Here is a 144,179-nt window from a genome sequence, read left to right as displayed (position 1 = left end):
TTCAGGATATACCTGGTAGGGAAAAGGAAAGAGGCATCCATATTGCTAGTTACCTGAGAGGTAGAAATATGAAGTCAGAGAATATTAGTTCTCAGGAAATTTTAGATGAAGATGAATAAACTCTCAGAGTGTTTTGCCCTAGATGCACAGATAGCCCATAGATGAGCCCAGAAACGGAACCAGAGTTTTCTGAAGCTTACTGAATTTCTCTTTACAAACTCATTTGCTGACAAAATATAAACCTTTAAGTAGCATTATTCATTTTTCCCCCAATGTGAATTAATCCTCTTGTCTGCATCCCATAGTAAAATGTTTCTTGAAGACTAGGCCATAACTTTCCTTTCATTAACTTAAAGTTTATAGCAACAATATGTTTCTTATAGAAAAATTAGAAAAAAAATCCTTACTTATACTGTTATCAGATACAAACATTTTTGTCTTCCCTTTTTTAGACTTTTTCATTCTTTTTAACAAATGTACAATGGTGTCTAAAACAAAACTAGAATCAAAAGATCATATTGTTTTATAGTCTTTTTCATGGTGTATCAGTCATATCATAATCATCTTTCATCATCAAATATAGAGGTAAACAGGAAAAGTCTTTTAAATACTTTAAAATGGATCTTATATCGATAGAAATATAAATTCTAATGTTTACCTTATATTTTATTTTCCTGAGTATTGTTCATCCAGTGTCATTTATCAGTAGTGTAACTTAATTTACATTCTCCCTTTATATTTGGTTGACATAAATCTTAAACTTGCCAGGGTGATTAGTTACAGTTCCTTAGGTCCTCCTGAAACCTGGAGTCAGTGAGATTTTTTTTCCTTGGGTAGGGAAAAAGAGAGGAAGCAAGACAATAGCTATATGCTGAGGGGAAAGTAGCTATGAGTAATAAACTGGAGGTAATTATGTTTGGCCATTTCAATCAGGCCTCTTATGGAGATGCCATAATCAGATGTGCCTCTGGGGAAGAAAGAGGCCTCTTGTATATGGCCTAGGGCTGAAGAAGTCTGGAGAAGCTACAGAGAGCAGCCCCAGCTGGCATCTTGGAGGCGGGGTTACAGGAGCACCACTCAGACCCTCTTCCTTTGTTAATTCCACCCCATATCATACCAAACATATTAAAAGGCAGCCATTTCTCACCAAAGATATTCCCATAGAACCAAATGAAGGTTTAGCAGCAATTGACTGCTTGACTTGACCTCACCTTTAGATAGTTAATTCAATATTTGTTAATTCTGATTTTTCATTTTTTTCTTCTTTTGTATCGTAGGCCCAATACTTTCTTTTCTTTTTCAGGCATCAAACCATTTTGCAGCCCCTTAAAATGCTTGTAGGTCTGGATGCTTTGCTTATAATGCCCAATACAATGGATAGGAAGGTTCTGTAACCCTCACTTGGGCCTGCCCCTCTATTACGTTAGCTACTGTTGTTGGTATTCTTTTTTTTTTTATTATTCTTTTGGTTGTTGCTGTTGTTGTTGTTGTTGTTGTTGTTGTTGTTGTTGTTGTTGTTTTTATTTTTTGTTGTTGGTATTCTTATTATTACCACTACTGTTATGTCATATGAGAGATGTCAAGGCCCCAATTCTCTCCCATCCATGACTTCCTGTGGTTATCTGGGTTGTGTCACTGTCTAATCCTACAGGTAATGGTGGCTTTTCCTTCTACACCATCCCACACCTCTACGTATTAAAGATTTCCTTTTTTTCCCAGGGGTTGTTTTGAAAGGCAGAATGTCCAACAAGAGTCCAGTACCTCTTGAAACACTGGTTGGTATCTTTTGATAGATTTTTGGGCTGTCTTCTAGGCTCTTTATTCTGGCTCAGTGTCTGGTATATTATTATCATTATCGTTGTTGTTGTTATCTGATATCCTTTGGCTCTTGGCTCTGCAGCCCAAAGTTCAGTCCTGTTCTACTCCACACCCAGGTTCCCAGAACTCTTGCTTACATCTCACTTACCAGGACCTATTTAATTGGGATCAGAAAAGAGGCTGGGTCCATGGAGCAGGATAAACAAGGGTTTTGGAATTAGGCAGACCTGGGTTCAAATCCCTGTACCACTATTTGTGAGTTTTATTGTTTAGATCAATTACAAGACCTCTCTGTGGACCATTTTAGCATATGTAAAATCAAGAAGTTACTGACCAACGTTAGTGCCCCCGTCAGTTTTGAGGATGAAATAGTATAATGGATATGTCTGATATAAAGTAGATACCTTCAAATGTTACTTTCCACCTATATTTTATAGATTTAAATTTGCTTGAGTTTAGATTTACATCTTTGTTTTCTTCTTTCTCTTTCACTATTGCAGTTCAGAAGTTGCAACAGAGTTACGAATAATAGGGAGTTCAAATTTGCTTTACTACCATATTTGAAAAGCAGAGATGATCGTTTTCCAGCTAATAATATATTACTATTACATAGGTGAGCCCGTTATCTCATTTTGTATTCCTCCTTATGCGATTGCTTTTCTTGGAACCATTTGTTTCTATGCACTTGACCTTGACTCACTTTCTGATTTATTTATTACTTAACATAACCATTAGCTTGTTCGATTATCTTTAATTAAGTTGTATTGGTTCCTGAACATGGAAATGCCCTTGTTTCTTGGTTGGCCAAGTTCCACCTTTGCTGAGTGTGACAATTCAGTCGACTCATTTTGTCCTTTACAATGTTAAAAAACAAAATTCAACTGAGTAAATTTGAAGATGTAATTGGCTTTATTAAACAATTCATGAATCGGGCAGCATCCCATCTAGCAAGCAGAGGGGTTCTCAGAGGAGTTCTACAAAATGTAAGGTTTTCATAGGAAGGAGGGTGGAGCAAGAAAGTTATAAGCAAAAGAAAAGAGAGGATTGTTTCAGGCTAGATCACCTTCCCTTAGAGGGAAGAACAAGGGAGCTTATTATGCAGATTACCTCATGTTCCTTTGGGCAGAGGGGATAAAGAAAGCCCAGACCGATTGCCTCATTGGTGCTTATCAGAAAATTCCTGACTGACCTGGATAAGACTCACCCTTCTGGGAGAGGTTGAAATTGCAATTAGATTAGGTATTAAGCCCTGTTTACTGACTCGGGGCCTTAACCTAAGTGAAGCCATTTTGAGCCTATAGTTTTCTTGTTAATAATAGTAAATGTGATACTTCTGTCTCCATATTTCTCTCAGAAGAAACATCAATTAAAAATGTGTTGTAGTGCAATGAGCATTTTAATAATAGTATCTATTTTTAAAAATGAAAACAGTTGATTAATTGGTAAAAAGGCCATTTATGTTATAGCCTTTAACACAAAAGTTCAAGAAACCAACATATTAGATTTACTATTATAAGTTTCTCTTTAGGTGTATACATTCCTATGACATAGCTCTATAATTTATAATTGATTAAAATAAACATGGTCTTCCTGTTAGGCCCTTGGTCGAAAACCAAATCTTCTCTCATTTTTGTTTATATGAAAAATGCTGATTCAATTACATCACTATGACTTCCAGCACCATTTCAATTTCCCCCATGTTCAAATAATAGAATTAGCAAGGTGGCGACCCACTCAAGAAGAGAGGGGCAGGTGCTTGGAGGAAAGGAACGGACACACAGTCACTCAGACATACTCACACTCACACTGTTGGGAGATAGCAAAAGAAACTCTTTGTCCTTCAACGCTTCCAAATTCTGGCCTCTTTTACTTCTCAGGAAGGATAAACCGGCTTTTCTAAGTTCTGGACCCTTTCTCAAAAGTAGTGTAATTCTGTTCTTAGAGAAATAGGAGGTCTTTTATGGCTAAGAGTCTAAAGGAGAGGGGGTGGGGTGTTCTGGGGATTAGCTGAGGCCCAGGAAGTGTCAGGATTTGTGCACAATGAAAGAAATGGTGCGTCAAGCCCCATGTGGTGGCCAGATGAGGAAGCCTGCCCTGCTCTGTGTTCTTGGGGTCACTTATGGAGGTAGAAGGATGTCTTCATCAGGCAGGAACTGCATGAAAAAGACCCCAGAAGTTTTATGTCTCCTTTGTAGGTTCTTCAACCCCCCTGGTCCCTGTGACCTGTCATGGGGCTCCTCCCAGGTGACTCTAGCATGCTCATAAGCAAATACCCTGGGGACTTTTGCTCACCAGGGATGGCTGATGGCTCTGGTAGTCATTCAACAAAGATTACAATATGCCAGGATCTTGGTCTGGGGTTAGACTTTTGAAAGGGAGAGGACAAAACCTAAAAAGGTTCATAACCTCTTCGCTCCTGTTTTTCCCCCTGAATTATCTGTCTTCCTAGAACTCAATCACTTTCTTAAAAAGTTTTTTTTAAGTTTATTTATTTGTTTTTAGTAATCTGTATATCCACCATGGGGCTCAAACTCATGAGCCCTGAGGTCGAGAGTCGCATGTTCTTCCCACTGACCCAGACAGGCACCACTAATCACTTTTTATATGTCTCTTTGTTTATTGTCTGTTTTACTCTCTTAGAATGCAAGGCCCAAGAGAGTGGAAACTTTGTCTTGTTTATTACTGTCTCCCCCCTGTAGAACAGTGCCTGGCACATATTCTGTATTTGACAAATATTTGCTGAATAAATGACTGAGGGAATCCCGTTGTTTTAGTCCATGAAAGTCAAGCAGACTTGTATATTATTTTATTTTCTCTTTCTAAAATAGTCTTATGCTTTTATACCTAAAATAAATACTGTTTTCTGCCTCTTTTCCAAAAAGTGCTTATAGTGCTGCCTCATTTATAGTCAATGGAGCTGCATAATGAATATGTGAAGGAAAAAAGAAAAACGGTACACCTTGTAAAGTCTCTAGTCTTCCAGAGCCTTACAGAGCCAATTCTTTTATGAAAATCTTCTTATGAAAGATCTGAGGCAGTTCTATAATCTTCTACCTCAATTTGTATTTATAATTTGAAGCAAAAATATGTCTAGTTTCTGCCTGAAAAACAAACTCTTTGTGGTGGTCGTTATGTGTGATAAAAACAAGGAAGGAGTAGCCTCCAGAAGTTTCCACCCACCGCCTCCCCCCCACCACCATTGTCAGTTAGATTCTTCTTCCCACTGCCTTCCTGGAGGGCAGCAAGGAAGGGCAAAGAAGGGCAAGCCACAGTGGGTTGGAGGTTTTTCTCAACTGTCATCCGTGCCAGTGAAATGTAAGATGCATCAATTTCTATTTCTATAGCAGTTGTCTGCTAATTTTTCAATAAAGGCTTCATTGATGTGCCCTCAAAAAATTATTTAGACAACCCCAGTGACCGTGTGCATGACTTTCTTTCATCAGATAGCAATCACAGACTTATTCAACTAAGCTAGCATGATTTTCTTTTAATAAAACCTGCGTCAATAGGTTGTAAACTTTTCATCACTTGGCATTTACATATTGATTTTCTTTATAGTATTCTTGAAACTTAATTCTGAAAAATGGTGTTAGCTTTTTAGCATGCTGGAGTTTTCCTTCTTTTCCTTATAGAGATCAATAATTTTTGGGTTTTGATCCTTTGGTAGTCCTCTGGACTCTTGAGATTTATAATGCTTTGCTATTTTACCTAGCCTTTTCTTTTGGCTTATAATAGCCCTTTAGAAACTTTCTTGATAAGGTCAACATAGCATTCTTGATACAAAGAATGACATTTTTAATGCTCATACTTCTCTTGACTTTCTAATGAAGACTTTTAATTCTTTTTCCTTTTTCAACTTCTTACATTTCTTTGTATTAAGAACAAGTCTAAGAAAAAAATTTGGGGAGAGAGAGTGTATACTCTGCATCTGACCCTAATTTTTTTTTTCTTTTAAGCATTCCCTTACCATTTCATTTCCCTGTTCCTGTCTATGGGAATAGTCACGGAGCCTTCATTATGTAGGAACACTGAGGTAAGGACTGTACTTTCCCTTCGTCCTTGGAGTCTCACCACCGTCCTATGAGATAGGTATTATTCTTAGACTTCTTTTTCAAATGAGAAAACAGACTTGGAGAGTATCCCACCCAAAGTAATAGAGTAGTACTTGGTGGAGCTGCCCTTGAAATCAATTATCTGCCTGACTCAAGACTCTCTACTGTTCACCAGCATGCTATAATGCTTCTACAGTGCTTCATGCCTCGGGTAGTGATCCCTTTCCAAGTCCATTATTTCTTCAGTTTTCAGTCCTGTCTTCAAACACTTCATTCCAAGTGTTTACACTTTTACGAAGACAGCAGAGCCTGGTGGTTTAGAGCCAGGCTCTGGAGCCAGGTCGAGTGGGTCCAGATCGGGAGCCACCACACACCAGCTGTGTAACCTTGGGTGAATTAGGTAGCTTTTTGTGCCTCAGATTCCTGACCTGAAAGCAGTGGATAATAGTGCCTATTCCATAGGGTTTTAATATTTAAATAAATCATCAATACATGTGAAGTGGTTGGAACAGTTCTTGGTATACGAGAAGTGCCTGATAAAAAGCTAGTATCAGTGGTTGGTTGCTTGTTTGTTTATTTACTTATTTCCTTATTTATTACTTATATTGATTAGTTCAACGCACGTACTTACTGAGCACTGTTCCCTGTTACAGAGGGCCAGGCATGGTGCTAAATTCTGAAGGTAGAGGGATGATTACCATAGAGTCTTTCCCTTCCCGTGTTCACCTCTAGTGGTGGATCATGACAGAGTGTACTCACAAGGGGGGATATGCCATATTTAAAAAGTGAATCCAGATATTGGGTGGTCATCTCAGTTCACTAATTTTGAGAGAAAATGGTTAATGAGTGGTGGAATAAGGATCTCCCTCCCACACCAGTCCTTTCTGACTCAAGTAGATCATTTCCAGAGGGCCAATCCCTCCCATTCCATTCACCTTTTTGCAATATTACTTTTCCAGTCTTCCAACTAAGAAGTGGAATCTACTTCTTTTACCTTGAATTTGGACTAGTCACGTACCTGGCTTGGACCAATAGAACGTGGTGAAAATGATGTGGCATGACTTGGGCACGCTGACCCTATGAGGCCTTGCAGATTCCTTGGGATGTGGCTTCCATGTAAGGAAGCTGAGGCTAGATTACTGATTGAAGAGACAGGGAGTGGAGAGAGAAGCCCACCCAGTCTGCCACCATTTCAGTCACCTCAGCTGGATGTCAGTCATGTGAGTGAAGGCTGGCACCCTGTATCTCGTAGCTTTTTTTGAGCTGCCCCAGCCAATACCATGTAGAGCAGAGTTAAGTTTCCAATCTGCCCAAGTTGCAGAATCATAAGCAAATAAATCAAATAAATGGTTGGGTTGTTTGGGGATGGTTTGTTTCATAGCAATAAATCCCTGGAACATAAGAAGGTTTGCAGCTTCCATTTTCACTGTCTTGGAAGTCAGCCACTATATATAAAGCTTGGATTAGATAATGGAATAATGAGAGACCATGTGGAGAAAGTTAAGTCCCAACCTTCCAGTCATTTCTGCCAAAGCCTCAGCCTTGTGGGTAAAGCCACTACCTTAGACTTTCTAGCATAGCCTAGCCACCAGCTGAATGCAGCCCTATGAGGGAGCCCCAGTAAAACTAACAGAACCACCCAGACAACTACAGATTCATGGTGGTTATTTTAAGCCACTATGTTTCGGGGTAATTTAGCTATGCAGCAATAGGTAACTGAAACACCCACAATGCACCATGGCTTCCCAGAAGTGAGGGTATTGAGGTCTTTGGCTAATGGTGTGTTGGGGAATAATAATTTTTACCATTAATCAAGTACTTTATATGTGTCAGGTACTTTACATATGTTGTTTTATTTTATTTAACTCCCATGGTAACCCTGTATGGCAGGTAGTTTGGCACATGACAAAGCTAAACTTCAGAGATGTTAAGTAACTTGCTCAAGGCCTCACAGGGGCATGGTCACTGCAGAATGGTCAGGTAGGAGGTAAATGCCTCTTTTCCTGCTTTCTCCAATTTGCTTCTTTCTATGGTGGTGATCTTCTGATGCATCTCACCAGCTTCTGGCCTCACATCACTCCAGTGGATCCAGTCAGCTCTCACTACTGAAGTCCGTGCTATCAGATGTCTGTGGGGTCTTTGGTTCACCCTTATTAACACCTTGCTGTCATTAGGATAAAGTCCATGGCATGCAAAGCCTCTTTTGCTTCTCTAGCTGTATCTCTCTACACCTTCTTTATTTACCTTTTTGCCATGTGGAGTTCCTTGCACAGCACAGATTTGAAACCTCTTCTTGTGTCATCCCTCCAAGCTTATGCCCAGAGTGCTATGCCAGGGACACCCTCCTTGCCTTCCCCACCCCCTGACATACCATTCATCCTCCAGGACTTAACTCAAGGTTTGCCTTGACTATGAAGCCTCATTACCTGGTCTCCTCCAGGCACAGCTGTCCACTCCTCACTTGTGGCCCCACTGAAACTGTGCACTTTCCCAGCAGAGCATCAGTATAACACCTTGTTGTTTTTATCAACCAGACTCTGAGAGTCTTAATTTTTTTATTCAATCCTAGATGAATAAAACACTAACACTTAGCCTGGACTGGTCCTTAATGAGAGAAGTGCTTCAGTAAAGAAGTGAGACCCAGAAAGGATCAGGTCAAATTGTCAAGAGCCTTGAATGTCATGCTGGTGTAATCCAAATGTCTGCCACCCGGATATCCCCAAGTCTTCCCCTTCTTGGGCCACCCTTTCCTCTTATATTCAAATTGATAGTGTCTACCTTGCATTCCACATTGTAGGGAAAGCCCACCATCACCGTCCTCTTCCTTGGGTCCTCCCCCCCCCCCCCCCCCCCCGCAAATATCTCTGGAGCTTTAAGGACTGAGGAGTTGAGTCAGAGGCTCCCAGCTTCCTTAGTTATCTCTCACTCCCATTTCCTGCTTGTGCTGACAGGGTCATTCTTCCTGTGGCTACTTCTACACTGCTTTACTCTTGATAGATTCTGCTTCAATTCTTTTGTTCTCTCAAAGCAGCTTGGACACAGGCTGTGGTGGTTGGAAGACTCCCCCCCCCCCCCCCAGTTGTGTTTACAGTTTTGAATAGATAATATATTCACATGGTTTAAAAATCAAATTATATAGAAGGGTGCATAATGAAAATTCTCACTCCTACCCCTGTGCCTGTCTGCCCTATTTCCCCCCTTTTCCCACCCCCAGTATCTATTTCATTAACTTTTTTTGGTATCCCTCTAGGATTTACTTATGCAAATACAATTCAATGCAAATATAGAAAGCTTTTTTTTTTTTTTCTTTCCCTTGTTGAACATTGCTGGCAAAAGCTATGAAAATATGCTGCCTGGACCCGCTTCCAAATCTGTGCTGTCGTCTGCTGTCTGTGGGGCCTTACCCCTGCCCAGAAAAATCCTCTTTTCCATTTTCCTGCAGGGATGATTTCCACAGTGACAGTATTTTTTGAAAAACAAAATCGGGGCACAGGGTCTAAGAAGTGAGTTTTTGTAAAATATGGATCCAGATAGTGGGTTTGCACTAGCAAATTGGGACCAAGGTCTCCATAGTTATTCCAACCCTCCTTAATCCTGAAGGCCAGGCTCCTTCTCTGGGATAGCAGTCTTTTAGTATTATTTAGGCCAACAGACAGGACTACAGCTCAGGAAAGAATTGAAAATGATTTAAACTTGAATATTAGGCATCATTATCCTGACATGGGGGATGTACACTAGTCACCCTTTCCTCCAGGCTTCCTTCCAGCCTCCATCTGCCTGGGCCTCCATCCCTCTGCTTAGACCTCCTCTTCAATCTTTTCCCTTTTCTTCCAACTCTCACTGCTGTCTCCCATTCACAGATTGCTCCCAAACCCCCTGCTTCCTTTTTGTTTCATATGTGGAGCAGTTTAGTTTGGGGTGGGGGAGGGGTCCCATGTATGGCACCCCTCTGGGGACTCTCAGAAGTAATGAGGGGCTCTTGAGCACCACTAAATCTGAGCAGTCAAGCCAGGCCATAGTAATTTGCATATAGATAGGAAGTACCCCTCATTAAGATTAATGAGATTAGTTTCTCATTGGATTTATCATCTAACAAACATCTCACTTTTGGGGTTAGTGCATTTTATACACTGACTCCCTGTATAGTTTTAATGCAGAGATAATTAGTGTTCCCAAAATATTCCAGGTGTTCTACATTACACAGCCTCACTTACAGTTAGGTTGGGCCATGTGACCTGTTCTGGCCAATGATCTGCAAGCAGAAATGGTGTGTTTCTCTTCTGGACTAAGGCAATTAAGAGCTCATGTGCCTTTTCTATCCTTCCCCTTCCCTTCAGCATAGGCCAGGCATTCCAGATGGCATAGCTACAAGCTGCAGAGAGCCACCCGATCCACACCAGACTGCAAAGTGAGTGGGGAAAAAAAAAATTTATTGTGACAAGCCATTGATATTTGAGATATTTTAATTAATATTTCATTGCATACCTATCTACTTGCACCCACACTTTTGGAAATTAAAATCTAAAACCTAAAGTCTCTAAAACAATAGAGAGAGTGTGTGTGTGTGTGTGTGTGTGTATGTGTGTGTGTTGTTTAGGATATGCAAATGTGTCTTCACATTCTGCACGAATTACAATGTGAAAATCTTTACAATTGTTTATATGTTTGGAGGTCCTATCAATGTCTACACAAATTTTATTAAGGTATTCTAGTATCTTAGCACTCCTCAAAACCATCATGAACATGAAATATTAAATATAAGCTTATACTGTGTTGCCCTTTCACTTGCTCCCTGTTCTGTACATTCAGTTACAGGTAAAACTTCCTGCTGGCCCATTTTCAAATTTCTTCAGGCTTTCCCAGAAACAATTATGCAAAATTCTGGCTTGCGATTTGTTTTCTTAAAAATTTTCAAGGTAAATATTGTAATCCTTCCCCGTTCTTAGGGAAGTGAAATTTGTTTGGAAGCTTTCTACTTAATAACCTGTTCAAAGGCTCCTAATGACCAATCCAATTTTCTGTCATCCAAGTTGAGCAAATACCAGGCCCCGTTCTGGCTCCTCCAATACCTTTTCTTCTCTTAGCAGCGTGATTTTCTCATACAGTGCTTATTTCAACTAGAATTTCAATACTTCCATGACTGTCATATAGTTCTTTTATTAGTTTTCTAGGACTGCCGTAACAAAGGGCCACAAAGGGCTGCTTAGGTGGCTCAGTCAGTTGAGCGTCCGACTTCGGCTCAGGTCACGATCTCACCACTCATGGGTTGGAGCCCTGCATCTGGCTGTGTGCTGACAGCTCAGAGACTGGAGCCTGCTTCGGATTCTGTGTCTCCCTCTCTCTCTGCCCCTCCCCCACTCATCCTCTCTGTCTCTGTCTCCCTCTCTCTCACTCAAAAATAAATAAACATTAAAAAAAATTTTTTTTAAACCCAAAGTACCACAAATTGAATGGCTTGAAAAACAGAAATTTATTGCTGCACAGCCTGGTGGCTCATAATCCATGATCAAGGTATTAGCAGGGCCATGTTCCCTTTGAAGGCACCAGAGAAGGATTGTTCTAGGCCTCTCTCCTAGCTCCTTGTAGTCCCTTGGCTTATGGGAGCTTAATTCATCTAAACATGGCTTTCTCCCTGTGTGCGTGTTTGTATCCAGATTTTCTCCTTTTCACACCAGTCATTTTGGAGTAGAGGCCTACCCTACTCCAATATGACCTCTTTGAATGAATTACACCTCCAACAACCCTATGTCCAAATAAGGTCACATTTCGAGGTACCAGAAGTTAAGACTTCTCTATATTTAAATTGGGGGTGGTGGTGCTTGGGTGGCTCAGTTGGTTGAGTGTCCCACTTCGACTCAGGTCATGATCTCAAGGTTTGTGAGTTCAAGCCCCACATCTGGCTTGCTGCTCTCAGCGTGGAGCCTGAGCTTCAGGATCAGAGTTTCAAATCCTCTGCCCCCTCTGTCTCTGCCCCTCCCCCCACGGTCAAAAATTAAAATAAACATTAAAAAAAATGAATCTGGGGAGACATAATCTAACCCAAAACAGTTATCAGTGTTTGCATTGTCAAACATATAATCATAGTGGTTAACAGCAAAAGCCTTAAAGTCATACTCATTTGTGTTGGAATCTCATTTTCTGCCGTTTGAACCTCAGTTTCTTTGTCTCTAAAATGGGAGCATTAATCATTACTTTTTAGGGTTGTTGTGATAATTAAATAACATTCTGTCTCAATTTTGGCCTTAAAGACCAAAGTTTCATGGCTTCAAGACCAAAAACAAAGTAAACAATTACAAAGTACCTCCACATTCTAAACTGAGTTGCTAAACTACCTATGTGAGACATGCTCATACAGTATGAAACGACTTTGGCTGGCATATGCAATCACCCATCTTCTACTGATAATGGAGCCACGGCTGACAAGAGAATTCTGTTTTGTTTTGGTTTTGTTTTGTTTTGTTTTGAGAGTTGTTCTCCTACTCCTCATGTGGGAGGGGAGAGGAGTGATTCCCTCTCACCTCAAGTCAGGTGACAAGGACCCTTCGGAGCTTGAGGGGAAGTAGGAACTGATGTTTGACTTGTGCCTTGGGAAATTAAATGTGGAAGGCTCTGGGTAATGTTGCCTGCCTGGTGGCTGCAGGGGCCCAGATCCTCCTCACTGAGAGCAGAGCAACAAGCTGGGGAGTTTTCTCATGTGCCTGGTGGGCTGGCAGGATGGAGTTTGAAAAGGCTGCCCAAGAAGGCTTTGTGCCAAACTGGACCTCAGCAAAAAGAAGTTGGAGTAAACCATCATATACAGAAACTGAAGAGGACTCATTACTGTGCAGTCTGGAAAGATGCGGGTTGGAGGCTGGAAGGCTGCGGTGGGATTTCTTGGAGGAAGCAATGTCAGCAAGCCAGCAGAGAAAGTAGAGGCGTTGGAAATCTGCCATACCCAAAGGGCTCAAATGCCAGATTATATTCAGACCAGTTTAGAGACTTTTTTAGGGACTAGTTTTACCTCTTCCTCACCACATTCCAACCGCAGAAGATCCTGAAGCAGCCTAGTGGGGGGAAGGGACATGGGGAAGAAATATTTTACACAGAAATGGAGCAGAAACCAACCGTATTCTCTCCCCCAAAATGACAGGCCTTCCAGCCCAAAGGAAGCTCAAGCTGAGGGCATAAATAAGCTTTAAACTAGATGAGGCATTGGGTTATATGCTAATGGCCCTAGACTGGACATTTCAAGGACTGAAATGAGTTGATTTGGAGGACTGCAATGAATTGGAGGATTTTTATGATCTGAGAGTGACTGAAAAAGTAAGACTTTAATTTCATTCATGGAGGAGTGGATGAATCTACCCACAGAGTTTGAGTAGGATAGAGAAAAGAATAAAACCATCCTCTGCGTGGACCCCCGTGAGTTCTGAGAGAAAGTACTCAGAAAAAGTTGCTGTTACTCTGATGCTGCTGCTAATTATTTTAGTTTCCATTATGACTGAAGAAACCCACACCATCTTTCATAGCGATGTCAATGTGTAGTTCCAGGGGAATAGAAACCATTCCAGCAAATTTTAAGCAGAAAAGAGATTTAATACAAGCAGTTAGGTGCTTGCAGAATCGTTGGCGAGCTGGAGGAGCAGCATCTAAACCGAAACACCAGAAATAACTCCCAGGAGATAACTATTCATCTGGTTTCCTAGGGGAGCTCTTGCCCCTGCCACAGTCGTAAGTGAATACAGTCAAGAGTCTTTTGGGGAAACTTTTGAATCTTGCAGACACTGCCGTCATTGCAATCTGAGGATCGTGAAAACACTGTCACCCTTGCAGTCACTAACTTCTAACCCTCATGGAGCTAGACAGTGAATATTTGGGATGTGGTTGCAAAAGAACTCCAATGTCTGCATGGTCTTACTTGCCAGGAGCAACAAATGACAGGCAGGTGGCCCTGATCTCGCCCCTTCTTTTCAAGTCTCTTGAATGTATTTAACTCACAATCCGAACATTAGCTGTGAAAGAGTCAGAGAAATGTGCTTTGGAGCTTTTGAGCCTTTGCAGTATAAGAAGAAACCACAGAAGAATTCAGAATGGTTGCTAAGAGCTGGTATTTCACATCCACCATGATGGTCCAGGCCTATGAAAAGACATACAATGCCAGTGGCCCCAGCTTCTAGCTAGAGGACCAAATACTGGATTCAGTTGGATTTTTAAAAAATCAACTTTATTGAAGTATAATTTGCATATAATAAATCGCACCTATTTTAAGCATACAGTTCAATGAATTTTGACAAATATAGTGCAAACATAATCAACCCCATAATCAAAATATAAAATTTTTCCATCATTCAAAACAATTTCCTTTGTATTTCTTTTTAGTCAGCCCCCTCATCCCCCTTTGTCCAAGCACCACTGATCTGCTTTCTGTCTCTATAGACTACTTTTCTCTGTTCTAGAATGTCATGTAAATAAAAGCATGCAGTAGGAAACAGCTGTTTTTAATATTTACAAATAGTTGTGTTTTTTATTTTTTTCTTACCAAGTATCCAGCATGGCGTAGTAGAATACTATGAAGCCAGACAAACACAGGGTTGGATCCCAACTCTCCCACCTAACAGCTCTTGACCTAACAAGTTGAACTTGCTGGGCTCAAATTTCTTAACTGTAAAATGGTAATTTAAAACAAAAATAAAAACAAAAAACATCTGCAAAGGTTAGAGCTAATAAATGAAAAGGACACAAATGGCACTCCATGAAAGGTAACCATCATGATTCTTCTTGACGATGGCCTGTTATTTCCTGTTTATGCTGGTTTTCCAGTCAATTGTATCTAAACTACAGTGCTTGGGAGAAGAGTTTTATTGCTGACTTTCACACATGACTGCTGTAATGACAATTAGAATTATTCTCTAGAGTATCAGATTGCTTCACATCTGGATTCTACCATTCACTACGTGACCTTGTGAAAATTCTGAATCTTTCTGTGCTTCAGTTTTCTCTTCTGTAAAACAGGAATAATAACAATACCTAGGATTGCTACACAAGTTAAATAAGGTAATATATATTACCTTAGTAAATACTCAACAATGGTTAGCTATTATTATCTTTATATTGAAATGTTTCTGTCTCCACACCTTTATCTAAGCTCCTTCCTCTAAAAGAAGTGCCCTTCTCTTTCTTTTCTGGCCAATTAAATTTTCTCATTCTCACCCCCAAGAACCTCTCCCTCCTACAAAATAACCTTGTACCCTCTTATTTGGCACTTATCTTCCCATACTTTATATTACCATTGAATCATAGAATGTTTGAGATTGAAAAAAATGGTTCATGTGAACGCTCTCATTTTACAGCTGATGTGATAGAGATCCACTAGGGATAAATTATTTATCAAAATCGTATCTTTAGAACACAGATTGGGTTAGGACTTGGTCTCCTAAGTCTCAGTCTTGTGTCCACAGCATGATTTAAAGTGCTTAGCACACAATATTCAGTTACTGGCTTATTGAATGAATTCCTAAAATATACTGTGCTCAGTTGATTTCTAGAGCCAAATCCAAGGACTTTGCTTGCCATAGTAGGTAAGCTCTTGTCATTCTCTGAGATTAAAGAAATGATATTCAGCCCTGTCAAAGTAAAATCACAAAGTTTATCAGGAAAACCATCTGAAAGTAAGTCATGCATATTACACAGTGTGAGATGGATATGCTGTACGGCAGGATGTGCTGCACAGGTTTTATGAGGTGGATGTGAACTCTTGCTGATGCTGTGGTGCCAGTTCTTTTTTGGCTAGCCATGCATTTATGAAGTCTTGCTATCTAATTGCAAAAAAAAATACTTTCTATCGCCAGTTTGGTCTTATGGTAAATATTTAAAAAAGAATTTCAGTATCTTTAGCCCAGTAAAGTAAAAGCTCCTATACTATACCCACAAGGCAAACACAATTGGGTAAAGAATAAAATGCAGGCATGATTGCTTGTTATATATGCTATATATGTTTGCCAGATGGCAGTTACACAGCTGCTCAAGTCCTGAAGAACTAAGTGTAATCTCCAATAGTGTCTTGATGTCCCCATGCCACTTTGGCGTTAGGTGAGAAGGAAGTTCAATATGCATATTCTGGGAAGGAGGGGTGAGAGCAAGAACATGAGAAAATTAAGAGGGACCTCCTTTTAAGAAAAAAAAAGTTGAAGAACTCTCCAAGATCCTTCACAATTTTTTAAATGTTGTACATCGAGGGTCCCCAAGATCACCCCCCAGGTCCAGTGGTTTGATAGAAAGGGTCTCACAGAACTTAGCATCTATTTGTGCTCATGGTTAAAATTTATTACCAGTGAAAACATACGAAGCGAAATCAAAAAAGGAAAAGATGCATCAGGTGAAGTTGGGGGAAATATCAGGTTCCAGGTTGGAAGAACCTCTTTCAGTGGGGTGGCTTAATTCCTTCAGCAATGAACGGTGATAACACATGCAAAGTGTTGTCTACTGGGGCAGCTCATTAGTGACTTGGTGCTCAAGGTTTTTATCAAAGGTGGTCACATAGGCACCCTTTGTTCATCACGTACCCAAATCCCAGACTCCTAGAAGGAAAGCACATGTTCAGCATATGCCAGACTGTTTGTAGAAGCAGTCTAGCCATAGGGAGCCACCTTGTCATTTAGGGAAAGTTTTATGTCAGTGTAGGGAACTGTTTCACAGCCATGTTCCCCGATGCCAGCCAAGGGCCACTTTTGCAAGTAAACCTTTCAAAGACTAGCAATCTCAGGTCTACTCTGCTAACTCTTTTCTGCATATACTATTTTCTTTATTCCAGTATACATCAAGACATAAGAAAAACAGCTATCATAACCCCATTTGAAATAAGTAACCTGTAGTAAGGATGGTTTACATGGCTTATCTAAAGTCCTACTGAGTTAGTTGGCTGGGATGGCTCGACTTATCTGAGGACTCAATCTCGGCTGTTATTCGGGTTCTCAGTTCTTCTCCACATTGCATTTCCTGGAGGTGCCAAGATGCTGTGAGGACAGTTTATTCACTTTGATTCCTGGGCTGGGATGGCTGGACCAGTCAGGTCTAGTGCTCTTTCTATGCAGATTTGCCATATAGATATCTTGGACTTCCTTACAGCGTGACGATTCCACATACATGGACTTCTTGTGTGATGGCTGGCTTTCCTCAGAGCAAATGTTCTACAGCAGACCTGGGTGAAAGTCCTGGAACATCACTTCTGTTACATGGTTAGTTAAGTAAATTCCAAAGGCCAACCTAGATTCAAAGGGAAGGAATTGGACTCCAGATCAAGAATAACAAAGAATTTGCAACTATCTTTAATATAGTGCAATAAATAATTTATCTGAATATGTTAGCATTATCCATTTCTACTGTAGTCATACACTTTGTTCTTTTATTTCTCCCACTGGACTATAAATTTCTTAAGGGAAGAAACACCGTCCGCCTCAGTTTCTAATTCCCTACAATGTTAAGCAGTACTTTATTTATCGCACATATTGAATAATTATTTGTTGAATGCTATTAAATGTTCACTGCATGGCAAACACTATACTAAATTCTTTACATTAATTATCTTCTTTAGTCCTTACAACAATCCTGGGAGGGAGGCATTATGATTATTTACATGTTTTAGATGAGGAAACTAAGGCCCAGAGTAATAAAGTTACCTGCCTAAGGGCACATAGCTAATGGCAGGATTTGAACTCAGACTGACTCTAGAACATATGCTAAATCATTACACTCTACTGCTTTCTTTATGGACTGCACTTTGCATAAAGAGGAAATCTCCAAAAATCCAAATTATGGTACTCTGCTGTGCAAAAAGAGAGGTCTTAGGAATGTGAAGCCTTTTTTTTTTAGTTCCATTTTCTGTGTTATTGAAGAAGTGGGAAAGGAAGCATGAAGAGAAGGATAAAGAACGATAATAAGCCTGAAAGGTATACTAACTGTCAAGGCCATGTTATGTAATCTTGAACATTATATAGTCTTGAGGTATTTGTAATCTTGAAAAACCACTTTAAAAAATCTGTGAAATGAATGCAAAGGATGAGATGAAGAAAATAAATACAAAATGGCCAGAAGTTCCATACCATGTTATATAGGCTTTGGGTTATATTTGATCCTGAACCATTGATCATTTTTATTTTTAAAATTATCTATGCTAAGATGTGAAGTCTAAGGGTAAAATGCCTGACTTGTGATATATCTGTCATTAGAACATAGTTAAGTTATAAACTTTCTTCCTTGAAACAGTAAGGGGGGGATGATTAAGTCCCCATCGAGGCAGCAATGTCATAGATGAGCCTTCCTTGGGAGAGCAGATATTTCTGATTAGAAGGGATTGAAGGGGATTCCAAAGTATCTGAAAGTAGAGGAAGGAGGGTGGCAGTGAAGAGAATCCTAAATACAGAAGAGAATAAGAATGAGGAGAGGGAGGTGAAATCTCAAAAGCTGTTCGTGGAATGGTTTTTCCTGGGATGGTGACGGAAGCATACAGGACTATCAGGATAGATTCTGCTGTGAGTAACAAAAAATATAAGATAATAATGTCTGACACAGTTTGGACATCTCTTTCTCTCTGACATGAAAACACATCTGGAGGAGAAAGGTCCAGAGTTCTATGTTTGCTCCATGGATTTCAGGAAATCCAGTTCTTTCTATCCCTCTTCCTCTTTACTGTGAGCTGACACAAGCCAATGAGGTCCCACACAATTAGTAGGGTTTTTTGGTAGAGAACAATAGATTCAAAGTACTTCTCCAACCTTGTTCCTAGGTGCTAATCAAGTCTCAGAACAGATTCTGCCACAAAAGTGAATATTTATTAATAAAACATTTATTTGTAAGCAAGCATAAGAATATAGTATCTGCTCTTTCAATTCAGTGGGGTCTCAATTCCAATCTCTTCCAACCTCCAGTCTTACCTGGAGTAAAAAATCCAATCGAGGCAGTCATGACAACATTCCAAAAACAGGAATACCCCAGGTAGTCCAAAACCAAAGGCTTGACCCAGGGTCATTAGAGATCAAGCCTCAGGTACCATTCCTAAAAGTATGGGCTGCAGGGCTCACTGGATTCTCTTACTCTATTCATCCACGAGTGGGAAGTGTTTCTAGAAGATTTTAGTCAACGTTATGTCATACATATCTTTAAGTTAACCAGTGAGAGTTCCTTTTTCACATTCATTATACTAGTTGGCAGACTGCTAATTTCACCCTTAAAACCCCATTTCTGAAATTCACTGTGAACATTAGCAGTGAGTCTGGTGTTGATCCAGATATTGATGACAGAAACACTTAGAGTACTCCCTTGTAGGATATGGGTTTTTTGACTGGAATATCAGGGTGTACGCTTTCAGTTAAGCTTCTAGCTGACAGCACCTGGGTTGCAGTTTATCCTAACTAGGACAAATAAAATAATTTAACGTAATTGTCACCCTCAAAACATGGCTTGCATATATATTTCTGCTTAGATCCCATTGGCTGGAAGTTGGTAACATGACCACATTCAACTGCAAGTGGGATGGGGAAGGTACCCTTTTCCTAGGAGCCCCTATGTCGAGATGTCATAGATATTGCCACAAACTTCACAGAAACTTTGTGAATTCTGCATGGCCTCCCATGCAGAGGACAGACTCAGTATAGTTGCTCAATATTTTCACTTGTTATTGCAATAAATAAGTCCTACTCCACCCTCAGCCTGTGGGAAACTTTCCAAGTATGAGAAATAGTCCCATGTCTTCCCAGAAATGGATCAGAGATGTAGCAATAGCTTAATGGTAGATAGATGTGTGAAGGCAAAGATTTCTTCTATCAAATTCTCTTATGTTCCAGTTTTACTAGGATTTTGCTACTAAAACTGTGTTTGTGCCCTAGGAAACTCCTGCATCACCTGGGAGCTTGTTATAAATGCTGAGTGACTCTACATTTTAACAAGATCAACAAATGATTCCTATGCATGGTCAAGTTTGAGAAGAAGTGTTTTTGAATGCTTCCTTCTCCTTTCTCAGTGCTCATGAACCTGAATATACTGTCACTGGGGCCAAAGCATTTCCTCCAGCAGGGCAACTTTGACCTAGAGCACAAAAGTAAATCTTGGAGAATTCATGGACAAATGGTACATTACAATTTAGATCATAAATTCCTCAGCATGCCATGTAGATTAGCTTATTATCCTATGCAAAAAGTGATTAATATATATTTATTTGGTCTATGAGTAGAAAGTAACTAGAATAATATATTAAGAGCAAATCTGTTTGGATGGTGGAACTCTGGATAATTTATTTTTCCAATTTTGTCATTCTTTTTCAGAATTTTCTTTTATGAACAAACTAAAGTGGAAAAAAATAATTGTTTGAAGATGGTATGAAGCATTTTTTTTTTTTAGTTCTAGCAATCAGATAGCTGAATAGAAGCAAATCTCTAAGTGGCCTGAAAGAGAACGGCAGTGGCATGGATCATTATGATTCCACCCAAGACAAACTTCTGCACTTGCCAAAATAAACTGCTTATTCACCAAAGATGGGCAGTGCTTATTTTGGAACATTACTCTTAACTGCTGACTTTTGCAATTTAAAAATTTTAATATTATTTCCTAAGTTTGTTTTAAATGTATTTTCATTTTGAAACTTGGCACTAAAGTTTAATAAAATTTTCTTCTGGTAATTGAAATGATTCAATTCAACTACATTAATTGGATAGCTGAAAGTTACATAGTTCTGAATCTTTTTTTTTTTTTTTTGGAGGGAATGTAGAAGAGATTAAAGAACATGGTCCCTGAATTCAGGAGCTCACTTTAGAAGACTATTGTAGAGGGTTGATGGGGGGTGGGGGAGAGGGGAAAGTGGGTGATGGGCATTGAGGAAGGTACCTGTTGGGATGAGCACTGGGTATTGTATGGAAACCAATTTGACAATAAATTATATTTAATAATAAAAAAATTATTTTTTTTACACCAGCATTTTTTACACAGATAGAACAAACAATCCTAAAATTTGTATGGAATCACAAAAGACCCCAAAGAGCCAAAGTAATCCTGAAAAAGAAAAGCAAAGCTGGAGGATTCACTGTTGAACATATTCCAAACCCCCCACCCCCCCAAGAAAAAGAAAGAAAGAAAGAAAGAAAGAAAGAAAGAAAGAAAGAAAGAAAGAAAGTAAAAGAGAAACAAAAGCCTAATGATTTATTGTGACTGACTCACTTATTCCACGTATGCTTGTTTTTCTTTTGTCTTTATGCTTATAGTTCATCAGTAATATCATAAAATCAACTGTTTGCCACTCAATTATTTAGAATAAATTAAGAAAAAAATGAGAGCAGAATGTGGGGAAAAAAAGACTATTGTAGAACTCTTTTATAACTCTTTTAAAATTAGGACTCAAGTATAGTTAAATAGTTTTTTTCTGGCTGGATATTCTTATAACTCTCTATATTCATTCCAAAACCCATGATATATCTGATCCATTTGATATAAAACCAAGGAGAAATTCTAGATTCAAAGATCAAGATGCAGAGAGAGGATAGTACTGGAGTAAGACATGAATTCACAGTAGCAAATATGGAAACACATTGAAGTCATTGAGTCTTTTTCTTAAGACTTCTGGAGAAAGATGAAGGACAAACGAAGGGAGCAGTGGAAGCATTAGGTTTCCTTAATGTGTTTTTGGCAGGAAATCTTATAGGAGAGTTCACAATGGAAAATTCATGTCTAGTCCTTGACTTTTGAAACAACAAAACTGAAATCGCCCCAAGAAATTTTTACTCTAGTGGTGCGATTAGATTAAATTGACTAAAGAGTCAAGGATTGGGGAAAAAGACCCTACATTCTATTAGAGGATTAAAAAAAAACCTTCCTAATTCTTATGACATTTTAATTTGTGTACTGATTGATATAGATGTATATTTTTATGCATAGCTTTGTTAATAGATAGTTCTGTTTTAAGAAACAAACCCCAGGAAATGAAGATAATAAAGTTAAGGCTTTTTTATTTTTTGGTTGCAAGAAATAAATACCCACTCAAATTACCTCCATTATTAGGAAGGAAATTTTGTTTCAGTGTTACAGATATTTCACAGATTCTGTGCAATTGGGCCTCACACAAATCAGACAGCTGTTCAGAACCAAGATAAATTCTTTCTCAATCTCAGCCTCTTTTCCACATTTATATCATTTTCATCTCTCTGAAGATAAGTTTCATTTGTTTACCCATCATCTTCCAAATGGCTGCCTCAACCACTAAGTTGACATGGCTTTGCCATTCTAATGCCCACCACTGACCAGCAACAATCTCTGTATTTTATAATTTGAACTCATAATGGAGGGAATCTGATTAGTCTAGGTATCTGTTCTAGTCAAGCCACACCAATCAAAGGTCTCTGATCAATCAATGGGTTGGCTGCCCATTTGGGGGAGATACTTGGTTTAATCAGCCAAGGCTGGGAGAAGGAAAGGTAGTATGTGATGTGCTGGGCTACCCTATTCTTCTGGGCATATTCTTACTTCAGATAAAGTATAAAGAAAGGAATAAATTGAGGGTGGCCTTAACAAGCCCAAATTTATAAAGCGAAGCTATAGAAGATAATACCTATGAAAATAAATAATACAACTTCACTAAGTGACCAAATAAATAGTATGGCAAAAAAGTACAAAGGCCTAAAAATTTAGTATGAGCTATAGTAAGCTGAGAAAGCTTATGATAACATGGAATATTAGAAAGCTGAAGGATTGTCAGATATGCCAAAAAAAAAAGTAGGAAAAGAATGTGTTCCTTGAGTAATAAGTTACAGATTAAAATTAACATTAAATTGTCTAAAGAATTCTAGCTTAAGATGGCTGAGGAAGCGTATGCTCAGGAATAAAAATATATAAAAAATGAAAACAAAATAACACAATGAAAGGAGTAAGAGGGAGTAAGAAGGTTTATTGGTAGACAAAAGATTTCAACAAATTTCTGGAAGATAGAAAACAGATTAATGAGTTTTGTTTGATGAAGCAGAGTGGAGGAAGTCGTAGCCAAGAACTCCCCTCCAGCTGACTGAGCCCCAGGCAGGCCCTAGATTTTGACATAGCAAATACAATACAGTACAATAGGGGATGGGCCTGAGACAATGGACTGAAAGAATTTGCAGACAGCCCTTTAGCCCTGGGCAAAAATCGGAAAGTTTAAATAATCTTAAGAAACTGCCTAGGAAGAACTTGAGCAGATGACTACAGAAAACACTCCCAGGGTAAATGCCTCCTTATTCTGGCATATAAAGGTTCCCAGGGTTATAGCTGGCTTCATGCCTGCCTAAACTCTGTTGAAGCCTACCATCAACCAGCCCATGTGCATGCAGTTCCCAGAGGGTCTTTCTACTGCCATATTCTCTTTTTGATTTTTGTTTGTTCTTTTAATTAATTAATTAATTAATTTTTAAAATAATTTATAGTCAAGTTAGCTAACATATAGTGTATATGGTGTAGTCTTGGCTTTGGGAATAGATTCCCGTGATTTGTCACTTACATACAACACCCAGAGCCCATTCCAACAAATGCCCTCCTCAATGCCCAACACCCATTTTTCCTGTTCCCCCTCCACCCCCATCAACCCTCAGTTTGTTCTCTCTATTTAAGAGTCTCTTATGGTTGCCTCCCTCTCTGTTTGTAACTTATTTTTACCTCTCTTCCCCCATGGTCTTCTGTTAAGTTCCTCAAATTCCACATATGAGTGAAAACACCATATTCTCTTTTTTAAAAAAGCTTTTTTTCCCCTTATTTTGGCACAATCTTATTTTATTCTTATTTTGGCATAATTTTAGATTTATAGAAAAGTTGGAGAAGTGCAAAGAATTTCCATATACACTATGCCTAAATTCCTGTAATACTAACATTTTAACATATTTATTTTATCTTTTTCTCTTTCTTAACAAACGTGTGTGTGTGTGTGTGTGTGTGTGTGTGTGTATTTTATTTTTTGCTGAACCATTTGAGAGTCAGTTGTAGACATGATGCCTCATTATACTTAAATACTTAAGTGTATATATTTTTTTAAACATGCTCTTACACAAAGAAAAATTATCAAAAATCAGAAAATTAACATTGATATAATATAATTATCTAATTGTAGATCTTATTCATATTTTGCCAGTTATTTTTTAACATATTCTTTTTAGCAAAAGAAATTTCCAGATCATGTTGCATTCAGTTGCCAAGTCTCTTCTTATCTTTTTTAATGGGAACCAGTCACCAAACACTATTTGTGTTTCATGATATTGACATTTAAGACTACTCTTCAATTATATTGTATAATATCAGTGAGTTTAGATTTGTCTACTGTTTCCTTGTGATTAAATTCAGGTTATACACTTTTGGCAGAATACCACAGAAGTAGGTGTTTTTCTGAGTGTATCTTATCAGGAGGCATATGATGTTAATTTGTCTCATTATTGCCTCATTCTTAATGTGAACAGCAACCAAGAATTAATAGATATCAGATGAAATTCTCCAATATGAAAAGGAAAACTCAAGATACATTAACAGAAGAAAGAAGGGAAGAAAGGAAGAAGGGAGAGAAGGAAGGGGGAAAGGAAAGAAAAGAAAGAGAAAGAAAGAAAGAAAGAAAGAAAGAAAGAAAGAAAGAAAAAGAAAGAAAGAAAGAATTCAGAGACCAGAAGTATACTTCAAAATAGGAGATACTTTCCAATTGGTAGCTTCTGAGATGTAAAAGCCATGGCATATATAAAACAAGAAAAGTGTGTGCTGTTACGAAGAAAAATAACTCTTGGAAAATAAAACTGTAATTGCAGAAATTAAAAAAAAAATAGTAAGATTTAAAGATGAAGTCAAGAAACTCATCTAGAAAATAGAACAGAAAGAGAGAGATGGAATATAAGAGATAAAAGACATAACAAATCAATGCGGGGATTCTGCATTAAGGTCAGATTTAGCTGCATTATATAATAGGAAGTAATAGAAGAATCAGAGATTGACAAGACAGAAGTCTCTCATTCACATAAAACAAGTAGGTATTTCTGAAGTGGTTTGGTGACTTCGGTGAGTCACCAGGAAAGTAACCAGGCTGTTACTTTCCAATTCTATCATCTAGTAAATGGTTTCCATTGTCAAGGCCATGTTACAGTCCAGGATGGCTGCTGGAACTGCAGCCATTTTGTCTGAATCCAGTCCAAAAAAGGAGCAAAGCCAAAAGGAGAAAGAAAAAGAAAGAAAGAAAGAAAGAAAGAAAGAAAGAAAGAAAGAAAGAAAGAAAAAAAGAAAGAAAGAAAGAGAAAGAAAGAGAAAGAAAGAAAAGTTCTTCCAAGCTGTGGCAACTATTTTTAAGCAGCTCTCCCATAATTCTACTTACATCTCTTCTGTCAAACGTAGTTGCAAGGAAAGGTAAGACATGTAGTCCTTCATTCTGGGCAGCGATACGATAAGATAAAGACCAGGATACTTTGAATTAGGAAGCTAGAAGATTCTGCACATGGTTTAATATGCAATGTAGCTTCTAGAGCAGAAAGGAGACCCAAATTATTAAATTAAAAGGACCTAGCAAATATCTAACAGGATACATTTTTATACACATGGTCATAACTATTTGAAATGTTGGAAATTGAGGGATAAAAAAGTATAATTTCAAACAAAGCAAAACATGTTTAACAAATACATAAAAGGTGCTTGACCTTGTTTAAAAAATTAGAAGACTGCTGATGAAAACAAAATGAAATGCTTTTTAGGATCAGCTTCGAAAAATTAAGTTATTAAAAATATCCCATGTTAGTGAAGGTTTTGAGAAAGTTTGCTCAACAACTATTGGTATATATATATAAGTAAATCCAGCCTTTTGGGATGAAATTTTGGCAGCATTTATCAAAATATAAATGTATTGGTTTTCTTTTGCTGCTGTAACAAATTACCACAAACTTCAGTGGCTTTCAACAATACATATTTAAAATACACACACACACACACACACACACACACACACACACACACACATTTATTAAATTCTGAAGGTCATGGTCTAGTATGGGTCTTGATTAAAATCAAGGCCTCATCAGGGCTGTGTCCCTTTCTGGAGACTCTAGGGGACAATCTGTTTCTAGCTTATTCCCCTTGTTGGCAGATTCAATTCCTTGCAGATGTTAAATCTGAGCTCCTCATTTTCTCGCTGGCTGTCAGCTGGGGGCAGATCCAGTTCCTGGAGTCCACCTGCAATCTTTGGCTCATGGTCCCCTTCTTCCATCTTCAAAGCCAGCAGTGACAGCTCAAATCTCTCTCATACTTCACATCTCTTCCTTATCTTGTGTCAGCTCTGATCCAGTCAGAAAAGAGAGCTTTTGAAAACTCACATGATTAGGTTGGGTCCACCCAGATAATCCAGAATAATCTCCCCAGCTCCAAGTCGGTAAATTTAATCATGTATGCCAACTGTCTTTTGCTATGGGAAAGAACAGATTCTTAGGTTCTGAGGATTAGAGCATGGAATCTTTGAGGGTGTGGGGAGCATGATTCTGCCTGTCTCAGTAAAACATACATTTCCTTTCACCCAGCAGTTACACACATAAACACAACTCCCACACCTTAAAATCTAAGAGAGAAAGAGACAGAAAACAGAAGATTTACAAGGACAATTACTATTAATTGCATCAAACTTACCATCATGAGATGCTAAGAAAAATATGGAGGCTTTCAAAATTCTGGGGGAAATAATTTTAGATCTAGCTTGCTGTGCTCAGCCAAACTATTAATGAAGTTGGTGAAAGGGTGGGGGAAGGGGTGATTTTCAAATATTTAAGGATTAGAATTTTTCTTTCCAAGTTTTTTAAAAAAATTACTTGAGGATGGATTTCACCAATAAGAGAAAGTGATCTAAGAGAGGGGGATGTGGGGCACAGGGAGCAGGGAAGTGAAGTCGCAGGATGATAGGGGAGCAGCAGGTTGCAGTGCACCCCACTGTCACTGGAGCAGGATGGAGAACCCTGGATAGAAAGACGGCAGTGGCTTGGACCTTGAAAAATCTGAGGATATAAGAAAGGCATAGAACCCATGGTCAAAAAGCAACATGTCCTGTTCTAAGCGACTGTTGAAATGTTAAAAAAAAAAAAAAGCAACCAACCAGCAACTGTTTTTGAACCACAGTTTTTGAACTGTTTGGGGGAATATTCTCTTTTGAGTAAAAAAAAGGCAGTCATGGCCTTGAAACTGTGTAGGAGAGAACAGTGCCTGTGCACACACACCTATAAGCCTGATCACAATCTGGACATGTTTGTTTGTGATGCTTTGTGTGGGGAAATGTCTGGAGAGTTACCGAACATGAGGTTAATAGTGATTGCGGTTAGAGATGACATTTGAGTGACTTTTTTTTCTTTTCATTTATGTGTATTTTTCAAAGTTTTATAATGTGACCATGTATTAATTAGCTATGTGATTTAGATAGTGTCAGTGACTTTTAAAACAATGTAGAGAAAATTGTGACATCATTATGTGAAAGACATAAGGGCTTTGTTGATAGAAGATGGCTTTGATTCCTGGCTTTGGTACTTGTAAAGCAAACTGGGACAGTCGGTCACCCTATTTTCCTCTAAGACCTACCAGGATCAGCTAAAAGGCTAAAAGTATTCAAAGGGCCTTCCAGGCATACATTCAATTTTGCTGTGCCTTACTGTGCCCAGCGCTGTGCCAGGCATGAAAAACTGAGAGGAACAAGATACAGACTCTGTCCTGAAGATGCTCCAAGTCAGAAGAGGAGCAGACCAGGAAAATTGTAGTCACATCACAGAACGGCAAGAGCTGTCCTTTGTGTAAATATGGAATGCGCTGGAATCCTAGAAAAGTGACAGTGCCCCTCAAACTAGGGAGGGTCCAATGAGGCTTCTCATAGGAGGCAACATAAGATGTGTTCTGAAAGTCAAATAAGAATAAGCCAGACAGAGGACCTGAAAAGGGCATTGTAGGCAGGGCAGTGGTGGCCTGAAGCAGTCGGAGCCCCAGGGGCATGTGATCCTGTGTTGGTGGCTGGGAGCCAGGTCTCAAGAGGCTGGGGAGCCCTATGAAAGTGACTGGACTTTTACAAAAATCCCTCTGGTGGTTGTTCAGGAGGTGGATTGGAAGAGAATGAGAAAGGGATTATGTGTGATGCTGAGAGTTTAGAAGGAAATTAGGTGACCCCTGGAAGGCATCCCTGCCCTCCCTGTCTAATCAGATTCCCTCTTCCTCCCCTATTCTCCACCACACCCTGCTTGTTTCCTCCTCACTACTTACATTTATAATCTTAAATTAATGTGTTCACGTACTTGTTTATGGTTTTTCTCCTCCATTGTACTGTAAAACTTTCAGGGCAGGGGCAATGCTTCATTCACCAAAATAGTGTAAATTCCTACACCTAAAGAGTAGTAGGCACTTGTTGAACAAATAATGCCCAGAATAAGGTAGAAACTAAAGAGATGGGGAAGAGAAGAAAGGGCATATTTGAGAATCAAGATGCAGAAAAAGACAGAACTTGGTGATTGATTGAGAAAGCTGTGCTGGATGAGGGTTGGGGGTTAGGGAGAGAAAGATGGAAACTTCCAGGGACCTGACTTGAGAGAGGTCAAAACCCAGCTGGTGGTTGTAGGGTGAGTGTGGGTGAGGTGAGGTGAGGTGAGGTGAGGTGAGGTGAGGTGAGGTGAGGTGAGGTGAGGTGAGGTGGAGTGGGTGGAAAGGGGCGGGGTGAGTGAGTAACAGAGAATGAGTTCTCATCAAAGAAGTACTGGAACCTGAACGCATCCCACAGGTGTGAGTCTCTTGCCTTCCTGCTTTCGCAGTGGTTCTTGATCTTTGCTACACCTTAGAATCACCTGGAAAATCCCCATACCTGGGACCCTACCTAGACAGATGGAATCTGAGGATAGGGGCTGAGCGTGAGTCTTTTAAAGCTTTTAATGTCCTGATCTTCAGTTAAGACCTTTTTCCTAAGATGAACAATTCCCTTCCTGCCCCTTCATTTCATTCAGCCAGCAGCTCACTGCTGCCTGTCCTGTTCCAAGAGGCATCAGCTGGCTTCCATTCTTCCTCTTGACCAGGATTGGGTCCTGGCACTGAACCACCCCCCACCTCCCCCCACCCCACCCCCATCCCCACATATCCGGGCCTCACATTTTCCTCTGCCTGGCATGTGTGTCTCTGTAGCCAATATTTGCATTTGTAAAGGACTGCACTTAATGCTTAATGGTGTGTTTTGCTTAGTAAGTGTACAGGATATGAATTACTTAAGTTTTCCTATTTCCTTTTGAACCTTGGCAAATGTCCAGATGATTTTCTCTTGCCCTTATACATTTTCTTCAAACATTTCACAATTTGAACCCATTCGGGTAAATCCAATGATTCAATACCCAATTTCTAATTTCTTGCCAATAAGCAAGGTGCATTTTTCTGGTTGGTAGTGTGGCAAGGGGGAGTCACAGCACGTTGTACACTGAAACAAAATTGGGCTGCAGTTATATTCTGGGGTGATCCCTGGTGATTTATATTATGGACATTACTACCAGTTTCTGTGGTTATCAAGACCCCAATTACACTACTGGGTATAATAAGACTCAGAAGTGCTAAGAAACTACTGACTGAAGCTTGGCTGTTATCAATTAATATGTTAAAAATCAATAGATTTTTTTTTCCTTCAGAATTTGCAGGTGATTTAAGCATAGAAACTGCTTGCATCCTATGTTCCTTATTTGGTTTATGTACATACTCTTTGGTTCTGAAGACAAGTTTTGAGCTTTTAGACTTTGATTTTGTGAAAAAGCTTCTTGGTATGCTGCTGAAAGGGAGAAGGCTCTTTTCCAGTGTAAGCCTAATGAGGGAGCAGAGAAAGGGTCTTCCCAGGGCATGGAGCCTCATGTCCCAAGCCAGGAGGGCTTGGTTTGGTCGACGACCTGCAAGTGGTTAGATGACTGGCTTGTAGCTGGGTGGGTCTAGGTGAAGGACTGGGTTGAAGGGGTGGGAGGGCAGGGGCCAGATTATGGAGGTTTATACACTTGTACGTGACCCCCGCCCAATCTGTAGGCTCCTTCCTCCACTGAGTCCTGCACATCATTCTTCCCAAAGTAGAGATTTGATCATTTGGTTCTCACTTAAAATAAAACAAAGACTTCACTAGTTCCAGGTTGCCCAATAAATAAAGACTGAATTCTTTAGACTCTTTAAGTCTAGTTTTGAGATCTTTCTCCTGCTTCTTTTTTATATCAACCTTATTCTTTGGTCAGTTTTGTCTTTTTCCGAATGTTCCTTACTCTACCCACCTTCTACGCCTTTGCTTTTTTATACACTGCTTGTTTATAGAATGCCCATTCTCCACCTCCACCTAGGGAGGCTGGCCCATCTATGAGGGTCTAACTGAAATGCAATTTCCTTCATCCACTTGTGCTGTCATTCCATGTAGCAGTGACTTTTATCTATACTTGGCTAGAGTATAATTTATTATATATAACTTATTTATTATATTATATTTATTATTATTTACTTTATTACTTATTATATATAATTTATAATTTAAAAAGTTTAATTTTTTAAAACTTTAATTGACGTATAATTTGTATCTACTTCCTTTCATACTTAGCATACTTACCTGTAAATATAAATGTAAAGGGACACCTGGGTGACTCAGTCAGTTAAGCCTCCGACTCTTGATTTCAGCTCAGGTCATGCTCTTATGGTTGTGAGATAGAGCCCTGCAAAGAGTTCTGCACTGGGCATGGAGCCTGCTTAAGACTCTCTCTCCCCACCCCTCTCTCTCTCTCCCCCTCCCCAAATTGCTCTCTCTCTCTCTCTCTCAAAAAAAAAAAAAAAAATATATATATATATATATGTGTGTGTGTGTGTGTGTGTGTGTATACAGACTGAAGAAGTTTTGCAACGTACAGGCTGAAGAAGTTTCACAAACGAAACACACTGTGTAACCAAGGATCAGAATATTATTAGCATGTTTCTCCCAACCTTACTCCTACCCCGGGGTAACTGCAATCCATACTTCAGAAGGTACATTAATACTGAGCTTCATAAAAGTGGAATCATAACGTATGTACTTTTTGTATCTGGCTTCTTTCCTCTGCTATTATGTTGGTGAGATTTACCCATATTGTTCTATGTATTTGTGGATGGTTTACATATCTTAGCTCTATGGTGTTACATTGTGTGACTATAGCATGATCACGAACACTGATGCATTCTACTGCCATTTGCTCTTGGAACATTCTAGTAAATATCTTTTGGTGAAAGTACATTTGCATTTTTTGTTGCATATGTACGTGGGAGTGGAGTTTGGGGTCATAGGGTATGCATATGTAGATACTACCAAACCGTTGTCCCCAGTGATTGTACCTATTTATCAACCACCATTGATACTCAAGAGTTCCAGTTGCCCTACCTCCTCACTATAACTTGGGATCTTCCATCCCGTTGTTGCATTGAGCAACCCCCCCACCCCCCCCACCAAGCATCTGTCACAGAGTTCCCATTCAAGCCTATGCAGAGACCCTGACCAATGTATAAAGTAGGCCAATTCTTCTCCCCAACTTTTCTGCCACGTGACATATTTCTTTCTTTTTGTTCTAAACACACTAGTTGAGAAATAAAATGTTTTCCCAATTCTAAAAAATTAAGAGGGCCTAGGGAACCTTCTGAGATGTTGGAAATGTTCTAATCTCTTATCAGTGTGATGGTTACATGGGCATATATATGTGCATAAATTTAAAAATAATTAAGAGAGAATCAACAAATTGGTGAGTCTGACTCCAGTCCTATCCTAACAATCAATGAGACTTATGTGAGTACATATTCAGAGTAGATTCTTGCCAGGCTGGACCTAGATTAGTGAAATTGGATATAACCCAACCTGGAGGTTCTCAGAGAAGCAAATTTACTGCTTGCAACATGGAACCTGTTTTTTTCTGCCTTCATCATCACTCTAGGTTTACCTGATGGGAAAGAAGCCTTCCTGGGAGGAGAGAAATTAGTGTGCATTTCTTTCAATAGCAAGGCTATGAATGAAGGGGTGATTTTGGTAAGCCTTCTTCAATTTTCTTCAAATATCATGCTAGTGCCATATTTATTCCATTGTTATTTGTACTGGGCACTCTGAGGCCTAGAGTTTAGGAATGAAATAAAGATACAACAGATCTAGGAAGTCTTTTAAAAATGATAGTGTCAATGTTACTGTTTGTGCCAAAGCAATACTGCCACCTATTGGTGGAAAGAGAACTTTATCTTAATGTTTAATCTGCAAGTGGTAATGAAGGGGAGTTCCAGGCAATTAACCATGGACAAAAATAAAACTAATGTTAATTCAACATTTTCACCCTGCTCTCTCCCACAACCTCACCCCATAAATAAAGCTCACAGGATTCTTAAAAGTATGCCACAATATCAAATACATGATAGGGCATTATAAGTCCCTCCAGAAGGCTGGAATCACTGCCCTCGTTTTCTTGAGAGAAACTTGTTTCATTGTTGTTTGTTTGGTTTTTTTTAATTTAATGTTTATTTATTTTTGACAGAGATAGAGAGACAGAGTGAGAGCAGGGGAGGGGCAGAGAGAGAGGGAGACACAGAATCCGAAGCAGGCTCCAGGCTCTGAGCTGTCAGCACAGAGCCCGAGGTCAGGCTCTAACTCACAAACCCTGAGATCATGACCTGAGCCGAAGTCCGACGCTTAACCAACTGAACCATCCAGGCGCCCCAGAAACTTGTTTCATTGTTAACTATCATTCCACATCACAAGATTTGAAGATCAAATAACTACTTTTTCTGTTCTGTACAGTAGTAAATTCTCCTACTATATCTCACACTTATTAGAAGATATGTGTTCTCACTCTGCTTTCCTTAATGATATATTTATTTGGCAAATCCTACTTTATTCATTGACTTCCATTTATTAAGTTTTGCCATTTTATATTGCTGGACATAATAAAGTTTTACTGGAGCATGAAAACAAATGCTTATTAACAATCATAAGAGGAAATTACATTTTTTTCTGATACATTCTAAAATGTTAACAGCCATGCTAATTATGTACCAAAGATACCATAAAATAAAATAACACAGTAAAAAGTGTTCTGTAGATGTCGAAAATTTGGCAATTTAATTTTAAGTGAATCTTTCTCTTATTTATTTGTGCATATATTAATTTTCCAAACATTTATAAGGAAATGATTAAATGCCTACCCTCTGTTAGAGGCTGGAAATACAGAGATAATGAAACACAGTCCCTGCCCACTGAAAGGCCATGCTCTAGGAGGGTAAGAGACACATAAAGACAGATAATTATAATATTGTGTAGAAAGTGTAGTTATCAAAATATTATAAAGGCATAGAGAAAGGGACCCCAATCCTTCCATGGAATGATAGAAGGGAGGGCAGGCTTCATGGGGTGGGGGGAGGCAGAGTCTTAAATTATAAATAGGTGTTGGTTTGGCAAAAGGTAGGGGTTGAGGATAATGGAGGGCTGATGTGGATTTTGATGTGGGATTTCCAGGTGGAGAAGTCCCGCAGGTATTGGAAATGAGAGTCAGAAGCAGGGGCATAGGTTAGAGAGTGAGATATAAATTTGAGATTTCACCTAGAGAGACTGTGTAGCAAGAAAAAACCCCATGGGCTGGGGATGAACTCCTGGGAAGGCAGAAGCAGTTTGTCTCACAGAGCTAAATCCTTTGCTGTCTCTAACAGCAAAAATCAGAGATTCTCCAAGAGAACCAGGGAACTTCCATCATAGACTTGGAATCCATAGATTGTAGGACAAGTTGGCCAAAAGTTTTGTTTTCTTTGATTCATCGTGGTTTATAATATTTTTTAAAATAGTTGCCAACATTTTAAAGTTGAGAGATGTTGCATAAAATCTGTGTTTCTAGCCTCCCTTGAAACATTGGAAAAGTTTCTTATTATGGGACCCACAATAGCGCATGGGGCTGCTCTTTTGCTATGGGGACAGGTCTCCAGGTCCCCACATACTCATATCTCAGTGAGGCCTTCTTCATTCATTGACATGGTCTGCCTAGCTCCTCTGGGCATTCGAATTTGGAAACTTTCTGTAGAATTTCAAGAAGGGTGTAATTGACAAATGTCCAGTGTGGCAGAGGAATGCATAAAGAATGAGAGGAGTATGTGGGTGGCTCAGTAGGTTAAGCTTCCGACTCTTGCTTTCTGCAAGAGGTCATGATCTCATGGTCTTCGGATCAAGCCCCACATTAGGCTCTGCGCTCCACGCTCTGGGCTCCTGACTCCACAGAGCCTGCTTGGGATTCTCTCTTTCTGACCCTCCTTTGCTTGTTCTCCCTCTTTCTCTCTCTCAATATAAATAAACTCTTAAAAAAAAAAAAAAAGAAGAAGAAGAAGAAGAATGAAAAAGTCTCCCCTGCCTTTGAATTAGGAGAATTAGGAAATGAGGAGTCATCTGAGCGACCCGAGTAAGGAAAGATTAAGAAGACGGTAAGGCACAGAAATAAGATCACAATGGCTGTGGATTAAGGAGTGGTGAGGAAGGAAAAGGGTGGTGAATGTGGAGGGGCGAACAATTCTTCCTGTAAAGGGCCATAGAGCAGATTTTTTTTTTTTTTCCATGGGCGGTGTGATCTCTATCACAACTTAACTACTCTGCTGTCCTAGCACAAAAGCAGCTGTAGACAATACATAAACATATGAGCGTGGTTATATTCCAGGCAAATTTTATTCAGGAATATAGGCTTCCTGTGGGCCACAGTTCACCAAATCCCCGAGGGTATATGCTGGGTCCAAGCATGTTAGGAATGTTAGACGGAGAGGAACATGAGCAGGTCCGTAGGCACAACAGCAGGAGCCAGCGGAGAGGGGAATGTTGAAAGTAAAGACAAACAAGAAAAGACGGATGAAGTCACTTCCAGGGGGCGCAGGTAGGAGCTGGGGCAAGGCCCTCAGGGCTGGTGGAGAGAGGGGGAGACCTTGCCCACTGAGACGCGGGCAGAGCTGGAGAGCAAGTCTGAAGTGTGCACAGGTGAGATGAGGTAGGACATCGAACATGCTGCTGCTGCTGCCAGTTTTGTGGATAAAGGCAGAAGTGAAGCAATCAACTGAGAGCCGCTGAGAAGATGGGATGGAGAAGCTTGTCAAAAACAAACAGGCTGATAAACGGTGCTCAGGGCTCGGCGGAGGGCGGAAACCGCAAGCGATTCTATAGTCACTGTGTACCCTTGTGCACAGGCTGGAGCAGTGCCAGAGTATAGCACCAGAGAAGGGCAGCTGGTAGCACTGATCACGGGTGTTGCTTTTCCTGGAAAGACGGTAATTTAGAGCAACGGGGCCGAGTGGTGGAGAGGAGAGGCCGAGAGGGTCCCGCTAACCTGCAAGGAAGGAACTGTCAAGGATTAGAGAGTTTGGGGGAACAAATACTGTGGGTATGAAGGTAGAAAAAGCAGACAGGGCGGGAGGCGACCTGCACATGGACAGTTGGAGTTTAGAATTTCTGTGTTGGGGCATTTCTAGGATGTTCAGATCCAGGATAAGATCTGGGGACTTCAGGGGACCAAAGTGCAATGCAGCAAAGGAGATTCAGGAAATGGGAAGCCAAACTGCTCACTGGCTGTCTTCATAGGGGTTGAAATCTCTCAGGTTTTGGAGTGGAGGGGATTTTTCTCAATGACAGGGCATGGCCCAGAGGCGGTAGATGACGGCAATGAAGAGGAGGGGGAGGATGCAGGTCTGGACCATGTGAGCATTGACAAGAAAGGCAGGCGCAGTAGCTCTCCTTCCAGGCTTGCAGACGCCTGCCTGCTAGTCCTGCTGAGCAAGTGCCTCCGTTGCCAAGGAGACCCGTTCGTCTCTGCCTCCACAGACAAGGCAGGCTGGGGCCTGTTGTTTAAGATACTGAGGAGGAGTTGCTGTTTATGCTAACCCTGTCCTTAATCCATGCAAGCCCGGCCTTGAGCTTCCACTTGCTCTTCTGGGAGAGTCCCGTCAGTGGAGAATATATGGGCCTTCTCTGCCTGCCTGCTTCTCTTTGCCCATCTCATTCTGTTCAAGTTGTAGCTCCAGCCAATAATGGATTTCCTATTCCTTCTCTCTTCCACCAGCAAGTAGACAGGAGATCACATCTGTCCAAATGTGTCCTTGGAGAAGAGTCTAAATGACAGTGCCGAACCCTGTGGGGGCTGTGGGAATTGGGCTGTGGCAGAATCCACTTGGAATCTCTGTTAGGGATGGTGCAAGTAGTGAACAGTTAGTGACCACTCTTCTCCCAGTGCCGTCCTGAGACAGGCCTCGGACTGGACTGTCCGGGTGGGGGATTCTGAGGAGTGTGGTAAGAGAGCTAGAACACTGGGCCTAATACATGAAGACAAATATGTGTGGCTTATTTAAACTACCCATAGTGGGGCACCTGGGTGGCTCAGTTGGTTAAGCGTCTGACTTCGGCTCAGGTCATGATCTCACGGTCGCGAGTTGAAGTCCCGAGTCAGGCTCTGTGCTGGCAGCTCAGACCCTGGAGCCTGCTTTGGAATCTGTGACTCCCTCTCTCTCTGCCCCTCCCCTGCTAATGCTCTGTCTCTGTCTCTCAAAAAATAAATAAATGTTAAAGAAAAATTTTTTTCAATTAATTAAATAAATAAATAAATAAAATAAAAAATAAAAAAACTACACATAGTATAATTTTCATTATACTATGTTGTTTCATTTGTTAACAACTCTGCTCAACTTAATAAACCCTCCCTTTTCTCCCAGAAACTGAAGATTTGCTTTTGGTACCAAGTATGAGCTGGCCCTTATGTCCAGAGAGAGGGCAAACAGCACACAGGAGTAAGGAGGAAGATGCCAGCACTCAGGGTGAGACGATGCCCTTATCTCTGAAGCCTTAGAAACAGAAGCTGAGTTGGCACAATTCCTCAGCTGTTGAGGCTGGAAGGGGAGCATTCTCACCAGCTCTTTAAAGAACAGCTAATGAAGGAGACCTGCATGCCCCTGGTCTCCCTGTGCTTATCTTAGGCATAAGTCACACCTAAAGGCTGGCATTTGTCCTGTCAATTAAGAGCTAAGACCCATGTCTCTCCAGACTAGCATCTCTAAAAACAGCCAGTGCCTGGGCAAGTGACCAGCAGGTGGGAGGGTCTACCTAAAGAATGCCAATTCTTTTCTTTTAAAAAAAATTTTTTTTACATGTATTTATTTTTGAGAGACAGAGAGAGGCAGAGCACAAGTGGGGGAGGAGCAGAGAGAAAATGAGACACAGAATCCGAAGCAAGCTCCAGGCTCTGAACTGGCAGCACAGAGCCCACCGGGGCTCAAACTCACAAACCATGAGATCATGACCTGAGCTGGAGTCAGACACTTAACTGGCTGAGCCACCCAGGTGCCCCGGGAATGCCAATTCTTAACTTTGTGGGGTCAGGGCAAATCGGCCCACATCCTGAGGGGATTGGCAGCTTTCAGTGTTCAGTGAAAATAGGGAGTGAGGAAAACATTCAACCCTAGTTCTCACTTTAGATGGAAGATCAATCCTTATGGTATTAATATTTTGGAATTTTTTGTTTTTTTTAAGAACTCTGAAACCTATCCACCCAATATAGCTCATTTTTTCTTGCAGGGTAACTTTAAATATGTCATTTAAGTCAATCTGCATTCATCTAGAGATATATATACATATATATATTATATACATATATATACATATACATATATATATATAATATATATATACACATATATATATTATGGTATACTCAGACAAGAGAATAGAATACAAAGCTAAGAAACTGTTTCGTCATTTAGTAATGTCTATTCTCTGCAATATGGGGGAAAAACGGTACCAGTTTGGTTTTCAACCCAAAGCAATGATTTGAAAATTTTACATAGGTATCATCTGGAGCATTTAAAAAGTTATTTTTTAAAACATGCTTATTTATTTATTTTAAGAGAGAGAGAGAGAGAGAGAACAAGCATGGGTTAGGGAGGGGCAGAGAAAGAATCCCAAGCAGCCTCTGAGCTGTCAGTGCAATGCCCAGCTCAGAGTTTGAAACCACAAACCGTGAGGTCATGACCTGATCCAAAATCAAGAGTTGGATGCTTCATTGACTGAGCCACCCAGGTGCCTCTGGAGTCTTTAAAAAATTCTAATACCCACACCACACCACAGACCAGTCACATTAGGATCCATGGGAGTGGGAACCAGGAGTCAATGGTTTTAGATATCCCCAAGTGATTTCCAGGAACAGCCAAGACAGAGAACCACTGAAGAGTGTCATTTACCCAAGTGATGACAGGTATCTCTATTAATTCAATTCGTGGTGTATTCACTGCCATTTTCACTTAGCACTCTGAGGGGTGATGTGATTATCCTGAGGGTATTTCTGGAGTCTAATAAAATCATAATCATTTAGGGAGCAAGTAGAAACAAGAGCCAGGTGGGAAGCAGAGGTTTTGTGAACCAGAGGGGACATTTTGTGTCATGAAACCTGAAGGAGCCCAAAGCATCCATCTATCAAAGTCAGAGGAGCTGAACCCTGAGTCTGAAAAGCCCAAGCATGGCAGCAGAAGTAGCGGATATGCATATGAGTGAGGCATGCACCAAGGAAATTTCCTGGAATAATTTTCCCTGCAACTGGATCTTACAGGCAAAATGTAGTAGGATATTTGTGTGGGCCCACTCTGTTTAAAGAGATAGGAACACAGTTTACAGATCCCTATTTCTTTAAGTCTCTACGGTGATGATTCTTCGAATGAATTTTTTTTTTTTTCTAGCTGGGAAATTCCTTTTATTATCATTTTGTCAAGGAAATAAACCACATTCTTTTGTCAGATACATTTTGAGAGTCTTTTCTGTGCTGGGTACACCATCAGTTGCTAGGGATACAACGATTAAATAGAAAGCAGTGTATGTCTGTGAGCATCCACTACCTAGGTGGGGAAATGGATACATACATTAAGACCTTGTTAATAAAATGTGGCAGAAAACAATGCTACATTTGGACACAATTCTGTGAGTCTGATGTTAACCCTAATGACATTAACCCTCATTGACTTCATTTTCCTTCTTCCATTGCCATATTCCAGACTTTTGTTTTTTGTTTTTTGTTTTGTTTTGTTTTGCATATAATGCAAATTAATACTCTATTGGTTTGTCCTGTTCTTGTCATTTGGGAGATGTATAGAGTGAGCTATAGGAAAGCAATGAAACGACCTCCAAACTCACACAGCTGTGATCAACTAGAGAGCATTTTCTCAAAGCCCTGTCATGGACTTCCTAGTTGGCTTGTCCTTTTACCTCTTATTTGATCATTAAATTGCTTAACTTCCTTCGGGGGACTGGTGGTTTCCTGTCGACCTGTCATAATAGCAAAATATGTGACTGCATTCCTGAAAAATTCAGATCCTATCTGATGTTTAAAAGACTTATGTTTTCTACATTTATAGTCAAGGTCACCTGCTCTGAATTCTGTGAACTTAGTTCTCTGACAAAGTTCTTATACAATGTTTACTAAATAAAGCACCCAGTCTCCACGACTGTTCAAAGCCCTCTCTAATGGTGGGCATATACCTTTGCCAAGTACTAACCCACGAATATGGTCCCATCTTGTTCAACAGCCCATCCCCCTAAGTTGTGTTTACTAAATAAGAAAAGTTCTGTAACACGCTTTGCGCAGCACATGGGAAACTCTCAAAAAAATGAGTTAACGTGATACAGTATTCTGAAAAAGTTTAAGAGAAGTTCAATTATGAACAAGTTTGAGGATGTGAAAGGGAGAGGAGTTGTCTTTAGAAACCACAAGGGGTGCAAGCAACAGGGAGGTAGATGTCTTAGCAGTGGGGGAGGGCAGGCAGTTTGAGATCCTAAAGGTAAGAGCAGGGGGCAACTTATCTGGAGTCTGGTAAGTGTCACTACAGCCGCTGCAATTCTTTACAAAAGTTAGCATAGGCCAAATTGCTACTGTTAGGAAATTGTTTCTTTCTTTCTTTCTTTCTTTCTTTCTTTCTTTCTTTCTTTCTTTTTTTAAGTTTTGTTTATTTATTTTGAGAGAGAGGGAGAGAGCGAACACAAACCAGGGACGGGCAGAGAGAGAGAATCCCAAGCAGGCTCTGTGCCATCAGTGCAGGATCTGATGTGGGGCTTGAACCTACGAACTGTGAGATCATGACCTGAGCTGAAATCGAGAGCTGGACACCTAACCAACTGAGCCATCCAGGCCCACAAAGCTGTTTCTTTTCAAATCTTTCTAAGTTTTCAGGGATGCTGCCTATTTCTGTCACACTAGAATGGGTGGGGATGGGGGGTAGAGAATACCTGCTTTACCTACTTATATCTTGGGTCCCAGTGGTTATGTTTTAGTCTTATGTTTTGTTACCTCTTTTTTCATGGATCATGATCCCTAATCTTTTACGTATCCTTTGTCTCTCCCCTCAACAAATTTATTTGCAGTTTCCATGTGAATTCTTTGGCCTCTTCCCTTTTTCTCATTTCTCTGACCCCTCCTTGTCCGTGACCTCATCGTCTTTGCTGGATTATTGCACAGTCTCTCACTGAGATTTCCTCAGCCACTGCTGCGGAGGATCTAAGCTGAACTGTAACGTGCTTACTAGAACTGTACTTTATATAAGAAATTCTAACTGTTGCTTTTATAATCATCCAGCAAGACTGAAGCAGAGAGAAAATGAAAGCAGGTGAAATGGGAATGATCTGAGCAGAAGGGAAAAGATACTAAGACATAAAGGGACACGGATGCTCAAAATCAGCATGACAAACAATGTAGTCTGGCAGGTCAGTGATATTTACCAAATGCACCAAAGGCTTAAAGAGGTGGCAGATTTGCTAAACAATTACAGGGAGGCCAGACAGGCTCTGGGAGCCAGAAGGCTAAATTAGATTATCAAACATAAGGCACCAAGTAAGCGAGCTGCTTGGGCACAGCATTTGGAATACGTAAACTGTAATAGTTATTCCTCCCAGGCTTCTACCTTAGGGGTAGAGTCAAGATTAAATGAACACAATAGTTTAAACACAAACATTCTTGTTTACATGACTCAAAAAGGTAAGAGGATTTATTTCTAGGGTGGCTCAGCTGCCTGGTCCCTCCTGATTGTATCTATGTACTACTTGTAAGTTAGGCAGCAGACTCAACGTTAACTAGAACCACCTTCCACTCCGTCTCTAACGATAGAAATATCAGAATTATCCTTATCCTCCAAGAAAGACCTTGGAAAGACCTAGGCAGAAAGGCCATGCTACTCCCTTCCCTCTTCTCTTTTTACTTAGCATGTGTACCAGTCCGGCCACCCTGCAGTCCACTCCACATGGCTACCAGTTATGCTAACAACCACCACGTCTGATCATGTCACCTCCTGCTTAAAAACCTGGGCAGACCTTCAGAGTGAGGTGCAGGGCTCTCTGTTTGCTCCCTGGAACCTCTTAGAGTCAGGCCCCGTTGCATCAGCCTCCACCACTGATCTCCACAAACCCCAGCTCTAGCAGATGCATTTTCCAGAGCCCCACAGGACTTTCCAATGCTATAGTGTCCTTGTTCGTGCCTGGAACGTCCCTTTCTTCTATGTCTGACTAGAAAACTGGTATTTACTGAGTGACAGTGCAGTTCTTCCCAAGAGTGGCTGGTCATGGCAGTCATCTGGAAGTTGCTTTCTTTTTTTTTTTCCATGTTTATTTATTTTTGAGAGAGAGAGAAAGAGAGAGACAGAGCACAAGCGGGGGGAGGGGCAGAGAGAGAGGAAGACACATAATCAGAAGCAGGCTCCACATTCTCAGTGCAGAGCCTGACACAGGGTTGGAACCCACGAACCTCAAGATCATGACCCGAGCCGAAGTTGGATGCTTAACCGACTGAGCCACCCAGGCGCCCCTGGAAGTTGCATTTTTTAAAAAAAATTTTAATGTTTTTATTTATTTTTGAAGGAGAGAGAGAGACAGAGCATGAATGGGGGAGGAACAGAGAGAAAGGGAGACACAGAATTCAAAGCAGGCTCCAGGCTCCAAGCTGTCAGCATAGAGCTGGTGCGTGGCTCAAATCCATGAACCTGAGCCGAAGTCGGACGCTTAACCGACTGAGCCACACAGGCGCCCCTGGAAGTTACTTTTAAAAGACACACACACACACACACACACACACACACACACACACACACACACACTCCAGATCACTGGGCCATGCTGGAGAGTTGTGGATTCCTAATACTGTATATGGAAGCATATTTGAGAGTCATTTCTAAGGATAAGAACCACCAAAGTATATAACATTAATACTTAGAGGCTTTTGATTTGAAGACACACTTTTTGCCTCACCTAAAATTGATTAAGTATTCACATTTTTGAGTGACAAAAGCTAAGAAGAGTAAAACAAATACATATTTATAAGTAGTTCTGTAGGCATTGAAATCTTCCCTATTTTACCCCAAGTCCTGTGAGTTTAGAATGGTGGGAGACCTCTGTGGGGGAAGGAAAGCATCTGACCCTGGTCCTTACATCAGGAGAAATGGGCAGAGCAATCCCATGGCTACCTGATCTTGGGAGCAGAGTGCTGAATTCCGTTTCTCAGCTCATGGTACAATGTCACTGTATGTCCATGCAAGGCCCTTCTCTTGTTTTATTGGTTTATTAATAGGAACCCTGCCTATTGATCACTTTCCTGTTTATTCCAAATTTCCCTGTATGTAGTCATTCTACAACATCTAATGTCTGTGTGTATGCATTCTTGCATAATGGGTATTTTTTGTGTGCAAAAGTTTTGGTTTATGTAAACTTATGCAAATATTGTTAAGTCATCTATCTCATCTAGGTTCTTATGCCTGGTGTGCCATTTTGGAAAGAATGGGAAGCCTCAGAACCCTGTAATGGACATTTGTTACATTTTTAATGAAATACCTACTCTGTGTGACTGTAATAAAGGAGGGAATTGTGGCTGAGAGCTCTGGCCCTGGGTTCTGAATTCCAGGGCTCAAATTCTAGCTCCTCTACTTATTAGCTTCCTGGTCTTAGATAGGTTATTTAACTTCTCTTTTCATTTAATGATCTGTAAAGCAGGGATACTTCAGCATGTATCTCAGAGGTTGTTACAAGGATTAAATGTGATAAGCACATCTGGGCTGTTCCTGTTTTGGAGAAAAATCATACGACAGATGGTACTGCAAACTGCTTATACCTTCCATGTTCTTCTGGATCCTCGGTGATGCTCAGTGTCCCCCTTGGTTGTAGCTAGTTAAGTCCTTTTCAGCACTTCCTTGCTATATTTCCCAGATTCTCAAATTGCTTCATCCCCAGGAGGATCACTTTCAGCAGATGACCTTGGCTTTTAATTTTTAAAGAGCTTAGAGATCATGAGATATGATAATTGATGCATTTTTCTTCTTCCAAGGAAAGAACCTGTGCTCACTTCATGTTCTCTTGTTCTAGAGAAGTAGAAATTCTATCTGTTCAAGTTTGTGTCCTCCATCTGCATTAGAGAGTCAAGATCCCTGCCCTTGGGGAAAATAACATGCCAAAAGGGGCATATGCCAATAAACAAATAGACAACCCATCTAGAAAATGTTTTTAAACTGGCCAGAAATGCTTTGAGGCTAACACAGTAGGGAGACTATTTGTGTGGAAAGGGAAAGCCTTTCTGAGGAGGTAACATCAAAGCTGAAATAGGCTGTCATGTGAAGATCAAAGAGCCACAAAGTCTAGATGGAGAGAACAGTCTGCAAAAATATTTGGTGGGAAGGAGCTTAATCTGGGTGAGGAACAGAAGGTGGGCCAGTGATGCTGAAGTCCAGTAAGCAAGGGGGAACATAGTGGGTGATAAGACCAGAGCAGCGCCATCCAGTAGAACTTTCTGTGATGACATCAATATTCTACCTCTGTGCTCTACACAGTGTTAACCACTAGCCACATGTGCTATTTAAGTTCTATAAATTAAATAAAATCTAAAATTCAGCTCTTCAATCACACTAGCCACATGTGGCTCCATGAATATAAATATAAATATTTTTTTAAGTATGTATTTTATAACTATCACTAGCATTTCAAAGACTCAAGAGCCACATGTGGCTCGTGGCTATCGGTCAGTACCGGGTCAGAGGAGAAGCAAAGACAGCTCAGGGGGGTCTTTGCCCACTAAGGTAGGTAGTTTGGATTGTTTGCTGAGTGTGGTGAGAAGCCACTGGAAAGTTAGGAGCAAGAGACTATGGTGAGTGATTTATGTGTGAAAAGATCTCAGGCTGCTGTGAAGAGGGCAGAGTGGAAAGGCAATCTGGAGAGGCAAGAGAGATAGCAGGGAGACCAGTTATAGCCCTTGCAGTTGCCTGGAAGGGAGATAAAGATAGCAGGAGAAGGGTAGATGAAGATGTTGGAGTAGGGTAGCAGCAGGGAAGCAGAGAAGTGAATGGATTCCAGATTTATTTGGGGGATAGGTCCAACAGAAGTAACCAAAGACTTAGACGTGAGATGTGAAGGAAAGAAAGGAACCAAGGATGATGCCTACATCCTTTTTGATTTGAACAAACTTATTCCATTCCAAAGGCTATTAATTAGGCTTTCCCCATTTTTAAGGTGGATTACATTCCCTTTCTCTCTTCCAATTATGGATTCATTTTAATGACCAAACTTAGAGCATTTAAGATTGCTTGATGCTACTGGTGGGTTCTGCCTCTAACTTCACCGGCTCCATCGACATTGCTGTTTCCAGGTCACCCCTGACTTTCTTAGTGCCAAATAAAATGGCTAAGACTTTGTCCCAGCCCTGCAACACGTGCAGTTGTCTGTCTACTCCCTCCACCCACTCTCTCTTGAGCCTCTTCCTGCCTCTCAACCTGTACCTTTGATGGGATTTTGTAGTGATGGTGGGGTTTGGAGCCGATAACTTTGAAGACAGGTCTATCTTAATTAAACCAGCAAACTAAAATCAGCTTAAACACAGAATACGTTCCACTTGCATCTACTTAAGACAATCTGTTCTCCATTATAAACTTTTACCTGGGAGACCAGTAGGGAAATCTCAAGGGGGCGGTCCAAGTGGGTGGTCTTCACTCCTTGACATCGAAGGTGGGTGGAGCCAGTGATGCCTGAGACATCAAGGAAGGTATAGGAACCAGTTTGTAGGCTATACCCAAGATGGTGTAGAAATAGTAGGAGGCAGAAGAGGCGAGATGCTCCCAACAGGTAGAGAAAGAGGGTTTGTGGTTCTAAACCTTGTCAGCTGGAACAGATGAGCAGACGCCTTTTTTTTTTTTTTTTCCAAAGTGGAAATATACAGTCCATGTCAGGCAGGAGAAGGTAGGGAATTTCCCTGAAACAAAGGGAGTTATAGCAGCTGCTCTGCTTGGGAATATTCCTTAAAGTCCCCAGGATGTGGACTAACCACAGGTGGCTCCAATTATAGCCATTAACCCCTGGAAATGAATGAGGGAAAAGTCCCCACTATTAGAAACAGTAAGAGAGAAAGAATCAATGTCCCCTTTTTCAGGCATGGCCTGTGCTTCCTCCAGCAATTTGGGTTTATTCGGAGGAGGCCTATTTAGATAATAAGAGGCCCCTTAGGTCTGGGTACTGATTTAGAGTCATAAAGGCCTGAACCTAGGGTACCTTTGTCTATTTGCCCTGTTTTCTGCAGAAGAGATCTAACTGCCAGATCCTATTGAAGCTATGCAGTGTTACAGAAGATCAGTCCTTTCCCAAATTTTGCAATTCGAATTCTTTCCAGTGGGTTAACAAAGCATCCCGAGAGAGTACTTGGGGACTGAAGAGAGAAAGTCCATTACCAAGAAAATCCCCCACACCCTGACTGCTGGGTGGCATCCCTTGCACAGGATATATCAAGGGTTCCTGAGGTGTCAAAGTGACCCAAGGCATCCTTGGAAAAAAATTGCTCTGATCACTGCTGCCATTAAAGGCCCCTGTAGAAGGGAGGCTGGCCCTCCCCACCCCCCCTTCTGCATTGCATTCTAGACATACAGTGGGTGCTGACTTATGGACCAAGTTTGCCTTGCTGAGAAGGCCTTGCTGTGCTGCGCCATTGGCCGCCATGCTGCCGTTTTTAACCCATGTAAAACACTGGAAAAGTTTTGCAAAACTACCCAATTCTTTAGTTGAGGACAATGAAGGAAAACAGTAAAGTTAGAAATCCATCATGATCTAAGCAACATTCCAACACATGTAGTCCTTAGAGCCAACTTCCTAGGAAACAGTCCTTGGTTGTTGTTGTTGTTGTTGTTGTTGTTGTTATGTTTATTTATTTTTGAGAGAGAGAGAGAAAGACAGAGGGTGAGTGGAGGAGGGGCAGAGAGAGATGGAGACACAGAAACCAAAGCAGGCTCCAGGCTCTGAGCTATCAGCCCAGAGCCCGATGCGGGACTCTGAACTCAAGGACTTTGAGATCATGACCTGAGCTGAAGTTGAACACTTAACTGACTGAGCCATGCAGGCTCCCCGCCCCCATTGGGTTTTAATTCAATCGGGTACTGGTTTCAGCTGGCTCCGAGAGGAGGTCTTCTGGCCAGAAGTGGCCAGACCAGAGATGTGTCAGAGATGTGTCATTAGACCAATGAGGAGGATCCTCATACAGGAGTCTTAAGATTGGTAGTTGTCCTGGTGACTTAGGTGGCTGTCCCGTGCCCAAGATAGACAACTTTGTATAAGGACAGGAATAAAAAGAAGGCTTCAACTTTCTGGATCTTATTACTATTCTGGCCAGGGTACTAACTTCCAGCCAAAAGGCAGGCTTTCCCCTCCCTGTAGAGTAGTCATGGGCTAGAGGATTGCAGTCTGAGCAATTGACATGGAAATGTTCCAATAAGACCGTACTCCTTGAAAAGCCCTGAAATGAGAGTAAAGGAAGAAAAGAGAAAGCACTCATGAACTTTGCACTGCTTAGAGTCCAGATGAAAAGACTCAAAGCCCTGTATTTGGGCACCCAAATATGATTGGTTTTTGGAGTGATGTTGGGGTTTGGAGCTGACAGCTAAGCAAGAATTCTTGAGATGTCTGTTGGGCAAAAAAGGTGATTTTATGAAAGCACAGGGAAGGACCCGCGGGCAGAAAGAAATGCCAGGGAACCATGAGGAGAGACTAGTTATATACTTGGGAGTTGGGGGAGGTAAAGTTAAGGGAAGTTTCCACTGGGATTTTCATATGCTAAAGAAGACTCACAGATTGCTAGAGGCCTACCTATTGATGAGCTAAGGTTAGTTTTCTCTCTAGCAAAGTATTAACATTAAGACAGTAGGGAGTTCCTGGAGAAATGTTTTACTCTGCCTGCCTTAAGTATTTGTCAATGGGCTGCAGGTTATAAGGAAATTTAATTTTATCTGCCATTTCCTTCTTGCTTTTGTTTCCCATGTCACTGTGGAGTGGGGGGGGGGGGTGATCTTGGGGCTCCAGGAAACTGACTATATAGGTTTCTGGAGATTAGGCTATTGATAAAAGTGCTTTTTTCTTGTGATTTACTAAGATATTTGTATACGGATGGGAACTAATGTCCTGCATGACTGGATCTCTATCAGAGATTGTTTTCCCCTTCCCTTTGTTCTTCAGCCTCCAGGAGTATCCCAGGAATGTCACACATATCCCACCCAGAGGAGGATATGTTCACCACCCGTCAGCTTCCCTCATCACCTTCTCCTCAGCCTCTGCCTGCTCCCGAGCTGCCCTCCCAGTGCTCAGTCTTGTTTCTTCGCTCTTGCACAACCTGGGTCATTAGATCCACCCTGCCATCTGCATTTCCCATCTCTATTCTGCGTCTCACAAACCTATAAAATAATAGCACCAGCTGTTTCTATAAGCCAGGGACTTTGCTAATTGAGTTAAAAACGTTATCTCATTTAATTCTTCCCTGACTCTGTGGGGGCAGGTGTGACTTTTCTAATTGTCAGATGAAGGAGTGAAGGTTCTGGAAGGTGTTAAGACCTGCCCAAGCTCAAAGAATTAGAAGTGGCAGGGCTTGGACTGAAATCCAGGCCCATGCAGCTCTGCAACTGTTTTTAAAGCCAGTGCTTACTGCTGTCTGGAGCCCCAGCTCAGACCTCACATTTCCAGATCTATACTTTGAGCCACCTTGTGAACAACACATGTGTGTAACTCACACATCTGAAAATGGGCATGAAGCAAACTTATTATCACCTACTCTTTACGTTCTGGGAACCCCACGAACAAACAAAAAGGAACAGACTAAAATATCTCCTCTCCTTGTATTCTTTATTTGGTTTCATGGTACAACCAACCCAGTTGCCCAAACTAGAAACGTCTTTGTCTTTTACTGTTTCTCTGCCTTCCTGCATTTAGTTGATTTCCAAGTCCCTCAGGATATACTTCACAGGTGCTCTTCTGAAAACGAAGTCCCATTCCTAGAGCCTGAAAGCCACACTTCAGCCTGCATTAGGATCACATGGCTGGCTTGTTTCTCCAGATCTCTGGACCCTGCATCCGATACCCAGAGTTTCTGATTCAGTGGGTTTGGGCTGGGTTCCGATATTCTGCATGTCTAAAAATGCTCCAGGAACCACGCTCAGAGAACCGGTGGTCTAGAGCAAGTCACGGATCTCAACCCACTAAGCACAGGGCAGGTGAGCTGGGATGTACAGAAGTGCCAAGTGCAGCAGAAGCACAGAGAAGGAGGGATTTGTTTGGCCTGGGAAAAACAAGGAGGGCTTATTACAGGAGGAAAACACCAGTCAACCACCAAATGCCTAGGAATGAAAAACTGAGCCCGTTAGCCAATATCTCCATTACGCCGAGTCACATTTCTTTCCAGGCTCACAAATGCAGTGTTAACACGTCATCCCTCTCATGTCTCTTGCCCCATTCTTCAGCCTCTAGTCTAAATTAGAATCTGCCTAGCAGCATCAGAGTCCACTCCCCTTGCAAAAAATGATGAAATGACTAGCCTGCATTCAAATTGCCAAACAGGGCATGAAAGGGCAGAGAGAAAGCCAAGGAGAAAGCTGTGCCCAGCAGCTGTGGCTGCCTCTGTGTCTCCCATCCTTCAGGACCTCACTCTGCTCCAGTAATTTGTAGAGCCCCATACATTTTGGACCCTGCCCTCCTAAGAGTTGTACATCACCACTGTCTTCCCATACTTGGTCTGAGGAGGATGCTTGGCTGTGGGTTGGAACTAACCAGATGTACAAAAGATGGAGAAAGCTAGTGCCATGAGGATCGTGTTTATCTTCTCACTTCCTCCTGGCTTCTGTCTCTCTTCCCTCTTGCCACATTTCTGGACCTACAAGCAAGTACCTCTTTGCAGATAATCAACAACAACAATGAAAAAAATGAGTGAGAGGACAGAGAAGTATAAGTCACAGGATTTTAATATTTGCACAAAACAACATTTTAAGAATACAAAATGAGAATGATTAAGGAAAAGGACAACTCCATAATCCTACCATGTTACTGTATCCAATAAACTACAGACATTTTTTTCAGGAATGCCCTTATATCTGTGTATATTTGTAATCAGAGTGTTGTTCAAAAGTCCTCAGCCCTGAGGTGCCTGGGTAGCTTAGTTAGTTAAGCATCTGAATTTGGCTCAGGCCATGATCTCTCAGTTCCTGAGATCAAGTGCCGTTTCAGGCTGTCCACTATCAGCACAGAGCCTGCTTTGGATCCTCTGTCTCCCTCTCTCTCCCTGCCCCTCCCCAGCTTGTTCTTTCTCCCTCTCTCTCTCAAGATAAATAAATAAACTTAAGAAAAAAAAAAAACAAAAGAAAGAAAAGTTCTCAGCCCTGGCTGCCCATCTGAATCACAAGGAAGCATGGACTCCTGGACCCTCCCGGGATGGGGCTAAGGCTTATGTACCTCTACATAAATGTGAACCTAGATAAATTTTTACAAACTGAACAAGCTACAGATTAAGAAACAGATTATCCCCAGCATCTCAAGCAAGACATTTGAACGCCTTTCTAGTTACTACTGCCCAGCAGAAGTTGTCAACATCCTCACTTCTAACATCATGGATTAACGTAGTTTGGAGAGTTAAAAAAACAAAAAACAAACAGAAGTAAAACAGCATATACTTTTGTACCTAACTTTTTTCCCTCAACATTTAAAAAAATTTTTTTTAATTAATTTATTTATTTATTTTGAGAGAGACAGAGACAGCACAAGTGGAGGAGGAGCAGAGAGAGAAGGAGACTGAGAATCCCAAACAGGCTCCGCACTGTCAGCGCAGAGGAGTCCAACGTGGGGCTCAAACCCACAAAACAGTGAGATCATGACCTGAGCCAAAACCAAGAGTTGGATGCTTAACTGACTGAGCCACCCAGGTGCCCCACTTTTTAAAAAAACTTTAAATCCAACTTGGTTAACGTATAGTGTAGTAATGGTTTCCGGAGTAGAATTTAGTGATTCATCACTTCCTAATGACACCCAGTATGCATCCTAAAAAGTGCCCTCCTTAATGCCCATCACCAATTTAGCCCATCCCCATGCCCACCTCCCCTCCAGCAACCCTCAGTTTGTGCTCTGTATTTAAGGGTCTCTTAAGGTTTGCCTCCCTCTCTCTTTTTTTCTTATTTTTCCTTCTCTTCCCCTATGTTCATTTGTTTTGTTTCTTAAATTCCACATATGAGGGAAATCATATGATATTTGTCTTTCTCTGACTGACTTGTTTCACTTAGCATAATACACTCTGGTTCCATCCACTTATTGTAGATGGCAAGATTTCATTCTTTTTGATCACTGAGTAATATTCCATTGTGTGTGTATGTGTGTGTGTGTGTGTGTGTGTGTGTGTGTGTGTGTGTGTATACACCACATCTTCTTTACCCATTCATCAGTTGATGGACTCTTTCCATAATTTGGCTATTGTGGATAGCACTGCTATAAACATTGTGGTGCATGTGCCCCTTTGAAACAGCATCCCTGTATCCCTCGGATAAATATCTAGTAGTGCAATTGCTGGATCATAGGGTAGTTCTATTTTTAATCTCTTGAGGAACCTCCATACTGTTTTCCAGAGTGGGTGCACCAGTTTGCATTCCTGCCAGCGGTGCAAAAGGGTTCCCCTTTCCCTGCATCCTCACCAACATCTGTTGTTGCCTGAGTTGTTAATTTTAGCCATTCTGACAGGTGTGAAGTGGTATCTCATTGTGGTTTTGATTTGTATTTCCCTGATGATGAGTGATGTTGAGAACTTTTCATGTGTCCGTTGGCCATGTGGATGTCTTCTTTGGAAAAGTGTCCAATCATGTCTTCTGCCCATTTTTTCATTGGGTTATTTGGGGTTTTTTGGGAGTTGAGTTTGATTAGTTCTTTATAGATTTTGGATACTAACCCTTTATCTGATATGTCATTTGCATATATCTTATCCCATTATGTATGCGGCCTTTTAGTTTTGTTGATTGTTTCCTTCTCTGTGCAGGAGATTTTTATCTTGATGAGGTCACGATAGTTCATTTTTGCTTTTGTTTCCCTTCCTCCAGAGACATGTCTAGTGAGAAGTTGCTAAGGCTGAGTCCAAAGAGGTTGCTGCCAATTTTCTCCTCTAGGATTTTGATGGTTTCCTATCTTACATTTAGGTCTTTATCCAATTTGAGTTTATTTTTATGTATGATGTAAGAAAGTGGTCCAGGTTCATTCTTCTGCATGTTGCTGTCCAGTTTTCCCAACAACATTTGCTGAAGAGACTGTCTTTTTCCCATTGGATATTCTTTCCTCCTTTGTTGAAGTTGAGTTGGCCATACATTTGTGGATCTATTTCTGGGTTCTCTATTCTGTTCCATTGATCTATGTGTTTTTGTGAAAGTACCATAGTGTCTTGATGATTACAGCTTTGGGATACAGCTTGAAGTCTGGAATTATGATGCGTCCAGCTTTGGTTTTCTCTTTCAACATTACTTTGGCTATTTGGGGGTCTTTTCTGGTTCCATACAAGTTTTAGAATTGTTTGCTCTAGCTCTGTGAACAATGCTGGTGTTATTTTGATAGATATTGCATTGAATGTGTAGATTGCTTTGGGTGGTATCAACATTTTAACAATATTTGTTCTTCCTATCCAGAAACATGAAATGTTTTTCCTTTTTTTTTGGTGTCTTCTTCAATTTATTTCATAAGCTTTTTATAGTTCTCAGTGTACAGATCTTTTACCTCTTTGGCTAGATTTATTCCTAGGTATCTCATGGTTTTTGGTGCAGTTGTTAATGAGATCAATTCCTTGATTTTTCTTTCTGCTGCTTCATTGTTGGTATATAGAAATACAACTGATTCCTGTACATTGATTTTATATCCTGCGACTCTGTTGAATTCATGTATCAGTTCTAGCAGTTTCTGATGGAGTCTTTCAGGTTTTCCATGTGGAGTATTATGTTGTCTGCCAAGAGTGAAAGTTTGACTTCTTCCTTCCAATTTATATGCCTTTTATTTCTTTTGTTGTCTGATTGTTGAGGCTAGGTCTCTCAATCTTATATGAGATTTATCCATATTATTGCAGATAGTTGTGATTTGTTCATTATTATTGCTATATAGTATTTCATTCTGTAAGTAAAGTACAATTTATTTTTTCACTTCACTATTGATGGGCATCTAGATGGTTAACAACTGATAATTGAGATATATTAAGAACTTCTGTTCAACAGAAGTCACCACTAAAAGAATAAGATGTAAAGGAAAATATTTCCTTTCTCTCTCTCTCTCTCTCTCATTATATATATATATATATATATATATATATATATATATATATATGTAAAACAAAGAACTTGTGCCTTGAATATGATACATATTATAACTTAATAAGTCAGAGAATCCAACTCAATTAAAAAATACTTGACACATCTCAATAGAAAATATACAAAATGACCAATAAACATACATTCAACTTCATTTGTGTTTCAGGATATGCAAATTAAAAAAATCACTGAAATGGTTGAAATAGAAAGAACAGAATACCAACAGATGGTGAAGATATGGAGCAATGGGGATTCTCAGACACTGCTGATGTGATTGTTAATTTGTATAACCGCTTTGGTAAGCTACTTGAGAGTATCTACAAATATCTATATCTATATCTATATCTATATCTATATCTATATCTATATCTATATCTATATCTATATCTATATCTATATCTATATCCCCAAAAAGATGAATACAAGATGTTCTTAGCAGTACATTTGCTGTGGCCCCTAAAAACCACGTTTCTTTATAAGATGCTCTACAGGTGATTTTGAGGACCAGTCAGGAGTGAGAACCATGACAATGTCAGATGCACTTCCGATAGAACTTAAATTTAAAATTTCTTTTTGTGTAGTGATTTAATTTCTCTTTGTGTACTCATTTCCTAATATGATAGGAAAATCATAAGCCATTACCTTTCTCCTTTTAAAGAAATAAGGTTAAATGATGAAAATGGCTAAAACTTATTTATTTATAAAATACTTATTTTTTTAATTTGTTGAAATACTAAATATTTTAAAGAATTTTTTTCTTACGTGGTACAATCTTAAGAGGTCTTTGGCACTGATGGTAGGATCTAATTTGGAAAGAGATCAAAGTCAAGAAAAAGTAATGATAATCCTTTAGTAATAAGTTTGTACTGTAATATAATATAACTTGGTCCTCAGCTGAATCCTGAAATTAAAAAAAAAAAAAAAAAAAGGAGACTGGAAACTATTTCCCTTCCCAGGGAAGCCACCTATTCCTCAAGCAACATCACCAGGGCAACCATCTTTTAAGTCAGTCTCTCACTACAGAGGCCCCAAATGGGAGCCAGGTTCTCTTCCGGATGTTAATTGTCCCAACCCTCCTGATAGCCCTGGAGGTGTTTTTCTCTCTGCTATTTGACAGGTGAAGGAGTTGTGGTATTAACATTTAATGGAGAAGTGGGTTGTGATTAGGGGGGAAAAGTCTCATAATGCTGTTTAGGGAGGTGATAAAATTTAAGAAACACTGCTGTAGCTACATATTAGAGAGAGGAGGGTACTATAATTAGGTTTTAGCCTGTCACTGAAAATCCATTTTCCAGTGGGACATGACAGGGCTGAATTTTGCATAATTTTACCTGGAAGAAAGCCTTACTGTACCTTGGGAAGAAATACAGCGTTTGCCATTCAAATAATCTGGGCCTGCTTATAGTGAGCACCATCATTATGTCATTCTTTTGTCCACAAGTCTGTCCTGAAGATCCTGTTGGGCATTCCTGAGCTAGCTAGCTGCAGAGTTATTAGTGGGTCTAGGAGGTTAGGAAACTGGAGGACTGGTAGAGGGTGAAAAATATGATTGCAAATGCTTATGAGCAAGGCAGTTTAGCACTGATTTACCCTGCTAGGGTCTGGTTATGCAGAGTGTGGTCCTCAAACAGCAGCATTAGCACCACCTGGGAGCTTGTTAGAACTACGGCATCTCTGGCCTCATCTCTGGCCCCACTTCAGCCCTACGGAGTCAGGAAGTGAAGTTCACAAGACTCCCAGGTGATTTGTATGCACATTAGATTTTTGAGAAGCACAACTTTAGGCTAGTGGTTCTCAGCACTGGCAACAATTAGAATCACCTGGAGAGACTGACAACTTTAAGACCCTCAGGCCTGACTCAGGACTATATAGATTAGGAGCCTGCTCAGGTAGGCTCTTGTGGGTGGGTGTTTTATGCTGAGTGACCTGATTTATGGTCTGAATAGATCACTCTGCTGCTCTGAGGGGTATCCTGTGAATGTGTGTATGGAAGTGGGACCAGACCAGGAATGGAAGCAGGGAGACCTTCCATATATGCTCTGTCAAGCCGGGAAAAAACTGGATCAGTGTTGTTTTTTTTTTTTTTTTTTTTACTTATACCTCTAGGCTTCCCTTCAAGGTAGGAAAAAGATCCCAATTTCACTTCCCATATTATGGCCCACATCCTCACCTGGACTCTGTGCTGCACAGGAGCATTGCAAGTAATCTACATTTTAAGAAGGTCACTTGGCAGCAGCATATCAAGAGTGGATTCCCCAGGAACAAGGGAGGAAGTAAAGAAGCTGCTAACGTGGCTTTCCAGGAGAGACATGATGGTGGCTTCATCTAGGGCGGGTAGCAGAAGAGACCAGAAGAGTTGTATTTTGACTGATCTTTGGACCACAGTTGCTGATGGAATTGGATTTGGTAAGTCAAAAGAGGATTCCTTGGCATTTTTAATTTAAACCAGGCTTTAAAAAACCTATTAATATGGTTAATTATATCCTTTAAAAATTTTTTTAATGTTTATTTATTTTTGAGAGAGAGAAAGAGACAGAGCACCAGGAGACACAGAATCTGAAGCAGGCTCCAGGCTCTGAGCTGTCGGAACCCAACACAGGGCTCAAACTCACAAACCACAAGATCATGACCTGAGCCAAAGTTGGATGCTTAACCAACTGAGCCACCCACGCACCCCTATCCTTTCTATTTTTAATCCAGATTTCCCTCTCTCACACACACACAATTATATAATGCTTTGGATAATTAAACTTTCAGAGCCCTAGGAGTATCTGAACACTGTTGTCACATCACTCTTCGATCTGTGTTGTGACTCTCAGATTTACTATATGTGCCAAATCCAAGCTTAGTGTTCAGTGTTGGCCCACTTTGTGCTTGTTGAAACTCAGGCGTTGCAGTTCTCTTGGAAAAAGCAGGGTTTCTCAGCCTTAGCACTCTTGATACTTTGGGCTCCGTAATTAATTCTCTGTTGTGGGGACTATCCTATACATTGCAGGATGTTTTGTAGCATCCCTGGCCTCTACTCATTCAATTCCTGTAGCACCTTCCCAGTTGTGACCACCCAAAATGTCTCCAGATGTTAACAGCTATGATCCAGAGGGTTAGATTGTCCCAGGTCAAAAACAGCTCAACCAGAGGTGGGAGGAGGACTTGCAGTGTAAGTTTTTGGTTAGTTAGTAGGATTGTTCCTCAAGGGGACTCTGCCTTCCTTTCATTCAAGGTGCTTTGGGTCTTTGAACTGATTTACATCTGGCAGTTGGTGGAGAGTCCACAATTCTTTATTGCTAAGTAAGGTATGACTTCTTTTCACCACACTGCTTCTACACATCAACAAGACACTAGTAGGGGGACATTTATTTCTGTTCTAGGAATATCATGATCAACTATTGGATGTCCTATGGGTCAGACTTTGGTGATGACTTTTGGTTTTGCTGTCTGTTATGGTAACATCTTCCTCATCTTTTGTTATTAAACAAACAAACAAACAAACAAACCCCTGCCACCCCAGGATCTCATCATTCCCATTGAAATCAGGGACCCCAGTTTGATGGCAGCATTACTTCCTTTCATTTCTAACATTTAGACAACAGCCACCACAGAGTTCTTGATTGATGCTAGGCTTCTTTCCCTAATGTGTTTCTTAAAGCCTTAGTGAAAGGTGTATCCTCTGGGCTATTCTGAGGAACATAGAGGGTATTACATAATAAATCTCCTTAAGCATATCATTTTCTCTAATCCTTAGGATCCTTTCATCAGTATACCAAGACGGTTATGAAACTTCAAATCCATTTAGGACAGAGTGTCTCTAACTCCAGGTTTTAGTAACCAACCAACCAAGCTTTCCAAGACATTCACAGCCCCTAGAGCCAACACATTTATTCCAGAAACTCAGCCTAGTGCACCAAAAAACAACTGATTTCAGGAGGTCCAACATTATATTTCTTCTCTGATCCAGTACAACTTAGGATCCATTCTCATGCACAGTACTGAGGTTCTGTCAATATTAATTGACAAAATCTTGCACATGTGTGTGTGTGTGTGTGTGTGTGTATTGAACTTCTTATGAGTTATGCTTTATAGCTTCCCTCCTGGGACCTTCTGGGACTTGAACAGGTATAGAGGAAATGAGAGGCATGAGGGTAGTTCTTGAGGAAGAACAGTGGTTTCCTGCAAGGTAATTCCTTTAGGAGAAGATGTTATAGCTTCTTCAGACTAGGGAAGACCAATCTCTTCAGAGGTGGAAGGGCTGCTTCTATTGGCAAAGGAGGATCAGTAGAATTTAGGGGTTCAAGGTCCTCAGCTTTATTGGATTCTGCTCATATGTTCCTATCCTCAATTTTAAGTCCTATTCCTACTCAGTCTATGTCCTGACCTTAACATGAGAAACCCTGCAAAGTTCAGAATTCAATTTGCATTGTAATTCAGCTCCCCACAGAATTGAATTTCATGTTTGCTTTTCAGAAATCTTGACTCTAGAACAGGATATCTCTATCTTTGAGGACAATGCTATATCCTTAAGCTCATCAATTTCTTTCCTCGTGTTCTTCAGTGCACTTAGTAGCAGCCACTCAATCCCAAACTACTTTTTTATTCTTGCTGAAATCTTTGGTAACAACTAGTTCACTCAAATCCTTCCCTTTTATTGACACTTGATTACAGGTGTCTACAGGTGATACTTCAAGTACTCTTTTGCATGTCATAAACTACCAGTGTCTCCTCTACTATTGCCTCTCTAATTATATCAGAAAATCAATTCCAGATAGCCCCAAACTAATTTAGAGTGCCATCCTTAAGGTTCTGTTCCCCTGGAACCATAACTGATACAGCATCAATTCCGTATCAGTCAGAGTTCAATAAGAGTGATATGAAATACATGATCTTTCTGGCTTTAGATCTTCCACAATTGTGGGAGGTGATGAAGAAGTCTATAGAAAGCTGCGTCCGGTATGCCTAGTGGTAGGCCTGAGGTCCATGCAGTCAGTAGGTCCAGGAATTGGGAAGAAAAGCTGAGTGTGAATCAGGGGAGAGTGGTGATGAACTGGAACCACTTGTGCCTCCAGCTGGATCATGTACAGGACCTCCCTCCCCTCCCTCACCTCCTCCAGCACCTGACCCAGGACTTGGAGAAGCTGAAGGAGAAGATACAGAGGGAGCTGGAGAGGCCAAGGGCACAGCTGCTGCCCCCCCTCCTACAAGGTGAGCCAACACATCTGTAACAATACAAGTGAACTGCCACAGGGAACCCTGCACTGACCACTAGACCTTAATGGCTGCTGCTTTGTTTTGGAAGTTGAAATTTCATGCAAGCTTTTCTTACATCCCACTATAACCCACCACTACACAGGAAGGGAATTCTGGGAAATAAAGTTCCAATTTAGCTTAATTAACACAGTAGAAAGCTACCATAGATGGTGTCGGATTTGAGCTTGAATCTGGGACTAGAGCTGACAGCAGTTGTTGATAGATTAGATTTGGTAGATTAGGGATGCAGAATTACCTGTTCATTTTTGTTGGAGTACTTTTTCTTATTGATTATTTTTTTAAGGTTTATTCATTTTTCAAAGAAAGAAAGAACGTGAGCAGGGGAGGGGCAGAGGAAGAGGGAGACAGAATCTGAAACAGGCTCCAGGCTCTGAGCTGTCAGCACAAAGCCCGATGCGGGGCCAAACTCACCAACTGTAAGATCATGACCTGAGCTGAAGTCGGACTTTTTTTTTTTTTTCAATATATGAAATTTATTGTCAAATTGGTTTCCATACAACATCCAGTGCTCATCCCAAAAGGTGCCCTCCTCAATACCCATCACCCACCCTCCCCTCCCTCCCACCCACCATCAACCCTCAGTTTGTTCTCAGTTTTTAAGAATATCTTATGCTTTGGCTCTCTCCCACTCTAACCTCTTTTTTTTTTCCTACCCCTCCCCCAGGGGTTTCTGTTAAGTTTCTCAGGATCCACATAAGAGTGAAACCATATGGTATCTGTCTTTCTCTGTATGGCTTATTTCACTTAGCATCACACTCTCCAGTTCCATCCACGTTGCTACAAAGGGCCATATTTCATTCTTTCTCATTGCCACGTAGTACTCCATTGTGTATATAAACCACAATTTCTTTATTCACTCATCAGTTGATGGACATTTAGGTTATTTCCATAATTTGGCTATTGTTGAGAGTGCTGCTATAAACATTGGGGTACAAGTGCCCCTATGCATCAGCACTCCTGTATCCCTTGGGTAAATCCCTAGCAGTGCTATTGCTGGGTCATAGGGTGGGTGTATCTTTAATTTTTTGAGGAACCTCCACACTGTTTTCCAGAGTGGCTGCACCAATTTGCATTCCCACCAACAGTGCAAGAGGGTTCCCATTTCTCCATATCCTCTCCAGCATCTATAGTCTCCTGATTTGTTCATTTTGGCCACTCTGACTGGCGTGAGGTGATATCTGAGTGTGGTTTTGATGTGTATTTCCCTGATGAGGAGCGACGTTGAGCATCTTTTCATGTGCCTGTTGGCCATCTGGATGTCTTTAGAGAAGTGTCTATTCATGTTTTCTGCCCATTTCTTCACTGGGTTATTTGTTTTTCGGGTGTGGAGTTTGGTGAGCTCTTTATAGATTTTGGATACTAGCCCTTTGTCTGATATGTCATTTGCAAATATCTTTTCCCATTCTATCGGTTGCCTTTTAGTTTTGTTGGTTGTTTCCTTTGCTGTGCAGAAGCTTTTTATCCTCATAAGGTCCCAGTAGTTCATTTTTGCTTTTAATTCCCTTGCCTTTGGGGATGTGTCGAGTAAGAGATTGCTACGGCTGAGGTCAGTGAGGTCTTTTCCTGCTTTCTCCTCTAGGGTTTTGATGGTTTCCTGTCTCACATTCAGGTCCTTTATCCATTTTGAGTTTATTTTTGTGAATGGTGTAAGAAAGTGGTCTAGTTTCAATCTTCTGCATGTTGCTGTCCAGTTCTCCCAGCACCATTTGTTAAAGAGACTGTCTTTTTTCCATTGGATGTTCTTTCCTGCTTTGTCAAAGATTAGTTGGCCATACGTTTGTGGGTCTAGTTCTGGGGTTTCTTTTCTATTCCATTGGTCTATGTGTCTGTTTTTGTGCCAATACCATGCTGTCTTGATGATGACAGCTTTGTAGTAGAGGCTAAAGTCTGGATTGTGATGCCTCCTGCTTTGGGCTTCTTCAAAATTACTTTGGCTATTCGGGGCCTTTTGTGGTTCCATATGAATTTTAGGATTCCTTGTTCTAGTTTCGAGAAGAATCTGGTGCAATTTTGATTAGGATTGCATTGAATGTGTAGATAGCTTTGGGTAGTATTGACTTTTTGACAATAATTATTCTTCCAATCCATGAGCACGGAATGTTTTTCCATTTCTTTATATCTTCTTCAATTTCCTTCATAAGCTTTCTATACTTTTCAGCATACAGATCTTTTACATCTTTGGTTAGATTTATCCCTAGGTATTTTATGCTTCTTGGTGCAATTGTGAATGGGATCAGTTTCTTTATCTGTCTTTCTGTTGCTTCATTATTAGTGTATAAGACTGCAACTGATTTCTGTACATTGATTTTGTATCCTGCAACTTTGCTGAATTCATGTACCAGTTCTAGCAGACTTTTGGTGGAGTCTATCGGATTTTCCATGTATAATATCATGTCATCTGCAAAAAGTGAAAGCTTAACTTCATCTTTGCCAATTTTGATGCCTTTGATTTCCTTTTGTTGTCTGATTGCTGATGCTAGAACTTCCAACTCTATGTTAAACAACAGCGGTGAGAGTGGACATCCCTGTCGTGTTCCTGATCTCAGGGAAAAAGCTCTCAGTTTTTCCCCGTTGAGGATGATGTTAGCTGTGGGCTTTTCATAAATGGCTTTTATGATCTTTAAGTATGTTCCTTCTATCCCGACTTTCTCAAGGGTTTTTATTAAGAAAGGGTGCTGAATTTTGTCAAAGGCCTTTTCTGCATCAATTGACAGGATCATATGGTTCTTTTCTTTTATTAATGTGATGGATCACGTTGATTGATTTGTGAATGTTGAACCAGCCCTGCATCCCAGGAATGAATCCCACCTGATCATGGTGTATAATTCTTTTTATATGCTGTTGAATTCGATTTGCTAGTATCTTATTGAGAATTTTGCATCCATATTCATCAGGGATATTGGCCTGTAGTTCTCTTTTTTTCCTGGGTCTCTGTCTGGTTTAGGAATCAAAGTAATACTGGCTTCATAGAGTGAGTTTGGAAGTTTTCCTTCCCTTTCTATTTTTTGGAATAGCTTGAGAAGGATAGGTATTATCTCTGCTTTAAACGTCTGGTAGAACTCCCCTGGGAAGCCATCTGGTCCTGGACTCTTATTTGTTGGGAGATTTTTGATAACTGATTCAATTTCTTCGCTGGTTATGGGTCTGTTCAAGCTTTCTATTTCCTCCTGATTAAGTTTTGGAAGCGTGTGGCTGTTTAGGAATTTGTCCATTTCTTCCAGGTTGTCCAGTTTGTTGGCATATAATTTTTCATAGTATTCCCTGATAATTGCTTGTATCTCTGAGGGATTGGTTGTAATAATTCCATTTTCATTCATGACTTTATCTATTTGGGTCATCTCCCTTTTCTTTTTGAGCCTGGCTAGAGATTTATCAATTTTGTTTATTTTTTCAAAAAACCAACTCTTGGTTTCATTGATCTGCTCTACAGTTTTTTAGATTCTATATTGTTTATGTCTGCTCTGATCTTTATTATTTCTCTTCTTCTGCTGGGTTTAGGCTGTCTTCGCTATTCTGCTTTTATTTCCTTTAGGTGTGCTGTTAGATTTTGTATTTGGGATTTTTCTTGTTTCTTGAGATAGGCCTGGATTGCAATGTATTTTCCTCTCAGGACTGCCTTCGCTGCATCCCAAAGCATTTGGATTATTGTATTTTCATTTTCGTTTGTTTCCATATATTTTTAAATGTTTTCTCTAATTGCCTGGTTGACTCACTCATTCTTTAGTAGGGTCTTCTTTAACCTCCATGCTTTTGGAGGTTTTCCAGACTTTTTCCTGTGGTTGATTTCAAGTTTTATAGCATTGTGGTCTGAAAGTATGCATGATATGATCTCAATTCTTGTATACTTCTGAAGGGCTGTTTTGTGACCCAGTATGTGATCTATCTTGGAGAATGTTCCATGTGCACTCGAGAAGAAAGTATATTCTGTTGCTTTGGGATGCAGAGTTCTAAATATATCTGTCAAGTCCATCTGATCCAATGTATCATTCAGGGACCTTGTTTCTTTATTGACCGTGAGTCTAGATGATCTATCCATTTCTATACGTGGAGTGTTAAAGTCCCCTGCAATGACCACATTCTTATCAATAAGGTTGCTTATGTTTGTGAGTAATTGTTTTATATATTTGGGGGCTCCTGTATTTGGCACAAAGACATTTGTAATTATTAGTTCTTCCTGATGGATAGACCCTGTAATTATTATATAATGCCCTTCTTCATCTCTTATTACAGCCTTTAATTTAAAGTCTAGTTTATCTGATATAAGTATGGCTACTCCAGCTTTCTTTTGACTTCCAGTGGCATGATAAATAGTTCTCCATCCCCTCACTCTCAATCTGAAGGTTTCCTCAGTTCTAAAATGAGTCTCTTGTAGACAGCAAATAGATGGGTCTTGTTTTTTTATACATTCTGATACCCTATGTTTTTTGGTTGGCGCATTTAGTCCATTTACATTCAGTGTTATTATAGAAAGATATGGGTTTAGCGTCATTGTGATATCTGTATGTTTTATGCTTGTAGCGATGTCTCTGGTACTCTGTCTCACAGGATCCCCCTTAGGATCTCTTGTAGGGCTGGTTTAGTGGTGACAAATTCCTTCAGTTTTTGTTTGTTTGGGAAGACCTTTATCTCTCCTTCTATTCTAAATGACAGACTTGCTGGATAAAGGATTCTTGGCTGCATATTTTTCCGTTCATCACATTGAAGATCTCCTGCCAAACCTTTCTGGCTTGCCAAGTTTCAGAAGAGAGATCAGTCACGAGTCTTATAGGTCTCCCTTTATATGTTAGGGCACGTGTATCCCTCGCTGCTTTCAGAATTTTCTCTTTATCCTTGTATTTTGCCAGTTTCACTATGATATGTCGTGCAGAAGATCGATTCAAGTGACGTCTGAAGGGAGTTCTCTGTGCCTCTTGGATTTCAATGCCTTTTTCCTTCCCCAGTTCAGGGAAGTTCTCAGCTATTATTTCTTCAAGTACACCTTCAGCACCTTTCCCTCTCTCTTCCTCCTCTGGAATACCAATTATGGGTATATTATTTCTCTTTAGTGCATCACTTAGTTCTCTAATTTTCCTCTCATACTCCTGGATTTTTTTATCTCTCTTTTTCTCAGCTTCCCCTTTTTCCATAATTTTATCTTCTAGTTCACCTATTCTCTCCTCTGCCTCTTCAATCCGAGCCATGGTCGTTTCCATTTTATTTTGCAGCTTGTTTATAGCATTTTTTAGCTCCTCCTGACTATTCGTTAGTCCCTTGATCTCTGTAGCAAGAGATTCTCTGCTGTCCTCTATACTGTTTTCAAGCCCAGCGATTAATTTTATGACTATTATTCTAAATTCACTTTCTGTTATATTGTTTAAATCCTTTTTGATCAGTTCGTTAGCTGTTATTATTTCCTGGAGATTCTTTTGAGGGGAATTCTTCTGTTTGGTCATTTTGGATAGTCCCTGGAGTGGTGTGGACCTGCACTTCCCCTGCACTTCCCCTGTGCTGTCTTGAATAACTTGCGATGGTGGGTGGGGCTGCAGTCAGACCTGATGTCTGTCCCCAGCCCACCGCTGGGGCCACAGTCAGACTGGTGTGTACCTTCTCTTCCCCTGTCCTAGGTGCAGGATTCACTGTGGGGTGGTGTGGCCTGTCTGGGCTACTTGCACACTGCCAGGCTTGTGGTGCTGGGGATCTGGCATATTAGCTGGGGTGGATCACCAAGGTGCACAGGGGCGGGAGGGGCAGGCTCAGCTCGCTTTTCCTTCCGAGATGTGCTTTGGGAGGCCCCTGCTGCACCAGAGGGAGTCAGACCTGCCGGAGGGATGGATCCGCAGAAGCACAGCATTGGGTGTTTGCGCGGTGCAAGCAAGTTCCCTGGCAGGAAGTGGTTCCCTTTGGGATTTTGGCTGGGGGATGGGCGAGGGAGATGGCGCTGGCAAGCACCTTTGTTCCCGCCAAGCTGTGCTCTGTCGTCCAGGGCTCAATAACTCTCCCTCCCATTGTCCTCCAGCCTTCAGCTCTCCGAGAAGAGCTGTTTGCTTATAACCTTCCAGATGTCAAGTCCCGCTTGCTGTCGGAACACACTCCATCTGGCCCTCCGCTTTTGCCAGCTAGACTCAGAGACTCTGATTGGCCGGTAGGCTGCCCCTCCACCCCGGCTCCCTTCCACCAGTCCGTGTAGCGTGCATGGCCTCTCTGCCCTTCCTACCCTCTTCCGTGGGCCTCTCATCTGGCTTGGCTCCGGAGACTCCGTTCTGCTAGTCTTCTGGTGGTTTTCTGGGTTAGTTAGGCAGGTGTAGGTGGAATCTAAGTGACCAGCAGGACGCGGTGAGCCCAGCGTCCTCCTACACTGCCATCTTCCTCTTTTTTTCTGAAGTCGGACTCTTAACTGACTGAGCCACCCAGGTGCCCCTGGAATACTTTTTTTTTTTTTTTTAAACTCAAAAGTTTCTGTTCCTTTTTTGGAGTAAAACAGGCTCTTTGCTCTTTACAAGCTTATTTCTGAGTTATAAGGAATGATCTACCTTCCTGTCCTGTTTTTGTAATTCCTGTTTTCCAACATTCAATCTTGGCTGCCACAGACAGAAAACACGAGGACATGTTTTCTTGCATCTGTAGTGGAAACTTTAACAGATAGTATCTGCTACAAGTAGGTTACATATGTGCATTAATGTTTTTAGCAATGTCAGTAATGTTGGTTACGCTTTTTTAAAATTTTTAGAGACAGCAAGAGCAAGAGAGAGTGAGAGGCCACTTGAGTGCAAGCAGGGGAGGGGGGCAGAGAGAGAGAGAGAATCCCAACCAGGCTCCACACTGAGTGTGGAGCCCCATGTGGTGCTCAGTCCCACCACCCTGGGATCACGTCCTGAGCTAAAATCAAGAGTCGGGTGGGCAACCAACTTAACCACCCCAGCGCCCCAGTTATGCTCTCCTTTTTAATCTGGATTGTGTTCTCTGTCTTAGACCTATGTATTTACTTTGATAAATAACTTTTCATAGTCCTAGAGTGCCTGAATACGGCCTCAGTAGGTGGCCATTATCCTCACATCATACTTCAGGACTCTTGCTCCCTTATCAAGTCAAGATTAATGTGTAGTTCTCACTTTCAGAAATCAGACCCGCCTCTTGCTTGTTGAAGCTCTTTTTTCCAGTGACTGCCAGATCATCCTCTTTTTCTGATTCATTTCTTTCCTTCTCAGCTCTTGTTGCCTGCCTTTCCTTCAGTTGTTTCTCTAGCATTTCATCCTCAAGGCCCTGCCTTTTATTTTCCTCTTTTGCTCTTCAAGAAGAATATGTTCCACTATCTCAGGGGATGGTACCAATACTCTGGTGGCTTGTAATCTGCATAAAAGCACTTGCTATTTTTTGAATAACTACCGTATGCCATTCATTTTATTAATATAAACCTTTAATTTAAAAAAAAACGGTAATCTTTTGTAAGTAACCCTTGAAGCAGGTATTAAGGATCTCCATTTTCAAATGGGGAAACTGAGACTTGGTAAAGTTTAGGAATTTTGATTGAGTCCGTTAGTATGTGAGTTGGAACCAAAGCCTGTCTAACTTGTAAGCTACTGTCATAACAACTAAGGTTTACTGCCACCTAAAGATCCAGCTCCAATCTCCTCATTGTCAGACTTATATATCCCATGGCATGCTGAGAGATACCACCTGAATTTCAAACTTAATATCTATAAATCCATGTCAGTATTACTAGTCTCACACATCATTCCACAACTCCAGCCTCATCCAAAGTATACATACCTCCTCAGGCATTCCCGTTCTTTTCAAGGTAACAGTCTCGGAAAGTTTCTGAAGCTGGAAGCCTCTTTGGGCACTCAATCTCCCGTACTGCTTCATCTGATTGCTCCCCATGTCCTCCAGGACTGGGGTCAGAGGTATCTCTGTGTCACTGGGTTCCTGATACTCTCTCCTACCTCCTTCCTGGACTCCTGCCACTGTTCTTTCCATTTCACAGTTGGCTTTTTACACTGCTGCCAAAATTATCTTCAGGAAAAAAAAAAAATCAATCCAGTCCTGTCAGTTTGGTTTAAAACCTCTTTTGATACCCTTTTGCCTCCAGAATAAATTTTAGTCTCCTTGGTATGCCCCTCAAGGCCCTTGACAATTGGTCTAGCCTGTCTTGCAGTCAGCTATTTTTCAGACATATACAAGTGATTATTTTTCATATGGATAGAGACGCCATAGAGGTGCAGAATATACAAGCATTTCAAAACTTGAATTCATTTTGATTTTTTTATCACATACTTTCTCAATCAATGGGTACTAAAAAGCACAACTAGTATCATGTGGAGTTGTAATTTTATGTTTGGTAGGGAAAGGATTCTTCTAATGTAAATACTGGGAACCAACTAGATGATATTTTCATGAAATATTTCTTCCAGGTTTTAGAATTTAATTATTTCAAGTAACTTTCTTAGCCAAAGCTATTAGTGGGCTATGGACTCTTAAGTTCAAGGGTATAGCTGATAAATTTGTTTTTTAAAAAAATTTTTTAATGTTTTTATTTATTTCTGAGACAGACAGAACATGAACGGGGGAGGGGCAGAGAAAGAGAGAGAGACACAGAATCTGAAGCAGGCCACAGGCTCTGAGCTGTCAGCACAGAGCCCAACGTGGGGCTCAAACTCACAAACTGCGAGATCATGACCTGAGCCGAAGTCGGACGCTCGACTGACTGAGCCACCCAGGCACCCCTGATGAATTTTTTTTTTTTTAATTTTTTTTTTTAACGTTTATTTATTTTTGAGACAGAGAGAGATAGAGCATGAACAGGGGAGGGGCAGAGAGAGAGGGAGACACAGAATCGGAAGGAGGCTCCAGGCTCTGAGCCATCAGCCCAGAGCCCGATGCGGGGCTCGAACTCACGGACCGTGAGATCGTGACCTGAGCTGAAGTCGGACGCTTAACCGACTGAGCCACCCAGGCGCCCCCCTGATGAATTTTTTAATGTATATTTGTGGAGAGGAATAGAGGAGGTTTGCATGATAGGATGATGGAACGATATTAGCCCAGAGATCCATAAAAAGCAGGGAATTACTTTATTTTTTCTTAATTCAAATAAAATACTTTTAAAATGCCCCTCACTCTTTTAATAGACTACAATCAGGGAATAAAGGCAGAGGAAGGAAAAATACATCATTTAATACTGTAATGTCATGCTATGAAACTCTGACTTTGTGTCCTGTGGTAAAAGAGGGAATATAGCTATTTTCATTCTCAAGAAGCCACTAGTTTTTCAGCAGCATCCTCTAGCACGCTGTCTTGTGTGGCCAGTCTCCCACTGGAGAAGCAGTGTGTGTGAAGGTTAGAGAGGGGTGGGCTGTGGATTCAAACATTTGGATTCAGATCCTAGGCATACTGTCTGACCTTCCACAAATCAAAGCTCTGAGACTCCATTTTTTTTTTCCCTTCAAAGGGGAATAAAATAAAAACTTTGAAGTTGTAGTGAGGTTTATATGAAGTCAAGTTGGTCTGCAGGAAATTTATCCAGGTTCATTTACCTTTGTACTGCATTATGCCTCCCAATACCTTCTTTATGTTTGGTGCTTCAGTCTCTGACTAGAACTGTCCTTAGAGCTGATTTAGTCCATTTGGTTTATAGATATGGAAACACAAAGAGGTCTTAGCAGGTTATCTGCAGTTACATCAAAAAGGAGTTGTAAGTCCAAGACCCTACTCTGTGCTTTTTCCCTTTTTAGCATCGATTTCATTCTTAGCGATGAAGAAGTCAGACACCGGACAAATAACACTGATAGAAAATTATCTTGAATGGAGCAAACATTCAAGAGCCTACTCAATGCCAGTGCTGCATTGGGAGCTGACAGGGTAAAGCAATCCCCTTACCTGAGGTGCTCAGAGCCTGGTAGAAACATAGATGTAACCCAAGATCTGTAGGGCAGGATAAGCAGAAATAATTGTAAGTGAAATGTCAAGTGCTGTGGACCCGGAGGAAAGAGGGATGAATTTTGTGTGGAACAACATAGCATTGGCATCTAATGTCCGTGGCAGTGTTGGGGGGTGGGAGAGGGCAGCCTACCAGCTCACCATTCATTAATTCAACACCAATCTGCGATAAATCTGTGTCAGTCAACTACTGTGTTATGATGCTAGATTTGAGAATAGGAGGAGAAATAACCTACCAAATAATGTGCAGAGTGGGGACAGGAATAAGACACAGAGGAAAACAAAAACAATGCTAGGCGATAATTTTCTCTAAAAGAGATATGAACCAAACAGAAGCAGCATTATTTTCAGTGCAGGAAACTAGGCAACCCCTCCCTGAATAGCTGGGATGGGGCTCGGTTTTGTCTGTGGGAATATCTCTGTTCAGTCACATTGCTTTGCTGATAGCAAGGCTCATAGGTACAGCTTTACTCCTTGCCCTCTCCGGGCTTCTCTGGCCTTTGTTCCACTCTACACACATCTGCCTCCTATCTCGTCCCCCCCACCACCCTCCCTGTCTCGGGGCTTCTGATCTGAGGTAGCATCTGCCAAGCAGCAGTAGAGTCTCCACCCTTTGAAGCCCCACTGGCTCCCCACAGGAAGGAGGAGACTGGGGACTTCAGTCTACACTCATATATATGGACAAACAGAACATGGAGGAAGGGAGCAGAAAGATGGCTGAAACAGCCAATGGCTGCCCACAGCCCTGTTGGCACAGGTCTGCTTCTGTTTTTGCATCATATCTTCTGTACAATTTGACTTATCATATCTTCTGACTTATTTGTAATCAGAGTAGGCCAGGGGTGCTCAACCTTGGTGAGCAGAGTCTTGAAGGGGGCTTTCAAAAGATGTGATCATCCAGGCCACAAACAGACCCATAGCAGTAGAACTCTTTTGGTTGGAGAGCAAGTCTGAGCATGTTTTGTAAAGCTGGACAGGTGTTTCTTATGATGTGTAGTTAGAGCTGAGAATCACAGGAATTAATTCAATTTTGTAGTTTTCCTTGAAAACTTATTTTTGGGAGCTACCATTATGGAAGGCTGACAAGGCAACTCCTTTCACACGTAGAAAAGTAAAGCTTAGGGGTTCCTGGGTGGCTCAGTTGGTTAAGCATCTGGCTCTTGGTTTCGGCTCAGGTGATGATCTCACGGTTTGTGAGTTTGAGCCCTGCTAATGGTGAGGAGCTGCTTGGGATTCTGTCTATCTGTCTCTCTCTCTCAAAATAAATAAACTTAAAAAATTAAAAGAAAAAAGTTAAGCTTAAAGATTGTAAATGATGAAGAAAATTGAAATTTCAAAATATAAGAAAATTTTAACAGTTTTTGATCTTACCCTTGAGTTCATGGGAAACTTATGGGAGTAGTTGGGAGTTTTCTGCTCAGATTCTCCTCATGTCTGGAGGTATGGCTAGGGTATCCTGGTCCAGGTGTTAGATCTTTTCTTTCTTTCTTTCTGTAAATAATTGTGGTGATGTCTGGATGTCAAATATTAACTTTCACTCAAAAATGATAATTGCCAACATTTAAAAACACCCACTATGTGCCAAATGTACTGTTAGATCTCACTCGTGCTCTGATTGCATCTACACCCCACAACAGTCATGCAGGGTTGTTACATGGTTTTCACTTGACAGGTAAAGGTGCTGAGACTTAATGTCACCCAGCTTGTAAGTAATAATGCCAGGATTTAAAAATGAATATCTCTGATTCTAAAGTCCAGATTCTCAATATGACAGTTTGTGAGAACATGGAACTGAGTGGTGAGCACTGGCCAAACATAGGGTAAAATCTAGGATGCTTGAGTATATAGGCCAAAGATAAGGCTGGCATTGAGGAGGCTAGAACAGTGGGACAGGAGGTGGACAGGATGATTGTCAGGACAAGATAGAGTTGTACTTGGCCATTTACCTGCTCCCATTTAAGACCCTCCTCCCTTTGGTAGAGATGATAGAATCTTGACCTGCGCTCCAATGAGTACACTCAGGTAGAGAAAGTTGACCCTCATAGTATAGCATTCCACTGAAATGCCAGTGGTCTACCACTTGGCATGGACTTTCTAACTTTCCTTGGCCCCATCAGATTTCTCAAAAGTCCTCTTGTTGCTTCTAAGCTTGCTAAGTGATTACCTTTCCTTCATTAGATTTTTATGCAGCACCTCTATATGCCAGGAAGTATGCTAAGCATTGGATTGTGACAGTGTTTCCAGAAGGAATGGAAACCTGAGAGATGGTATAGGGGAAAGTGTAGTTTGGGGGTACATGGTGTTACGTGTGAAAGAAGGTGATGATTGGCTCTAGGCTTGGGGACTGGATAGGTAGCCAAGTCACGTAACTGGCTACCTGTCTAAAAAGAGTGTGCAGAACACCTGGCTGTATTTGGGCACTGGATGGACAGATAATTAGGGAGATATACTTGTCAGCTGAAAGTGGAAGGTTAGGAAGCTGGTTAGGTCAAATTCAATTAGTTGAATATCCCTTAGGAAGTGATTAAAATGAAGGCCATATCACATTTTCCAGGAACCCTTGAGACTGGGAATGGTGAATTACACCTGTTATCAGTCAGGGTTCTCCAGAGAAATAGAATAGGAGTGTGTGTGTGTGTGTGTGTGTGTGTGTGTGTGTGTGTGTGTGTGTGTGTGTAAAGAGATTTAGTCTAAAGAATTAGCTTGTGGATTATATGGAGCTGACAAGTATGAAATCTGTAGGGCCAGTTAGCATGCTGGAAACCTAGGTAGGATCTCTATGCTACATTTCTTGACATGGAATTCTGCTCCAGGAAAAGTCAGTTTTCCCTTTTAAGGTCTTCAGTTAATTGAATGAGGCCAGCTCACATTGTCACATGTAATCTTCTTAAGTCAGCTGATGGTAGAAATTAATCACATCTACAAAATTCTTTCAGAGCAACATCTAGATCAGTGTTTGACCAAACAGCTAGATATTGTGGCCTAGGCAAGTTGATACATAAAATATAACCATCACAACACCTTTAAGCTTGGAGGTAAGGGTCAAGGGGTACTGTTGAGATGGGACTGATTATAGATGTGGTGTCACCAAATATCCCAGTAAGCTGGATTTGGAGCCATACATAAATGGCAGTGGTCTTTTCAGGGTGGTGGGGAGTACTAGTGGCCTGCTCTTGCTTGCCAGCTGTTTATAACTTTCCCTAGGCTCTTGCCATCTCCAGACTGCCCAGGAAAATCATTCTTCTGCCTAAGCAGGGCCATGTTGCTGCCAAGTCACCAGACTGAAAGATTTCCCGGGCTGGGCAATATCCTAGCTAGGATTTCTGCTAAGCCTGTTTGAATGCTGGGAATATAGCAAATGGTGAAATTAAACTACCTAAAGATGATGGCACTCAAATGACCTAAACCAGGGCTGAACATTAGTACCATCTGGGCATAATTAAACATATCTTGGCCCTACTGCCTGAGATTCTGATTTAATTGTCCTAGGCTGGGATAATATAATTTTTAAAAAGTTCCCCAGTTGGGATGCCTGGGTGACTCAGTTGGTTAAGAGTCCAACTCTTGGTTTCCTCTCAGGTCATGATCTCATGGTTTGTGGGTTTAAGCCCTGCATTGGGCTTTGTGCTGACAGCGAGGAACCTGCATGGAATTCATTCTCTCTCTCTCTCTCTCTCTCTCTCTCTCTCTCTCTCTCTCTCTCTCTCTCCCTCTCTGTCCCTTTCCCAGACTTATGTTCTCTCTCTCAAAAAAAAATAAACTTAAAAAAAAAAGTTCCCCAGTTGAATCCAATGTACAACCAGTCTTGAGAATCACTGGTTATCTTTGATTACTCAGGTTCTCTTTGAAAAAGACCCCAGGCCAATCATCTTTCATTTATTTATTAAAGCTATGTTCCAAAGAGAAACAAGTAAGAATGGGGAAGCAGGACAGGAGAGGGAAAGAGGCTAGGCCAAAGGGGCCATTTCAGGGCAAGGCCCAGGCTTAGCCTGGTCCCACAGGAAGTTCTGAATTGTAAATTATGCCTCCAGAGTTCGGCCTTGAAGAAAAGGAGCAGAGCTCCTCTATTCCTATTTCAGTCTGTCATTAAGCCTCATAGGGAGAAATGTCAACTCCCAGCTACTTCTTATACTCTGTACAGGCAAGGTAGCTCTGGTGCCTGAGGGTAGCCTCTGAAGGTCTCAGGTGAGAGCAGTTAGCAGCAAAGTGCTCAGAAGCTGGGAGATTAAAGCACAGAGCTGCTAGAAGAGATTGAAGGGGGGGGGGGGGGAGAGATGTGACATACACTAAATAAGTGGTTATTATTGCTCTTTCTGAATCTGCTTCAATTGCTAGTGGTCTGCATGAAGCCATCAGGGGAGCTTGTTATATAAGGTTTCTGCTTCAAGGATTTAAAGGCAGCTTTGATAGCTAATAATACTTAGCAAATGTCAAGAACTGTGGAAGGTCTGAGATTTTTCCCCACTATTTGGAAACTAACAAGTTAGCCTGACAGTTTCATGGATGCTGGCAGAAGAAATGAGATGCCTGGGTCAGAGACAAAGAATTGAATTACAATATTAGCAATAGCCAGACTACTGGCTTTCTTGTAATGGTTCCCACAGGACAATATGAAGAGGGCTGGGTGACAGCTGCATATGCAATGAGTTGGTGGCATTACAGAGAGGAACCCTGAGCTTAGAGAACCTGCATCTTTTATAGTTGGCAGTAAGCAAAACCTCCCTTTGCTTTGGAGGGAGACACTGTATTTATTTCCCAAGACTATTCACTATACAAAAATTGTCAAAAAGGTTGCTGAGTACAAAGGCAGTATGTGCCTCTGTTTGCAAGATAAGCAAAACATGAGAAACCTATGGAGAATTGTTTCCCAACAGTAAGTGTAGGAGCAGGGGGATCTTTGGTATTTGCTTTTTCATTTCTGATTCTCATTGTCAAGTAGATTTGGGGAAAAAACAAAACAAAGCAAAACAAAACCCTTCCCTCATGCACATTTGTGAGTTTTTGTTTTTGTTTTTTACCTCTGTTGATGTTGATGGTTTTCAGCAACGCTCATAAGCTTCCCCCACCCCCCATTTGCTTTTATGGTTATTCTAAATATTTCTAACTACTTCATGATGTAATGAGAGGCAACCTATATGATCTTTTTTGGTTTCCATATCTGAAGAGTAATGAAGTGATCTAAATAAGCTTAAAGGGTCTTTCCAGACACTGAGTTTGAAGCTTTAAACATATGAGGTATTCAGGGGCATAGTGATTTTAATAATAGTAATAGAGAAAGAAAAAAATACATTAATACCTGCAAGAGCAACTTAATTGCTCTTAAAGTCCTCACAGTGTCATACAATGTATCTGTTACTCATATAATAGATAAAGAAATTGAGACTCAGAGTGATTTGTTCAAGTTCACAGAGATCCAAGAGTGTTCCAAGGATTTAACACCGAATACATTTGAATCCAGGGTTTGCTTCCTCCAGTGACCACAGATTGTATAATGGGATACTGTCTGATACAAGGTGGTGTTCTGGTGATGCTGCCTGAAAAACTAGTGGCTTCAGTAGAGTGGAAGACCTTTTTTTATGAGAGGATATTATGGAAGACTAAATTGTTATAAATTAGGCTATCATTGATAGGACTTTCCTCTACTTCCCTTATTGAAGCCTACCAAAGAAGCCAGAGTTGTTTTAATTGAATTGTGAAAAAGGAAGAACATCCTGCCCTATTTATATAAGCCCTGGGCTAATCTCTTTCACACCACCCACTGCCACCTACACTATGTACATACGTGCACACACTAATCCAAAACTAAGCTTATTTTTCAGCCCACTGACACACCACTGTTCTCAAAGTCTTTATCATTGGAATGACCCTGCCTTAAAAAGTTACTTAGCATGAATAAGTGCTGAAAGTTGGAAGAGTATTTTAGAAATATAAATCCAGTCGGCTTCCAACTTTAAAAGTATGAGAATCCCTTTTTAACATCAGAAAATTGCAACTCCCCATGATAATAGCTTTACTTTTTTGTATTCCATTGATTAAAAAATACATAAATAAAACCAGTATGAGTTTCAGTAAAGCTTTAAAATGAGTTTATATTTTTTTCATCTCGATAACACCTATATCCATCTGAAAAGGAATCACTCATGTGTGTGAAAAATAACTAACTTAAAGGGATTTGGACCAATTGTTAAGGGCCTTAGGAGACCTACAAGAAGACTGAAATTTATTCTGTAGGCAAAATAGAGTCAAAGAATTTTCAAAGCAAAGTGGCAGAATTCAGTTGATTGTTGTTCTGAAAGATCATTTTGGCAGTAGAGACACCAGTAGTAGAAGGTCAGCTAAAAGGCAGAAGATGATGTCAAGAGCCACAGTGATGCAAAGATAACTCTGGCCCTAGCACTGGAGGCTGGGTAACCAGTTGGATGTGGGTCATGCCAGAGAGGACATGGTCAAGAGTGTTTTTTTTATTAAAACTTTTTTAAAAAATGTTTGTTCATTTTTGAGACAGAGAGACACAGCGTGAGTGGGGAGGGGTAAAGAGAGAGGGAGATAGAGGATTAGAAGCAGGCTCCAGGCTCTGAGCTGTCATCACAGACCCTGACATGGGGCTCGAACCCAAGAACTGTGAGATCATGACCTGAGCCAGAGTCGGACATTTAACCAACTGAGCCAACCAGGTGCCCCAAGAGTATTTCTAAACTTGAAACCTGTGTTGGAAGATGAGACCATGAAAGGAATAAGGAATATCAGAGAAAGAGGCTTTTTATTTATTTATGAGGGAGGGGTTGGAAAAGGGCGAGATACAGATAATTGAGTTGGATTTTGTATATACTCTTTCTATGTGTGTATATATATATAAATATATATAGTATTGAAATATATATAAGTGTATATACATACCTACATACACACACATGCATAAAGATTGACTACAACCCAATGACGTGCATTAGGCAGCTGTACATATGGACCTAAACTGAGGCAATATGAGCTAGAGCTTCAGATAACAGGAAACTATCCCCCTGATGGCATAAGTAGAGACCTAAGAAAAGCTTGGTTATATTCTCAATGCAAAGGTGTGTTCCTAACCCCTCTTGGGAAGAGAGCAAACTTTCTTCTAGTCAATACCCATCGTGGCCCTTGTTGAAAGATTGGACATTTCTGGGGACTCCATATGTACAACTCCCCACAGGTTATGAGCATGAAAGGGCTGCAGGAGGGGTGATTTTAGTTGGAAAGTCAACCTGGATTCTCTTGGAAGAAGAGACTAACAAGGAGAAGTGAAATGGGGAAGAAAACTGATGAAAGGTAATATTAAGTGTGCCACCTTAATATTAGTGTGAGACAAGGGCTTAATCCCACAAGGACCTTCTTGGAAATGATGGAAAATACATGCTCAAGGGATTAGATAGTATGTATATGCCAACTTCCAAGAGTTATAGTTGAGAATTACTAGGGGTTCCTCTGCACTTTATACCTGCCAGAAGCTTAGGCAGGAAGGCCTATTGTGTTTTTGAAATAAAAGTTCTCAGTCACCAAGAGGCAGCTACCAGCAGTTGAAGTAATGGAGAGCCCACCAAAAGGTCTGAAGAACATGAGAGGGCACTGACGGTGTCCGCTACTCACTGTCCTCAGGGAAGAGATTACACAGGCAGCAGAAAGGTACCCCTAGACTTTAAGAGTTTAAATATTAAAATCAATAGGAAACATAGAAACAATGCAGTCTTAATTGGACAGGATGGGAAAGTGTTACTGTAGCCCAACTTACTGGGCTAATGAGTTTAGGAGAAGTTGGAGTAGTCATCAGAGAAACACCTGTCTGGAGAAGATGCATTGCTCTGGACCCAGGATGCTGTTATTAGCAAAATCACTTACCCAATAGTCCTTGCCATAGCTATTTAAATCTGCCATTGTCCTACAAAATGGGCAAGGCTGTGATCCTGTAAAACTTCATTTATGGATACAAATTTGAATTTCACATAATTTTAATTTGTAATTAAACACTAGCCTTCTTTTGTTATTTTTCAACCATGTAAAAATGTAAAAACCACCCTTAATTTGTAGGCTATACAAAAATAGGTAGGGGTCAGGTTTGGCTCAAAGGCCGTAGTCTACTAGCCTCTGATACAGAAATGAAGGCAGATGTACCTTTACTCTTTACTTGTGATGCCTTGAAGTCCTTGGTCACTTTAATATCCATCTCATTCAGTGGCCTTGCAGCTCTTGGCAAACGTGTTTTGTCATATATTGCATATCGTTGAATCTCAGACACGTTGATGATGACACTTTCTTAGTCTTGTTTTTTTCCCATTTTTAATAAAGATTTTTGTTGTTAACCTCCCCCTTTTTATTATGATAAGATTCACATATAATATTTTACCCTCTAGAAGTACACAGTTTGCTGATTTTTTGGTCAATGTACAACATTGTGCAACTGTCACCATCTAACTCCAGAATATTTTCATCACCCCAAGGAGAAACCCCAATACCATTACCAGTCACTTCCCAGTACCCACTTTTCCCAACCCCTGGCAACCAGTAACCCACTATGTCTATGTCTCTATGTGTTTGTCTATTCTGGACATTTCATGTAAATGAGTAAATGAGATCATACAATTTATAATCTTTTGTGTCTGGCTTCTTTCATTCATGTTTTTATTCTTCATCTATGTTGTAACATGAGTCTGTACTTCATTGCTTTTTATGGCTGAATACTATTTGCTCACATAGATGTAACACAATTTGTTTATCCATGCATTAGTTGAGGGATATGTGGCTGTTTTCAGGGTTTTTTTAAATTAATTTTATTTTTTTAATTTGCATCCAAATTAGTTAGCATATAGTACAATAATCATTTCAGGAGTAGATTCCTTAATGCCCCTTACCCTTTTAGCCCATTCCCCTCTCCCATGCCCCCTCCAGTAACCCTCTGTTTGTTCTCCATATTTATGAGTCTCTTGAGCTTTGTCCCCCTCCTTGTTTTCATATTATTTTTGTTTCCCTTCCCTTATGTTCATCTGTTTTGTCTCTTAAAGTCCTCATATGAGTGAAGTCATATGATCTTTATCTTTCTCTGACTAATTTCACTTAGCATAATACCCTCGAGTTCCTTCCACATATTTGCAAATGGCAAGATTTCATTCTTTTTGATTTCCGAATAATACTCCATTGTATGTATATACCACATCCATTCATCCATCGATGGACATTGAGGCTCTTTCCATACTTTGGCTATTGTTGATAGTGCTGCTATAAACGTTGGGGTGCATGTGTCCTTTTGAAACAGCACACCTGTATCCCTTGGATAAATACGTAGTAGTGCAATTGCTGGGTCTATTTTCAGTTTTTTGATTTGTATGAATAATGATGCTATGAACATTCACGTACCAGTTATTTTGTAGACACGTATTGTGTTTTTGAGCCTCTTGGATATATATCTAGAAGTGAAATTGTTGGGTAATGATAATTTTATATATAACTTTGTGAGGAACTGCCAGATCAACAGAAGGTTTTCAATCCACTATGTCATGACCGCCATCTGGCTGACAGTGTCTGTAAAACAGTTAATTGTAAGAAGCATTCTGATTTTGGAGAAGTTAAATTTGGGGGGAAAGTGTCTTTTAGGATTGATGTAAAAGGATATAAAAATTTGACTTCTGCTGTCAAATGAGTGGAAAAAAGCAATAGTAAATCTTGTGGGCACAAGCATTCTGGTTCACAAAGCAGGTATGATTTCTTACTGTAAATTATGATACTGGAATTCCAGTTTACTTATCAGAGTTATTTTGAGTACCACGAGCCTTCTTATGGATCATATCAACTCTGTTCTGGAAAAATGTGATTTTTGGATGCATAAGCAAAGATCCAAATTTCAGATTGTGATATCTTTAAGAAATAACACATTCCCTGAGGCCGTGTTTGGGTGGCTGTCCAGTCAGCCTTGCCTAGACCTCACCTCTCTACTTAGCTGTACCCTTTGAACTAAGTACCACTTTCAGCAGTAAAAAAGGAATGATGAAGCAGAGACCTGTATAGATTGCTTTTTCTAAAATTTTAGAGGTGAAGGCAAATAGAGACGTGAGAGGTTTTGTCTCTAAACTGGCTGAATGACAACAGGTCTAGGAGTAATGGGGACCTGAAGGATTCGTAGAGGATGAATCAGGTAGTCCCCAGCATTGGTGGAAGCAAGGAGGTCTACATTGGACACAGCAATGTTTTTCTCTGGAGAGTCCATGGAACCTGAGCAGATGAACCAGTGATATTTGATTTTGGAGGTATACCAGTAGAGAATCTGTCTGGACTATTACGTGATTTGATAAGAGCATATTTGAACTGCCCTCCAAAACTGGAATAGACATTGAGGTTGAACAGTGAAGATTGGGTGGTTGGTTGGATAGAAAATATCTTTCATGTACATGTTGTGGTAATGAGTTCTGAAATAGACAAAGTAGGAGAAATGCTGGAGTGAGTGTGGCTGGCTGATAGCTGCAATAAGGATCAGTGGGTCCCAAAGGCGATCAGGAATCAAGATAAGAGTGGCAGAACTTTGGATGCCTGGGAATATCTTTGTAATGTAGGTGCCTCAGGCACTTAGACTCTAGAAAAAAGTTTCTTAGATACAGTGCAGCAGGGTCTGTTCAGAGGCACAAGGATTGCTGTAATTAGCATGGCTGCATAACAAATCATCCTGAAATTTACTAGTTTAATATCTGTTTTGCTCACAAATATGCAATGTGTGCATTGCGCATGCTTGCTCTATGTGATGTTGTCTGGGGCAGCTTGAAGGCTGGGGCTGAAATCCTCTGAAGGTTCATTTACTCACATATCTGGCAGTTGATGCTAGGAAGACTCAAATAGGTAGGGCAACCATATCCAGGGTTTCTTGGGCAGTTCTATCTTGATGTGTCCTCTACATGAAATCTGTCTAGCATTGATCGTTTCAGAGTAGCCAGACTTCTGTGTCAACTCCTAAGGCAAGCACCCCAAGAGAAAAAAACTTCTTTTGGTTTCAGAGCTTAGAGAACTTCCTCAGCTACCATTATTCCATGGCAGCAAATCCTGAGGCCAAAGGCAGATCATTTTGCATAATAATTTGGATTTGTGTTTGAGTATGTGGAGGCATTAGGTGGGGAAGGAGGTAATGCCAGGTCAAGTGCCCTTCATTAGTAGGAACTGAGTTCATTCTCAATAGCAAAATTTAAAGAATTTTAAAATGTCTCTAGCACCTATAACTTCCAGTAAGTGAATGGAGCAGGACTCAGGAAAAAAATATTTAGTGATAATATTTTAGTGATAATTTAATACTGTTAATACATGACAATTTGTTCTTCTATTATGTCCTGTAGTAAAAAAGGGATGACGAAACCAGTTTTTATCCTAGTGAAACCATCTATGTAAGTCAGTCTCATACTACATGGATGATACGTTGGGCTTGGAATCAAATAGATTTGGGTTCAAATGTTGGATAAACAGTGAGCAACCCTTTGATTTTGGATAGGTTGTATCTTTGAACCTCAAGTCCCTCACTAAAAATACTTTTTAAAAGGAATAAAATACTTACAAAGAGACAATATGGGGTTTCTATAAATTTGGTCTTTTTAAGATTAACAAGTACTATTTTTCCACTTAAGAATGCCATATTTTACTAGCTCACACCTATTCAGTGCTTAGAATTCTTGGGCTAGAAGGAATTTTAACAGTGTATTAATTAGGACTCAAAGTTTGGCAAATATGGAAATCTCAGGAGGGAATGCAAGTTTCTTATGGTCACATCCTAAGTCACCTATGTGACTGGGGCTTGAGCCCAGGGTCTTCCCTAATTTCCTAGCTGTAGTTTCTATTCAATGGGTAGAGAGGTTATCTAGCAATTAAATCTAATGAAAAGTCAACATTGACATTAACTGAATAAATTTGAGTCTTCTTAGTGCTGGTGAATACAGTGGTACTTCAATTAGTTTCTCTATTAGAAGATACTCCTAATGGGGTGGAGGCAAATGTATTAACTAAATCAAATCTTGCTACAGTTGGGCTGGGATAGCAGCTGAAATAAAAGTTTGAGACTACAGAGGAAGGGAGGTATTAATTTTGTCTGGAGACAAAAGAGAAAGCTCCACTCCACCCATTGTGTGCATACTGGAAGTGCTCTACTGTTCTAGCTGTTCCTTTGGAGTCATTCATCAGTTCGACAAATGTTTAAGGAACAAATCTTTTCCAGATACTGTGTTTAATTTGGTCAGAGGAAAAGAAGGCAAATAATGCGTCAAACAGTTAACAACCAACAGGGGCTGGTGGTGAGATAAGGGGAATTACTACCAGAATAGGTGATAATTTCCTCACTAGCATGTTGGCTCCAGTGGGCAGAGCTTTTCATGTGTTATGTTCATTGTGTCCCCAAGGCTCAGAACAGTTCTGGACACATGGTGGGGTCTGAATAAGTAGTTGTTGAATGAATGAGTATCCTCAAAAGAGTTAGAAACAAATACAAAAGATACTGACATTTGCAGAAGATTAAGCTAGGCAATTACTAAATGGTAGAAAAAGGCAGTCCCTCCTTCTTCTCTGGGGGAAGTGAGAAACTAGCAGCCAAAATTCCTCAGTGATTCAGAACTGCAGGTCTTTTCTGAGAGCCTGACTCACATAACTAGCTTAACATGCCCATTTCCATCATTACTTTTTCCCAGTCTGTAGCTTATTTATTTTCATGAGTTTTTTTTTTTTTAATTTTAATTCCAGTATAGTTAACATACAATCTTAGTTTCAGGTTCACAGTATACTAAATCAACGATTCTATACATTATGCAATGCTCATCATGATAAGTGTACTTATCAAGTGTACCTAAGAGTACTTAATCCCCTTCACCTATTCCACCCATCCCCCCACCCACCTCCCCTCTGGTAACCACCAGTTTGTTCTCTAACGTGAAGAGTCTGTTTCTTGGTTTGTCTCTTTTTTTCCCATTTGTTCATTTGTTTTCTTTCTTAAATTCCACATGAGTGAAATTATATGCCATTTGTCTTTCTCTGACTGACTTATTTTGCTTAGCATTACACTCTATAGCTCTATCCATGTCATTGTAAACGTCAAGATTTCATTCTTTTAATGGCTAATATATCAGTGTGTGTGTGTGTGTGTGTGTGTGTGTGTGTACACACCACACTTCATTCATTCATCTATTGATGGATGCTTGGGCTGCTTCCATAATTTGGCTATTGTAAACAATGTTGTAATAAACCTAGGGGTGCATTATATCCTTTTGAATTTTTTTTTTATTTTGGGGGTGAATACCAGTAGTGTAATTAATGGATTGTAGCATAGTTTTATTTTTAATTTTTTGAGTAACCTCCATACTGTCTTCCATAATGGCCGCACCAGTTTGCATTTCTACCAACAATGCACAAGGATTCTTTTTTCTCCATATACTTACCAACACTTGTTGTTTCTTGTGTTTCTGCTTTTAGCCATTCTGCCAGGTGTGAGGTGATATCGTATGATAGTTTTAATTTACATTTCCCTGATGATGAGTGATGTTTAGTATCTTTTCAAGTTTATGCTGTCCATCTGGATGTCTTCTTTGGAGAAATATCTGCTCATGTCTTCTGCCCACTTTTAATCAGATTATTTGTGGTTTTTGTTTTTGTTTTTGTTTTGGTGTTGGGTTGTATACTTCTTTATATATATTTTGGATACTAGACCTTTTTAGATATGTCATTGGCAACTATCTTCTCCCATTAAGTAGGTTGCCTTTTTGTTTTGTTGATTGTTTCCTTCGCTGTGCAGAAGCTTTTTATTTCGATGCAGTCCCAAAGGTATACTTCTGCTTTTGCTTCCCCTGCCTCAGGAGACATATAAAAAAAAAGATCATGTTACAGCCTATGTCAGAAAAATTACTGCTTGTACTCTCTTCTAGGATTTTTATGGTTTCAGGTTGCACATTTAAGTGTTTAATCCATTTTGAGTTTATTTTTGTGTATGGTGTAAGAAAGTGGTCCAAGTTCATTCTTTTGCATGTTGCTGTCCAGTTTTCCCAGCACCCTTTGTTGGAGAGATGTCTTTCCCATTAAATATTCTTGCCTCTTTTGTTGAAGACTAATTGCCCATATAATTAGGGGTTTTGTTTCTGGGATTTCTATTCTATTTTACTGATATATGTGTCTATATTTGTGCCAGTACCATACAGTTTTGATTACTACAATTTTGTAGTATAATTGAAAATCTGGAATTGGAATACCTCCAGTTTTATTCTTCTTCTTCCAGATTGTTTTGGCTACATGGAGTCTTTTGTGGTTCAAAACAAATTTTAGGATTATTTGTTCCAGTTCTGTGAAAACTGCTGTTGGTAGTTTGATAGGGATTGCCTTAAATGTATGGATTGCTTTCGGCAGAATGGGCATTTTAATGATATTTGTTCTTCCAATCTGTGAGCATGGGATAACCATTTGTGTCATCTTCAATTTCTTTCGTCAGTGTTTTATAGTTTACAAACTATAGGTCTTTCATCTCCTTTGTTAAGCTTATTCCTAGGTGTTTTATAATTTTTAATGCAATTATAAATGGGATCATTTTCTTAATTTCTATTCCTGTTGCTTCATTATTAGTGTCTGGAAAGGCAATGGATTTCTGTACATTGGTTTTGTATCCTATGACCTTACTGAATTCATTCATCAGTTCTAGCAGTTTCTTGGTGGAGTCTTTAGGGTTCTCTGTATAGATTATCATGTCATCTGCAAGTAGTGGAAATCTTACTTCTTCTTTAGCAATTTGGATGCCTTTTATTTCTTTTTGTTGTCTGATTTCTGTGGCTAGAACTTCCAGTACTGTGTTGAATAAAAGTGGTAAGCAAGGTCATCCTTGTTCCTGATATTAGGGGGAAAGCTCTCAGTTCTTCTCTATGGAATATGATATTAACTGTGGGTTTTTCATATAAGCGCTTTATTATGTTAAGGTACATTCCCTCTACACCTACTTTGTTGAGGTTTTTATCATGAATCGATGTTGTACTTGGTCAAATGCTTTTTCTACATCTGTTTATATGATCACACAGTTTTAATCCTTTCTGTTATTGATATGATGTGTCATGTTGATTGATTCGCGAATATTGAACTATCCTTGTATCCCAGGAATAAATTCCACTTTATTGTCACGAATAATTTTTTTAATGCATTGTTGGATTCAGTTTGATAGTATTTTTATATCTATGTTCATCAGAGATACTGGCCTGTAGTTCCCTTTTTGTGTAATGTCTTTATCTAGTTTTGGTGTCAGGGTAATGCAGGCTTCATGGAATGAATTTGGAAATTTGCCTTACTCTCTTATTTTTTGGAATAATTTGAGAAGAATAGGTATTAACTCTTCTTTAAATGTTTGGTAGAATTTACCTGTGAAGCCACCTGGTCCTGGAATTTTGTTTCTTGGGAATTTTTTGATTACTAATACATCATCATTGCTGATACTTTGTCTGTTCCAATTTTCTATTTCTTCCTGATTCAATTTTGGGAGGTTATAGGTTTCTAGGAATTCACACATTCTTCTAGGTTGTTCAATTTGTTAGCATATAATTTTTCATAATATTCTCTTATAATTCTTTGTATTTCTGTCTTGCCAGTTGTTATTTCTTTTCTTTCATTTTTTTCCTGATTTTATTGGCATCCTCTTTCTTTAGGAGTCTAGCTAAAGGTTTATCAATTTTGTTGATCTGTTTCACGGAATCAGCTCCTGGTGTCATTGATTTGTGCTACTGTTCTTTTAGTTTTTATTTCATTTATATTTGCTCTAATTTTTAATATTTCCTTCTTTATACTGTTTGGGGTTTAGTTTGTTGTTCTTTTTCTAACTCCTTTAGGTGTAAGGTTAGATTGTATATTTGAGACTTTTCTTGCTTATTGAGGTAGGCCTGTATTACTATAAACTTCCCTTTTAGAACAGCTTTTGCTGCATCCCAAAGATTTTGGACTGTTGTGTTATCATTTTCACTGCCTCTAAGCAATTTTTGATTTTCTCCTTGATTTGCTGATTGACCCATTCCTTGTTTGGTATATACTTAGTGTTATTTAGTTACTTGTTGTTATTGTTTGTGTAGTTCTTCTCTTTTTCTTCGTTGCTCTCTTCTCCCACAGTTTGCTGGCATTCTTTACTGATATATTAGGATTCCTTTCTCATTATTTTTTGCATATCTATTACTGACTTTTTATTTGTGACTATCATTAGGTGTATACATAAATTTTATGCATATAGGAGTCTATATTAAGTTGATGATCACTTAAGTTTGAACCCAATCTAAAAGCACTAAATTTTTACTCCTCTTGCACTTGTATTTTAGGTATATGATATCATACTTTAGATCCTTTTATTTCATGAATCTCTTCACTGATTTTAGTAATTTTTTAAAGTTTATTTATTTTGAGAGAGACAGCATGCATGGGTGAGGGGCAGAGAGAGATGAAGATGGAGAATCCCAAGCAGGCTCCATGCTGTGAGAGCAGAACTGGATGCGGGGCTCGAACTTATGAAACCGTGATCATGACCTGAGCTGAAACCTAGAGCTGGATGCTTAACCGACTGAGCCATCTAGGCACCCCTTCACTGACTTTTTTTTAATGTTTATTTTATTTTTGAGAGACAGAGAGAGAGAGAGAGAGAGAGAGCACAAGTGGGGAGGGTCAGAAAGAGAGGGAGACAGAGAATCCAAAACAGGGTCGAGGCTCCAAGTTGTCAGTGCAGAGCCCAACGCAGGGCTCAAATTTCCAAATTGTGAAATGATAATCTGAGCCAAAGTCAGATACTTAACCGACTGAGCCACCCAGGCACCCCTCTTCACTGAGTTTTATAGATATACTTAGTTTTTCTGCTTTTGTGCTTCCTATTTTCTTATTCCTGCTTATGGTTTTTTCTTTCCATTCAAAGAGTACCCTTTAACATTTCTTGTATGTCTGGCTTCATGGTGATGAGTTTTTTTTAACTTTTGTTTGTCTGGAGAGTCTTTATCTCTTTTTCTATTCTGAATGATAGCCTTACTGGTTAGAGTATTCTTGGTTGCAGATTTTCCCTTTCATCACTCTGATTATATTATGCCACTCCCTCTGGTATGCAGAGTTTCTGCTGAAAAATCAGCTGATTGCCCTATGGGGTTTCCTTTGTATGTAACTGTTTTCTTTTCCCATATACCCCAGATGTTTTTCAAACTGCTACTTCTACTCTGTATCTCAGTGGGGCTGTTTGTTATGCTGTCTCTTTAAGGAATGGGACTCAATTTTCTGTCACCTTCAGGCTCTCCCAGAACTGAGCCTACTGATTTTTAAAGTTCCAGGTTTTAAACCGCACTTATCGTAAGAACTCAGGAAGTTAAGCCCCTTTTGTTTTCAAAGCCAAATATTATGGGGACTCCTCTTCCCCATGCAGATCCCCCATGCTTGGAATGTCTGGTGTGGGATCTATTCCTCTCCCTTCTCCACATCCGTACTGTACCTTCCAAAGATACTCTTGTAGGTCAGATTGTTTCCTGATAGTGTCTCTGCCTCTTCTCTACATTTAGCTGTGGGCAGTCTGTAGTGCCAGTCTTCGGGTCATTCTCTGGGTTATTTACAATGATACCAGTGTTGTCTAGGAATAACCAGGGAAAGAGGTGAACTTGAGTTCCTCCTACTGCCCCATCTTCTGGGAAGTTTGATTGACTCACTGATATGAGAACCTAGCATTGGCTCCATGGATCCCTTTAATGTTATAATCCATGCTTCCACCATCATCTTCCATTTTTATATACATTTATTGCCTTATCACCCCTAATATTGCTAGTTTTTAAATTTGTCTACTTTTTCTGCCCCTCCATATTCTCCTTCTCTGCAAATCTCTTTATGGTTAACATATTTCCCTTCTCAGCCCCAAATCTACATTCCATCATATTAATGACTCTTTCGCCAAAAGTCTTATTTCCCTTAGCTTTTTTTTTTTTTTTTTTTATTTTTGGGACAGAGAGAGACAGAGCATGAACGGGGGAGGGGCAGAGAGAGAGGGAGACACAGAGTCGGAAACAGGCTCCAGGCTCCGAGCCATCAGCCCAGAGCCTGACGCGGGGCTCGAACTCACAGACCGCGAGATCGTGACCTGGCTGAAGTCGGACGCTTAACCGACTGCGCCACCCAGGCGCCCCCCCTTAGCTTTTTATCCTTCTATCTTTGCTATACTTTGGACCAAACTAATCTGTATTAACAAGTTACCTGCTTTCTTCACTTCTGATCCAGGCTGGCAAGTATTTGCACCACTAAAAATGAATCATTTCCAGCCTTTCCAATATTTGTAAGCCCCTCCCTCAACCCTCTTACTCTTAGCATATTTCTTAGGGAAAAAAATGGAGTCTTTGAAGTGCAAGCTCTTCCAACTTCTCTTTTACTCTTCTCTAGGCTTACTTATAACTGTACCCATTCTTACCTCTTCTTTCCTATTCTGAAAGAACAGGCCATCTTCTTAGAGATCAACCCCTTGTCCTGGATACTGCATTATAACTGCCACCTTATTTCTTCATCTGCCCTCCCTGAAGGTTCTTGTTGCATTGTTACCTCTGCCTTTAACGAGCAACTCTCACTTTTCACATGGTCTATCCTCTAAGCCTGACTTTGACTATAACCTCACAGTAGGCTATCATCTGTGTTTTTCCAGTTCTTGCCCAGTGAACTTTGAGGAAGAAAAGCATTTGCATGCTGTGTTTACTTCCTCAGTCTGTATCACTGCTATCATATGTTTTATTGTCTTTTCCTGTTTAAAGGGAATGACAAAATATAGGGGAGGTGACTAGGCAGGTGGACAGCCTCACCATCAGATAATCTCATGGGAATATTTTATTTTCCAGTCATGTCAGGCTGGGCTTTGAACCTCAGCTTTTCCACCCACAAGTGAAGTTTTCCAACATTCCCAGAAGTGGTAAGATCTAGATAGATAGACTCATGGTGATCAAACTCATAATGGCCTGAGTTAAAACAGAATCAAACATACACTTTTAAAAGTAAAAAATATTTCTACTCTTTCGGACAAGAATTCTTTCCCAGTTGTAAAAGTACACAAGAAGACAAATTATATAAAGTTGTGACATTGCATTTTAAGCAATGAGCTTGATGACTTAAGAACTTGTTATTTTGGGGGCGCCTGGGTGGCTCAGTCGGTTAAGCGTCCGACTTCAGCTCAGGTCATGATCTCACAGTTTGTGAGTTCAAGCCCCATGTCAGGCTTTGTGCTGACAGCTCAGAGCCTGGAGCCTGTTTCAGATTCTGTGTCTCCCTCTCTCTCTCTCTGACCCTCCCCCGTTCATGCTCTGTCTCTCTGTGTCTCAAAAATAAATAAACGTTAAAAAAAAAAAAAGAACTTGGTATTTTAATCGTTAATGGTTTCAACTGATCACACATAGAGGTAACTATTTTTAGAGCATTGATATTCAGAGGGTTTGGACACCTGAGTTGGTAACTCAGAGTCCTCAGAAGCCTAGGATTATGCTGTACAAATAAATTTTGTTTCTTTGAGCAGATTCATAGTTTCCATGTTCACCATTTCATCTTCCTTTATATACTTAAAGACCATCAGTGAACTAGAGTGATATCTTTTCTTCTCACTTAATTTTGACAATGTTGTGCTTGTTAGAATTACATTGTGATTTTACTAATCAGGCATTCTGAGCTCCAGGATTTCAGAGGTACTGCCTCTACTACAGCAGGTCAGGTCATCAGTGACTTCCTTATTGCCAAATCCACGGGTCACCTTTTACTCCCAATACTCCTTAAAGATGGTAACCAGCCCCCTGGTTGTTCTATCATGTTATTTCTTTGGCTTCTTGCTCTACCCTCTCCTGATTTTCTTCTTGCCTCTCTGACTTGTCCTCCTTTCATGTTGAAGAGGATCAGAATATGCCACTTTGGCATAATGGTTATTTTGAGCTGAAGATGATTGAGAAAGAGCAGAGATCAGAGAGCTTTTTACCTTTCTTCTACCTGCCTAAAAACAGAGCAGAAATATCCCTTAATGAAGATGTCTCCCTCTTTCATATCAAGGAGAGAAGAATAGACTTTACCACTGGAGGTAGAGTCTGAATAAACAAACCTTTACTAAGTAATCCTTATCTTCCATTAGTGTCCCCCACATAGTTAGGTCTATAGAATTTATCACCCTTTGTTGAAATGGAATATGAGAGCTCAGGTCTAAATGTTTCTTTGGGTCTTCACTCATTTTTTATGAAGGCCTCTGTGTAAGTGTAAAAATCAACATCAGACAGAATTTGTATGCCCTTTCTTCTGTTTGTATGCCCTTTCTTCTTTTCCATCCTTTATCAGTTTAATTCACAGATCTTATTAAAAGAAACTAAAAGGGTACACAATTTCTTTTTTCCCTACAATGTCTTTGCTAATCTTCCTCCTACTTTTCAAATACAGGCTATGTTTTCTTTGTGGCGGTGGGGTGGGGGGGGAGCTATACAGGACTTTATTATTTTTTTAATTAATTTTTATTTTTATTTATTTTTTTATTTTACATCCAAGTTAGTTAGCATATAGTGCAACAATGATTTCAGGAGTAGATTCCTTAATGCCTCTTACCCATTTAGCCCCTCACCCTCCCACAATCCCTCCAGTAACCCTCTGTATGTTCTCCATATTTAAGAGTCTCTTATGTGTTTGTCCCTTCCCTATTTTTATATCATTTTTGCTTCCCTTCCCTTATGTTCATCTATTTTGTCTCTTAAAGTCCTCATATGAATGAAGGCATAGGATATTTGTCTTTCTCTGACTAATTTTGCTTAGCATAATACCCTCTAGCTCAGTCCACATAGTTGCAAATGGCAAGATTTCATTCTTTTTGATTGCCGAATAATACTCCATTGTGTGTGTGTGTGTGTGTGTGTGTGTGTGTGTGTGTGTATACATATATATATATATATATATATGTATATATATATATATATACATATATATATATATATATATAGTATATACATACATATATATATATATATGTATATATAGTATATACACACATATATACTACATCTTTATCCATTCATCCATTGATGGACATCTGGGCTCTTACCATACTTTGGCTATTGTTGATAATGCTGCTATAAACACTGGGGTGCATGTGCCCCTTCAAAACAGCATACCTGTATCCCTTGGATAAAAACCTAGTAGTGTAATTGCTGGGTCATAGGGTAGCTCTATTTTTAATTTTTTTGAGGAACCTCCGTACTGTTTTCCAGAGTGGCTGCACCAGCTTGCATTCCCACCAGCAGTGCAAGAGATCCTGTTTCTCCGCATCTTCGCCAACATCTGTTGTTGCTTGAGTTGTTAATGTTAGCCATTCTGACAGGTGTGAGGTGATATCTTATGGTGGTTTTGATTTGTAGTTCCCTGATGATGAGTGATGTGGAGCATTTATTCATGTGTCGGTTGGCCATCTGGATATCGTCTTCAGAGAAGTGTGTATTCATGTCTTTTGCCCATTTCTTCACTGGATTATTTGTTTTTTGGGTGTTGAGTTTGATACGTTCTTTATAGATTTTGGACTAACCCTTTATCTGATATGTCATTTGCAAATATCTTCTCCCATTCTGGTTGTTGCCTTTTTGTTTTGCTGATTGTTTCTTTCTCTGTGCAGAAGCTTTTTATTTTGATGAGGTCCGAATAGTTCATTTTTGCATTTGTTTCCCTTGCCTCCGGAGACATGTTGCGTAACAAGTTGCTGCAGCCAAGGTCAGAGAGGTTTTTGCTTGCTTTCTCCTCGAGGATTTTGATGGCTTCCTGTCTCACATTTAGGTGCTTCATCCATTCTGAGTTTATTTTTGTATATGGTGTAAGAAAGTGGTCCAGATACTCATTTTTCTGCATGTTGCTGTCCAGTTTTCCCAGCACCACTTGAAGAGACTGTATTCCATCACGTATTCTTTCTTGCTTTGTCAAAATTAGTTGGCCATACGTTTGTGGGTCCATTTATGGGTCCTCTATTCTGTTCCATTGATCTGAGTGTCTGTTCTTGTGCCAGTACCATACTGTCTTGATGATGACAGCTTTGTAATACAGCTTGAAGTCTGGGATTTTGATCCTCCTGTTGGGGTTTTCTTTTTCAAGATTGCTTTGGCTATTCGGAGTCTTTTCTGGCTCTATACAAATTTTAGGATTGTTTGTTCTAGCTCTGGGAGGAATGCTAGTGTTATTTTGATAGGGATGCATTGAATATGTAGATTGCTTTGGGTAGTGTTGACATTTTAGCAATGTTTGTTCTTCCAATCCAGGAGCATGGAATATTTTTCCATTGTTTGTGTGTGTCTTCTTCAATTTCTTTCCTAAGCTTTCTATAGTTTTCAGTGTATAGATTTTTCACCTCTTTGGTTAGATTTATTCCTAGGTATTTCATGGTTTTTGGTATAATTGTAAATGGGATTGATTCTTTGATTTCTCTTTCTGTTGCTTCATTGTTGGTGTATAGGAATGCAACCAATTTCTGTGCATTGATTTATATCCTGCCACTTTGCTGAATTCATGGATCAATTCTAGCAGTTTTTGGTGGAATCTTTTGGGTTTTCCATATAGAGTATCATGCCATCTATGAAGAGTGAAAGTTTGACCTCCTCCTGACTGATTTGGATGCCTTTTATTTCTTTCTGTTGTCTGATTATTGAGGCTAAGACTTCCAATACTATGTTGAGTAACAGTGACAAGAGTGGACATCCCTGTCTTGTTCCTGACCTTATGGGGGAAAGGTCTCAGTTTTTCCCCATTGAGGAAGATACTAGCATTGGGTCTTTCGTATATGGCTTTTATGATCTCAAGGTATGATCCTTCTGTCCCTGCTTTTTTAAGGGTTTTTATCAGGAAAGGATGCTGTATTTCGTCAAATGCTTTCTCTGCATCTATTGAGAGGATCATATGGTTCTTGTCCTTTCTTTTATTGATGTGATGAATCACATTGATTATTTTGTGGATATTGAACCAGCCCTGCATCCCAGGTATAAATCCTGCTTTGTCGTGGTGAATAATTTTTTTAATGTATTGTTAGATCCAGTTGGCTAATATCTTGAGGATTTTTGCATCCATTTCATCAGGGAAATTCGTCTATCGTTCTCCTTTTTAGTGGGGTCTTTGTCTGGTTTTGGAATCAAGGTAATGCTGGCTTCATAGAAAGAAGTTTTCCTTTCATTTCTATTTTTTGGAACAGCTTCAAGAAAATAGGTGTTAACTTTTCCTTAAATGTTTGGTAGAATTCCCCTAGAAAGCCATCTGGCCCTGGACTCTTGTTTTTTGGGAGATTTTTGATTACTAATTTCTTTACTGATTATGGGTCTGTTCAAATATTCTGTTTCTTCCTGTTTCAGTTTTAGTAGTTTATATGTTTCTAGGAATTTGTCCATTTCTTCCAGATTGCCCATTTTCTTGGCATATAATTGCTCATAATAGTCTCTTATTATTTTTATTTCTGCTGTGTTGGTTGTGATCTCCCCTCTTTCATTCTTGATTTTATTTATTGGGGTCTTTTCCTTTTTCTTTTTTATCTGGCTAGGGGTGTATGAATTTTGTTCATTCTTTCAAAGAACCAGCTTCTGGAAATACAGGCTATGTTTTAAATTCACTTCCCTCTTGCTCTTTCAGGGCAGCTGATTCTAGTCCCTGAATAAGATGTTCCTGATCAGGTTTACATCATTTATTGACACAAATAATATTTGTTGGGTACCTACATTGGTTTAGGAAGCAACTATGATTAGAACAAATTTCCCACCTTCTTGGAGTTTACTTTCCAGAGAAGTGAGTTGTAGAATAAGAACAAAAATGTATGGTATATTAGGTGTAGGTAAGTGGAATGTAGAAAAAAATAAAGCAGATTCATGGGGCGCCTGGCTGGCTCAGTCAATGGAGCATGCAACTCTAAATCTCAGGGTTGTGAGTTCAAGCCCCACATTGGGCATGGAGCCTACTTTAAAAAAGTAAAGCAGATTCAGAATATCAGAAGAATAATCACTCCTGCCATTTACTAAAATATTATAATATGCTCAAAACCCTGCTAATTAAATGTCATCTAACTTAATCGTTACAATTTAAATAGCTAAATAGTACTAGCCACATTTTGCAGACGAGGCTCATCATTGTTCAGTCACTGCTAATAAAAGGGAAGCTGAGATTTAAATCCAGATTAATCTAACTACAAAACCGTTTTCTTAATCAGAATCCTATACAGCCAAGTACGGTAATTGCAAATAAGAATCATCTGTGGAAATTAAAAAAAAATACAGGTGTCTGTGCCCTAAGCTAGTACTCCATCTCAGACATCTCAGTGGGTGGCGTTAGGACTTATGTATTTTGGAAAAGCACCAAATAATGTAAAACGCTGTTCTTGACTATGTCCTGAATGTCTGTCAAAAGCCTTACTTAAATCTGTACAAAACAGAACAAATTATTTTCCTTCTAAACCTCTTCTTTTCCTTCTTTTCCCATTTATTAATAATATCACAATCCTTACGAATTTAAAAACCAAGTATATTAGTTTGGGCCCAATCAGGAAAGAGAAACAACACAGGGATGGGTAGGTTTAATATAAAAACTATTAACTAGAAAAAGGAATAGAAGTATCAAAAGATAGTCTTGGAAAAAGAAAAAAGAATTGCTATAGCAGATATAAGAAGCAGCCACTGTCCCCAGGGCTGACACAGAGTGCACAAAGAAGTCCCCACCTCTTTTAGCATGAGACCCAGACTATGTGGAACTGGGCATGGCCAGTTCACTGGATGGCAGAGAAATCATTGTAGTGCAGTGCTGGTGGAACTTGCCAGAAATCAGCCCTCTAATGTGCCAAGGAGAGCTGTTGACAGGGAGGTGTCTCACCAGAGGCATTCTGCCAAACCTTCTGAAGGGGATAACTGGGGAAGCTGCTGGCTGCTGGCCACCAGCCATGGGGAAGCTGTGCATGACACAGGAGCAGGTGCTGGGAAAAGACACATATGAACACACACACACATTTCATCAGAACAGGGAAGCAAAATCCTTTCCTCCTGTGCCCTCTACTGACAAAGCTTAACATTGTGCCGATCGGCAAAGGAAAAATACTTAAAGGGCCCAGGTCCATTTCACAGAGCAGGCTTGGGGTGAATTTGAAGTTGCATGGTTATAAATGGCTAACTGGTGCTCGGGCACCATCCCAGGCTGATTCCTCCCCCTCCCCACCACCACCTCACCTTCTGCTCGGTTTGTACCATGTCCTGCTGAGCTTGCCCTGGCGATGCCTGGACATCTCCACAGCTACATCATCCTCTTCTGCTCCTCATTGGTCTCCTGCTTCTCAGCAGTTCACATTCCAACCCTCCTTCCCCTACTTCTAGAGACACTTTTCTTAAGTCAAAAATGCATATATGGATGCCCTATGACAAGAATTCCTCTGTGGATTTATATAGGATACACGTTAGACCAAAGGGTATAGCACTAGCTGGTCTCAAAGGACTGCAAATGAGCATGGCCATATAATACTCTATCTGAAAGTTGGAAATTCTCTTCTTGAATTTTTCATCCTGTTTTTTATCCTGTTGAATTATGGTTTGGAAGCAGTACGCCTAAGGAATCGTGGGAGACATCTGACAGGATGGGAATGAATGAGAGAATTTTGCTGTCTCAAACTTGCATTTCAAATACTGCAAAGAAGTCCTTTTAGACCACAGATTGAAGATAGGAGAAAAATAGCACTATCATTTGAGTTATTGATGAACAAACAACTGAATAATTAGTGAGTACTTTGTATATACACCACCTTGAAGTGCTTACACCTGGGCATTGCTGGCTTCTCTATTAGGGAAAGTGCTGAGGACCCACAATGAACATGTTTTTATTTCTTTTAAAATAAGAAGGAAAAAATGAACATTTAGGTCAAAGAAAATATTTTAACATATAATATTAATATATTTTTCTGTATAACATTTCAATTATAAAATATAAATTTTAACATTTTTTATAGAGAAAGGATCCACAAAGGCAAAATTACTCAGGGCCCGTGAAAGCCATAATGTGGCCCAGGGTCCAGAGGCTCAGACCCAAGTTGGGAATCTAGTTTAGTGTTTTCTAATCAGTAGGCCATGGACTCTCAGAGTTAATGCTCTTGTAGTTTTGTTTGCAGACTGAATAATCTCCGATAACAGTTGTGTAACTTTGTGATCAATAAGATAGGAATTTACTTTGAAGTGTTTCTAAAGTCATTCTTTCATATATATTGTCAGCAATGATTACCAAGAGAATAGTTACTATGATGTGTGCCTGGAAAGCATCCACATAATTTTGTAATGTTAGAAAAGTAATCCATAAACTGGAATGGCTAAGAAGCATTGATCTTAGTAGACTTATATGCAAACTATATCAACATCTTAAAAGGTCTTAATTACTATAATACTCTCTGGGCTAAGCCAAGATGCGTTCATTTAGGCCAAGAGTATACATCTCCTGTAGGGTAAAGCTGAGAGATGACGACTGGCCCAAGCCTTATCTTGGAAGGGGAGGATTTTATTATGGATCTTCTATGGCTCAGGGCTGATTGGGGGGGGGGGGGAGTGGGAGGGAGGGGAAGGTGGGTGATGGGTATTGAAGAGGGCATCTTTTGGGATGAGCACTGGGTGTTGTATGGAAACCAATTTGACAATAAATTTCATATATTTAAAATACATACATACATACATACATACATAAATATTAAAAAAAATAAAAAGTTTGATAAACTCTCCCAGCCTGTATAATGGATCTCTAAATTGTGAATGGAGTTCACTCTGGAAAAGATAGGCATATATGATTTCCTTTTGTTTTATATTTAATGTTTAAAAGAGAGGATATTTATTTTTTCATCCTAGTTAAATCCATTCTGTCTTTAGTCAGTTCTTCTAGGTTAGTAGTGTTATAGGTAAAATACTAGTCTTCTACCATTTTAGAAAATTCTTGTGGTAGGAGAATGGATTCCAGATTTGGAAAAACCAAAGTTGAAATTTTTAGTGAACTTTTTCTGGTTATGGATACTTCGAAAATCACATAACTTCTCTCGAATGGCAGTTGTTTTTATCCTTGTAAAATAGGCATAAAAATATCCCTCTCCCCCGACATGTTTCCCATCCTTACTGAGCCATCTTCTGGGTTTGGTAACCTCTTGTTTTGTCAAATACAGGATTCAGAGGTGAGAGAGTGAGTACAATTTTGTCCAGAAACCTGCAAAAACATTTTAAATTGCATGTTAACTCTACAGAAAAGTTAACAGTTTTGTTTGTAAACTAAATACTGATTCTTTACAAATTATCATTATATTTATAATAGCCAAATTAATCAATCAAATATCTTGCAGTTCATACTTGCTATAAGGTTTTGTATTTTCATCCTGTTTCTTCCCCACAGCCATTACGGTGATGTGGACTTGCATTTGTTTTTTAAAATTAAAAGTTTTTTTCTTCACAGTATTTGCATTGCAACCACCATTCCTATCTAGTTCTAAAATACTTACATCATTCCAAAGTAAAACCCCTTACCCTTTATCTTTAATTGTTTTCTCCCCATTCTCTGCATTACCCATTCCCTGAAAATCATCAATCTGCATGCATTCTGTCTCTATGGATTTACCTATTTAGAATATTTCATATAAATGGAATTATAAAGATGTGACCTTTGTGTCTGGCTTTGTTCACTTAGCATGTTTTTGAAGTTCGTTTATGTTGTAACATGTATTAGTACTTCATTTCTTTTTATGCCTAAATCTGTATTTACATACATACATTCTGTTGCATGTGTATACCCCAGTTTTGTTTGTTCATTCATCCACTGAAGGACTTTTGATCTGTTTCCACCTTCTGGCTGTTATCAAGTGTTGCTACCAACGTTCTTGTATACGTACTCCTTTGAGTACATGTTTTCAAATTCTTTTGGGTGTATTCCTGGGTCACGTGGTAACTCCTATTTAACTTTTTGAGGAACTGCCAAAATGTTTTCCACGGGGGCTAAACCATTTCACACTCCCACCAATGTATGAGGGTTCTAATTTTTTCATATCCTCACCTTAATAAAAAACGTTGATTTTGCTTAGTAGGCAGCTTAAATGAGATGGGAGTTCCAGAAGGAGAAGCAGTGAGTAGTCATCCCTAAATTCCGCCTCATCTAGACTTCTCAGTGCCTGTGTCAATGAGGAACACACTTGCCCTTGCAGAATCCACACCCCATGGCACTTCCTCAACAGGTACCAGGATGAATGCTTGGCTGTGCTCTCCAACTGGGCAGAGCTGGAGGCCATGGTAGCAGGATTGAAGACTCCCTTGGGATGCCATTTCTTTGTCTATATCCATCACCTCTCCCTCGCCATTTCTGTCCAGGCACCATCTCTCTTGCTACCTGGTGTACATTTAGAAGGCTTTGTTTTTTCTATAAACAACAATTATAATATTCTCTAAATGTAGCTTATAAACAGTGTTGTAATGAAATGTATGGAAACAAAAAGGAGAGAGTGTGCAAAATCTATCCTCTTGAGCAACTGCTGTCATTTTTCAGGTGCTTTCCACGCCCTTACTCCTAAATGTTCTGAGAATAGATCTGTAGTGATTTATACTTTAAATACCCATATGTGTCAGCAGGGAAAATGTGAAATATACCCATATCTGGGTTTCTCTCCAGAACTATGAACTCACTGTCTCTGGACTAAGATTCCAGAATCTGCTGTTTTATGGTTTTCAAGTCCTATTCATCCTTAGCCAGAACTGTGACCCCAAGAGAATAAAGAATTTTTTCCTTCACTTCCAAGTTGTAGGTCCGTTACCTAAAATTTACAAGTAATGATCCATCTACCTTGGTAAGGGATGATAGAAATATTTTTACAAGTTTTGTTTTATAATCTGCTTAGTAACTGCCCTTCTTTTTATATCCCTCATCCACATACAGTTCTATGAGGCAGAACAGTGGGTGACCTCTCTGGAAAGCAGGAAAGTGTCTGGTCTGAAGTTGTCTCAAGTCTGAAGTGGGGTGGAGGGAAGCTAGGGTGTCTCTAGGTCTTTGAGATCTAGATACAAAGACTGATCCGCCACTGAAATGTATACATTCAAAGGGTAAATAGTAAATCTTATTTAGTTATAGTAATGGCCATTTATCAAACTTCTATCTGATTCTGGGGACTGCATTTTGTGTGTTATAAACATTATTTTCAAATTCTCAACAAAACCCATCAATTTAGCTATTTTACAGAAGAGGGTTAATGTAGCTTATTTAACCCTGCATCCTCTCTACTATACAGTATGGCTTCTCTGCTCAGAGAGCTTACTCTGAGAATCAAGCTGGGGAGACATTTGGTCAACACCATAGTTCTAAACTTGGAGTCAGTGGCTGGTTAGCAGGAGTGCCAGAGACAGAAGGCTGTCATGACTAGGCCTTTACCTGTTTGGCTTGAATACCCATCCTGGACGTGGCACAACTGTGGCTTCCTCAGGTTTGCTGGGAGAAAAGCATATTAGTCTCCAATATAGACACTGGGAAGGAAGACAGCCAGGGTTTCCCACTCTGATTGCCTGGGCTCCTACTAGACATGGCTTTTATACCATTCTTTGGTACATCAGAAGGTTATTTTGGGAGGGCTTAAGTGGGCTGGCTGCCAGAGTGTTACTGTGTCCAGGAGAAATGGGGAATCCGGGAATTGGTACCTACTGGTCTAGGAAGATAATTCACATAGCCGTAGAGCTGCAAAGGCTAAGAGATGGAAATTGACTGTAGGAGGGAAGAAGAGTTACTTCGATTGACAAGGTCGTCAAAGGCCTCACCAAGGAGATGACATAGTAGCTGAGATGAGAATAACAGGAGGAATGGGAAGATCCCGAGAAAAAACACTCCAGAGAGAGGGAACAGCAAGGGCAAAGGGTTTAAGATGGGAATGAATTGCATTGCCAGAGGAAAGTAAAGGTGGCCATTGTGCTAAATTTGGTACCCAAGGTGGGGGATATAAAGGAAGATGAGGTACAAGAGATTGTTGGGGGTCTATTCACTTGAGCCTCCTAGACCCAGGGTAAATAGCAGGGATTATATTTTAAATGCAGTGGGAAACAATGGATGGTTTGAAGCCTGGGAATATTATCTAATTCACACTTACAAGATTCCTTGGATAACTCTACAGAGAATTGTTTCTCAGAGGAGTGAAATGAAACCAGGACACTAATTAAGAGACTAGTAGTTCAGGAAGGTGATAATACCCAGCCTGGACATAAACCAGAGAAGAGGTATAGAGACTTGGGATTTATTTTGATAATATTAAATAACATAATTTATTAATGGAGTAGATCTGAGAGGGGAAAGAAAAAAGGTATGTAGAATGATTCTCTGCCTTTTTGTTTTTGAACCAGATCATTCCTTACTTTGCATTAGGGTCTTCCTGTTTTGGATTTATTTTATAATTTCTTATCTTATAAATTGATAAAAAGTCACCTCCTGTATACTGCTGCTACCCTCATGTCTCTTTTCACAGTGATGTTTTTCAGGACACTGATACTGACCCACTGACAAATCCAAGGTAGATTTTTAGTGCCTGTCCCCAGCACTCAGTGAAATTGGAATGATATTCACCTCTTCCCTTGCTTGTTAAAACTCTTACTTTGTTGGCTTCAGGTCACCAGCCTTCCTGAGGTTCTCTCACTTTTCCCTCTCATTTGACTACTTCTCTAGTCTTGATATCCATAGAGCCCTGCTTTGATTTTTCCTTAGGGTAGAAAATCGCTTCTCCAGTTGAACTTGCGTGGCTTCAACTCCCAGACATTTCTGATGGTTTGAAAATCTATATAATAATAATAATTGTACTTAAATTGATTGTAAGATTGTTATGCACCAGCACATTTCTAAGCCCTATGTATATGTTACATCATTTTATTTATACTGTGGTATCGTATCACTATCCCTATTTTTTAAATGAGGGAACAGATTCATGGTTAACGATTTTGCTCAAGCTCACATAGTTAGCAAATGGCAGACCTTGGTTTTGAACACAGACCCATATGAATCCTGAAGTATCATAACAACTGAGGTCTACTGTCTTTCAAAATTCATGTTCATTCTAATTCTATCCTTCCCCGCAAACCCAACAAGACAAAACCCCTTCTTTTTGTAGTCTTTATTTTGCTTCATGATTTGATCTTCCATATGGTGTCCAAATCTGGAAATATCCTGGACTCTGCCCTCTCCACTATCCCCTATCAAATTGTTCTTTATTTCTAGCAGCACTTAGTTCACAGATGTCATAGCAAATATATGTTGGTGACATCTCCTGCCTCCTAATTGATTTTCTGGGCTGGTCTTTACACAGTCCGGTAGTCCTGCACAGTTAACAGATACTTTTCTTTCTTAATTTGTTTGAACTTTCATTTATTTTTGAGAGACAGAGAATGAACGAAGGAAGAGCAGAGAGAGAGGGAGACACAGAATTCAAAACAGGCTCCAGGCTCTGAGCTGTCAGCACAAAGCCCGATGCGGGACTTGAACCCACAGACTGTGAGATCATGTCCTGAGCTGAAGTTGGATGCTTAACTGACTGAGTCACCCAGGTGCCCCAACTTTCCAATCAATGTGATTCTGTCACTTTGCTTAAAAATATCTCTTGGCTTCTTGAGTCCTTGTTGCCTACTAATATCCATAGAATTCATCCAAGATCCTTCACAATTGACCGCACCTGTATTTTCTGATCAGATTTATCTCACATGTATGTGAATGATTGCTTTCTTAAATGTATGCACATGAGGAAAAACATACAAAATAATTTCAAGGTATTGCTAAAGATATAGTGGATTTTTATCATTGTGAATATCTCAATCAATGAAATGTTAAACATACAACTGCTTTCATATAGGATACTTAAGAGTGTCTCAGAAGTGAAAAAGGCTGATATCTGCTGATTGGTTCTTCTTTTTGATTGATCATCATTTCATAAAACCTTTCTTTGGGATTTTGGAGCTTAAAATTTTTAATGAACATGATTAGCTATTGTAGTTCCAAGGTTGTGGACCTTGTAGTGAAAGTCATTCCTGGGCTGAATAATGGAATAATTTTTTGGGGGTGTGAACCTAGGTGTGCATGGGGTTATAAGCCCTAAGATCTTAACAAAGTAGGGAAGAATTTAATTTTCATTCTTAATAGCTTATTATAAAGAAAATTTAAAATGTATCCATCCCTTATGGTAGGTTTCAATATAGAAATGGGAATGAAATAAAAAGGGAAAAAATGATATTTAGTTATAATACTATATCAATGTTGTTTGGTCTTCAGTTGTGTCCTACATTGAAAGCAGGGGATTGATGGACATTGTTTTCTATCCCAGTGTAGCCACCTGTTGATTTGACAGTATCTCCAGAGCAAAGAGCTTATTTAGGTCATTTCCCTGGTACAAAGGCCCTGTATGGTCAGAGAGAAGATTGGGCTCTGGAGTTGGACATGTTTGGGTTAAAACTTAAATACAAAGTCACCAAATACTACACTTTAGTTTCCTTATCTTCAATATAGGAAAAAAGTCTACTTTGTTATTGGGAGTTTAAATAAGATAGAGTTGAACTTGAAAAGAGTAATAAATCTTGATTTCTCTTTCTATGGTACTATGTACCCAAATAGCTCACATCCATTTAGTACTTAAAACTCTAAGGCTGGAGGAAATTTAATAGCCTAGACCCATATTTCATAAATGTGAAAATACCAAGAGGCCATGTGAGATCTCTTGATCACTTTGTGAAATTGCTATATAATTGAGAATAGGCTGAGAAGTCTTCTTCTAGCCTAGTATTGTCCATGCCTAGTGATGGCAAACTGATCTTCAATCAAATGCTAATGAGATATTAACTGGATTGAATGAAACAAATAAGTGAGGATCTTCTTAATCCTAGGCACTCAGCTGTTGCTGCTGGGTACAGTGATGGATACAAATATTTCCTCTATCTGAAATGGCTCCTAGAAATTCATAGTACTGCCTGCATGCTAGAATCACCTGGGAGAAGTCTTTTTTTTTAAATATAATTTATTGCCAAATTGGCCTCTATACAACACCCAGTGCTCATCCTAACAAGTGCCCTCCTCAATGCCCATCACCCATTTTCCCTCTCCCTCTCCCTCCCATCCACCCTCAGCTTGTTCTCTGTATTTAAGAGTCTCTTGTGGTTTGCCTCCCTCCTTCTCTGTAACTATTTTTTCCCCTTTCCTTCCCCCATGGACTTCTGTTAAGTTTCATAAGATCCACATCTGAGTGAAAACATATATCTGTCCTTCTCTGACTTATTTCACTCAGCATAATACCTTCCAGTTCCATCCACATTGCTGCAGATGGCAGGATTTCATTCTTTCTCATTGACAACTAGTATTCCATTGTATTTAAAAACCACATCTTCTTTATTCATTTATCAGTTGATGGACATTTGGGATCTTTCCATAATTTGGCTACTGTTGAAAGCGCTGCTATAAACATTGGGGTACATGTGCCCGTATGCATTAGCACTCCTCCTATATCCCTTGGGTAAATTCCTAGTAGTGCTATTGCTGGGTCATAGGGTAGTTCTATTTTTATTTTTTTAAGGAACCTCCACACTGTTTTCCAGAACAGCTGCACCAGTTTTCATTCCTACCAACAGTGCAAGAGGGTTCCCGTTTCTCCACATTTTTGCCAACATCTGTTTCTTGAGTTGTTCATTTTAGCCACTCTGACCAGTGGTATCTCAGTGTGTCTTTGATTTGTATTTCACCTGGGAGAAGTCTTAAAACTTATTCATGACTGGACCTCACCCAGAGCTTTAAATTCAGAATTTCAGAATTCTTTCAGTCTAGGGTGCAATCTAGGTATTAGACATCAACACAACTGAATACTTAATACTATTTATTATGGAATGACAGCTATGATGGAAGTGAGAAGAGCTTGGGAACACAGAGGAAGGGACTTGCCTGGGGATTAAAAAGACAGCTTTGGGAAACCTGCGGAAGAGTAATTCCAACTGATTTCACCCATCATCAATTCAGCAAATATGTCTGGAACAAAGTGTCTCTTTTCAGGTATTGTGTTTGACATCATCTGTGGAAAAAGAAATGAGTCAAACAATTTACAGTTAAGGGGTGTGGGGAATAAGATTGCAAGTCGAATAAAAATAAGAATTTATAATTACTTTCCAAAGAGATGTAAACAATAGCAGAAGTTCCCTGTTTCAAAGAGCAACACACCAGGCAACTTCCAAGTAGTGGCTGAGGCAGATATTTGGAAAAAAGATCCAGATCAGCCCTGGATTTTTATTATTCTGATTTTCATTTGCATTCTGACAGTTTGGCTCAAAGACACAGCTGCAGGCTTTTCTCCCCTCCCCTCATCCTTCCTGCCAACTGTTGCTTCCTTCCTCAGACCCTTTTTCTTCTCAGTAGTTAGCCTGACAGCTGCAACGGAGGCCCTACCTCATTTGGAGACCTGGTCCGTCCTTTGAAGAAATGAGGTAATGTCCCCAACAGCAGTGAAATATCGGGACAAGCAGGCAGGAGCAGAAGGAAGGCTGAGAGCAACTTAGGGTAGATGGGGGCCCTGCCAGTCCCTACCCTTCCGTCTCCCTTTCCTCAATACCTAGCAACAACTTAGTAAATTTGCCATATGCCATAAAGTCGTTAAAATTTTACATATATGTATCTACACAAATCATGTAAATCTCCACAAAAACATGATTTAGGTGATGAGCACCCTCTAATGTACTACCTCAAATCATCCAGCTATTTGAGACTATATTAGCTTCTACCCTTCCACATTCTTCCCCTCCACTAACATACTTAAGGTTTATTTTCTTTCCTTTCTACCTTAAGTCTTTTGCATATCACAACATGTACAACTTTAAGCAGAAATCCAGGTCATTGTGATATAACCGGACTGTGTGATATGGGGGGATGGGGTAGAGGGAGGATTGATAGAGGGCAGAGCTTGTAGTCCCAAGTTGACAAACTTGAAGAAGACTTTTTAAAGGGGACTCGCTATAAATGAAGGAAGTTATGCTATTTATCTAATAAAATATTTAAGATTTAAAAATAATTTACAGTATTTGTCTAGGAAAGGAAAACGTACTCACTCTATAAAAGAATCACAATGTTTATCCCCAGAGCAGTAGCCTAAGGAAACCTTGAGATTTTATCTGTCAGGATATATGTCAAGAAGTTCTGTTTATTCATGGTTTTTTTTCTTCATAATCAACTTCCCCACTTTGTAGCTTGTCATCCAGACATGTATATCTATATGTTTATGAATCTATCTAGGGAGTATAGATATTGACTATCACTTCCAGAGACACTTGAGGGAGAGGGATGTGATTAGAAGCAGAGTGGGAGGGTCCTTCCACAGGGGTATTGGCTTGGTGGTGTACCAAGTACATGCCCAAGTCCTGATATTACTTGTCCTAAGTCTCCCTGAGGAGCATAGATGTTTCCTTGAGGTCTTCACTCAGTTTCATGGAGATGCCACAGGATATATTCTTTCTGCCCTCTAGGATAAAGAAGCTATTTGTTTTTGCAACTTCAGGGGAGAAGGGTAGGGAAGGAATATGACCGTTGCAGGAGCAATGACAAGGAAGCTGTATTTTCACATAATCTCCAGTACTACAACTCCATGGTTTTTGTTTGTTTGTTTGTTTGTTTGTTTGTTGGTAAAATCATTATTTATTGAAAAATAATTTATATACCATAAAGTTTAACCATTTAAACTATATAATTTTTTGACTTTTTTGAATTTTTTCCATTGGATATTCTTTCCTGCTTTGTGAAAGATTAGTTTACATTTGTGGGTCCATTTTTGGGTTCTCTATTCTGTTCCACTGATCTATGTGTCTGTTTTTGTGCCAGTACCATACTGTCTTGATAATTATAGCTTTGTGATATAGCTTGAAGTCCAGAACTGTGATGTCTACAGCTTTGTTTTCTTTTTCAGGATCGCTTTGGCTATTCGAGGTCTTTTCTGATTCCATACAAATTTTAGGATTGTTTGTTCTAGCTCTGTGAGGAATGCTTGTGTTATTTTGATAGGGGTTGTATTGAGTATATAGATTGCTTTGGGTAGTATCGACATTTTAACGATATTTGTTCTTCCTATGCAGGAGCATGGAATCTTTTCCATTTTTTGGTGTCTTCTTTAATTTCTTTCCTAAGTTTTCTATAGTTTTCAATGTATAGATTTTTCACCTCTTGGGTTAGGCTTATTCCTAGATATTTTATGGTTTTTGGTGCAGTTATAAATGGGATTGATTGCTTGATTTCTCTTTCTGCTGCTTCATTATTGGTGTATGTAAATGCAACCAATTTCTGTACATTGATTTTATATCCTGCGACCCTGCTGAATTCATGGATCAGTTCTAGCAGTTTTTTGGTGGAGTCTTTTGGGTTTTCCACATAGAGTATCATGTCATCTGTGAAGAGTGAAAGTTTGACTTCCTCCTTGCTGATGTGGATGCCTTTTATTTATATGTGTTGTCTGACTGCTGACATACAACATTGTGTGTGGACTTCCAACATTGTGTTGAATAACAGTGGTGACAGTGGACATCCTTGTCATGTTCCTGACCTTAGGGGGAAAGCTCTCAGTTTTTCTTTGTCTATACTTTTATAGTGTATTTGCTTAAATCATTCTCTTGTTATTCCTAAAATGTTGGCATTTGCAAGGCCTGGCCTTTAATTCCTACCTCTTCTGCTTTTTCAGGATGATCGATTCCATTCTCCAAATATTCCTATGATTTTCCAAATATACCATGGTGGGGCATTATTATATGCTGGTAACTGTGTTTATCTCAATATATTTGACCTTATTTAATTCTTATAACAATCTTAAAATCAGTATTCCTGTTTGGCATGAGGATGAAAAAGTTGCATACCTTGTTCAAATCACATCTGGGACAAGATCCCAGATCTCACTGTAATACCATTGTTTTAAACTTAACATATGGTGCCCAGTATATTGTGAATCTCAATGTCTGACTTGAACCTGAAACCAGTGTTTCATACCTTTGGGGCACTAGAGAGACATGAATGAAAATTATTTTAAATATAGATGCTTTGGGGAGCCTGGGTGGCTGAGTCGGTTAAGCGTCTGACTTCCACTCAGGTCATGATCTTGCCATTCAGAGTTCGAGCCCTGTGTAGGATTCTGTGCTGACAGCTCAGAGCCTAGAGCCTGTTTGAGATTCTGTATCTCTCCCCCTCTCTTTGCCCCTCTCCTGCTCGTGCAGTCTGTGTCTCTCTCTCTCTCTTTCTCTCTCAAAAATAAATGAACATTAATAGATAGATATAGATTAGATATAGATATAGATATAGATAGATGCTTCTGTTCCTCCTTTTTCTTACTGAAAAAAAAATCTTGGCAAATGGTTTTGATGCATGCTATGGATGCATACCAGGTAGTGAGAGCTCAATCCTTATGTTCAAATTGCCACTTAATGGATTATTACCTAGATGCCTCCCAGAAACTTTAACTTGAACAAACCTGAACCTACATTCTTTCAAATTTCCCCTTACTTTATTTCTCATATTGTTAATCTATCACCATTAACACACAAATGGATATTTGGAAGTCGTTCTAGAATCCTGCTTACTCTTTCTCCTTATCCGTTTGTCTCCAAGTCCTACAGAATTTACCTCAGAGATGTCTGTATATCTCTACCATTAATTCTATCCTCTTTCACCTCCTAACTAGTCTCGTTGCTTTTAGAGTTTTAAAAAAAATACTTCTTGCTTTTAGTTTCTTATACTTCAGTTGCATCCTATGTTGTACTGCCATATTATTTTTTCTAAGAAGTGTCTTTTGGGGACCATGTTAATAGTTTTTTTTTTTGTTTTTTTTTTTGTTTTTTTTTTGCACAAAGAGAAATGAGGTTTAATAGCTGGTCAAAATATCACAAAGCAAAACGTCATGACAATTTTACGGTGTATTGAGTATCCTCAAATTTTACTTTCTGCAGTTCAACCTTTTGAACTTGTTTAGGATGTGAAGAGATGCATGCAGTCCCTTTAGGAAACATGAGGGAAGACTGATAGCTGGAGGGCTTAACATGAGGGTTCATGTCTTTGCCATTCTGAATTTTTGCTTGGGAAGTAATATATTGAACAGAAATGAGGAGTCTGAGTGTTAACCTATGCAAAAGTTAAATCGTGGGCTCTACCTTGAAGGCATAATCATTTTTGTATGCAAATAAATTCATTAGTAAGCCAGTTGTGTTTTTTTTTTAATTTTTAAATTCTTATTTATTTTTTGAGAGAGAGAGAGAGAGAGAGAGAGTGCACAAGCTGTGGAGGGGCAGAGAGAGAGGAGAAAAAGAGGATGCAAAGCAGACTCCAGGCTCTGAGCTGTTATGACAGTACAGAACCCTATGTGGGGCTTGAACCTGCAGACTGTGAGATAATTACCTGAGCTGAAGTGGGACACCTAACCAACTGAGCCACCCAGGCACTCCTCCAGTTGCGTTTTTCAATTTGTGGAGCATGGAGCCTGGATAGTTTGGGGGATTATATAGCAAGGAATTGGTGAACCTGGATGTTGCTGCCTCATTGTCTGTACATTGAAAATAATGTAACTGATAAATCTATAAAAGTAATTTTCAAGTAAATGTAAAATATAAATTTAAAGTGGGACCAAGTGAACAGTAGGTGGTTGCATTATAAATTTTGTTATCAGTGGTACCCAATTACAATTACTCTCATGTGAATGGTTTAATTTTTTGATGTTAGCAAAGAGCTCCACAGAGTTGGAAATTTTAATAAGCATTTATTTAGTTGATGGGAATTTCAAAAATTTATAGTTTTTAAAATAACTTCAAGTAGATATGTTGAAGTGAAGATTGATACAGTATTCTGGAATTGCTGGAGCAATCCAAGGTTAAGATTTAAAGTTGTTGGGGCGCCTGGGTGGCTCAGTCGGTTGAGCGTCCGACTTCAGCTCAGGTCACGATCTCACGGACCGTGAGTTCGAGCCCCACGTCGGGCTCTGGGCTGATGGCTTAGAGCCTGGAGCCTGCTTCCAGTTCTGTGTCTCCCTCTCTCTCTGCCCCTCTCCCGTTCATACTCTGTCTCTCTCTGTCTCAAAAATAAATAAACGTTAAAAAATAAAATTAAAAAAAAAATAAAGTTGTGGATCATGTCAATTTTTTTAGGTCATGATACTAGATTAGATTGAGTGGTGAGTGTAAATTTAAAATAATAATAATAATAATAATAACAATAATAATAAGAGAGTCCAGGACTGAGCTGTAGGGCTTTCCAATATTAACATTATAGTAAGGAGCCAGCAAAGCAGATAGAATGGCTAGCAGAAAAAGAGGAAAATCAAGAGAATTTGTGTCTCAAAAGCCAAGTGTTTAAAGTGGAGACTGATTAACCGTATCAAGTGTTGCTGATAGGTCAACGGAGATGAGAGCTGAGAAACAACCTTTGGATTTTGCCATGTGGGGGTTACTGGTAGTTTTGGTAGAAGGTGGGAGAGAAAATCCTCTAGGGGCGAGTTCAGGAGAGTACAGAAAAAAAATTGGAAATGGGGAATTTAGATTGACTACTAGAAGAGTTTCACTATCGAAGGTAAAGAAATGGAGCAAGAGGTAGAGAAAGAGGTACAGTCATAGAGTCAAGAATGCAGGGTGCCTGGGTGGCTCGGTCGGTTAAGCGTCCGACTTCGGCTCAGGTCATGATCTCGCGGTCCGTGAGTTCGAGCCCCGCATCGGGCTCTGTGCTGACAGCTCAGAGCCTGGAGCCTGTTTCAGATTCTGTGTCTCCCTCTCTCTGACCCTCCCCCGTTCATGCTCTGTCTCTCTCTGTCTCAAAAATAAATAAACGTTAAAAAAAAATTTTTTTTTAATTAAAAAAAAAAAAAGAATGTGTTGGTGGTGGTGGTGGTTTTTGCTAAGATGAGAGAAACAACAAAGATCACAAGCTGAGGGGAAAGATCCTGAAGAGATCCATTTCAGCTGTGTTAATACTATTAACCCCTTCCTGTTTTTAAACTAGATTATATTCTCTATCTTGGAATTATATATTTCTAATAATTAAGCTTTCAAACTTGTAGGAAAGCTGAATGCTATCTCTATGTACTGCTTCTGCTTGTTCTCTCATCAAAGTACCCTTTGTTCAGGTCAGAACAAAGATATCCTCATTAACAGATGTAATGGTTAATTTTCTGATCCGTAAGTGCTTAATACAATGATTCTGATTCATTCTCCTGTTGCCCACTCCCACTGGCTTCCAGGCCACAGCACTCTCCTGATTATCCTTTCTGCTTCTACGTCTTCTCAGTCTGTTTTTGCCTGCCCCTGCTATGCCTGACCCTCAAGAGTTGGCATCCCCAAGGCCCTGCCTTTAATGATCTTCCCTCCTATACTTCCAGGGTTATCAGCTCCAAACCTCTGACTTCAATTCCTACCTTTATTCATGGTTCAACAACCTATGTAGTCATAATAGCATATAACATTTATGGAACAATTACTACTATACGCCAGGCACTTTGCTCATTGATGTATCTGCCTTGTTTCATTAAGTCCACATCAAGTAATCATTTGAGTATTTTCCAAATCATGGAAAATCATCCAAATGAGTAATCATTTTCAAATGAGGAAGTTAATGCTCAGAAAGTCTCCAAATCTTGTCCAATCTCACAGAATTAGTCATGGCAGAGCTTTTAATGAATCCATTGTCTATTTGACTCTAACGCTGATTTTTTTATTTTTTTTATTTTTGAGAGGTGGGGAGGGGCAGAGAGAGAGGGAGACACAAAATCCAAAGCAGGCTCCAGGCTCCGAGCTGTCAGCACAGAGTCCAATGCAGGGCCTGAACTCATGAACCATGAGATCATGACCTGGGCCGAAGTCATATGCTTAACCAACTGAGCCATCCAGGCACCCCTCTAAAGCTGATGTTATAACTACGGTGTTTTATTGTCTTTTAAAACTCTGAGATCTCCTTAGTTTGAGATTGGTACATCTGTCCAAATACCTAATGTATGTAGCTCAGGCATGTCTATCTTAATAGATGTTAAACTAAACTCAGTATTCTGTGCCCCTCATTTCAACCCCTACCCTACTTCCCAAATGTCTCTATTTTAATATCCTCTGATATTCCTTATTTCTTATCATGGTTTCTCCTTCAGCCCATCCCCCCAGTCTGCAATGTTCTGGATTTGCCCTTCTCTCACCCTCCTGTCCATGTCCCTTGTTCTCATCTCCAGGTAACTGTAGGGGTGTCTCTGTACCCCAGTGCTGTCGACCTCTCCTTCCTGCTGCTGGGCTCCCACTGTAGTTGGTTCTCATTACAGCTGGCAAGGTTAGCTTTTGAAAAAGTCCATCTGATCATTCTGTTCCACTTAAAAAACTTGTAGCCCTCATCACCTCCACTGTCCTTTCCATTCTCCTTATCACTCTGGCCTTGCCTGCCTTGCCTATCAGAGACAACATGAACATATGGGAAGAATTGTATTTTAAGATATGTGTAGATGCTGTTATGCTGAAGAAAATAAAATAGGTTTCAGAACCTTTACTACAGTTAAGTGGCTAATCACTTACTCTTCTCAATCGGTGGGGAAATTAAATGTACAGCTATTGTCACATGAGTCTGCTCAGTTTTTTCACATGAAAAAAAGACATTCATAACTACATGCCAACTAGATTATTTTCATGTAAAAGCTCTGGTTTTAACTAATATTCTCTGGTTATTCTCTGGCTGTAGACCCTGCACCTAGGGGACATTAATTTTATATAATAAATTTGAGGGCGCCTGGGTGGCTTAGTCGGTTAAGCGTCCGACTTCGGCTCAGGTCACGATCTCGCGGTCTGCGAGTCCGGGCCCCGCGTCGGGCTCTGGGCTAATTGCTCAGAGCCTGGAGCCTGCTTCCGATTCTGTGTCTCCCTCTCTCTCTGCTCCTCCCCCGTTCATGCTGTGTCTCTCTCTGTCTCAAAAATAAATAAATGTTAAAAAAAAATTTTATATAATAAATTTGAGTAACATGAGTGACAGAGTGGAGTTGCATACATAAGGATGGAGAGGGGAAGAGGATACTAACACCAGGATCATTTTGAAACAGGAATGGGATGAATTCTATGTTCTTAATAGCTCATTTAAAATAATAATAAAATGTATCTGCTCCTTTGTAAGCTTCCAATTTAAAAAATTCCAGTGAAGACTGGAAAAAATTATACTTAATTATATACTGTATTTTCTTTCTTTTTAAAAAAATATTTTTTGAGAGAGAAAGTGGGGGAGGGGCAGAGAGCGAGAAGGAGACAGAGAATCCCAAGCACACTCTGCCCTGTCAGCACAGAGCTCCATGCTGGGCTTGAACTCCCAAACCATGAGGTCACGATCTGAGCTGAAATCAAGAGCTCGATGCTTAACTGCCTGAGCCACCCAGGTGCCTAATATACTCTGTTTTAATGTAGCATGACGTGGACTTTTTGTGTCCCGAAATAAAAATGATTATACTCATATAGTTCAGTCTCCCAGGTAAGAAGTCATGTGGAGTGGCAGGGAATAGAATCTGGGTTCGGATCCACTTGGGTTCAAACCCTGGATATATTCTTGGATAACTGTGTGATCATGAGCAAGGCCTATCTTATCTCTGATTCTCAATTATCTTTAAATGGAGGAAAATCCTATCTGCAATGTCAATGCGAGGATGCTTGGGACCAAAGATCATTAAGTGTTATAATTTCTCTTCTGACATTATGTCACATCCATTTACTAGAAGGGACCAGGAAATTTATATATTTCAGCCCCATTTTTTACAAATGTGGAAACCCAAGAAGATTATATGAATTAGCAAGAGACACATCATAAACTATTTGTATATCTGGGAACAGACATCACAACTTGGTTGGTACCAGACTCCTGCCCCAACTCAATTATCATTATCATAGGGCTGGGACATGACATCAGCTCTGAGAAAAGTGGGAAACATTTCTCTTACATGAAATGTAAGAACATAATGTATGAGGATTCATTTTCCTATGTACCACAAGGAACGCTTCAAACCTGTTACAGTGAAAAGAGAACATTCTAGTCTTCTCATTTATTCCACTCCAACTCACCGTTTCATAATTCAATAAGTATTCATGCAATAACAAGTCTGCCAGGTACTATTTGAGTTGATCTGAAAAGTCAGAAAGTTTACAATTAAAGGATGAAGGAGAAATAAAATGGTGGAAGAGGATAGTAATACCAAGTAGTAATCATGTCCCTAAAAGAAATGCAAACAAATACAGAAGCACCTTCTTTTCATAACAGCAAATTGGGCAACCTCTTAATAGCAGGGATGAAGTTCCTTCCTCCAATCTGAGAAATAAAGAAGCCAGTCACTTTTTTGTTTTTGTTTGTTTTTTAAATCTAGAGTTATTTTTTTCTGTCCGTCTCACAGATGTAGCTTCAATAGTTTCCTCCCTTTACCGTCCCTTCCTGCTATCCACTCCCCTTTGTCTCAGCCTCTTGTCCGAGGTGGAATCTTCCTGGTAGCAGCAAGCACTTTCAGAAATGTCCAGTCTGGGGGCGCCTGGGTGGCTCAGTCGGTTAAGCGTCTGACTTCGGCTCAGGTCATGATCTCGCGGTCTGTGGGTTGGAGCCCCGCGTTGGGCTCTGTGCTGACAGCTCAGAGCCTGAGGCCTGTTTCAGATTCTGTGTCTCCCTCTCTCTGACCCTCCCCTGTTCATGCTCTCGCTCTCTCTGTCTCAAAAATAAATAAATGTTAAATAAATAAATAAATAAATAAGAAATGTCCAGTCTGCATTCATTTGCCAGACACACAAACATGGAGGTGGGCAAGGAATGACTTGGGGGAAGGTGAAAGGAAGGTTGAGGGAGCTGAGTGCTGCCTGCAGTACCCTTGCTGCCTCTGTACCCCTCTCTTCTCCAGATCTCACAGCACTCTGATGAACTGAAGAAACACACATCCCCACTGCCCACCTCCCATCAAGACACAACGGGACATTGGACTGTGCTTTGGGACACTTTTGAATGGAACTGGATGAAGAGAATCCAAGAGGTGCCATGGGGATTATTTTTCTTCCCCTCATGGCTCCCAAGTTTGCTCCTACCTTTTATTTGCTCCAAGACCTCAAGCAGATGTTTCTTCCTAAAATTGAAATGAATGAAAATCCACAGGACAGTGTGATTTACGTGGGTAAATGCATTGTTCGAACTTTATTGGAACCCCAGTAAAGCAAATTATAGAAAGAATACCATGTTATCCAGATAATTGTCTTTTTTTAAAAAAGTGCAATTTCTACTGTATTCATCTCCTTTGTCTACTATGAGATATTTTAATATGGTTAAAATGCTTCTCAACTCTGGATCATCTGAATCACTATCGGGGTTTTTAAAAGGTGTTGATGCCCACCTTGACCTACAAAATTGGAATCTGTGTTGGTTAAAGTAATCTCCAGGTCAACATTCTGATGTTGAAGACAACAGCAGTTTCTGCCTCTTTTTATTTATTTTTTTAATTAGTTTATTTTTGAGAGGCAGAGAGAGACAGAGCATGGGTGGGGGAGGGGTAGAGGGAGACACAGAATCGGAAGCAGGCTGCTGCTCTGAGCTGTCAGCACAGAGCCTGATGCGGGGCCGGAACTCACAAACGTGAGATCATGACCTGAGCCGAAGTCGGACGTTCAACCAACTGAGCCACCCAGGTGCCCCGGCATCTTTTTAAAAAAATTAATTTTTTGGTTAAATTCACATAAAATTCACCGTTTTAAAGTGTACAATTCAGTGCTGCTTAGCACTTTCACAATGTTGTGCAACTGATGTAATTTACAAAGCATTTTGAATAACATCTGATATGTAAAACTAGAAAGTTACATTTCTAACAGATACAATTAAAGGCTGAGAAAGTTATTTTTTTAAACTATGTTTCAAACTAGTTTTTTTCAAACTTGTCTCATGATTTCAGTTATTTCCACTCCCAGTCTAGTGAGGTAGAATTATAGAAATATCTGGGGATAGTTGAAGTGTCCTGTTCATCTCTTCACGGCTGGAAGAGTGGGCAAGGCTGCCCAGGGCTCTGCCACTCTTCTTTTCTGTGATCTACAATATGAATATCAAGGTAGATCCAATAGTAACAATGGCTGACATATTTTGAAATTTTATTGTGTTCCAGCTACTTTGCCGGTTCCCTAATCCTCTCAATATTTCTAAACCTCCTAATGAACCTGCAAAGTTCATACTTTTTTCCCATTTGGCAGGTGAAAGAAAGAACTCGCTCAAGGTCACACAGCTTGAAGGTGTTGTAGCTGGAATTCTATATTGTTTCTGTAGGATTGCATTATCCAGATGCTCTCTTCCACAGCACAGCATGAGAGCTTGTGAAAGCAACATTAGGTGGAGAAGCTGGTTCAAACATTAAATAAAAACAGTTCTGAGTTTCTGAACCTAAGATATGTAAGCAGGGAGGCCAAAATGGAGGAAGAAGAAATGGGGCAGAAGACTAAGTATAAGGTAGGGGCTGTGCTTGAATCTTTGCTTGTTCACCTCATGGACTCCTCTCTCTTTGGCAGAAAGGATTCACTAGAAGCAAGTTACAACATGTACCTGTGTGACCAATGGGAAGAGGCCATAACAGGCTTTCACCATCACTAGGTGACAGCCTTCAAGGGTAAGGTCAAGCTAAAGAGAGTTGTCAAGTGTATTAAGGAGGCCAATGACAGCAATGCCAGTGGGAAAGTCTTTAAAACATTCTTTCATGCAGTGGTTAGTCTCTAGAATATCTTCCTGGATGTTCCAAAGCCATCTTAATCATTCAATCAGCAAGTATTTATTGAGTGCTGTCTATGTGCCAGGCATTGTGCTTAGCTCTGGACTGGACTGTGTCAAAAGGAGTGGAGCATTGAGAAGGTAGAGGGAGAAATGATAATTTTTAGGGAAATGGCTATTCTTTGGGAAGAAGAGAGCAATTTGCTGTATGACCTATCTCTGGAGGCTGAGCAAGTGGAAGAACCATGGTGTCTGGAGGGGGTGCATCAGAAGGGCACCTGCTGAATCCCCTGCATGTGTCTGGGCGCAGGTGGGAGGGAGGGTGGGAGAACAGTTGCATGAACAGTTTTGAATGGTGTCTTGCCAAGTTGGAGCATGTGTTAGAATGGAAGATTGGAGATTAATTGGTTAAATAGTCCATGAAGATGGAGACCCTCTTTCACGATCAGGTACTTTGCTCCAAATTTGGGTAGTTGTAGGATGAGTGGGGGTGGGTGCAGGGAGACACCTTACTTTGAATGTGGTAGGGAGCACACCTGAAGTAGAGACCATGTTAATTACAGAGGAATTTAGGATTGGGAATGGTCCTGCTGCTTGGCTTCTCCTTACCTTGGAGGCAGACATCAAGAGTAGGGTCAAGTTAAAGTTACAGAGTGTATTAATTTCCTAAGGGCTGATATAATGTTTTACCATATACTGGATGCCTTAAAATAACAGAAATTTATTCTCTCGTAGTTCTGGAGACCAGAAATCTGATGTCAGCATGTTGGCAGGACCGAACTGCCTCCAAGTCTCTAGGGGAGAATCCTTTCTTGCCTCTTCCATCTTCTAGTGGCTCCGGGTGTTCCTTGGTTTGTAGCTGTATAACTGCCATCTCAGTCTCCATCTTCACATGGCCTTGTCCTCTGTTTTTCCCCTCTGTGTCTTTTATAAGAAGGCTTGTCATTGGATTTAAGGCCCACATGGATAATCTAGGATGATCATGTGTCAAGATCCTTAACTTATGTACATCTGCAAAGGCCCTTTTCCCAGATAAGGTCACATTCACAGGTTCTGGGATTTAAGGAGATATTTAGGGTGCCACCATTCAACCCACTACACCAAGTCTTTTGCATACTATGTTCAGAGACACAAATGGACAGAGGTGACCTCATAGGTAAGCCTATATTTTAGGGTGTTATTTTCTTGCCCCAATTATCCCCTTTCCACATAAGTGGAAACCTATGTGTTCCCACCAGATGTCTTGGATCGTGGCCAGATGCCATGAGAAGGTGCATTTTTCTGCCTGTGCTGGGGCCTGATGGCTGAGATAGGCTCAGTCTGGAGCATTTCCTGAGAGTGGGGCCTCCCTGGTAGTCCAGCATCCAAGCCACAGTGTCTGCCTGGATACTTAGCAGTAGGTAAAAATAAGTTACTTGGAAAAGGTGGCCTAAAAGGTCCTCATGAACAGCAACTACTATTGTCATTTGATCTGCCACAATTGGTCTGGATAGTCTTAGCGTAGTTGTTATTAGGTGTTAGTTTCTTAATGGTCCTGCTTCCCAGCCACAACAGCAACTTCAATTGCTAATAATTTTTGTTGTCACCTTTCTGGGCTGTAGATGTAGTAGCAAATACCATTTGTACCTGCATCATTTTGGGAAACACTGGTCTCCACTAGGGTGTTAAAGACCTTGCTTTGAAGCATTGGGTTGGGTCCTTTCACGGTGGCCACAATTGGAGTAGGAGTGTAATGGGTCTTCAGCTGCCACAATTCTGTGTTCATGGCTGGAATCCAGCAAACTCTTCCCTATTGGGTGGGCATGGTTTAGAGTAGTAAGGGCTGAATGTGGTGGAAGAATTGAGCATATCTGACAAGCCTCAGGGACTATCGGATAACTCTTTACTGGGTACCTTTCATTAAGAGATGTGGATTCTGGCTCACCTTCATCCTGGAGAGATGCTTGTAATATTTTACTAAATGTGCAAACCAAACATAAGACGAATGTCGTAGAGTGATACTATATAATGCAACAACAGGGGCGCAGTATGGTGTGCTTCCTTTTCTGCTCTAGTTTTCTCTGTAGCAGTTATTTACCCTTCTCTGTGTATCGCACTTAGGTATCTTGTTGATTTCCCCTGTGACTGTAAGCTCCATGTCCCCAGATATCGTAGATTCTCCATATATATTGTTAGTTTAATGAAGAAATGAAACCATGCTTTTGTGCTCTGACAACCTCAGTATGCATAACTTCCACAGGAAGAAAAAGGGATAAATCTGGTCTCTAGTCCCAAGTCCAACTGTCAGCAGCTGAAAACCCTATTCACCTCTGCCTGTTGTGTTTAAGAAAAAGGAGACCAGTGGTCTGGGGTGCAATGCAGTAGGAGATGTGTTTGGAGAAGAATGGATGTTTTTGTCAAGCTTCAGGACTTGTTATATGACTGTTTTTGGGCGGTCTTTTATTCCAGGGCTGCTAATTCCTAGCATCATAAACATCTTGACTGGATAGGGCTTAGCCTGGTAAGGCACAGGAGAATTCTGTTTGGGGAGGACCTTTGCTTACTTAATGCTTATTGTGTTAAGGGACCTGGGATAGGTCATCTTACATTCACTATTTTATTTAGCACTTTAAAATTATACATTCCTGGGGCTCCTGGGTGGCTCAGTCGGTTAAGCGTCTGACTCCAGCTCAGGTCATGATCTCACAGTCTGTGAGTTCGAGCCCTGTGTTGGGCTCTGGGCTGATGGCTCAGAGCCCGGAGCCTCCTTCTGATTCTGTGTCTCCCTCTCTCTCTGCCCCTCCCCTGTTCATGCTCTGTCTCTCTCTGTCTCAAAAATAAATAAACGTTAAAAAAAAATTATACATTCCTTTCCCATAAACATACCCTGTTCATCTATTTCTTCTATTCCTATACTTCCTTAGCCTACAACCAAGCCTCTAATCCATTAGCCCCTTTTAGTCTTTTAATAAATTAAGTAACTTCTAACTTGACTTCTTTCCATTCTAATTTAAAGCGTTCAAACTCTACTCTTCAAGTTAGACTAGGTTATACTGCAGTTACAAATGACCACCTAATCTCAGACCCCTGTAACCAGAAAACTACAGATTGATCATGGGTGGGCTGTGGTCCCTCTCATGTTTCATTCTGGGTTGGTGGAGCTGCCTGCCTCTGGAGCACTGCCAGACTCATGGCAGAGGGCAAGGAGGACATGGTGAACCATAACCATGGCTCCTCAAGTTTCTGTTCACAAGAGACACCTGTCACTTCTGCTCATATTTCACTGGCGATAGTAAGTCACATGGCTAAACCGGATGTCAGCGGGCTAGAGATGGTATAATTCTCCCCCTGGTGAGGGGCGCTAAATATTTTTGAACAATAACAGAGTTTACTGAAAGTGCTGTCTCTGCTGAGGCACACTTGGTGCACGTTCCCATGCCAGCTTACCTGTGTTCTACACATGCTCTGCCAAACCCAGAGCCTGGATCCATTCCCCTCCATGCCTGGACCCTAAATCTTGGATTGTCCCATGTGGTTGGAGAATATGCGCTCCCTCATTGCCCCAGTCACGTTTATGTCCTCCTGTATTGGATCTCCACGTTGCCCAACCATCTCTTGTTTTTTCCCCTTATCAACTTTTGTTGACATCCGTCTGGTATTTCAAAGCTCACCCTCACAGCATCCCAAGGGTTTCAGTACCACAGTCAATATACCTTCTATTTCTTAGAGAAAAAGGAGGCCCGTAAGCACAAATTCTTCTAAACATTGTAATCCCCCTATTCCTTTTCTTCTCTCTCTGTTTTCCTCTAAAGCACTTACTTATCATCATTGATGTACTTAATGTGTCTTGTTTGTTTTCTCTCTGTTTCTCTTTCCTTTTCCTCTAGGCTCACCTGTACCCCACTACCATTCTTTCCCCCTCTTCTGTCCTAAATTAAAAGTAATCTTTCTTCTCCAAATGCATGCAGTCTGCCCATTTCCTGTGGCAGCCCTTCTCCATTTACTCTTCTTGCTCTCTTCAAATGGAATCTCTTCCTCTTCATTGGCTTTTCCCACTTGTTCTATGTAATGTCGACTCTTGAATAATGTGGGCCTTAGGGGCTCCATCGACTGCCCCGTGTAGTCGAAAATCTGGTATAAGTTTTAACTCCACGAAAACTTACCTACTAGTAGCCAGCTGTTGACCTCACCAATAGCATAAGTATTTGATTATTAGCACATAGCTTGTATGTTATGTGTGTTTTATGCTATATTCTTACAATAAAGTAAGCTTGATAAAAGGAAATGTTAATACTCTGGTGTCTCCTCAGATTGTATAAATCTTTTCGCCTTTTACTGAAGAAAATGTTAAGGAAATCATAAGGAAGAGAAAATACATTTATGTACTGTATTGTAAAAAATTCATTTATAGTTGGATCCACACATTATAAGCCAGTGCTGTTCAAGGATCAACTGTACTTTCTCTAGCTGTCTTTAGGGACACGCTGGGACCTTTCATGTCTCACTGCCATTTCTTGGAGGGGCTCTCTCTACCTGGTCTGCTTGCTGAGCAACTTCTAGAATAGGCATGGAAGCTCTCATGTCGTCATGCTATGTTTGAGGCCCGTGGCTCAGCCAGTTGATAACTGTTTGGTGTTGGGTATGTTACTTTATATTCTTGAGACTCTTCTTTGACAGTCAAAAGATAAGAATAATTGTTCTTTCCCATGGTTAGCCTACAGAATAGAAAAAAAATTAAAATGCATTGCATCTAGGAGGTAATAAATAACTGTTAATATTATGATCTTAAATATCAGTCTCTGCTCCCATGTCATCTGCTGTGCAAGGTCAACTTTGAATAGTGTTATTTATGTTCATTGCACTCTATTCTTCTTTAAAGCAATTATTATTCTGATTCTAAATTAGTGGAACTTCCCAGTAAGTTTTTCATCTTTCAGAGGAGAGACTCCCATTTTTCTTTCAGCTTTTCCAGTCTTTTCTTATTCCTTTTTATACCAGTCTTCTTGTATTTAGGACTACACGAATGGTTTGTTGAAATATAGTTCGTTCCCAGTTTTATGAAGTCTGGTTCTACAAAACACATATGCACATAACCCATGTTAATATTCCCTCGTTTGTTGCACTAAGGCTAAGTAACAGATCCTAGGTAACAAATGCAAAAGTATCTAATTTTTCTGGAATCTGGAATTTTCAGAATTTTCCATATTACTGTTGGTTTTTTTTTAATGTTTATTTATTTTTGAGATAGAGAGACACAGAGCATAAGTGAGGGAGGGGCAGAGAGAGAGGGAGACACAGAATCCGAAGCAGGCTCCAGGCTCTAAGCTGTCAGCACAAAGCCTGATGTGGTGCTTAAACCCACAAACCACGAGATCATGACCTGAGCTGAAGTCGGATGCTTAACTGACTGAGCCACCCAGGTGCCCCTCCATATTACTGTTTAACCTACTGAGTTAAATGTAGGTACCAGGGAAATTTTGATGACATGAGAAGAAAAGTAGAGGATATAGAAGTAAAGATCAGAAGTCCTATCTCAAATTGCATTTCAACACCTGATTTTAAAAAATCATAAGAAATAGGTAGAACAGCAGAGAAATGGAATCAAAAGCTGCTGAGAAGGCCTGTGGCTAACATTTATGGGACAGAACAAGAGATCCAATGGAGGCTCCAGCTATTTTTTGTCTCACTCCGACTCCATCCTGTGCCTTGAGAGCTCCCCCATAGTGGCATCCTAAACTCCTCCCTGAGTGGGTAAGTTCATGTCCAGTGAAAAGCTCAATGGTTCTGGTTACTGGGATCTAAAGGTGTCACTATTGCTGATAATTCATCTGGTGTTAGGTTAAGGGCTAACCATGTGGCCTGCTTTGGAAGCATTTTCTGTTTTGGGGGGTGGGAGGATGGGCTTATAAATTCGTTGGAATCCTAAGTCAGTGTTACCTAACATGTGAGTCATGGTCTCCTGGGTAGCTTTGGAGTTATGACAGGGGTTGGCAAATCTGAATGGTTTGATAGCATTTTCTATAGACCAGAAATATGTCAAACTCATCAACAAACTTTTACAAAGATACATTGGGTTGAATAAAATGCAACTTCATTTTATAGTGTTTTAATATCAATGAAGCTTTTTTATTATTATGTACATTTTAAAATCAATGAATCCCAAAGGGTAGCTATCATTATGTGGCTGGTTATTTTATTACTATATATTTTTTTAATTCTAGAAAATGGATCAATCTACAAAAAAAAAAAAAAAAACACCATTGAGAAAAATGAATTTAGTATTTAAAAGAATTTTAAAGAGTTTAACTAATGCTCTCAGGGCTGAACAAATGCAATCTTGTGTTGTCAATTATACTTTGGGGATGGGGAACCAGCCTAAAGGGTTTACTTGACAGAGGAAGATTTTATTTGATTCCTCAGTGACTCAGGTCACAGAATGTTAAATGCTTCCGGGCTGCTTTTAGAGTGAGGTTTCAATAGAGGGGTGGGTAAGATGTGGGAAAATAGGCCACATAATTTAGTTTTCATTTGTGTCTAATAATTAAGAGAACATGTGAATCATTTTCTACTCTAGTTAAATCCGTTGCATCCTCTGTTATATCCTAGATCAATGTATTGGGCAGGGTTCTGATAGGAAGCAGATGTCACACTCCAATTGACACTAATTACAGAAGTGTGGACAGGATTCAAGAAAAGCAAGATGGTTTGGTGCCTCGGGCTAAGCCTAAAGGGGAAGAGGAAGGAGCAGTTCCCGGAATCTGAGGAGACTGTGGTATAGAGAAGGCCATGTGGCAGGAGCTGTGGAATTTAGGAGAGGAGTTCTGTGGGGGTGCAGGAGCCTGGGGAAGAAACACCCCGAGACCTCTCCCTTCTAACCTCTGCGTCTCCCTTTGGACACTTCCATGACAAGAGGAGGGCAAGGGAGCCAGGACACAAAGTGAAGGGAGAAAGGATGGAGCGACTCTGGAGGGACAAGTGGAAGATACTCAGCACAACCAACACTACGTAACATATCAGGTATCTGTCTTTTACTACATAAATCGTGGGGGCGGGGGGGGGGGTAAGGGAAATCGTCTCTGGGTTTTATATGATTATGATTATGATTCAGTTTATGATTATGTGCAGTTGTGATGACTTAATTCAGACTGGCTAAATCCTTCAACTTATCTGAGTCTTAGTTTTACATCTGTACAATGTGGATAGAAGATCTCCTTTCCTAGGTTGTTCTCAGGTTTCAGACATTTTATGTAGATTAGGATGCAGCAAAGTCAGTTTGCTAAAGACTTTAGGGCACTAAGGAACCTTTGAACTGAGTCAGCTGTCATCTTTGCTCTTGCCTGTCAATGACTAAGTGTTCACTACATGTTCTGTGTGGAATTTATATTCTTGGCAGTTTGTAAACTAGTTGGGAATGTAACTTAGGGGGATATCGAACCTGTGTAGTCTACGAGCATTGACTGTAGTCTGTTCTTAGTATGTCTTACACATTTTACTATTTATTTATCTTGGTGCTGATGTGACCAGTAAAATAGACATTTATTTAAGAGTGGTATGAAGCCTTGATAACTTCTTGGGTGTTTTGTTTTATTTTTATCATGGTGCTATGTTTTCTCCATCAAAGGAATACTAAAAACACACTATTTGGTGGGGTGAGGTCAAGAGAGACTTTTTTGTGTGTGATTCTAAAAGGAATCTTGTACTTAAAATAGTAAGAGGGGCGCCTGGGTGGCTCAGTCGGCTAAGCGTCGACTTCAGCTCAGGTCACGATCTCACGGTCCGTGAGTTCAAGCCCCGCATCGGGCTCTGGGCTGATGGCTCAGAGCCTGGAGCCTGCTTCCAATTCTGTGTCTCCCTCTCTCTCTGCCCCTCCCCCATTCATGCTCTGTCTCTCTCTGTCTCAAAAATAAATAAACATTTAAAAAAAAATAAAATAAAACAAAATAGTAAGATACATAGGAATAAACCTAACCAAAGATGTAAAAGACCTGTTTTCTGAAAACTATAAAACACTGATAAAATTGAAGACAACACAAAGAAATGGAAAGACATTCCATTCTCCTGGATAGGAAGAACAAATATTGTTAAAATGTCTATACTACCCAAAGCAGTCTACACATTTAATACAATCTTATCAAAATACCAGCAGCATTTTTCACAGAGCTAGAACAAAAAATCGTACAATTTGTATGGGACCACAAAAGACCCCAAATAGCCAAAGCAGTCTTGAAAAAGAAAAGCAAAGCTAGAGGGATCACAATTCTGGACTTGAAGTTATATTTCAAAGCTGTAGTGATCAAGGCAGTATGGTACTGGCACAAAAATGGACATATAGATCAATGGAAAACAATATAAAACCCAGAAATGGACCCACAATTATATAATAGACTAATCTTAAACATAGCAGGAAAGAGTATTCAGTGGGAAAAGGACAGTCTCTTAACAAATGGTGATGGGAAAACTGGATAACAACATGCAGAGGAATGAACCTGGACCAGTTTCTTACACCATATACAAAAATAAATTCAAAATGGACTAAAGACCTAAATGTGAGACATGAAACCATAAAAATCCTAGACAAGAACACAAGCAATAACTTCTTTGACATCAGCCATAGCAATTTCTTTCAAGATAGGTCTCCTGAGGCAAGGGAAACAAAAGCAAAATGAACTATTGGGACTATATCAAAATAAAAAACTTCTGCACAACAAAGGAAACAATCAACAAAATTAAAAGTCATCCTACAGAATGGGAGAAGATATTTGCAAATGACATATTTAGTAATGGGTTAGTACGCAAAATATGTAAAGAAATTATATAATGCCAAAAAACAAATAATCTGATAAAAATGGGCAGAAGACATGAACAGACAGTTCTCCAAAAGCATCCAAATGGCCACAGACACATGAAAAGATGCTCACCATTACTTACCATCAGGGAAATGCAAATCAAAACTAGAGTGAGATAGTACCTCACACCTGTCAGAATGGCTAAAATCAACAACACAAGAAATAAAGGTGTTGGTGAGGATGTGGAAAAAATGGAATACTCGTGCACTATTGGTTGGAATGCAAACTGGTGCAGCCACTGTGTAGAACAGTATGGAGGTTCCTCAAAATGTTAAAAACGGAACTACCTTATGATCCAGCAATACATTAGTGAGTAGTTACTCAAAGAATATAAGAACATTAACTCAAAGAAACACATGCACTCCTATGTTTATAGCAGTATTGTTTACAATAGCCAAGATATGGAAGCAGCCCAAGTGTCCATCAACTGATGAATGGATAAGGAAGATGTTGATATATAATGGAATACTATTCAGCCATAAAAAAGTGAAATGTTGCCATCTGCAACAACACTGATGGAGTTAGAATAATGCTAAGCAAAATATGTCAGAGAAAGACAAATACCATATGATTTCAATCATATGTGGAATTTTAAGAACACAAATGTGCAAAGAGAAGAAAATAAGACAAAACAAGAAACAGATTCTTTAAAAAATTCTTTTTAAGTTTATTTATTTATTTTGAGAGAGACAGAGCATTAGTAGGGGAGGGGCAAAGAGAGAGAGAGATGGAGAGAAAGCATCCCAAGCAGGCTCCACATTGTCAGTGCGGAGTCTGACATGGGGCTCGATCCTACAGACTGCAAGATCATGACCTGAGCCAAAATCGAGTCAGGTGCTTAACTGACTGAGCCATCCAGGTGCCCCCAAACAGATTCCTAATTATATAGAACAATTTGGTGGTTACCAGAGGGAAGGTGGATGGGAAGATAGGTGAAGTAGGTGAGGGAGATTAAGGAGTGCACTTGTCATGATGAGCACAGAGTGATATACAGTAGTGTTGAATCACTATATTATATACCTGAAACAAATATAACACTGCAGGTTAACTAACTGGAATTAAAATAAAAAAAAAAAAAAGGAAAAAATTGGTTTCTGAGGACAAGTCTTTCCCTGTATTGCATAACAAATTGAAGAACCTAGTGGTACCAGTTCAACAATGCCTTTACAGTGGAGAGTCTCAGGGGCACCTGAGTGGCACCTGAGTTGGTTAAGCATCTGACTTCAGCTCAGGTCATGATCTCACCATTCATGAGTTGAGCCCCGCATCAGGCTCTGATCCTGGGGCCTGCTTTGGATTCCGTGTCTCCCTCTCTCTCCTCCCTTCTCCTGCTCATCGTGCTCTGTCTCACTCTTAAAAATAAATAAACACTTTAAAAAATTCAAATGGAGAGTCTCCCCTTTCAAACTCTTAGTGCAGATAATACAAATTGCAGGGTAATGCTCCAATATAGGAATGGGGATGAAATCTGGAGAATAAAATTTATTTAATCCTGAATGCAAATCTTTCATGTTTAGCAAAAATAAGAGAGGCTATGTCAGCTCCTTGCTCTCTGTCAGTATCTCTGGTATGACCCAGCCAGCTCTTCTTGTCTATCTATTCTACAGGCAGAATTTGATCAAAAGAGGATGCCCCGTGGACCCAGACAAACCTGATTTCACATCCTGGATCTATAAGTGTCAGGTGAGTGAATTTGGGCAATTTACTTCTAACTGGGCCTAATGTAAAAATATACACATTGAGGGGCGCCTGGGTGGCTCAGTCGGTTGAGCGTCCGACTTCAGCTCAGGTCACGATCTCACGGTTTGTGAGTTCGAGCCCCGCATCGGGCTCTGGGCTGATGGCTCAGAGCCTGGAGCCTGCTTCCGATTCTGTGTCTCCCTCTCTCTCTGCCCCTCCCCCATTCATGCTCTGTCTCTCTCTGTCTCAAAAATAAATAAACATTAAAAAAATTAAAAAAAATATATATACACATTGAAAAGTTATTCTGAGCTTCAGCAAGACAGATTGATATTATGGGGATGGAAAAAAAATGTCCTCCTTGGATGCTATGGCTCTAAGAACTCTCATCACTTTAGTGCTTACAATTTCAAGGCTGGAAGGACCCCTGGTAATCTCCACTTTCCTTTCAAAGAGGGAAACCTAAAGAGATTATAAGACATACCTATGGTCATGGAAGTGGTTAGTGGTAAAATTCAGACTGGAACTCCATCCTTTCCTGAAAGTGAAATTGGTCAACAACAAAATGTGATGAGGAATCGAATTGAATTGAATGCAGGTTTTGAGAATCTAGCTAGTGGTATACACTGAGCTGATAGTGAGACTCAAAAGATGAAGTCAACACAACCAGGAAGATGTCAATCTAGTCAAAGGAGAATATAACCACATCACAAAGTTTGATGATGATCCAACACAGAACACAAATACAGCGAGCTATAGATCCAGAGATGGGAGAAATTTAATTATGTCTGAGGTAAAAGACATAATGAAATATACCTTGTAGTTAATAAAAAGATCGTATCCTTCCAGCTCTTCCTACCTGCCCCATTATTTATTAATAGAGCAAATATTTCTGTATCCATCTTATGTACTAGATGCTCTCTTTGTAGTTACGGAGAAACTAAAGTACAGGTTTCCCTGTTATTTCAAAGTAGAGTGTTCCTAGGAAACATTTCATAAGCTGAAATGACATAAAATGAAGAAGCAGTTACCATTAATTTACATGAAAAATCTGAGTTTTCTCAGACGCAAAAAATAACCTCTGCTAGGCCTTTCTGATACCTAGGGCACATCCTGCTAATGCATGCACAAAATACAGACAAAGCGCAGATGCTCAGAGACAGTGTTCAAAGCCATGGCGCCTCGACGCAGAGTGTAGTCCTGGGGAAGGAACTTGGCAGTGCCACTCGCTTGCTGCGTCCTTAAATGGCCGGCTACGAAATCAATACGGAACGCTATTTTCATTTCTCACCTTTTCCCCTAAAATCAAACATCCTCTTCGGATTTCTTTCAGTTAGCAAAAACTAACTGAATTAGTACCACATGAGGTACTAATGTGGGTCTTCTGTAAAAGCAAAGTGGCATAACATGAACTTTCGAAAAGCGGGGGATACCTGTACTCCTAAAAATTTTGCAGTTAAGGGTCTGCAGGGAGATGTGCTGTAGGGGGGACACGGCCATCAATTTGGTGTTGATTTCCCCAAGAACAAACCAAGTGCAGAAGGCCCCCTAATTGTCAGGACAGCGGGTAAGATAACCCTCAGTGTCAGTGGGGCACCTGGCTAGACCTCTGAGGCAATCCTTCAGCAGGTGCACTAACACTTTAAGGAGCTGGAACGCAGCAATTCCTCCTCTAGTTCTCTGCTCCTCCTCCGCCCTCCCCCCTCCTTGCCTCCAAGGTCTCGCATTGTGGGCCACGCCCCTACGCGCTGGTTGGCCCTCACAAACATGATGAAACTTCCCGCACGCATTACAGGAGCTAGGCCGGTATAAAGTGAGAGGACGCCCGGCCGCCCCGCCCGCCAGCTGCAGCCCCTACCTGGCACCTTGGTCACTCCACCCGCTGGATCCCAGGTAAGCCAGGCCCTGCTGCGGGGTGCAGCGTCCTTCCAGGGTACCCTGGGCCGCCCCGGAAGGGGGAGGGGAAGGAGAAGGAGAAGGAGAAGGAGGAGGATGCGCGCAGTCTGGCTAGCACACTGGTGGGCAGAGGCTGATCCGGGCGCCGGAGGGCTCTGCGGCTCCCACCCGTAAAGGGGGCGGGGCCGATTGTTGCGCACCTGGGAGCCGGCTGCGGGGTAAAGACCCCAGTCTGGCCCTGCAGAGGGTTGGGATCAAGTGGAAGGCAGAGGGGAGGCCGGGTTGCAGCCCACGTTGGTCCTTGTAAATTTTACTGTTTTTAAAAATTACATTGCATCGAAGCCTGTGGAAAATTTTGCAGTCCGGGGGCCCTGCTGCAGACTGGCCAGAGGGTGCACGTGGCTGGGGTGCAGTCGGAGTTTCGGGACACACAATCGCTTGGTCCTGGTCTCAAGTCTGTAGGTCCAAGCCTAAGGGTCTGTACTTAGCCCCTCACCACTGGTCCCTCCATCTCCCTCTCCCTGCCCCACCCCCCAGCCAGACTGCAAGACTCAACAAGTGACTTAATGAGCAAATCCTGCCTAGAAGACAACTGTTCAGGGCGACAGGCGGCACGGTATGCGAAAAAGCAAATGAATGAACATGCCTTTCTCAGTGGATATCTGTCTGTTCTGTAGGGCTGGTTTCAGATTAATGTTACTATTTTGAATAAAAGGACAGTTTTCTTCTGGGCCCTTGGCCTACATTATTTCTTCTTCCTGGGTACTTGAGTAACAATTTAACAGGACTCCTAACTCTTTTTTTTTCCCGATTGATTGGCCACGTTCCTATAAGATTACTTAGAAGTAATTTAGGTCTTGAACCTGTCCAGGAGTTGGTTGCTGATATCTTAAGGTAAAAATAAAACGAGATGGTGAAATTGAAGTGGTTGGTAAATAGCATAGAAATTAAATGCATTGGATCAGCACAAATTCAGTACACATGTAACTGTTTTGAGAACTTCAAAGGCAGACTAGTCCGAATCAAGGTCTGGGGTAAGTATAAAATACGCCAGATGTTAACTTCAGTAGAGAAAAGCAATATAAAATATCTTGTCGATAACTTTTATGCCTGATTACCTGTCAAAATACTATCTTTTAGTACATTGTGTTAAAATAGATTTAAAAACTTCCCATTTTCTCATGACTTTTTTAATGGAGCCACCAGCATATTGAAAATTACATATGTAGCTCACATTTCTACTGGACAGCACTGCCCTAGAAGTTTATGAGGAAATAGGGAAAATTACTGGGAGCGGTAACAGCAGTTGGAAAAAGCATTGCAAATAGGACCTTTGCAAGTGAGACTGATTCCAACAAAAATAGATAACAGTTTTAACTTGCTATTTCCTGCTGGAGAAGTGTGCTTCACTAATATGTGTTGCCCGTCTTTCCCCTCTAATTTTGTGCTTAGTGTGTGTTTCCTATAACAGGCTTAATAATGGGATTCACTAAGCAGCATTAGGAAGACTTAGGGAAATGATTCACTAATGACGACCTCTTGTGATTTTCAAAGTACTGTCTCAGCCCATTTTTCATTGGTATGGAGTCAAAGATAGATGGCTTATCAGTAGTCCTCTCACCTCAATCTAAGTGAATTTCCCCCTAAATCTCAAACATCTCATTAGAGGCTATTTGCCAGGTTCATGGAAGGGACTGCATAGAACATGTGCTACTTCATTGCCAAGTTGTTGGAATCACTATCATTTTTTATTAATTTGATATGTTCTCATTAAAAGGCCAAACAAAGGTTTGGTTCATTTAGCTGTGCATGTCCTCAGAGGATTGCTCAAAGTGATTGATGTAACTTGAAAAAATATATGTATTATATGTATATTTTATATAGTATATTTATATTATATATATATTATATATATTTATATTATATATGTTTATATATGATTTTTGTTTCAAATTAGGCATTCACTGCAAATTTGCATTTAAAAAAACCCAAATAGTTCCAAGTTATTTTGGTAAAATAGCTGTTTTGAGTTGGCAGCATCTAAATAAAAAGCCTTTATTTCACAATTGAGAATATAAAATTGCAAAGTAACATTCACAGGAATTATTTGTTTGCTTCTTGGCCTGTAGGGATGGCCAGCTTGTTTTTCAGAGATGTTCTTGCTGTTCATATCCCACCTATTTTGCTTTCTTATGGACTAAAGCAGCTTTGAGACAAAAGTATTTGAGGACATTTTTGTCATTTAGGACATTTTGATGGTGAACATTATGTATCTCTGTCAACTTAAAAATTTCTTTTTGTAATCGATCCAGGGTATCTAATGTCAGATAACATGCCTTTTGTCTCTTTAGAATTTCTTTTATCACATTTGAATAAATCACTTAGAGGTAAACTAGAAGTTGTGAAATGCTTGTAATAGCTATGTATCTTAACATTACAAGAGCAGTATGTGTGATCTTTCTTACCTGCTATACTCTATGTGCAGTTAGTACAGGTAAAGAGAGGACATTTAATTGTCAGGAGTCCTGAGAGGGGACTGTAGTAGTAATCTGGGGAGTCTATTGGATTTTTGAGGGCTTCTGACATTCTGGGATGGAGAGAATGGGACAGGGATCTCTCACTAGGTTGGAGCCAGCCTGCATGTATATCTGTATCTTGGAAGTAAACCTAGAATGTGGCCTGACTACCCCGGCTAAGGTGAGCCAAGTTCCAAGGTGAGAGAGATGCAGGCATTGACGGGGTGCTAAACTGCTTTAGCCGGCTGGATGTGAAGGTCATGCATCTTTTCTGAATACTTGTAAATCAATTAAATCAGTCTCAACTCCTGTGTGCCTGCCAGCCTAATGCTATAGATCAGATGGTTTAAATATCAGTCTTTGAAGTAGTTTATGCCAGTTTTTGGAATCAAGATTTAATACAGACTTGGATATTGAATATTCAACTGGTCTGCTTTTCTCTCCATAGAGAGCCCCTAGCTCCATTGCACCATGTGTGGGATTTGGGCCCTCTTTGGCAGTGATGACTGCCTTTCTGTTCAGTGCCTGAGTGCTATGAAGATTGCACACAGGGGTCCAGATGCATTTCGCTTTGAGAATGTCAATGGATACACCAACTGCTGCTTTGGATTTCATCGGTTGGCAGTGGTTGACCAGCTGTTTGGAATGCAGCCAATCCGAGTGAAGAAATATCCTTATTTGTGGCTTTGTTACAACGGTGAAATCTACAACCACAAGAAGGTAAATAAACCAGAAGATATCTGGATGTGATTAAACCTCAGGGCTAGTTGGTTATAATAATTTTATATATTTTGTATAAAGCTTTTTACTTTTCACACAGTTTCCATGTTCATTACCTCATTTGCTCCAGTTCTAAAGATAGATAGGGCACAGATGCACAAGGAGTTCAAATGGCCTGGTCACAAAAAAAAAAGAGAAAATGAAGATTATAATTCTTTAACTCTTAGAATTTTTTTTCCCTGTCATGAATTTGAATATTAATTAGAGCCTGTGTTTGGTACTGGGGATACAGTAGTAAGTATGAGACATAGGTCTGCACTCTGATGGAGTTTATTCCATTAAAAATCAAAAAAGACAAAAAATCCTTGTACATAGGATAGATATTCTGGACAAAAAAAAAATAATATGGGAGATCCAATGTCAGCAAGGGTGGTCAGAGAAGGTCTTTTGAGGAACTGACACTTGAACTGAGACCTAATGGATAATGATCAACTAGTGGGGCTGGGAACAGCATTTCATGCTGGGGGAATAGCATGTGTAGAAGCCCCGAGGTAGGAAGCAGCCCTGGGATTGTCAGATGTGATCAAGGGGTAGGTAGGTGGGCAGGGCATGACCAGATCAAGCAGGACTTGGCAAGGAGTTGGAATATCATTCTAAGAGTAGGGAGACTGGAGGACTTTAGGGCAGGTATGGAATTTAATAGTTTGGAGGTAATCATACTGGTAGCTTTTATATAATGCTGCCCTTATGACATTTATTGCTACTGTGTACTGACTGCATTTAAACAGAGCCACAGGACAGAAGAGTGCAAGGAGTGATTTTTTTAGCAGCATTAAAATTGGAACAGCTTTCTAATCTGGTGAAAGCTTACTCAGGATGAGAGTGGTGAGGGGGTGGAAATTCTGACCCCAGGGAGCCAAACTGGCTAAGAACCTTCCAATCTGGAATTATTTGGCTAGTGTTTCATAAATTTTTTAATGCAAAATTTCCAAGTTATTTTTTGTTTGCCACCCTCCTCCCCAACTTGTAATTTTGAAAATTTAAAACATATAAAAAAGAACAAAAAAGAAGAACAAACCAAAAAAAAAAAAAATAGAACAAATAGAACCTAGGTTATTTAATTGTTAATGTTTTGCCGTATTTGTTCTATTTCTTTCTGTATATACACCTAGGCATTTAATTTTGGGCTGAATCATTTTAGAGTATAATGCAGATATCGTGACACTTTACTCCTAAATATGCAAGCATTTACCTCTTAAAAATTAGGGCCTTCCTCTACCTAATACCAATACTATTAAACCCAAGAATCAATAAAATCCTCTAATATTGAGTTCAAATTAAATTTCTGCAAGTGTCACAAAAATGTCTTTGTAGCTGCTTTGTTTTGTTGAAGCCTGATAACATTCATACTTCATACATTTAGTTGTTAGGTTCCTTGGTATTTTTTGAGTCTTGATATACATCTGTCATTCATGGGGAGGTATTTATATTCTAGCCACCATTAGGACATTTTTATCTCTGGACAATAGCTTTTACCATTGTGTGTCATCTCCTCATAAGATTACTTTTAATAATAGGCTTCTCATTTGAAAAGTTTTTATGGTTATTCAACAGATTCCTTTCAGACATTTATTAAGAGTATATAGGCATGATTTTTCTAGGTGCTTGGAGATGAAATGGTGAACACGAAAAGTAAGAATGGAATTTCAAGCTAGTGAGAGTACAGGAGGTACTTACAGGAGGTAAGACTTCTTTCTTACCAAGCCAAGTTAGTGCCATACACACGAGAATGCTAGGTTGTATTATGGCAATATTAACCTTTCACCTTAAATCAGATAGGAAATACCTTGTGTAACTTGAACAACATTGCTGCTTTCATATATTTTGTTGAAAAGTTACAAAATAGTAAATATTTCACAAGTATTTTTATTCTAAATTACCAAATATATTGTATTTTCAAAAGCATAGAAATTCCATTGCATCTACCAATCATCTAAGCTTCTGTTGCATGAGCGGCCAGAAATCTGTTGATGAGGAGGATGGCCATTTTACATCTGTATAAAGGACACTGCAACATAAGCTCCAAAGCCCCTCCTTTTTTTTTTTTTTTTTTTTTGGATGAAAAAAAATTTACCTCTAATAAAATCCAGCTAGAGATGTGCTGGGTGTGGAGGAAGAATAAATGAAGGAGAGGAGGAATCTAAGTAAAGGCTGGGGCAGAGAGGAGGCTCTCTCTCTACAGGGATCATCAGGGGCTTGCAACCAGCAAGTCAAGTGGCAGTGTGATTTCTGGATGGTGGCAGGATACAGGGACTTTTATCTAACTACAGCTTTTTTTTTTTTTTAAGTTTATTTATTTTGAGAGGGGAGGGAGGGGTAGAGAGAGAGAGAGAATTCCAAGCAGGCTCTGCAATGTCAGTGCAGAGCCCAATGTGGGGCTCAAACTCACAAACTCTGAGATCATGACTTGAACTGAAATCAAAAGTTGGACACTTAACTGACTGAACCACCCAGATGCCCTCTAAGTGCAGCTTTTACCTAAGTGTGGTTTCAGGAGAGTGCAAAGTGGAACATGGGAATCATTAACCAGTAAGTTACCTGCAAGATTTAGCCAAAGAGCAGTGATGACAGTAGTGGAGGATAGATTTGGGAAGCTGTTGCTTACTGAAATCACTGAATGCTTTGGAGGGTATATTTATTCTTCCGATATGTAAGTGCAAAAAGGCAAGCAAAAGACCGCTTCCAAACCCCACCTGCTAGTGACAGGATCTCCCCTGATCTCTCTCAGAGGAGGGAGAGGTCAACAGGAAGTGGCTTTATAGTCACTCAAGGCAGCCAGAGCCCATGGTTTGGGTCATTCTGTGAGTGCTAATAGAAGTTTCACAAGTGATAGAGTGAGTGTGATTGTGAAGCATGTTTATAGGTCATCCATATACAGACATATAGATTTACTTTGTGAATTTTAAAAACATGTTCTGAATGTTTAAACTTAACCAGGATTTCCCCGTGATTTTGTTTATAGGAACCTCTTCTCTCTCCATGGTCAGTCAAAAATAGGAGTAAGCACAAAGAAAGAGCAACTCCAAGGATTTCTCCCCCTCACAGTTGGCCAGTGGTGATGGAGAGCCAGAGCCCGGTGTAATGTAATCAGGCCCTCTCCCTCTGTGCTGAGTGGTCATGATGGTCACTTTGCTGAGCCCGTGGGGCATGTGGACTACTAAAGCTCCCCTGTCATTTTCTCTATCAGTAAGAAGTAGTTTAATGCCACTGCAATGGTGGGAAGACTGAATATTCTAGGCTTCCCCCGGGGGGCCATCAGCTTTATCTGGACCGTGTGTCTTCATCATTGTGATGGAGCCATTCATCAGGGAATAGTACCAACTGTGTGTGTCCTTTTACTTTCCATTTTCATAGGCAGGTCTTTGAGACTGAAATGGAAAAACCTCAGCTGATCCTATATTCCCAAACCAAAATATTACAGTTGGGGAAGACACATTTTTATTGTCATTGCAACCTCTTTGCTTAACTGACATACAGATGTAAACATACATGTATTATAGACATAGGACATGTATAATGGGCATTCCTATCCTTCCTGATATGTATGACTGTTTTGCTACATTGCCTCTGCTTTTCATTTATCAGAATGCAACTAAAATGTGCACATTTAGCTTTATGCTGTAAAGAATGAGCAGAATTGTGAGTTCAAACGAGTTGTATTTTGATAATGCAATGATTCTTCTAAATAACTAAGGTGCGTGATTATCGAACATAGAAATGTTGAAGCAACTTTGCAACAAAAAATTATTAGTGGATGCACAAGGACTGTAATGTTAACATTTTTATTTTGCTATTGCTTTTACAAGATGCAACACCATTTTGAATTTGAATACCAGACCAAAGTGGATGGTGAGATAATCCTTCATCTTTACGACAAAGGAGGAATTGAGCAAACAGTTTGCATGTTGGATGGGGTGTTTGCATTTATTTTGCTGGATACTGCCAATAAGAAAGTGTTCCTGGGCAGAGATACTTATGGAGTCAGGCCTTTGTTTAAAGCCATGACGGAAGATGGATTTTTGGCTGTGTGTTCAGAAGCTAAAGGTAATGATAGAATTTGTCTGTATGTATTCATTATTACTCTGGTTTTGTGTTCTCCTCTTGATCATATTTGCAAATCCTATGCTGGGCAGTCCAGAAGTTTTTGAGTGACTGTTTTTCAATGGTTTTGAATAGCATATCAAAAACTAATCGGTTGATGGTCCTCCCTGCTTGAAACTTTTTAATTAATCCTCATCCCCCATAGGGGTTGTGTAGCTCTCTTGAGGTCCGCTTGCTAGGCAGGAATCTGGGTCCAATCTGATCTTTGAATTCAGTCTGACACAGAAGATGACTGGGCTGACAAACTCAAATTGTGACTCGTAATGAGAATTTAGATAGGCTGTTCCCACTTACAATAAAACACTGGTTTTTAATCAGAGACCATGGTGATGCCAGGTTGTTTACTCCCTGTAAAAACTTTTGAAGAAATTTAGATTATACTGTTTAACACACAGTATATAATAACTAGTTCTGCCATTACCTCATAGTGGGTCATTTTGCTTGTTCAAGGACCAGAAATCATGGCTGTTTCCTTAACATACCTCAGTGATGACAAAGAAATGACTGCCAGGGTATCATAACAGTAGCAATTTCAAGTCCATCTTCTTGCTTAATGTGTCTTTTCTTATAGAAAATAGATTTTCTTGATCTGAAATTCCAGCCAGGGAGAAGAAATTGAATGTTGGGGATCTTCTTATTACTTTGAACTACTAGAAATCAGTGTAACCTTAGGGTACATCTCTGTACCACTGTTCTCTCTCTAGTAAGTAGGTGGTAGCACTTGGGTTCATTCTTCCCTATTTTGCTTATATAATGGACATGTGTTTATATCAAAAAGGGGGAATAAACAGGAATTGAGAGGATAGTAAGTAATGGTGAATTGTATCTTGAGTAAAATTATCATTTTGAATTTGTAGGTCTTGTTAACTTGAAGCACTCCACAACTCCTTTTTTAAAAGTGGAGCCTTTTCTCCCAGGACACTATGAAGTTTTGGATTTAAAGCCGAATGGCAAAGTTGCATCAGTGGAAATGGTCAAATATCATCACTGTAGAGATGAGCCCCTGCATGCGCTCTATGACAATGTGGAGAAACTCTTCCCAGGTAACAAAGCAAACGCCCACCCGCCTGTTCCCCGCCTGTCTCTCTCAAAGGGAAAAAAAAGTGCTACTTTCTTGTCATTGGAATGGTTCAAATCAGAAGAGCTCTTTCCTATTTAATTTGGAGGTGGCACATGGGGATTTGGCAAATTCCACCCTGGAGCAGGTGTCATCATGATTGATACATGATTGTCTGCCTTGTTTCAGTAAATAATTCAGCCCAAGATTTTCTGGAACTGTTGATTTGCTTTACGTGTTTATAGGTTTTGAGCTAGAAACTGTGAAGAACAACCTCCGGATACTTTTTGACAACGCCATAAAGAAACGCTTAATGACAGACAGAAGGATTGGCTGCCTTTTATCAGGTGAAGTCTATTAAAAAGCCCAATTATATTAAGCACATATTTAAGTAAATGATTTGTAGCTATCCCTGAGATTTTGACTATAAAATATTTATGATTTAATTTTCCCTCCATTATAGGACAAAAATGTTTTCTGTAAGCTGCATTTAATATTCATGGCAATAGAGCAGCTTCAGGTTACATTCTAATTATTGGTATGAGTGAGCTAATAAACATTTTTTAGAATTGTGTATGGTGACTTTTGACCAATTCAAGTACTGTAATCATTATGTCAGGTTATGTGTTAGATTTTTCATACTGTTGATTTTCGGTTTATAAAACTTGGGGATTTTTAAATTTTTTTTTTAAAATTTTGTTTATTTTGAGAGATAGCGTGTGCAAGTGGGGGAGGGGCAGAGAGAGGGGTAGAGAGAGAATCCCAAGCAGCCTCCATGCTGTCAAGCACAGAGCCCAAAGCACGGGCTCAATCTCACAACTCGCGAGATCATGACCTGAGCCGAAATCAGGAGTTGGACGCGTAACTGCCTAAGCCACCCAGGCGCCCCTAAAAGTTGGGGATTTTAAATAGCAAAACTCTAATCTTGGTGCTTAATGGGATTGTAAATCGTATCTGTTTCTCGTAAGCATGGCATATAGCCAGTGTACTTCCCGTCTTGCTCATAGGGGGCTTAGATTCCAGTTTGGTTGCTGCCACCCTGTTGAAGCAGCTAAAAGAGGCTCAAGTACAGTACCCTCTCCAGACATTTGCGATTGGCATGGAAGACAGTACTGATTTACTCGCTGCTAGAAAGGTAAGACACCGTCCTGCCCATTATGTAATTGGGACAGACATAAGGATAAAAATCTAGCCACTAATTAATGATTCTGTACTTATGCTGTATTGACTCAGGTAATTGTTTTAAGTTAAAAGTATTAAAATAAAATGAAATGCGTTGTTGAGTATCAAGTGTGTCATACACTGTCCTCTGGGTACTTCTAAGGCTCATGCAATCCTCATAAAAACCCTGTGATAATAATTCTGTCTTTTTTAAAGTAATGGTACAGTGGTTGTGACTGCATGCTTTGGAGCAGAATGCTGGTTTCAAATCCTACCTCCAACATACGATTCCTCACTTATGTAACAGGAATGACAGTATCTACTATGGGATAGTTCCGAGGTGAAAATGATAGAATTCATGAAGTGCATAGGATAGAGCATAGCCTGTAGTAAGTACTTTGTAAATGTTAGCTGTTTTCATTCTTATAAAGTATTGTGTTTAAGATTATGGGCAGAGAGGACCTTGTACATACACATTCCGTGTTTGGGAGACTTTGTTCCTACTCTGGCAGAATTTACAGGGAATGGATGAGTGCAGTGTCAAAGCAAGTTGATCAGTGCTAAAAGAATCCAAAACAGCCAAAGAAAAAAGAATGAGGGGAAGGCATTTCCCTTAGGAATAACATCCTGAATGTAACATAAACCATCGATGGAGGGCCAATAGGGGGCCGAGGTTAGAGTGGGGCCATGTTGGACTAGAGAGGGAGGAAGTGGGTGAGGTAACTTAAGTGTGGGGTGGGGAGGGAGGGACACAACTCACTGGAAGCCTGTGGACAGTTAGGTTGAAGTCTTGGAGTGGGAAGAGCTGATGGGCTGTCTACCTCTTGGTCAAGTCAGGGCAGAGACTGGGGGAGGCCAGGAAACCTAACTGGGCTGTGTATGTGGTGACTAGAGAATCATTTCCTCATATTTTGCCTGATTTGTTTTTCACTATTATTAACTTATAATGTGTTGTGACATGACAGTATTCATGTTTCATTTTCAAGGGCAGTGCTTATAACAAGTATATGGATATTTCTTAAATAATCAGGTGGCAAATCACATTGGGAGTGAACACCATGAAGTCCTCTTTAATTCTGAGGAAGGCATTCAGGTCCTGGATGAAGTCATATTTTCCTTGGAAACTTATGATATTACAACAGTACGTGCTTCAGTAGGTAAGGTATTTTACAGTATCTAAAAGATTTTTAATCCTGAAAAGAGTATAAGGTTTAAAAGATTATTTCGAACAACAGTTTAAAAAACAATACTTAAGAATGAATGCAAATAAAAATCTTAGGTCAGCAATACTTTAAGACCAGACCATTTAAGAATTCCCCCCATCTTTTTTTTTTTTTTTTTTTTTAATGTTTATTCATTTTTTGAGAGACAGACACAGAGTGTGAGCAGGGGAGGGGCAGAGAGAGAAGGAGACACAGAATCCGAAGCAGGCTCCAGGCCCTGAGCTGTCAGCACAGAGCCCGACACGGGGCTTGAACTCACAAACTGTGAGGTCATGACCAGAGCCGATGTTGGACGTTTAACTGACTGAGCCACCCAGGCGCCCCTTCCCCAATCTCTCTTGGAGAGGAATAAACACATAAACTCCCCCATTTATGGTGTCCCTACAGACAGTCCTTTACTTACCATGGTTTGACCTGAACAATTTTCGACTTTATGAGGGTGTGAAAGCAATACACATTCAGCAGAACCCTTACTTTGACTTTTGAATTTGGATCTTTTCCTGGGCTAACGCCATGCAAAGGATTCTCTCTTTCTCTCTCTCTGTCCGTCTCTCTCTCTCTCTCTCTCTCTCAATACTGGGCAGTTGAGCTGCAGTTCCCAGTCAGCCAAGTGATCACAAGGTTGAACAACTGAAACACTTATAACCATTCTGTACCCACACCCATTCTGGTTTTCACTCTTAGTACAGGGTCAGTAAATTACATAAGATGCTCAGTGCACCATTCATTACCAAGTAGGCTTTGTGGTCTGTGATCCTGCCCAACAGTAGGCTAATGTCAGTGTTCTGAGTACATTTGGGGTAGGCTAGGCTAAGCTATGATGTTCAGTAGGTTAGGTGGATTTGATGATGTTTTCAACTTAAGTGGGTTTATCAGGGTGTAAGTCGAGGAAGATCTGTATTTATATTTCTCCAAAGAATAGATGCACATTTCTGCACTCCTCACTCCCCAATTTCTCTGCATATAGTTTCTTGGGCTATATAAGGAAATAGGTCTGTGTTGTAACTAATTTATGTAAGGAATACTCATATATACTTTGGTAACTATTCTATCATATGACTTATCAATCAATAACTTTACTGCCCAGCAAGCAATGCTAGTTTTGTCCTGTGGATATATGGCAGGATCAGAAGTATACTCCAGTGTCGTTGAGCCTCTAATGTACTACTGGCTGAGATATGTCTCTCTTTTAAGAGACTCAGAATCTATCTGATAAGCCTCCATTGCAAAGTTTAGGGCATGAAAATATTACCACAGGGGTGATATTGCCCACAAGAGAACTAAATTGGTTCTTGGAGTGTAAAAAAGAATTTTCTGTATACAGTGGCCTGTGGGCCTCCAAAGGGCCACACCATATAAACAGATTTATAGTATATCCAGTACTCATATTTCATTGAGAAGGCAATTAGGAAAAAATGTCTAAAAAAGTCTTCCTAGATCGGTGATCATGAAAAAAATGATAAAGAACAAATACTGGTTTACATAGATTTGCAGCCGGAACCAATGGCTCTCTTTTAGTAATTTACATAGTATTCTTAACCACCTGTGAAATTTGGTGTTAGGAAATAAAAGCCTAAACTACCAAAACTCCCAACTTTTATTATTTTTGTATGATAATATTGGTATGAAAGTTATGAATTTGTTTTAGATATTTGTCATTGTTCAGTTTGTCAGAGTTCTAAGGTGGATATTCTTGGTCTAAAAGCATTACAATTTTAAAACCCATATATAAAATTGTGGAATAAGGGGCACAGTGGCTGTGGCTCAGTCGGTTGAGCGTCTGACTTTGGCTTAGGTCATGATCGTTTGATTCTTGGGTGTGAGCCCTGCATTGGGCTCTGTGCTGACAGCTCGGAACCTGGAGCCTGTTTCAGATTCTGTGTCTCCCTCTCTCTCTCTGTGCCCATCTCAAAAATAAATATTAATTTTTTTTTAATAAATAGGTAAAATTGTGGAATGATTTTGGGCTGTTTCATTGCAACCGTAAAACTTCTGGGTAAAGTATATAAAAATTAGCTTATAGATAAAAGGTCATTATTTTGGAAATTACATTATTAATACAGAGTTCAAGTCTAAGTAAAACATCATTGTTTCCAAAAGCTAAATACGAGACGTTTTTGGTGGCCAGTTATGTTGACATCAACAATTTCTGTTTGTCTACTAAGGTATGTACTTAGTCTCCAAGTATATTCGGAAGAACACAGATAGTGTGGTGATCTTCTCTGGAGAAGGTTCAGATGAGCTTACGCAGGGTTACATATATTTTCACAAGGTAAGTTTTCTGACATGGAGGGATATTGGTGCTGGGTGAAGAAAAGTGGTTGCTCTCGTCTGTCTTAACACTTGAGTATCTTGTGACGTATGTGAGGAAAACTGATAGTGTCTGCTTTGTATTTCTTTGGGGGGGGGGGGGGAAGAAGTCTTAATGTGAGATAATCTCCATTTTTCAGAACTGGTGAAGCAGGAGAATCGGGAGTCTGACTTTTCTGAATCCCCTGTGGCAGCCTGGTTACTGCCCCGGGCGTCCATTTTATTGCCTGACAGCTACCTGTTTGGTGTGCAGGAAGGCCTGTTTTAGCAAGTAGGGACCCCCTTCCCCAAACTCTGTTTAGCTTTCCGTCTTACTCCCACTAGAGCTGGAATACGGGAAAGAGAAATGAACACTGTTCTGTGTGCACAAGCAAAGCTATTGGTGTATTTGTAACTTCACCTGTTTATAAAACAGGCTCCTTCTCCTGAAAAAGCCGAGGAGGAGAGCGAGAGGCTTCTGAAGGAACTCTACTTGTTCGACGTTCTCCGGGCAGATCGCACTACTGCTGCCCACGGGTAACTCGGTAGTTTGAGAAGCAATCGTTAAGACAGCCTCAAAAATCAAAAAGCTCAATGGCCAATTTCTTTTTTCAGTTGATTATACGTTTGTGCAAAGTATGACTTTTTTTTTTTTGAAAGAGAGCATGAGTGTACATGCACACATGAGCAGGGGAGGGGGAGAAAGAGAATCTTAAGCAGGCTCCACGGCCAGCACGGAGCCCAACTTGGGGCTCGATCTCACAGCCGTGAGATCATGACCTGAGCCGAAATCAAGAGTCAGACACTTAACCCCCTGGGCCACCCAGGTGCCCCACAAAATATGACTTCGATAGAGAAAACAAAGCTTGTCTCAAAGCACTGTTCTGGCATTGGTGAGGAGACTGTAGGTTGTTTTAGATGGACTTCGTCTTTAAAGCACAGCCACACTCTGCTACCATCAGAACAACCGAAAGGGAAGGCAGGTGCTGCTCTTTTTAAGACTTTTTAAGAGAAGTTAAAGCTGACACAACCCCTGTAACAAGTGTTGAGTGCCTACCATGCCTGTTTGATACTGTGGTGACCCTGCGTGGGCACAGGGCAATGAAGAGCTGGGAGGGTTGATTAGATTATAAGCAGGTTTCTCTATTTCTGGTTGCCTGAAGTTTTCACTTTTTAGCTAGTCATGTTGGAGAATTCAGAACTCTTACTGTAGGTGATAAACTACATTAAATATTTTAGTTGCTTCCACGAAATCACACTTAGATTAGAAAATAGTCAGATACGGTGTGGGGAAGGAACTGAATCCATGGTTATTCTATCCATTTGCCTTAACTAGAGTCACCAGGATTCAGAAAACACGATGTGGCCTTTGATGAAACACTGTGGAACAGGGGTATATACTGCATGTTGTATGTAAATCATTTAGTAGTAAACAATTCTGAATTCTTTAGTTTTCCATAGGACAAGAGATGGCCTCACCAAGAAAAAACTTTGAGTCAGAAAGGTATAGGAAAAGTATGTTCTTAATGATGAGATCACTCATGTTTCTTACCATTTTCTGCTTTTTGAGATGTGCATTTAATTGTTTACAGAAGGGAAAGTAAAATTATTGTCCATTTGTTTCACTCTCTAGATGAGGTAATACATATTGTTGGGAGTGAAGATTTTTGCTACTCACGCAGTAGTAAAGAACAGTCAGGAGGACCCTAAAAATGACTTTTAGTCTTAACATTACGTAGAGGCTATAGTTGAATTGCTAAGAAACTCTCAAGGAGAATCTAAAAGGACAGGTACTAAATATCCATTTTGATTTAGATTTTTCTTTTCCCCTTTAAGCCTTGAATTGCGTGTCCCTTTCCTGGATCATCGATTTTCTTCCTATTACTTGTCTCTGCCCCCAGATATGAGAACTCCCAAGGTAGGTGAATCGATGCACGATGAAAACTGTCTATTGCTATTCAATGTATTTGGAATTTTTACTGCCATTCCTTTGTTTTCATGTCAGAATGGGATAGAAAAACATCTCCTGAGAGAGACATTTGAGGACTCCAATCTAATACCTAAAGACATTCTCTGGCGGCCAAAAGAAGCATTCAGTGATGGAATAACCTCGGTTAAGAATTCCTGGTTTAGGATTTTACAGGAATATGTTGAACATCAGGTATAAGGTCTTTAAAAATATTTTCTGGCATAGGACAATTTGGATGTAGAATGGCAATCACTGTTCATTTTGTATTTCATTTAAATGTTTTGTGGCTGTAGGAGAAATTCCTTGTAAACAAGAGTTTTATAAGAATTTCATAACATTTGGGGCACCTGGGTGGCTCAGTCAGTTAAGGATCTGACTCTTGGTTTCAGTGCAGGTCATGATCTCATGGTTTGTGAGTCCAAGCCCTGCATCAGGCTTTGTCCTGACAGTGCAGAACCTGCTTGGGATTCGGTCTTCTCTCTCTCTGCCTCTCCCCTGCTCATGTGCTCTCTCAAAATAAGCAAACAAAAAAAGAATTTCATAAGATTTAAGTAGCATGAAGGATTATATAGTAGCATCTAAAATTCAAAGAGCAAGAGAAGAGACTTACCAATCATCACTGACCTTCATTTAACATTTAACACCTGCCGGGTGCCAGACATTATTAGTCATAAAACACTCAGAGCCACCGTGTATTAAAATTATTCGCAGAAATGTTCCTTGAAAGTTGCTGCAGCTGTGTCTATTGTTTTAGCATTTTCTAAGTGATGGGTGATTCAAAGGGTCTCTTGCACAATTTACAGTCATGCCTTTTTATATCTTTTGTTGTTGGGAAGCCATATTAAATACAAGTGTTTCTATGCCATTTAACAAAACCATTTTGAATTTATATTCTTACAGGTTGATGATACAATGATGGCGACTGCAGCCCAAAAATTTCCCTTCAATACTCCTAAAACTAAGGAAGGCTATTACTACCGTCAAATCTTTGAACGCCACTACCCGGGCCGGGCAGACTGGCTGACCCATTACTGGATGCCCAAGTGGATCAATGCCACGGACCCTTCTGCCCGCACTCTGGCCCATTACAAGTCAACCGCCAAAGCCTAGGCACTATCTGAGCTATCCAGTGAAAGGAAACATTCCTCCTGTGATGAGTAGGGGGCTTGGGGGCAGGAGGGGGAGCAGTGAGCATCAACCATTCCAGCTTGTTGGGCATGGGAAAAAAATAAAAGTCTTGAATCTGACACAGTGCTATAGTCATTTATATTCATACAGCCTCTTCCTTAGAGGGAGCTAGAAACTGAGCAGCTTTTACTGTATCCCAGGAAGGTAGAGAGTGAGCTTAGGAAAGGAGGAAGCAGCCTGTCATTTGCAGGAGTCCTTGCCTCTTCTTAGCGTGGCCTTTTCACAGCTTCCCTCTCTGTTCTTTTTGTATTCACAGCAGCTGGCGAGGCAGGCTCTGTGGTGCTGAGTCCGTCGTGGACGTCCCTGACAGTCTCTTGTAAGACAGTAATTCATATTTTCATTTTTCCGGTGGAGCCAACACCTCTTCTGGAACTACTATTCTAGATCCGAGATTAGCATATTGTTAGGGGCAGTCAGTAACTATCATAGGCCTTGCAGACCTCTGTTGGAACTGTGTAAAAGCAGCCATAGACAGTATGCGATCAAGCGGCCAGGGCTGTGCTCTGCTCAGAGTTTATAGAAACAGGCTGGATTTGGCCAGTGGGCCATAGTTGATAGAGCCCTGTTGTACAGAAACAACTCAAGCCAAGCATTTCTGATAAAAGGAAGAAGCATTCTAAACCCAAGAGGGAAAAGAGAAAGTAGAACAAGGAAGCAGTCAATGAACAAGTAAAAGATTCTTGTTTGAATGCATTGGTTGTGTAGGGACCACATTTTGAAATACCCTATAAAGATGAAGTAGTAGGAAGTTTTGATGAGGAAACTGCTCGTGTGTGTGCAGGTCAACATATGAATGTTTGATGGGAAGAATGAGTGGGCTAGAGTTGAGCTAGGAAGTTAGAAGATAAGGACCGTCTGAGGCTAGAGGCCCTCACTGAAAAATGTAAAATGTCTCTAGACAGTCAAGGAAATGCCGTGAGTTAATATTGGAAGATTCAATGATAATCCTGTATTTGTAGGTGCTTGAGGGGCCTCAACCTGGCATGACTTGGTTCCAGGCAAACCTGTTCATGGTATAGCCTCATCCAGCCAACGTAGGTGACACCGAGAAGGCACGAGAAGATAGGTGGTGGTGGTTGGGCAGCGTGCATGGCAGGATTGTAAATCACAAACTGTTTTTGAGGGTATGAGCTGTTTAACTTGAGTGACTATCAGAGCTGGCATACTCAGGTACCACTCAAGAGTTCAACAGTAGAGGTACTCAGTTCAGCCAAGTTCATAGCAGTGAATTCAGTCCTGCAGGTCAACCCTAACCACAGCAACTTGGTAAATGGCAAGCAGCACATGAGATCTATCAGAGGTTCTTGGCACATGGTATAAAATTAACCTCTTCTTTTGCAACTGAAATTCTAGAAGTTTAAAGACATGGTAGCCACTGAAGCATATACACACGTGACTCAACAGCTCCATACTGGCCAAGCCTGTTTTCCTGGCCTACTCTGATCTTGGTGACTCAGTGCTAAAGAGGCCTGTGGGTTCCAATCCACACAGCACTGCTAACATATCATTCAGTCCCCCACCATAAACTAAAAGATTTTTAGCTGATGTTGTCCTGGCTTTTCATCCTCTTCCACGTACCCTATGGGATGATATACCCCTTCAGAGGTTTATTTTATCTTGCCTTCAGACATAACTAAAAAAGGTGCCTTATAGTTTGGGACAGGATATGTTCCATAGAAAAAGAAAAATTAACCACCTAAATACTACCACTGCTTCAAACAGTTTTAACATTTTCTTGCAAGTATCTTGCTTTAAAGGCACAATTACACATATGCAACTGTTGATCTTGGTTAAATAGGCTGCAAAGTTTCTGGAACCCTTTACAAGGAAACGGTCAGAGAACCGTGAGCCTTCTGATGTCAGACTGTTGTGTGAATATCTTGTTGAGGCCATGGGGTCAACGCATACTCAATTCCTCCTGTCTTGGGGTTGCTGTAGTGTGGTCTGGAGTCTGAGATAACAGATCCTTGGGGTGGGTCCCCATGAGAGGGGAAAGCTGGCCACAGGAAGGCAGTTCCACATGGTTTTAAACCTGTACAGTGGATCAGACACTAACACCCAGCATTATGTACCGAATGTTCTGAGTACTTTGTTGAATTAACTCATTCAGTGGGTTTACCCTCACTCTGAGGAAGTATGGCAGATACTGTTTTCTAAAAATGGTCCCACGGACTCTTCC

General features: G+C 40.2%; 1 protein-coding gene across 3 annotated transcripts; it reads left to right on the top strand.

Annotated features, from left to right (window-relative positions):
* Nucleotides 1–52,629: 52,629 nt before the first annotated feature.
* On the top strand, nucleotides 52,630–142,059 carry ASNS (asparagine synthetase (glutamine-hydrolyzing)). 3 transcript variants are annotated; one of them, XM_042918352.1, is made up of 19 exons: nucleotides 52,630–52,761; nucleotides 54,570–54,869; nucleotides 111,481–111,747; nucleotides 113,120–113,217; nucleotides 120,205–120,311; nucleotides 123,748–123,823; nucleotides 125,616–125,713; nucleotides 126,254–126,332; nucleotides 128,681–128,952; nucleotides 132,819–133,056; nucleotides 133,971–134,156; nucleotides 134,416–134,517; nucleotides 135,178–135,305; nucleotides 136,362–136,488; nucleotides 138,720–138,826; nucleotides 139,280–139,380; nucleotides 140,680–140,761; nucleotides 140,849–141,004; nucleotides 141,713–142,059. In XM_042918352.1, the coding sequence occupies exons 9-19, from the start codon at nucleotides 128,704–128,706 to the stop codon at nucleotides 141,920–141,922; spliced, it is 1,686 nt and encodes a 561-aa protein (XP_042774286.1). In that variant the 5' UTR covers nucleotides 52,630–52,761; nucleotides 54,570–54,869; nucleotides 111,481–111,747; nucleotides 113,120–113,217; nucleotides 120,205–120,311; nucleotides 123,748–123,823; nucleotides 125,616–125,713; nucleotides 126,254–126,332; nucleotides 128,681–128,703; the 3' UTR covers nucleotides 141,923–142,059. The 3 variants fall into 3 exon arrangements, with proteins under 3 accessions (XP_042774286.1, XP_042774296.1, XP_042774276.1); XM_042918362.1 differs by lacking the exon at nucleotides 126,254–126,332; XM_042918342.1 differs by lacking the exons at nucleotides 52,630–52,761; nucleotides 54,570–54,869; nucleotides 111,481–111,747; ... (2 more) ...; nucleotides 123,748–123,823; nucleotides 125,616–125,713 and having other exon boundaries at nucleotides 125,894–126,332.
* Nucleotides 142,060–144,179: the final 2,120 nt, after the last annotated feature.

The sequence above is a fragment of the Panthera leo genome, chromosome A2 (assembly GCF_018350215.1).
Source record: "Panthera leo isolate Ple1 chromosome A2, P.leo_Ple1_pat1.1, whole genome shotgun sequence".
Taxonomy (NCBI): Eukaryota; Metazoa; Chordata; class Mammalia; order Carnivora; family Felidae; genus Panthera; species Panthera leo.
Note: the sequence above shows the minus strand (reverse complement) of the source record. Positions and strands in the feature narration are given on the sequence as shown.

Bases quoted from the DNA above. Each gene is read 5' to 3' on its own strand.
- ASNS (XM_042918362.1), top strand. From the start codon at position 128,704: ATGTGTGGGATTTGGGCCCTCTTTGGCAGTGATGACTGCCTTTCTGTT. The intron at 133,057-133,970 runs GTAATGATAGAA...TTGAATTTGTAG, and splicing joins TGTGTGTTCAGAAGCTAAAG to GTCTTGTTAACTTGAAGCAC. The intron at 138,827-139,279 runs GTAAGTTTTCTG...TTTATAAAACAG, and splicing joins GTTACATATATTTTCACAAG to GCTCCTTCTCCTGAAAAAGC.